General features: G+C 43.4%; 7 protein-coding genes and 1 long non-coding RNA gene across 18 annotated transcripts; 4 read left to right on the forward strand and 4 right to left on the reverse strand.

Annotated features, from left to right (window-relative positions):
• Nucleotides 1-8,115: 8,115 nt before the first annotated feature.
• Nucleotides 8,116-9,160, forward strand: LOC306793775 (thyroxine 5-deiodinase-like; the record flags this gene model as incomplete). The annotated part of the gene is made up of 1 exon (XM_079291541.1): nt 8,116-9,160. The coding sequence occupies one exon, from the start codon at nt 8,116-8,118 to the stop codon at nt 8,920-8,922; it is 807 nt and encodes a 268-aa protein (XP_079147667.1). The 3' UTR covers nt 8,923-9,160.
• A 10,556-nt stretch (nt 9,161-19,716) lies between these two features.
• ppp2r5cb (protein phosphatase 2, regulatory subunit B', gamma b) lies at nt 19,717-39,049 on the reverse strand. Of its 6 annotated transcripts, none has more exons than XM_079291063.1 (16): nt 38,912-39,049; nt 38,355-38,414; nt 36,205-36,367; nt 27,815-28,014; nt 25,359-25,469; nt 25,176-25,268; nt 24,911-25,041; nt 24,751-24,810; nt 24,511-24,619; nt 24,351-24,404; nt 24,001-24,171; nt 23,750-23,877; nt 23,213-23,314; nt 23,027-23,099; nt 22,576-22,692; nt 19,717-22,440 (listed from the first exon to the last, which is right to left on the reverse strand). In XM_079291063.1, exons 1-16 carry the CDS (start codon nt 38,936-38,938, stop codon nt 22,306-22,308), a joined length of 1,734 nt encoding a protein of 577 aa, XP_079147189.1. In that variant the 5' UTR covers nt 38,939-39,049; the 3' UTR covers nt 19,717-22,305. The 6 variants fall into 6 exon arrangements, with proteins under 6 accessions (XP_079147189.1, XP_079147187.1, XP_079147188.1 ...); XM_079291061.1 differs by having other exon boundaries at nt 19,717-22,455; XM_079291062.1 differs by having other exon boundaries at nt 36,205-36,370.
• Nucleotides 39,050-40,245: 1,196 nt separating this feature from the next.
• LOC306793336 (heat shock protein HSP 90-alpha 1) lies at nt 40,246-51,865 on the reverse strand. 2 transcript variants are annotated; one of them, XM_079290907.1, is made up of 11 exons: nt 46,943-47,742; nt 45,056-45,205; nt 43,185-43,551; nt 42,931-43,064; nt 42,543-42,854; nt 42,290-42,455; nt 41,954-42,144; nt 41,639-41,786; nt 41,255-41,517; nt 40,815-41,148; nt 40,246-40,647 (listed from the first exon to the last, which is right to left on the reverse strand). In XM_079290907.1, exons 2-11 carry the CDS (start codon nt 45,203-45,205, stop codon nt 40,535-40,537), a joined length of 2,178 nt encoding a protein of 725 aa, XP_079147033.1. In that variant the 5' UTR covers nt 46,943-47,742; the 3' UTR covers nt 40,246-40,534. The 2 variants fall into 2 exon arrangements, with proteins under 2 accessions (XP_079147033.1, XP_079147034.1); XM_079290908.1 differs by lacking the exons at nt 40,246-40,647; nt 40,815-41,148; nt 41,255-41,517; ... (5 more) ...; nt 43,185-43,551; nt 45,056-45,205 and adding exons at nt 47,937-48,270; nt 48,370-48,638; nt 48,732-48,879; ... (5 more) ...; nt 50,753-50,899; nt 51,739-51,865 and having other exon boundaries at nt 47,434-47,848.
• A 5,766-nt stretch (nt 51,866-57,631) lies between these two features.
• On the forward strand, nt 57,632-64,030 carry wdr20b (WD repeat domain 20b; the record flags this gene model as incomplete). Of its 3 annotated transcripts, XM_079290928.1 has the most annotated exons (4): nt 57,632-57,883; nt 60,255-60,437; nt 60,574-62,040; nt 62,302-64,030. In XM_079290928.1, 4 exons carry the CDS (start codon nt 57,635-57,637, stop codon nt 62,356-62,358), a joined length of 1,956 nt encoding a protein of 651 aa, XP_079147054.1. In that variant the 3' UTR covers nt 62,359-64,030. The 3 variants fall into 3 exon arrangements, with proteins under 3 accessions (XP_079147054.1, XP_079147055.1, XP_079147053.1); XM_079290929.1 differs by lacking the exon at nt 62,302-64,030 and having other exon boundaries at nt 57,635-57,883; nt 60,584-60,722; XM_079290927.1 differs by lacking the exon at nt 57,632-57,883 and having other exon boundaries at nt 60,336-60,437; nt 60,584-62,040.
• Nucleotides 64,031-68,102: 4,072 nt separating this feature from the next.
• Nucleotides 68,103-71,396, reverse strand: mgat2 (alpha-1,6-mannosyl-glycoprotein 2-beta-N-acetylglucosaminyltransferase). Its single transcript, XM_079291007.1, has 2 exons — nt 71,237-71,396; nt 68,103-70,034 (listed from the first exon to the last, which is right to left on the reverse strand). Exon 2 carries the CDS (start codon nt 69,773-69,775, stop codon nt 68,366-68,368), a length of 1,410 nt encoding a protein of 469 aa, XP_079147133.1. The 5' UTR covers nt 69,776-70,034; nt 71,237-71,396; the 3' UTR covers nt 68,103-68,365.
• A 1,755-nt stretch (nt 71,397-73,151) lies between these two features.
• Nucleotides 73,152-120,500, forward strand: rps29 (ribosomal protein S29). Of its 2 annotated transcripts, XR_013772898.1 has the most exons (4): nt 73,152-73,248; nt 73,743-73,851; nt 74,164-74,260; nt 120,488-120,500. XR_013772898.1 is itself a non-coding variant. In XM_079291549.1 (3 exons), the coding sequence occupies exons 1-3, from the start codon at nt 73,187-73,189 to the stop codon at nt 74,170-74,172; spliced, it is 180 nt and encodes a 59-aa protein (XP_079147675.1). In that variant the 5' UTR covers nt 73,152-73,186; the 3' UTR covers nt 74,173-74,267. The 2 variants fall into 2 exon arrangements, 1 of the variants encoding a protein (XP_079147675.1); XM_079291549.1 differs by lacking the exon at nt 120,488-120,500 and having other exon boundaries at nt 74,164-74,267.
• On the forward strand, nt 92,989-95,272 carry LOC306792896 (cilia- and flagella-associated protein 20-like). Of its 2 annotated transcripts, none has more exons than XM_079290261.1 (6): nt 92,989-93,164; nt 93,689-93,768; nt 93,873-93,984; nt 94,129-94,317; nt 94,421-94,534; nt 95,123-95,272. In XM_079290261.1, exons 1-6 carry the CDS (start codon nt 93,081-93,083, stop codon nt 95,126-95,128), a joined length of 585 nt encoding a protein of 194 aa, XP_079146387.1. In that variant the 5' UTR covers nt 92,989-93,080; the 3' UTR covers nt 95,129-95,272. The 2 variants fall into 2 exon arrangements, with proteins under 2 accessions (XP_079146387.1, XP_079146388.1); XM_079290262.1 differs by having other exon boundaries at nt 95,126-95,272.
• LOC306793194 lies at nt 96,803-98,034 on the reverse strand. The gene is made up of 5 exons (XR_013772869.1): nt 97,990-98,034; nt 97,810-97,854; nt 97,482-97,594; nt 97,129-97,194; nt 96,803-96,890 (listed from the first exon to the last, which is right to left on the reverse strand). It is a non-coding gene; the product is annotated as an uncharacterized lncRNA (long non-coding RNA).
• Nucleotides 120,501-121,896: the final 1,396 nt, after the last annotated feature.

The following is a 121,896-nucleotide window of genomic DNA, read 5'->3' on the forward strand; positions in this document are numbered from 1 at the left end:
TATGTAAAAAAAAAAAAAAAATATCACATACAATATCCATATGTTGTTTATACATTCGGAGTAGTTGGACATATTAGGACATAGGTTTTCTTGCGAGGTTACGTGAGAACATTGATAGGCTACCACTCTCAAGTCTGTACAGTAAATATGAAGCTACAACCAGACGGTTAACTTAGCTTCGCATGAAGACTGGAAATGGGGGAAACAGCCTGACTCTGTCCAAAAATAGCAAAATCTGACAATCAAGCAGAAATCCTCAGAGATTATCTGCACAATAATCTGTACACGAGGCCAAATGTGAAAACAACAAGTTGTGGTTTTTACGGGGGTTGATTATTTCTTGGTCGAGTTCAGCGACATCCCTCCGGTTTTCTGTCAACCTTGTGACGACAAGATAAAACCACAATATGATGGCTTTTTCTGCAGATGTAACACAAGATATAACTTGTTCATTCGTGACCTTTGGAGGTTCTGGTAGGGAGATTTTGTAACCTCTGGACAGAGCCGGTTCTACAGAGACGAGCCCTTTCCCTATTTCCAGTCTTTATGCTAAGCTAAGCTAATCTGCTGCTAGCTCTGTAGCTTCATATTTACCGTACAGACACCAGAGTGGTACGGATCTTCTTATCTAACTCTCGAAAAATGTATTTCGCAAAATGTCTAACTATTCCTTCAAAATGTATGTGCTTTCAGGGTGTTAATAGTCGTGTTTTCTATGCAGTTGTCAAGAGAAATTCACAAAACGTTTGTGAAACGTCAAAAAATGTATTTGAATTGGGCACGTTGCCATATACTTCTTTGGAGCGAGTAAACTCAGCTACAGTGCAGTTTCGTGAGAAGTTGTTGTTATTGGCTTGCATGTGTGTACTCCGCCAGTAAACAGAGTAGAATCAGTCGACGTTGTGGACGGGAAACTAAACAAGTCGGCCTGGCTGTCTAAACCCATCTATGAGAGAAAAATGGAAAGAGAAAAGTTTCAATTGTTCTTTCACGTCAGCTACTATTGGCCATGTTTCACGCTGTCGGGAGACGAGGACAAGCATTTGCTCCTTATGGGAACATCTGAGAATACGGCAACAGAACAAACAAGTGATAAGTCATGCTAGGTTAAATGTTCGCTACGACAGAATTTATTCGTCAAAGGCGTTTCCATACTTCATTTAGCACAGCAATTATTCTTCGACAAATGCAAAAATCACCTCAAACTAAAAAAATCGTATCTATCGTACAACTTTTCTAAGGTGATGAAATGTGTGAATGGGAACACGGCTTATGTGTCTAGTACGGCATAACACGTACAGTGTGTGGGCTAAATGAATAGGGCAAGGCCACTCATGTTGGAACTAATACACAGCACATATCTATCTGGATATGTCACATCCCTATGATTGTTCCTTTACGTTTGCCTTTGCTGGACAATGTACCATGGAGACAAACAACAGCACATGTGTGTATGAATGTAAATGTCCCAGGAAGACTTATCCATCATGCCCGAATGAGAAGCAATCTACATAACACACTAAAGACTGTCTTGGGAAATTCCAACAATCACATCAGTTGCCTTACAGGAAATCTCTGTGCTGTGACATTTGAGAATAGTCTCTCGCTTTCACAGCATTATCATATCAGACCTCATCTGACACACTTTGTCCCCGCTTTATCTACTTAGCTTTGATGGTGTTTCTAGCTGGAAAGTCAAAAGAGGCAGCGGGACTCATTTGTGAGCAGACTGAAGAAGCGCAGCGAGGGACACGGTGTGAAGCGTATACCTATCTTCCCGGCGCTGACTCTTTATCAACACAACAGATTAGTTATTTTCTCAGGACTAAATGACCAGGCTGTGTGATGCGATAAAGACATAAAGCCAGCCTCTCTACAGTCGTGCAGTTTGGTGTATCAGCGCTGCTCTTGTGGACAAAGGACGCTGGTGAACCAAGGTGATGTATCAGTGTGCATCGAAGGCTCCATGCAGCCACAGCGGCCTGGATGGATTAGCCTGAGAGGGACATGATGGTTGCTTAGCAACTACAAACCTGCTCAAATGCTTGCCCAACATCAGGGACAGGGCTGTATTTTGACCATGAATCGTGAAAAGTGCTTTAAAGTGCTTTTTATTGCAACCTTACCTAACCACGACATACGACATTATAGGTGACATACACTAATTGAGACGATGTCAAAACAGCTCTACAACTCTGTGTGTGTGTGTGTGTGTGTGTGTGTGTGTGTGTGTGTCCCCAAAAGGGGCCTAATGAACCATATGTCTGTGTGTGTGTACTTGTACTTGTATATTTGTGGTGACCAAGATTTTTGAAACACACCGGGAAGAATAAAGGATACGAAAATGCAAAATACTCGGCTGCGAATATATTGCATTAAAACGATTCATATCGGCGTCGATGTGTATTTGCGACAGTTGTAACGCTTTCTCAACAAAAGATTCTATCGTGGACATTTCGACTATGTCCGCTCGGCACGACGTGACTGGCTGATGCCTTTATTCACATCCAAAAGCTCCAAAAAAAAATCAACCGTGGTCCGAAACATTTTTTGACACTTTTTCGCCGTGTAATATTTGTGTTCTGTGTGAAAACATTCATGGCAACAGTCAGTCAGCAGACACTCAAACAGCAGTCTGAAATGGGCTGTATATCGGCCCCGCTGTGAGAAGGACATTTCTGGGAAGTGGCAACATTTTTGACGGTCCTTACTTCTTCAAAGCCATTTTGTAGGGTGCTGACTTGGTGTTAAGCTTTGGGTTATAATTAGGTTAGGGTTAGGGTAAAGGTTAGGGGTCAGGCCTTTAGTTGTGATGGTTAAGGTTTAGGGGCAAGGGAATGCATTATGCCCATGAGTGTCCTCACAGAGATAGAATTATAGGGATGCGTGTGTGTGTGTGTGTGTGTGTTCTACCTGAGGTGTGTGTATTCAATGACTCCGGTGGCCAGGGTTTTAATAGTGGCTGGATCCCCGCCACTCCTGGTGCTTTGCTGCAGGCTCTGTCCGGGCTGTTTTTCCTATTCTGGGATGTCCTTGTATGACCCGCGCTCCCATGCCAAGATCCAGGCTGCGTCTATTGAAAGTAAGGATCCAGCAGTTTGTTTTCGAAAAACAAATTCTTTGAGAGAAAAAAAACAAAACCGAATCAACGCTCAAGGCTGCCAGTGTTTGCCGTACTTGTCAAGCTGGCGGTTGAGAATGTGAAAAGTATCAGGAGCTGCGGGATTGTGGTGGCAGACTAGGAGGTTAAAAGAGAAAGAGGTATTTACACAATCAAAACGGCTTTTATGAGGCTTTCTAGGCAAAACAGACTTTCAATACTTTGCTTATTCTAGGAAATAATGTGGTAACAGTGATCAGAAAAACCCGAATGAGACACAAACAATAATACATGTTGATCTTTGCTTTTGGTATTGCATTTGCTGTGGTTTATTTGTTCTATTTGTTATGTTGAATTTATATTGGGAAAAAACTAAAACCGATTCAACTGACTGAGCGGTTCCCCGAGCATAATCTAGGACAGGTAAGCCATGTGTCTTATTCATCCTATCGAGTGTGAGTGTGAGTGTGAGTGAGTGTGTGTGTGTGTGAGTGTGAGTGTGTGTGTGTGGAAGAGGCCCATGGTTCGAGGGACCCATGTCTTGAGTGTTTGTTGAGACTCTTTGCTTGAGTTAATGAGCTTCAGAAGCTTAGGGGGACGTAGTTCTGTGGTGACCTCTTGGTGCGCGGGTCACACGAGGATGATCTATGAGGTCCGAATGATTCTGGGAAAATCTGATTCGACCCAAGTAACCGACACTGGTCAGGAGTTCTCCTCAAGTCAGCACACAAGCTCTCTTCTTCCTTCAGCCTCGGTGTAAACAACCAAAAGACGCCAGTGGTCTAATCCAGTTCAACAGACGTGGTTTGGAAAAAAACAAATTCACGGAACCCCTGATTAAAGAGCGCTAAGTGGTTTCTGTATTACAGGCGAACATCAGACGCTCTCTGTACTTGATGGGTGGCGTTTCCTGCTTTTACGGTAAACACCTTTGGCAGCATTTCAATGACCTTAAAGGCAAGTTACATCCGGAGTATTATATTACATCAGACAAGAAACTGTTCCTTGTAATCTGTGAGCTCACTTTTTCTCTCAGTATTTTTGCAATTCCATGTATACACATTGCATCATCTCCTAGAAAACACATAGTGTCCTTTCAGATAAATAGCAAAGACTGACATCAGTTAGATCACCGCCGTCATTCTTTCACACACAATCTGCTTCTTAATATCATGGCGGGTCATGATGCCGAGATGAAATGTTTCCACGTTAGAGGAAGAATGACAGGCGAGACAAAACAGTGCGTCGTCAGCTGTCTCTTTGAGGGAGCGGCCCATTCACACATTAGCATCTGAGTCACAACCATTTCAATAGAAACCGTTTTCTTTGTCCATATTTTTCCCCCGACCTTTCATCAAATGCTGTTTTAGATTGCACAATGTGAACCGCACGTGAGACCTGCGAGAAAGGTCACAAAGTTCTTTGTTTCAGACGTCAGTTGTTTTTGTTCCACCCTGTCACAGGACAAGAGTTAAACCACTTGGGCTGTGACTAATTCATGACATAATGAAGAAAATCGAATGTATTTCATTCAGGAGAGTGCCCTTTTGATTACATTACCACTTTCTTATTATTATCTTTTAACGTTTAGAGGCACATCCAACGGGCTGGTTTCTAAACAGACACACTGTGACAGAAAGGACAAACAAGTTTATATAATGAGCCAAGACATAAAACGAAGACCTCGATTAAAAGCATGGTACATAATGTTTGCTTTTGAAATCCAAAGTGAGTGGTAAAAAAACAAACGACATCACAGCTTTTAAAGTGTGAAACACATGTAGCGAACATTCTGATTACACAGCTCTTTTTAAGTGTGGCCAGTAAATGGTCTTTCGGGGTGGATGGCGCAACTTCACACTCGCAGATGTGTGTGTAAAAGAAGCTGAGAGGTCACGTGTGTAGCTGTTGCACATCTGGTTTGTGACGGCCATTTTCTCACCAGGGTTTCTGCTGCTGTCTCCAGAGTTCTCTGAAAAAAATTTCACTTTATCAGAAGTTAATCAGAATCGTATCTTCTTGGGTTCGGCTGTTGGTTCCGCGTCTGTTCCATTGCGCTCACCCGGAGATCACGTGGCATCACTAACAAGACGTCAAGCCGGTCGATCAGAGGTTTTAAACAAACCCTCGGGGTGAGACAAATTGATGTGGAAGACAAAGCAACGTTTGTTGCAAAATAGTTTACAGACCGACTTCCTGGTTCAACTGTGAGCTTTCCGCTGTTGAATATGTGTGAAGTAGGCCTAAAGGATTCAAACGGACTTTCAGGGTGCACTCATTTTCAGTTTCTCCTCCAAATGAAGTGGTAGACAACATGATTAAACAACCTGTTTCACTGACAAACCACTTGCGTTTTCTTGCCCTGTCTGACTTTGGTGGTCTCAAGTCTGAACACTTTTCGTTCAGTGTTTTCATCAGCACATTGGAATTATCATCTAAAACCTTGTTTCAACTCTCCTGAATGATGGCTGTTCATGATGCATCTCACCACGTACACGAGGCATTAGTTAGTTATCACATGATTGACACTCTCATGTCTAACTGACATTCACATCACTTTCTTTTTAATTCACCAGATGTGTCGCCCTCAAATTCAAGAAAAAACACAAAATAAGGATAAAAAAATGAGCTTTGGACAGAGACATTTAACATTTACCACAGAGTCGACAATGATCTTAAATTAGGAGAGATCTCAGACTCTTTCATTCAATTTAGCCATGAAACGTACCAGCAAATGGTCTTGGCCAGGGGCGGACTGGCCATCGGGGATACCGGGGGAATCCCCGGTAGGCCGACGGGGTTTGGGCCGGTCTCTGACATCGCCGGCCCCGACTATATTATATGCTTCACAGAACACGTTCAATTTACTCTGATACCGAAAGTCAATAATCAGTGAAAACTGTTTCAACAGTATAAACTGACATTATACTGCTCCTCGCGATCCGAGGACGCCATAGCACGGCTGGACACTACGGTGCTTTTAAAAACTTTTCTCCATAACCGCGGTCTGCGCCGTGCGGTCGTGCCGGGCGCCGGTCGGGGCGGGGCCGGCGGAGGTGCGAATGGCCGCCGTAGACCGGCGAAATACATGCCGTGTATTGAATGAAAGAATGAATTTCTATAGCGCTTTTCACAGACAGTAGTATCACAAAGTGCTTAACAGAGCAGACATTTAAAAGCATAAAAAACACAATGTGACCCAAGGGTCAATAAATTATCTACACAGAGAAAATAAAAAAATTAAAAGAGAAAATAAAAAATAATAAAAACTAAAATAAAAACGTAAAACATATTTTAAGAGCAGGTCTAGGACATGGGTTTACTTTTACACAAAACCCTCAGGAGAGCGGTTTCAGTAGAGTGTTGCTTACGAAACCCAGACTGGAACTTGTCGTACATGTTGTGCTTCTCCAGTGCAGCAGTAAGTTGTTTGGCCACCACTTTCTCTAAAATTTTGGACAAGAAAGGCAGTTTTGATATGGGCCTGTAGTTCATGGGAAAAGCTGGATCTAAGTTTTCTTTAATAAGGGCTGGATAGTGGCATGTTTTGAAATAGGAAGGGACAATTCCTGTAGACAATTAGGAATTGACAATAGATGTTACTGCAGGGCCAATAGTTAGCATAACTTTCTTAAATAGAGAGGATGGAATTATATCCAGAGGGCAAGATGATGGCTTTGTTTTGTTAATTAAGTCCATCAGGTCTTGAAGGCTGGCTGGAAAGAGTCCAGAACAGCAGGAGATTGCGAGGAGCTACATGTAGATGAACAGATCCCAGGCTGAATGCCAGACCTAATACCTGTTACCTTATCAATAAAATAGATAAGGAATTTGTTGCAATCGTCAACAGAATAGCATGGTAAAGTGGAGACAGACGGTGAAACAATTCTCTTAATTGTGTCAAACAGAATCTTGGGATTTCTCTTTGAAGAAGAGATTAGGTTGGCAAAATAAGCAGTTATAGCTTCCTTTAATCCAGTATTAAAAGAAACTCTGAGGTCTTTGAGATATAAACTATATCTAATAGATATAGACTATTGAGTGGGCAGCGCGCCGTGTATTGAGTGGGCCGGTCTGACAGTAACTCCCGGGCCACTTTTTTCCCCCAGTCCGCCCCTGGTCTTGGCTCTTCCAAAACCTGAATTTGGGTCACTTAGATTGGACACCTGCACGATCAAATCTAATCCAATGCAGCAGTCCTTCCATGTATGTCGAAATATAACAGTCTAGGATGACAATAACAATAAGCAGCATATTCAATGCCACATGGATGGTGAAATATAAACAGGTTGCTGCGAAGGAAATGGGCTTTAAATGCACTACAGACGATGGGTTAATTTATTTACAAAGATGACGATAAGAGGATTTAAATGTACTGAGTATCTTTGGAAACCGGCGGTAGCAGGTTTATACTGCCTTCTATTCCCCCCAAGGTGTTCAGGGGCCCGAGGAGATCGGTGAATGAGTCATCGGCACACAGCCGTCGCAGTGCGCGTGAGTCCAGCGCCGTCTAGTGGCCACAGAGAGACCTGAGTCCACAGGCGGAATGACGCGAAGACTAAATGTGTTTTCTTTTTTCCTGACTTAACGACCGACCGACAGCCAAACTAATCCAAGTGTCTCACCATCGCATCAAAAACGTCTCAGGGTTCAGAGCCTCTCTCTCTCTCTCTCTCTCTCTCTCTCTCTCTCTCTCTCTCTCTCTCTCTCTCTCTCTCTCTCTCTCTCTCTCTCTCTCTCTCTCTCTCTCTCTCTCTCTCTCTCTCTCTCTCTCTCTCTCTCTCTCTCTCTCTCTCTCTCTCTCTCTCAAACCCAGAGTGGACGCGAGGTAATCCCCACCATGTGAGTGGGCGGTGCGCACCCCCCCCCCCCCCCCCCCCATTATTCAAATGCTGCTGTACCTATAAAAACAGTGCCTGTGTGCGTCAGATAGTTTTCTCCAATGGGTAAAGGGGACTAAGTACTTGTTGTCTCTCTCGCCGGCCCAGTCGCATCCTATCGGCAAGGGGAAGGAGATGATGCACGACTCTGGCGGTGTCAAAACGGCGAGGGCGCTGAAGCACACAGCCATGTGCCTGATGCTGCTGCCCCGGTTCCTCCTGGCCGCCGGCATGATGTGGCTCCTGGATTTCTTGTGTATTCGGAAAAAGGTGCTGCTGAAAATGGGAGAGAGGCAGGACAGCCCGGACGACCCGCCGGTGTGCGTCTCTGACTCCAATAAGATGTTCACCTTGGAGTCCCTCAGGGCCGTGTGGTACGGTCAGAAATTGGACTTTCTCAAATCGGCGCACCTCGGGCGCGCAGCGCCCAACACCGAGGTGATGCTGGTCCAGGAGCGGCGGCAGGTCCCGATCCTGGACTGCATGAAAGGGAAGAGACCGCTCATCCTTAACTTTGGCAGCTGCTCCTGACCGCCATTCATGACGCGCCTGACGGCGTTTCAGCGCGTCGTGAGCCAGTACGCGGACATTGCGGACTTTTTAGTTGTATATATCGAGGAGGCGCATCCGTCGGACGGCTGGGTGAGCTCGGACGCGCCGTATCAGATCCCCAAGCACCGCTGCTTGGAGGACAGACTCAGAGCCGCTCGGCTGATGCTCGCCCAGGTGCCCGGCAGCAACGTGGTGGTGGATAATATGGACAACTCGTCCAACGCCGCGTACGGAGCCTACTTTGAGAGACTTTACATCGTGAGGGACGAGAGAGTGGTGTACCAGGGGGGCAGAGGTCCGGAGGGGTACCGGATTTCCGAGCTTCGAAACTGGCTGGAGCAATACAGGAGCGAGCTGGCGCATTCCCAAACAGCGGTGCTCCATGTGTAGTGAAAGATGCTGAACTGTCCGTTCCGCTTCAGTGTCCAACTCACAGTGACAAAACTATTCCGATGCTGCTATCAAATGTTCACACAAGGCACATGATGTTGTTTTTCTTGCGTAAAGATATTCAGGACTCTTTGAAAAATAGCCTAAAGTCACGTTCAAGCCTATGACTGCAGGCTGCAGGATGTTGCGCTTGTTCATAGCGAGTGTTTGTTTGTTTTTGTATGCAAAAGTCGTGAATCAGGTGAAGCTGGTTTTCAATTAGTAATCACTCTATTTTTCTACAATACTGGCGTGTGTGTGTGTGTGTGGATGCGCGTGTGTGTGAGTGTTTGCGCGCCCGCGTGCGTTCGGGCTAATGTCTCGCTCTGGTGTTTCTGTGAAGTTCGGATTTTAAAAGGCGAAGCCAGAAAACCGACACTGATGTTTCTGACACCGGAAGCGGGTCCACGTTAGCGGGGACGCCTTCCCTTCCTCCGCGATCGATTGCCAAACGATGTAATATGTTGAAACGATGTAACTGAACAAATGTTTTTAATAAACATCAGATCACACTTGGATGATTGTTGCGGTTGACTTGTGGAGCGAACATCATTGACGATCTTCCTTTGACCATTTCGTTGAGTTGTTTTTTTATTTCTATTTTATTGTTGCTGTCGTTTTTTTTAATTTGAATACGATACACTTTCAATCGCAAAACCTCTGTTTCACTGTCAAGTGATTTCCCCCAACACCTGATGACGTCACACTGGCTCCATGGTTTACAGGCAGTATTTATCCTCACGTGATTGTCGATTGATTTTTCTTTCAGACTTGCCTCCTCTGACTCTTCACTTATATAATCAGGCCCATTCAGGCGAAAGTGATCTCTCATAGTGACCTACAGCAGAGTAATGTGTCCCTGCGACTGATTAATCAACACACTTTCAGCCAAGAAACATGCAGAAAAATAACACAGGAAAGGCCATAGATTTCACAGTGCACAAAAAAACATGGATCATGTCCGGAGGATATCTCACAAAGAGCCGAACAAAGCAAACATGCTCGTTAGGGAAAAAAAGTCCTTTTTGATCAAATATATATTTTATGTTGCCTATAAAGAGCTGTGTCATCATACGGGCATCAGAATGAAAGCGTTGAGGTGAGTCGGCAGTGAGAGGCACCTCTCATTATCTCTGCAATCTTTCTTCCTTTCCTTTATACATGTGCACACACACACACACACACACACACACACACAAGCAGGAATTCAGATGCTGCTACATGTGATTAGGAATAGAGAGCGATGTGATGATTGCTGTGGATCCCCTGTTGACATGGACGGGGGAAGCGGAGGTGCTGAGTGGGCGGCAGCACCCCCGACGGCCAGGTGTTGTAACACAAGCAGTTTACAATAAAAGAGTTGCAACTCTCTTTTTTCAATTTTGTGTATTTGGGATGAAGTGTATGCCGAGGAGCGTTTGTGGCAAATACAGCTTTTATCGGCACGTCATCTGTTCCCAGAAGGGTTTTCAGAATGTCACAGGAAAGAGAATGGGGATTAGTTTACCAGCTCATCCTCCCGCACACCCTTTCAACCAAAGCACTGGTGAGCGACCGATGATATTGAACCAAAGCGAGCTACAAGACGGCTGTATGCGTTTATACAGCGATTTGGCTCATAACCCTGGTTTGGTGTTTTGTCTGTATTGCTTTTCCCGACACTGTGGAAGTTTGACTGCTTTCCGATTGTCATTCAGTTAACAGTGTTGTTGTTGTGTGTGATTTACTTTGGCTGTGGTTAATGTCTGGCCCTGTTCCATCGAATATTCTATGAAGGATGTGCATTATGAACAGTCGTTACATGACGTAAGTATCCTTGGCATCCAGGCTGACAAAAAAAACCACTCTGCGTTCAAGACAGATGTTTTCTGCAGAGAAAAGGTTCGTCCTGCTTGACGGTGTTAGCTGACTTTTGGGGTTATCGGTCAATCTCAGGTCACCGCTGTCATTTTCAATAAGCTCTCTGGTGACACAGCACTGATTGGCTGACCCTCTTATCGTCGTGTTTGCGCCTGAAGGGCTGTCATCGATTTGAAAATGGAAGTTTAAACAGGGACATGCTTCTTTTTTTTTCTCTTCCCTTTCAGCATAGACACAGCGAGGGAGTCTTCACGATGGAGGAGAGATGGGGGGGGGCAGACTCTACTCCCAAACATTTACGCTCAGGAGCGGTGCTGATGCTCATGAGAGCCTGAATGTCAAAATCATCCAAAATGTGGGACATGCAGCACAGTTTTCAGCTGACAAAGTTCTCCATCAGGATGCAGACACAAGCTGAGTCAGCTTTTTCCTCTTCACTGAAGAGTCTTCTTGTTTGTGGATTGCAGGTTTGTCACAAATCCTCTAATTTTGTAGACTGTTTTGAACTCTTCCGATTTAGTTTCTGCTTCAGAAGCGTTGATGTTCTTTACCACCGTCTCCAAAAGAGGGATATATCCTTGAAATGAACCCGCACCATCTGGCAGGACACACGCTTCCAAAAGATGTCTTATATCAACGCTTAGCTGGTCTGCTAATGAGGTTTGCAATGCTCTGCACAAAGTGAAGCGTGTCAGCCATCAAACACACGTCTCGGTCGACCTCCTGAAGCACATGATCGAGCGAGTGTTGGCACAAGTCATGAATAAATCATGAACCAGGGCTGAATCTTTTTCCAGCCATGCTTGGACCGCAGAAAGAAAGAAAAAGTCACTCTTAAGAATAGAAATACTTGTTTTAAAAGTGAGTATAATGTGTCTGGAGAGAGATGAGGGTGTCACATCAGGCTGCTGACCAATGTATGTCATGTTTTTGTAATTTGAGCAAAGAGTCGGCGTTTCTTGTCCTTGCTCCGGTTTGAAAACTAAACTCTTCCTGAAAATGAGTACTTTTACTTTGGATAATTCCATCTAATGAGGGAAAACCTTGTTTGATTGCTTTAAATTACAATTTGAACTCATCTTGTCAGTATGAAAATATAAATCAGCTTTCACAAATTAAGCATACTTTTAATCACTTTTTTTGAAAACGTCCTATTGGGTTGACAGCTGCTGCATAAAACAAATCAACGTAAATTGTATTGGAAGTAGCTTAAAGGTCTAAAGGTGAAACTGTGTCGCTCAATAAAGCAGCAACCAATGTCTCAAACTACATTTACCTCCCAGACAGAAGAAGCAAAAACTCCATTGTTTTGACCAAACCATCCATTTCTTAAAAAAATATATAAAATAAAAGATGTAATCTCAGTGAGGCTTTTTCCCCAGTTAAATGAATTCATTAACTTTTGAATCACTCACTAAAACTGTCTTACCTGAGATAAGATCTTCTGGCCACAGATTAGCTTTTAATCTTGTAATCTAACAGTTTAAAAGTTTAAAATCGTGTGCCCCGACTGGTTGTATTTATATTGTTTTTAAGTACACTACATGTCTATTTAAAGCTGCACTCATCAATATTTTATAAGAACAATCCATCAAATGACGAATGAGAAAGTGTGTCAGGATTAGCAGTGCAGGCAGAAGGGGGAAGGACCCAAAGGCAGGTAAATCGATGAGGAGGCAGAAGGAGGAATTCATTGATTACTAATTGACTTTGAGGCTTGAGAGTCCAAAGGCAGGCAGGTAATGACAGTCAGGTAGACGGTAACAAGTAAATCCAAAAGACTGGTGACAGGAAAGCAACCAGCAACACAAAGCACGAGGCGGGAAAAACGCTGGAGCGCTTGCCATCGTTGCGTACAAAGACGAGAGAAGAAGAAAACACTCTTAATACTCTGGAGAGAAGGAAAGGATAACGGGAGACGTGACACCGATCAGGGTGGAGCGCACCACACGATTCCCCTCTGCAATACTTTATGATTCATTCATCAACACATTTCTCATGCTACGCTTATACACATATGCAGTACACATGGCAGTGAAACAATTCGTTTTTTTCATGGGAATATGGATCTTTCAGATATATTTGAGGAGTGCCTACATGGTTTGCACATTTTCCACAGTTTATCACGTGTCATGCAGCGTGGTCGGATCTCGGTCTTGCCTCGTTCCCGCCCCGTCAAAGTCTCGGTCTTACCTCAGCCTTGATACCCTCTGGTCTTCATCGTGATTCAGTTACATTTCATGAAATGAAAATGATCATTATGCGGTTTGAGACAACGTAAAAGGACAGAACACATTTGTTTCTGTTCATCGAGCCAATCCCATGACTCTCCATTGAGCTGCGAACCCTTGAAGTCATGTGATGTGGAAAGCAAGGTTTGTTTCCATGGGACAGCGTGTCCATTACAATGTTAGATACAGACAGGAGCCTTTTATTTGGTGTTCGACTGAAGCCAGGCCTTTGGCTGTCTATCAGTGATAGGATCACCTTATATGTCAACAACAATAAATTGCATACAGGTAAAAAATAAAGGTATTAAGAAAACAAATGTCATGCAGCGGCTTCACCACCTGTACTGAACAGGACAGCGTTTTAACAGAATAAAGCCTGAGCCTTGTGAATATTAGATCCTCAGGGTGAAGTCTCATATAGTGTATAGAAATGCACTAAATAGAATGAACTCGACAATAACTCAGTTTCATAAACTATGCACACAGCATAAGCAATAATATTGTTATTGGAAAATCATAGGAACCGTGAGGAGTCATTGCCAGTGGGGAGTTGACCAGAGATGACAGTTTGCTGTTATTTGAGTTTAATATAAGTTTAAACTAATGTATGAAAGAGTGTTCAGTTCTTGACTGTCGATGCATTTACAAGACGGCTTCACATTTTCCACGTCTTTCCTGAAATGCTACTCAAATGTACGACTTTAGAAGTCCTGGATCATTCCTTCTCTCAATGCTGTATATGTTTACAGTAAAGTTTCCATTCAAAATTTGTGCAAATTGTAAACATTCTTCCAAAAAAATCAGCGGAAGAAAACAGAAATTAATGAGCTTTTTTTCTACAAATATTAGTAATTGGCTGCATCGAACATTGAATATTCCCGAAGAGACCATAATGAAAACACAGCATTTATTGTTCTTTCATTCATATTGGGAACGTTACAGTTTCCTTATCGCTCCACCAGGCTGCAACCTCCAGGTCCGAAAAGTCAAGCCAATGTGGAAGTGCCTTAAAACTTGCATTCTCTTTAGTGGCCAGCAGGGGGCGACTCGTCTGGTTGAGAAAATAATTCTGGTTGATGTCTATGAGAAAATGACTCTACTTCTCACTTGATTTATTCCCTCAGTAAACATTATAAACATAACTTTATGGTCACAATTGCTCGTTTCAGTTTTCTTCAATACAGCATGATGTTCATTTAGTAAATTATGTTGACTTTTAGAGTAAAATAGATGATAAAGCAGGGTATGCTTTAGGGCGGGGCTACCTTGTGATTGACAGGTCGCTACCACAGCATTGTCCGGTCTTGGAGTTATCCGTGTCACGTCTTTAACTCTTTCATAGTTTTCAGTTCGGCAATGTTAATTGTAATTCAGCTCCACCCTTTTCTGTCACTTCTGGTTGCAAAAAAAACAAGATGGCGACGGCCAAAAAGCCAAACTTGAGGCTTCAAAACAGCAGTCCACAACCCAATGGGTGAAGTCACGGTGACCACATCAAGTTCTGATATACAGTCTATGGAGTGACGCAAATTTCCACTTCATCGAAAAATGTACCACTACGCCGAAACTTTGTGACTTCCCTTCATAAATCGACAGAATGAACCGGCACAGCAAAAACAGTCCAGCAGTCGACACCCGCAGCAGTTTCAACTTCCAACATGTGACGTGTTTCCCTACCTTAATTCAATTGTTTCTGACACACCAGCTCCAGCGCTCCCTCAACAAGCAGCGTTCACACAGCCTCTCCACCTACACAACCTTAAACCTACAGGCGGCACTTCACAGTTGCTTTTCCCCTGTTTTGCCACAGACTCTATGATGCAGCCCAGCATGGCAAAAAGAAGCTCAGCTTCCATTCACAGCTAACAGCTGGCCAGTGTGAAGAGCCTTGTCAACACTAATGGGATGCAGCTGGGCCTGATGAGCTACTGCTTTCTCTTGCCACACACAAGGTTCCACTCCTATACTTGTGAGGAGATTGTATTGACTTACATTCCCTCCCCAGAGGCTAATGCTAACCGTAGCCATAACTAACCTTACCCGTGTCATAATTCTACAACCCAAACAAAGCCTTAATTAAATAAACAGATTTCTGTTCCGATAGATTTCTGTTCCCACATGCAATGATTCAAACTGATTTTAGCCACGTTGTGGTGAAAACAGAAGAGCAATGGACATGTTTTCTCATGCTGCTCAGGGGTATTAACGACAGGAAAGCAAGGAGGTGGTATTCCTGCTGCTGTGCAGATCCACACGTCAGAGGTGCAGAAACGTGCGTCATGCAGGGGATACACTGGCGGCTCTGCAGAGGGGGAGGATGGGGGAGAAGCGGGAGGTTGGCGGGGAGGGACTGTATGTCAAGCTGCACTTGACGGGCCTCTTAACCGGCACCTCGAGGTATTCATCTGAGACGATGAACACCTCACAATGTGCACTTGGTTCAGTGTTTGTCACGGGATGATCAGAAGAATACAAGTGTTTTCTGTCAGAATAACAAACGAGTTGGGAGCCGTGACTGATCCTTTGCCGTGACCGAGGCTTTGTTATGGAGAGCGGCACCCGGTGACATCTGCAACAGCCAGATCTCCAGATAAATTGATCACATAGCAACCGCGTTGCCACGGCAACCGGGATACAGATGCCACGCTGAGGTGATGTGCAGAGTGACTGGCTGCCAGACAGACAGACAGAAACATAACTGCATGATTCATATAGTTTCCATCCCTAAATTATTGTCTGCATCATACCGCTTCCTGCCTTGTTCTTCTCACGCTAATTACTTACCGTTCCTCCAAAGCAGCCTCGTCTCTCCATGATTGATGCTCTTCAGCACGAAGCAGTGATGTTTGTGAAAGCTGTTTTGTGAAATTCTTTATTCTAGTATTTTCTATGAATTCTGTATCGGCATTTATCATTAATTAGAATTTCCATAGTCTGCGTGATCTTTAAATGTGTAAATGCTCGACATGGTGAAATGGACGTTGCATCTACATTGCAAACACCATAAAGCAGCTCACTGTAGAAGCTGAGATTGTTCACGTCGCGTTGACACTGGACTTAATCATCTCGCGTAATGGGGAATTGATTTGGTGGAGCCAGTGCGTGGAGAGATTAATGTGGAACTGACAGAGTCAGAGGGTTTCATCGGATCAATGGACGCACTGTTGTGCTGTCGCATGTGAAGAAGAAACCAAATACTCATCTCATCTATTTCTCCTAAACTGGTGGTCCTTCATTTCTAGATTCAATCCACATCAACAGAATCCTGTGCGACAGTTCTCGCTTTGCTGGATTTGGTTTTCTTTGCCTGTGTCACATTGTTGTTATTGAGTGGAACACGTTATCAGTACGCACTGATTCTTCTTCAAAGGAACTTAGATGCACACACATCCCCTCTTTGCGAAAGGTTGCCTCCATCACTTTCTGCACATCCACCTTATCGCTCAGCCGAGTGGAAAAAGAGCAAAAGAGTGTGAAAGACCTCTGCCCAGTGTGTCCCTGATTGTTAGCGTCTCTGTCCCGTCCCCTCTGCCTTCCTTGTCCCTGGATCGTGTTCCCAAATACAAGCCAGTGCTCCGCTCACAGTGCTTTCTGCCCTCCGTGTGCTGACCTTGTGTGCTGTGAACAGCCATCGCTCCAGACAGTCAGGCGAGGCCGCCATGTCTGCACTGTTGTGTTCTTCTGCGCTACACGTACTCAGACAGCTACCTGTGTCCCTTGTACAGACGAAGGCTTATGTGTCTGCATGGCGTCAGACAATGGGGCTGTCCCCAGCTACCCCAGGTACTGGACGACAATAAAGGTTGTGTGTGTGTGTGTGTGTGTTCCAGACAGTCGCAGTGGTAGAGCGACTCGGACTGACAGGCAGGAGGATTACTGCTGAAGAGGTTACCACAGTTTTTTCTTTCAAATGCACGTATGCATGTGGTGCACGTATATAAGCACATGTTTTTGTGAAAAGCAGACTAACAATGTCAACACTCCACAGCTTTTATGTTCCTGATCAGGCAGACAGAAGTGGCATTTAGGGTCGGGTGATAACTGGACTGTTCTTAAAGTCATAAAGACTCGTCCACACGTAAATGAATAGGCAATGATCATTGTCGTCTCCAGCTCCAGATGAGCGTTTACAAACATCTGCCGTACATCTGCATCATTATGTTTCAACTCTGCTGTGAATATAAAAAGGCTTTGACACACTGTCAGGTTTCTCTTTGGACTTTGCAGGATGTTGACAGCCTGGTTCATCGTCTGTCCTCGCTTTGGAAGAAATGGAGGAGGAACGTTTGTTCATGGTCGTGACCCCGGAGAACATCAATTTATTTTCAACGTGTAGCAACTGCGTCAGTCAGTTTATAACATGTACCAGCTCCTCTGTGGCCTTTGCGTCGTGATAGGAAAGGGATCCTGCAGCCTTCCAGGGTGTGAGCAGCTTCGGGAACAGCTTGTACTGGTGTGAGCAGACGGAGCAGTGAACTGCATTCACTGTCATCCATCACAACTCATACTGGCTTCTTTTGCCCTTCTCACCTTTTATTCCTTCAAGCTTTGTTTGTCGAAGCAGGTCTCTGTCACGGGAGTTCACAGGCAGGACCCAAACGCAAGACCACAGGAGACAGAAGTTAATGGAAACAGGTTTTATTTAGCCTGACTAAGACAGGAAGGTGTGGAGCCCGTGGTCCGACACCCGAGTGGCGTGAAGTCCCGTGGCTCGATAACAGAGAGTAGGCAGATCGACGTGTGAGTCCCGTGGCTCGACACCGGAGGGCTGGCAGCTTGACGGCGTGTGTAATCCGTAGAACACAAGGAGGGCAGAGGATCTGCCCTCCCGTTCTGTCTGACCACACAACGTGAGGGCAGGATGCTGGGCCTCTGCTGGGGCCTGATCCCAAATTCCCCGGCTTTGATGCCGAGGACTTTTGAGAGTCGAGCATCAAAGCGACTGGGACTTGGCTGAAGAGCAAGACGTGACTCGAGACGGCTCGAGAGGACTTCAGGTGCAACGGAGCTTCAGCGTGAGAGGAAAGATGAAGAGGAAGGATACAAGACTACCAAGCTCCCACACAGACCCAGGCACGGAATCAGGTCCACAGAGATGTACCCACACTGCACTTCAGAAGTATAGTAATGTGCAGCGTTGAAAGCTTTTCCTTAAATCTGATTGGATGTAGTCACAATGGGGGTCGAACGTTTGAGCTCTGTTTCCATGGCGATAGGTTCTGACATCCCCTGTCGTGACAAGACGTTTGTTTGTTGCAAACGACCAGGGGGGGGGGTCTGATCACAAGAAGAGAGAAGCAACGCAGCGGTCCGAAAAACAATGAACCCAAGTGACCTCATATGAGAGAGAGAGAGAGAGAGAGAGAGAGAGAGAGAGAGAGAGAGAGAGAGAGAGAGAGAGAGAGAGAGAGAGAGAGAGACTGAAAACAATGAATTTTCAATGATGTATCATCCAGCAGAATATTTCCTCTTAGATAATTGGGGTGCAATGTGTTGATGAGGCAAATTGTTTTTTATTTTTGGCGCGAGACAATCTGCATCCTCATTAGGGCAGTCGTTTAGAGACAAAGGCCACGATGCCACAATAGTTTGCTCGTTTACAGTTAGTCGTAAATTGATGTTTGGCCCTGAGATATAGAGGAACCTCAGTGACCTCAGACAAGCCCGTCTGGAGAGCATCAGGCCAGCAACATCTGAAGAAGAGCAGTGTGCTTCAAGTTATTCTGCTTAAACACATGGCTGCTTAAGTATGGATGCCCTAACTGATATCAAACATTTATTTTTAACATCGTTATCTTGAGGAAACAAAAGGTTGTAGTTGAAGACATCTCTGACTACATAAAGAAAAAACATATCTAAATGACCTCAGACATTACTCTAGATCTTTACACAGCAAATAGTTTGCTGCTACATTAATGTTCAACTCCTTTAACTCGTGATTTGGAGAAGACGATATTAAAAATGATGTTTGAATGATGCGCGTTTAGGGCTTCCATACTTCTGAATGAAACCAGAATACCAATGCCAGCTTCGTCAGTAAGGCATGAACTCAATGACCTGCTGTGTGTTTAAACTCCCGTCATTTGAAGGTTCCATTGTGAGGTAGAAACAGACTGTTGACTGTACAGAGATGCATAAACACTGGATGTACATCTTTTGAGGATTCAGTGAACACCGCAGTGATCGGACATATTTATGAGGATAAGCGTCATCAGGCTTTGAACGGTGTTGAACGTTTAACACATCTGGCCAGCAGGTGGAGGCAAAGGATTACATTTCCATTTCAATGAATCAAAGAGATTACAAATACAATGTGTTTTTAGGATTAAGAGATTTGTGTTCTTGTTTTATGAAATGTATCATATTTATATGAACGCTTGTACCAGAACTTGGACTACAAAGTGAATTAACAAGCTGTGGTTTCTATATTCACCATTTACATGTTTACAATCGTTCCGTTACATGATCTTGTTTCGCTCCCGCTCTTACTTTATGGGTAAAGGGTTGAATGGAACAACTGATGGAGACGGAGTAGAGTCAAAGTGCCACATCTCTCCAGACGTGGAAACCACAAAGAAACGTTTGCGTTTTTAATCAAACAACCAGAGCCAGAGGTGAGCTGGTGTTCGTCGAGAGGAAAAAACACAATGACGACTCACAGAACTTCCTTTTTTTAGGATGAAAATATAAAACTCACATGTTCTCTTTATTTGCTGTATATAGATCGATGTACACCACTGGAGATTTGGATAAAAGCACACACAAAAAGCTCATGTATGTGGAGTCTCAACACACGTCTGAAGGTGAAAAACAAACACAAATGCGGAAAAGATGTCCGTTTACAAATAGATAAAAAACTATCCAAATCCTAAACGGTTTCTAAATAGTCAGGCGTTGACGTCTGTGCCACAAACCAACTGTTGCTAATAACCTCTGTATTCTGTACACGGGGTGTCTGGTACAAAGTATGAAACCTACCATTTAATAATAGTTAGAACATAAAATAAAAGTACATTATATGTACAACATTAGATGAAGCCGTTTAGTAGGAGACGTGTACTAAAAGGACACTTCATTCTTTTCAAAGAAACAAAGAAGACGGCTCATGTAAAATGAAGAGAGCTCCAAAGAAGCCGACATTAAAGCCATTTCAAGGAGAACAACAGTCACCAGCGGAACACAAGCCGCAGCGCCGACACTCAGAGGCGGCACAGTGCTGAGGGGACGGAACCACCGCCGCACACAACGTTTGGTGAATGTTGTTCTTCAAGACAAACATGAACGGAACAGCGTTGGCTGCGCTATTATTTACAATTTGCACATTCGGTTGAAACACTGACGAGAGGATCTGCAGGCAAAGGAACTCGCACGCATCCAGAAGCAGATCAAACAGATGTCCGAACAGGGTAGTAGGTTTTTACTGAAGGGGGGGGGGGGGGGGGGGGTTACAGCCAGTGTGCAGGTCTGGGCAGAGAGGGGGGTGTCAAAGAATGGTACAAATCAATGAATGGGACAGTGGGGGAGCAGGATGGAAACGTCACGATCAGCTCTGAACGGCCCAACAACACAGACAGCATCACGGATTTCAATTCTTTACTAGTTTGTTTGTTTGTTTTCTTCAGTTGTGTTTCTATTTTCTTTCAAGTTTTATCAGGAAGTGCTTCATCGCTGAAGTGGCTTGGGGCCGACCACTCTGCTTCTCCTCTCTGTGTAGCTTCAACAAGGCATGTGCAGGGAGTCCCAGCGGCTGGAGGTGTGCCGAGCACGGACTTGAACGCATCGGGTCTTTTTAGGAAACTAATGGTACGATTTTTTTATTGTTATTTTTAATTCATCTGGCATTTTAGTTCATGCTCCCACTCGATTCTCGGCTGATCCCCTTAGACTATAAAAGGCACTGTGAAAAGAAAGGCTTACGTTCGACCTCTTCAAACCAAACACACCTCATCTACGGAGCAGTCTAGTCTCTACCGAGTGTTTTTATAAATAAAAGGGTCTTGCTTGAGGAGAGTAGAAAAAGTGGTTGCTATCAGCACGGTCTCCTGCTCCCGTCTGACTTCTCTCGGCACACAGCGGCGTTGCCTTGAACCCCAGACGAGCGACGATACGTCTCTGTGGCCTCTCGTAAGCCTCACGCGAATGACAGCGACTTGTACTGAATGCTAATGACCAGAAATAAACCTCACAGTCTCCTCTCATGTAACCCCCCGGCACTCATCCCAACAACCAATTGAATGGATCCGAACACGTAATAAACTATCTGACTATTGTTTGAGCCACCGACACGCACCGCAAGCCTGTGTTACCTTATTGCAGACACCGTTTTTTTAAGCGAAGGAGCTAAATGAATGAGACGTCTAGGCTTATACACAAGTGCAAAGAACTGTTGGATGAAGAACCTTCGAACTCCGTCAGGCCCGCACTGTTTGTTGTTAATCCAGACCCACTGTAGTCCCGCATGACCCGGTGCTGCTTAACAGAACCACCAATGAATCTTCACAGCTAATGGGGGGAAATAGCAAGCTCCAAACCGAGCAGGTCTACAGATAAGAAGTGTATTTTACTCTGAGAAGAGCTCCTAGCATACTATGTAGGAAAAAATAAAATATAAACAGCCGTCTAGTTGAACTGTTGTGAGAATAATAATTAATATTAAATATATGTAGAAACAACTGACATTTTCTCATCAACTGATGCGTTTTTTTGTTTAGTTTGTTTTTTAAATGAACAAGGCTCATATTATTTGTACAAGCACCTGGACATCCGTGAAGAAGAGGCAAGAAGAGAAGACCGCTCACACACACACAGAACAGAACACCTGAGAGAAATGACCAGACGGGGGCAGCACAGCACCCCGAAAACACAACGAGTGGCGGACGGGAGAAGAAGAAACGAGGGAGGAAAAAGGACACTACAGTCTCTCGGGTGAAGTTCATGTCGTGGTCATGCAGGACCGTCCAGCACCACAGACGCATCTGCCGGCCGACAACCAGGTGGATAAAAGAGGGCGTTTGGGGGGGGGGGGCACCGCTTGTCCCGAAAAGCCTAAACGAGGCTGAGACGAGCGGCGTTAGACATTTCCTGCGTCAGGTGGAGACTGTTCAGTTCTGTGTTGTGCTGGGCTGAGACACCAGAGGTCTGTTGTTGTGCTGGCCTCTGGGGTGTGTGTGTGTGTGTGGGGGGGGGGGGGGCCTGTGGTTCCTCTGTGGATGCTGCTGCTGGTTTACGGTGGATCCGGGGGGGGGGTGGTCTCTTAGTGGCCGTCGTGCGTCGTCAACATTTCGTCGGCCCTCCGGTGCAACTCCAAGGCGGTGACAGTGCAGATGTCCCTGGGGAGTTCCGATTTCCTCCTCATCAGCGGGCGCTCTCGACGCTGATCTTTTAGGATCTGGACACATGGAGACTGAATAGAAACACTCAAATATACAAGATACAAAATTGGCCCACAATGATTTTACTTTGGCAATAAGCAATGTTAGCGCTGAGGCCAGTGTAATATTCCCTGCTACGCTACCCTCCTTACCTGTGTGGCTTCCTCCTCTACTGCTTTCTTCAGCATGTCGACGTCGTCCAGCAGCGGCCCGTCTGTCTCCATGTCCATCGGACAGCCTGAGCATATCGAGTCGACGTAGATCAGGAACTGTACAGGAAGAGGAGGACCAACGCAATAAAAGGAGTTAGAACTGAACCGGTCACTCTTTCCTTTATTCGCTGTGCAGCAGCGCCGCGTCGATCCTTAACGTCAGACTGAAGTCACAAAGTCACTGCTTCCCCATGTTGTATTCATTAAAGAAAGGTCAACTCATTTAATCGATTAAACATTTATTCAAGTTCAGGATTTTGTTGACATTTGAAGAATCATGAAAAAAAAATCTCAATAGTTTTGAATGTACACAAAAAAAAAAAAACACAAAAAAACATGTGGCACAACCCCAATTACTCGATAACAACGGTTAACTAGCTTCTTTGCACACCTGTGGGTTTGACTTGGCAAGATTCTCAATCTTCAGCCACGCTTCTTCTCTCTCTTTCCATTTGGCTTTCTCTCTGAGACACAAAAAGAAGAATGGACTCAACGATACGCCGAGGGCACAAATCTGTTGTGTCTAAAGTACGTCAGGAGAGCTCGCAGCGGCACCGAGACATCACACCTGACTTACTTGCTTTTCTCTGCCCTGAACTGCTGGGTGCAGTCATCAAACAGCTTCTGGTTCATCTCCATGAAGAGTTTCAGAGCGTTGTAGATCAAGCCGTGGATCGTCCTGCAGAAACACAAGGATTACCACGGGTCAACGTACTGAAGGCCTTTACACACCGGGGGAGATTAAAAAATATATACATCACTTATAGTATTCGTACTTTCACACGGAACGCAAATATTACGCAGCGAAAAAACCATAGTAGGTTTTTAGGAGGGCTAGAGCAACCTGTCTGAGCTTTTGCATCGCGAATAAAGGAACCAACTAATCGATTTGTGCATACGCGATAATGTACAACATGGAGGATGGTTGGTCCGAACCAAGACGGGAAACTTTGAGATCCATTCCCTCCTTTCAACTGGAACTCACTCAGAGCATTTGTTTTGTCATGCATTGGTCCCGCCCCCGGTGTGTAAGGGCCTTTGGTGTTACCACAAACGATAATCGGGCAGCGAGACTCAGAGACGGACTCGATGGAGAGCCGGTTCAGGGACTCACTTGTTCCAGTGGGTCTTGGAGTTGCGGTAGAGGGATGGGAACATGATGGGCAGGATCTTGGCGGCGTTGTCACTGATCAGGCTCATGATGTACTCGTTGTTCCAGTAGTACAGAGCTCGTTCTGCCACCTGAGACCACATGAGTTCAGAACAGGGTTACTGGAGTAGACAGACAGACAGATTACCTGTGCACATGTGTACGACAAACGAAAGTAAAATCACTTAATGCGTGTGCTGGGGTGAATGTCAGACCTGAAAGTGCGGGCTGGACACACACTTGGCCAACTGTCTGAAGAGGGGCTCCATGACTTTGACGAACTCTGAGGGCTCGATGACGTCCAGGATCTCCTCCAGTTCATTGAGGAACATCACCTCTTTAGGACTGTGGGTCTTGGGCCAGTACTTTAACAAAGCTATGACCGTCTGAAGACAGGGACAGCAGCATTAGTAAAGAAGAAGAAGAAGGTATGGACAATCTGAATGACAAAGAGCTCCAGGAGCTAGCGTTCAAAAGAGATCAACAGAAACAGATTCAGAGGAATGAAAGCACAGACAGCCGTGTATATCTTTGTGTATCATTGTATTTGTAAATGACATCTTACCGGTTCTGTGAGGGTGCTATCTTTCTCTAAGAACTGGACCACACAGTAAGCCAGCTAAGGGAAGAATAAAGCATCATTATCATTATTATTATAATAATAATAAGGTGTTTATAGCAGACATATGCATGAACACAGTATTTAAGACTGACAAAGTGGTTACCTGTGGGTGATAAACACTAAGAGACTTGACTTTGTGCAAAGGCAGCAGAACTTTCAGCAGGAATATCTTGTGCTCTTCTTTCAAAGGTAATGCGAACCCGTTGATTATGCTGTGAAGAGAACGGGAAGCAGAAGAAGAAGAAGCGCCAGGGTTCAACTCAACACTCTGATGGCGTCTACACACTGAAGAGATCAGACAAAGGCAACAGGTCTATGGATGCACCTCTCAAAGGTTTCTTACCTGCCTAATATTTCCAGTAATTCTGCTATTCCATTATGATGTTCAGTCTCATAGATGAACCTGAAAAACAGCAACATGGCGATAAATCACATTGAACAAAACACGCTCCATTACTTACAGCACAGTGTCACCAATGTGCCAAACCTAAAGACTCACTCACCTATAAAATATGTTATTAATGTGTTTCCTAATGTACGCTCGCAGGCCCAGGAACTTGCCGTAGATGCGATGAAGAGTGGTCTTTAAAAAATCTCTTTCTCTGGGGTCTTCACTGTCAAACAGGTCTAAGAGCTGTGCACAACAAAAAGGTGACTGAGACACTAAATACCAAGAACCACATACAGATCTTTGAAAGACAGAGAACACTCGTGCATCATGAAAACACACACACGATGCCATCGCTCTCTGTACCAGTATCAGCTCACCTGCATTACAAACTTCTGGTCAATATACTTTTTGGCTATGTTCGGTTGAAAGTCAGGCGACTCCAAGAACCGCAGGAAGAATTCATAGACCAGCTGTGGAAAGAAGAGACGAGGTTACGGCACGTGAATGTAACAGCTGTATGGATTTATTCATCAGTTGAGTGTGTGTGTGTGTGTGTGTACCTGTAGATGTGGCCACGCTGCCTCTAGCGTGGGCTCATCTTCCTCTGGGTCAAACTCGGCCCCCGTGGGGTTGGATGATGGCGGCAACGTCCTGAACATATTCACAGAAAACTATGGAGAGAGAAGAAAATAGGGAGCTCCCTCAGTCATGATATCATGTTGCAACAGAGATCAATTTCTGATTCCGTTTATTTTACAGTGCGATATATAAACAAATATTACAATAAACTGGACAACAGAAAGGTAAATTAACACGCGGATAGTTTATTGCACAGATCAGAGTGAAAACACGCTGAAGCAAACGCTGGTACAATCATGTTATGTAACGTGAATGCATCGTTATAGCCTGCCTTCAAAAACGTTTTCTTTATGAATGAAAATATGCATCGATGGTGCAATATTCCCCCTCGTGATTCCCCCTAGAGTGCAGTCGAGCAGAGGTCAACGCACACTCACCATCGTGTTTATGTTCTCAGCAGAAACCCTTTCTTATCCCCCCACCCCTGAGAACGGGACTAATGGAACAGCCACAGCCATGTCATCCCAAAGGCCGGGCAAAATATTGTTCTAAAGCTCGGACACAGAGGCATCAAACACACCCTGAAAGAACAAGGCTTCTGGAGGAAATAACGTGCACGGCCTTAACATACGAATACGATGTCAGTCGTGTCGATCTCCATACTTTGATGATGAAAGCCGTCGGTGGACTTCAAAGAGCCCGTGCCTTTAAGAGGGCCCCGTCAGGAATAAGAGGATACTTTCATGCAGATTCGGAAGCTCGGTTGCATTTTCTGCAGCACTGATCAAATGAAGCCACGACGAGGAGGACGGGTGGAAATTAGCACCTTGATTATCTGCAGCTTACCGTGTGGCATTGAGGCCGGGCTTTGATTCAAATCAAAGGCTTTAGAATTTAGCTTGGGACAGCAAACGCGGTACGGTGAACACACGTCTAATACATATACAGGAGGAGCTCAGTGACAGACACACGGACTACAGCTCGACTGTAACCGGCTCACACCTGCAGAGGATGGAGACCTCGTACATGAGACCTCGTTAGTGACCTCGTATGGTTTAACTCTCTTATGGCCATCTTTAGACAAACGCCACTAAGTGACCACATAAATAAATAGGCCACTTAATGCCTTAACCAATGATTTCAAGGGTAGAAGATGAATTGGGTTTATGTGTGAAAGATCTTTCGGTTCTTACCGAGGTCAGTGATGCTCCTGAGAGTTTCGCACAACGCTGTGGGGAGCCAAAAGACAACGACCAAAGTGGCTCTGAAACGTGCGAGTGTTGCTGGCAGGGCCGTAGAAACCACAGCACATTCATAGCACAGACATAAAGTCCACATCCAAACCATGAAGAGACCGAGGTAAATGCACAGCAGATCCTTCTACCGATGATCGTGGAATATGAAAGCAATAGCTTCATTCAACAGTCATGTGGCTCTTTCATGGTCGCATGCATTTAGTGTACAGCCGAGGCTTATTCACAAAAATGTATCACAGACAATCCTTCCTACCTCAGTGAGACACGACAACGTCACAGTCATTATTAAACATAACCACAGCCAGACAGACAATGTTATCCATCAATTGAAGATATGAGCGTCCTTCCTCAGTGATGACGTGATTAGTGCTCTTAATGAATAACAGGGAGGAGATGAAAGGAGAAAGAAGGCAACCTGTGGCTGAAAATACTCACCACGCTGTGATTATTCACAAAAATAACTGCCACTGCCTCTCTTATTAAAGATATTACATGTAAATGAAATGATTACTGAAGATAATTAAAATAAATATTGCAATATTGAACAGTATTGAATCGTAATCTGCCCTAAAGAATTCCTTTAAAATCAACTCTAAAACAATAGTCTCACCAATGTGAAACTCACAAGCCTGCAACAGCAGCTTAAAAACAACATCCACCCTGCATCAGCACAGAGGGAAATGAAAATACCACATTCTGTGTCGGGCGTGCAACAAAAGCAGCAGCTTCGCCTCACGTACAGGAACCTTTACTCTGGAGGTGAATAATGTACAGCACTCGGATAGCTAACCCGAGTACGTACACTCAGGGTTCCCACACTTGCCTTGAAAAACATTTCCATGCTACCTCCTGATTTTCCAGGTACCATATTAAGTGATGATCTATAGGCCCCTGAAGCTTTCCGCCCCCCTCCCCTCACACACAACGCCCTAGGACACCTGACTACTTACTTGATTTAAAAGATGTGCCAGTCAAGTCTACATTGTAAATGCTTGGAGATTATGTCTTATTGATAATATCAATGCATGAAATAATGCAACAAGCTGTAGATGAACAACAAGTTCATGCTCAGTTTCCATGACTTTTCCAAACCTGGAAAATGAAAAAATAAATCCATGTTTTCCATGGTTTCCAGGTACCGTGGGAACCCTGACACTGTGTATGACGGTTAAAACGCTCACCATGTGCACCACCTCCGGGTAGATGGGCTCGGTGATGACGTTCCTGTTGTGGGTGACGTACTCCACCATCTCGCTTATCGCCGCCCGCTTCACCTCCTTCCATTTCAGGTCACTCAGCGGGTCCGAGATGAAGTCAAAGAGGACGCAGCACTGCCGCAGCTTCTGGATGAACAGCTTCTCCTGGTCGGCAGGGGGAACATCTACACGACAGAAAGGGAAGGAAAGGGGACATGAACAGAAGATTTCGGCTTTAACAGGAACGACTCATTCCAGATGTTAACGCTGTATCTGAGAAATGGTGCCTCACTCTATCGGCACAGAACGACATATAACTACCACAAAGTTTGACACTGCACAAGTCAGACGCTGGATTAAAGTAATCCAAACCGACACGAAAGGATACAGGTACAAGGTAAATAGACATAAAAGTCTCATGTCTAGGAAAACACAGCCGACTTGTATGCCGTTCGTTGTCAGAATTAATCGTTCTGCTTCCCCTCTCTCGCAGTCAGTGATGACTTGTACAAAAGCTTTAAAAGGAATACATCAATATTCCTTCAAGAGTTATTTAGCTTCATTCTTCTACAGGAGTTCATGCGCGACATGTCGAGACCTCATTTAAAGACTTCATCAATCAATAATTCAGCCTTTTAAAGACACCGTCGTTCACCCCATCAATGATGCAGACTCCGAATCTGCCTCCAGGATTATTGAGCCACACCCGTCCATGTATAATCGTTAACGTGCTATTCAAAAATCACGACACGTTTTTTTTGTAGCTGCTGCACACTGTCAATCTGCATTCAGCCAGCGTGCATCATCATCATCATCACCGTACAGCAGCTGCCACAAAGACTCATTCATCACCCTCCACATCATCTGCAATCAAATCAACATAAAATAATAGAATAACTAATATAATAACTACACAAATGTTATGTCCAACAGGTATGTTTTGAGCTTGTGTTAAAATATGAAGACTTTGAGCACCCCCCGCCTTCCCCAAATACTGTGGGCTGTACCAGAAGCTCGGGAGCTAAATGCAGAACCACCAGGGATTTCTGTTCAAGTCTGCTCCCAGAGGACTCGAGGGCTTTCCCAACTCGTACGCCCAGAATCTTTCAGACACATAAGGAACCAGGCCATGTAGTGCTAATAAACAAGTAAAAATAACTCGAAATAAATGCTAAAATATATATATTCTTCCTCATTGTCATCAGTACTCAGGCAACACATTTCCGTTCAAGACCAGACAGAAGACTTATCAATATATATGGACTAATCAAAGACGCTGCTGCTGTTACAATGGATTCATACGCTGCCGATTGGTTGAGCCCATCAGCAGCGACCAGGCGACGGGTCAGCCAGGCAGACATGGTAAAACACGGATAATAGCCGGGGTCAACAGTACACCCAACACCAGTTGTTGACCTTTTTACCTCAAATAAAAAGGTCAACATGCTGCGGTGTTACTGTTAGGAAACTATTATGTGTCATTAAGCAAAAAAGATTTAAACATAGTGGGAATTTGGGTCGGTATGCAAAAGGTAGAGCTTAAAAGCTAAAATAAAAGCACATGTAACGAGAAATAAAGGACAAACTAAAGGTAATTCAGCAACTGCCCTTCATCAGGTTGGTTATATCTGAGCAACATATACATATGACAGGTTAGGATAGTAATATTCAACTTATACAAGAACCTACACTGACACGGATTAGCTTGAGCATGATGAAGTCAAACTGCTGTAACCTCACATACAGAGCCAGGGCGGTTATGTTAATTGAGAGCGTGCACCACCCAACCCAAAGTAGCATCAGACACATGTTCACCACAAACAAGTAACATAGAAGAAAAGTTGCATACTAATTCTATTAACATAAAAAGGAACTATTTATTTTGTGCGGGTACATAATTCATACCTGTGTGCTACACCTGTGAAAGCCATGTTGTATTTTCTGTACACAGACTGTATATTCTTTCTGTTTTTCGAGTGTATATCAGCCGTTATGGTTCGCTTGTGCAGCGCGGTACCTTGGAACAAGTAGTCCAGCCAACTGGTTACAAAACATGTCTACGTCTATATTCAGACACATTGTAGAATAGTGACAAGTCTGTAAGTAGCTTTGCAGTAACGTCATACTTCATTCCCGCCGTCCAAACTACAGCATCAAAAAGGTCAAACAGCTGGCGATGTGCTTCACCTCTGAGCTTTGGCTACCGCATTCCTGGAAAACCTCAGATCTGCTTTATGTTACAACACGGTGTTTATGTAAGGCACAGCTAAGTATATTCTTTTGTTCCGTCTTCCGTTCCAACAAGCCGCAACTTTAAGCTGTGGCGCTGGTGCCACAGACAAATATTACTTTCTGTACCATTTCCCTGCTCCCTCTCGAGCAGATACAATACCTGCGAAAACTTATACTGAACAGGAAAAGACATGACATCCATGTCAAAATGAAAAAAATCTCTTCACATTGATCTCAATACGAGAACACAGTCATCTGTAGATCATCTGTTGGTGATATTAAGGTTTCATTCATCGGTACCCGAGCGGTCCACCCATGAGCACCTCATCTCATCCACCCCCGAGTGCCAAGAGGTCCAGCAGCTCCTGTTACACAACAGCACTAGGGTTTCTGAACACGCCTAAAATATTAAGAGACATGCTGTGCCACTGCAGACATCACACACAGGCCTCTCTGCATGGACGGGCCGCTAACCTTTGCTCATCTAAAGGCTCCAGCGTGCTCACAGGAAACCAGGCGTGGACACAAATTGCTCCAAAGGACATATCTCAAAACCCCACAATGTCTACTGGTGAATATCCCATAAATAACCGATTAATAAAACCGCCACCGGTGGCAAATACTTTGTACATATTCTGTGTCAATGCAAAGGCATGTGGCTAGTATGGGGCTGCAGTCACCTCGAGTACTGTTAGTAGCACATGTGTGCATTAATAGGCTGCATGTTAAATGTACACATCGGTTTGTGGATTAAGAAAATAACATCTGAACAAACATTTGCCTTGCATTTGTGACAAACTCTTATTCAGAGGTACTGTTAGTATTGATCTAGTCAGGTTCTGTTTTCCCTGCACAACACTGGTTGTGTGTTTAGACAGTAACTGAGCATTTCAACGTACACGTCTCAGCCGACAGACACTCGTAGACAATACAGATGCACACACACCGACAACACGCTTTTGACCTCACTTCCTATGACGTCAGCAGTCTCGATGGGGGATGGGAGACTCAAAAGTAGCACTCCTTCTCACTCGCCTTGCCTCCGCGACTGAAGCTAAGCTATGCAATGTCTTGGCGAAACCCTTCCTCGTTGACATACAAACACAACCCCCCCCCCCTCCCTCCCCCGCTTCCTCTTCCAAAAACACACATGCAGGGGATAAAAGCTCTCACTCTGTTGCAGCAACTTTAAGAAAAGTCATCCGACACAAACACTTTTTGTTCTACAAAATCCAACTGCAGCTGCTAAACGGCAAAGACATTTTTTAGACCATCTCCCCTTGAAACACGAACACAAAACAGCAGCGAAGAGGAAAATCTTCCTATTCTCACCTCTAAAATGCATGAGGGCCACAGGCTGGAAAGGCCCATTGGTGCTGGGTGCATCCAGAACCATCCCACTGGCAGTTCTAGTGCATGCCAACATCAGTGAGTCGAGGCAGGAGACGGGGGAGAAGAGGGCAGCCCGAGCTAAGGAGAGGAGCCAGCCTCCATTTTAGCACGAACACTCGGAGCAGAAAATGAAGCTCCCCTGCTGCTGGAGGGAACCAGCTAGTTAGTGATGTCATCCCCCACTGCAGCCGCCCGGTTGGCTGGCTGCAGTCACATGGGCCGAGTGTCGGCATAAATAAACACGAGGGACGGGATTGGCTGGTGGGCCAAAGGGGGAAGAGGTGGGACTGAGATTGGAGTGCGAGCAGCTACATCTGTCGAGACTTTTAAAGCACAAACTGATCTGCCATCAGTTTAGCCCTTTGTTTTTAAATTGAGTAACAAGAAGGAGGCCCGGAAATACACATGCCTATCAAACATGTAGGCTGTTTGTACTCATTACTCAATCACAGCCTAACACCCGACAACAAACCCCAAATGACATAAATTACAACGCAAAACATTCAAAACATGGACAATAACACCACGAGCTGTTTCAAATAAAACAGCTACAAGATGTATCAACAAGAAGCTGAAGTTTGTTCAATACAATTGACTGTCCAACACAAAAAAAGCCCTTTTTATGTGTGCGTTTCTTAGTTTTGCATGACAGACGGCTCTTCAGGAGCACAGCCTGAGCCCAGGTGTACGCGACAGAGAAACAGGAAGTCTTGATGCAAGCGACACAGGATGTGCACGAGCGGAGAGCAGCACTCGCTCTGGCGACAGAACCCTGCACTGTAAAGCTGAGCAGGCAAAAGGGCAAATCTACGCAGAGCGTTAAAACGCACTAAAACCAGACTCACGTACGAAGTGGAATTCAAGCGCGCGCTCATCTCGATACCCGACAGCTCTCCAGAATCCTGGAACCAGGACTTGACATCTCTATTAGGTAGAACGGTCAAGTCATAGTGTGCATCCAATCATCACCAATCCCAGTTTACTATGTGTGTGTGTGTGTGTGTCACCATGCTGAAAGGACCGTGAGCATACACACAGACCTATACACACACATAGAAATATGTTTGACTTCATGAACACCCTGCAAAACCAAAAAATGGTTCTAAATGGGAATGAGAACATGCCCTTTCCCCCAGCATAATGATCCTAGTCTCCAACACAAATTAGCAGCGCAAAAGAACATCAAGTCTTGCTGGTGCCACCGTCTACAATAGTGGTGTATTTCAGCAGCAGCAGGGTCTAGTCGCAGTGTATAAAGGGCTCTTTCTTGTCTTTCGGCTCCCTAGTCATGAGGCAACCTCCCATCAGAAGATCTGTTGTTCTGACCAAGACAACGCGAAACACACCCACTTGTTACAGAGCCTCTTCTGGCACATGCATTCATTGATGAGCGTGAGGCTTTTACGCTGCGTCTGTGCTTTTTCTGGCAGAGGCAGAGACGGTGAACTTGTGAGGCATCATGAGTCTGGTCCTGGATAGGATGGAGACTGTACTTGCTTGTGTTCCAAATTCATCATTTATAGCAACGGGTCAGCCACAGTCGAGTGGTTCATTTACAGATCTCCGGATCTTCAATGTCGTGGTTCTCTGTAATAAACGCTGGCATCTATTTTGGAGACACCGACGTATCAACACAGCTGAGACGAGAGACGTCATGTTGGTTATAGCTGCTCTGTGGTACCTTCACAGTAAGACACAAATCATGAAGGGAGAACCTGATTTGATATGACTTCAACGCTTTATTTACTTACTCAAGGCTGTTCCTTAAAATATCTGAATCACGCCAAACCAATGACAGCTTCAACAGCTGATCGAAGCTAGTGAACTAGGTTTTTTTGGGGGTTTATGCTTCCTTTTGTGGGCGACGTTTGAAAAAGGAAGTTGCTGTCATGAGGTGTGGGAGTTTTTTCCTTTAGCACCTGCAGGAGGGCTCGAGGCAGGAAACCCTTCCCTGAAACCTGCCCTGCGGCATCCTGCTTCATGCCTTTCCCCACAATGTTGAAAGAAAATTCTACCCTGGCTGTTTAAAAACAACCTGTAAAAATTTAAATGTACACAGAACTTCACATTTTCTGTCGACATGAAGCATTCTTGCCCAATAGGTTTGACTCTGTAAGAGACATAAGCAGACACTATAGTACACTCACGGGCTAAAGTTTCAAGACTACGTGATGTAACTTCTGTTGTAACTGATGTTATGCAAGGATGGCTTCCTTTAGTGTTCCCTCAAATGAAGACTGTAGAAACTATATTTTCATCTTTCTCTGGTTGAGGACATGGGAACAGGTCAACATCTGAAGACAGCTTTGGTGAACTACAGGAAATATGTCATATTCATGTCACTTATTGTGCTATAACAATACGGAGACTCGTCTTCTCACATACTAAAGAACAAGCTTTCTAATCCTTAATATGTCCTCATACTACAGTTCAATTTAAAAACGTGAATAATTCCCACGAATAAAAAGATATATATATATATATATATATATATATATATATATATATATATATTTAGTAAATGGGTTAAATAATGATTCTAGTTTACACAGACATAAAAATAAATATGTGGCGCACTAAAATATACTTTCCCTATTGTATAATTGATGTTACTTGGAATGTTAAAGTTGAACACAGACAGTGTGCGTTTATCTACAAAACCACAACAAATGAACAGATTAGAATCAGCGGTTTGTTTGTGTTGCATGGTCAAGATATCCTGACAACTGAAACGTTTGTTCCAGTTAATCATCATTAACTCAAATACTTGACTAACCAGCAGATGGCAACAAACCCTCAGAGACAGACGCTTCATGCAGGGAAGCTTTAAACGAGAACACATACAGAGGAAACAACTGGTGTTCTGCTCGTTTTTGGCAAGTCTGTTTGGACTTGACACGAGAGAAATAACACTTTTTATCCAAAACACAAATTGCATGATCTTTGTACTTTGGTAGGGCCGAACAAAACAAGCTCACCATAGCAGGTCTTTAAGAGGAAGCTGCTGAATGTAAATGCTGTGACCGTTAAAATGTACTCATGTCACAACAAGCACACTTGGGTTGGGGGCGAGTTCATGGGACCTGCTTCTGGTCAGGGTTTTCCAGTCTCGCCTCAACCTTGAAGCTCTGCGGGACAGGCTGCTCTCGGACACGCGTTTCCATCAGGAGGCGGTGAACGCGCACGGAGCGAAAACAGGCCGAGCCCGTTTGGACAGGACTCGGTGATAACATCTACCGGGCCGCTGTGGGATAATGTTTTGCAGAATGATGTCAAAGCTCCCGTTGGGTTGTGGGAAAAGAGCTCCTTCATCAGACATTAAGTCGTGTTTAGTCCTTTCTTGACACAGTACGAGGGTAATGGCTCACCAAGATTAAGGAACAGGTGTGTTTTGTGGAAGAATCAACTCCATTGTGTGTCTCCATTAATTATAAATCACACAAGACTGAATGGTGAACAAATGGCACACGACAAACACAACAGCTGCTGGTCACAGATAGGAACTCCACTTTGTAAGTGACTTTAAGCACGAGGAAGGAAAACAAAGGCACTCTTTTCTGAAGAATACATTAACTCATATTACGGCCTTCATTTAGTCAGTGCTCTCAGGTGAACTTGTCTCTCTTTAGAAGGGGAGAAGTTGCATCATAATTTCTGACATTCATGTAATCATTTCCAATCCACTTATAGCAACACACACTCATTTATTGTACGAAACAATGAGAGTGAAGTCAATACAATCCCCCTGGAGACACGTCATTGCCGTGTTAACGAAACAATTTAAATATCAAAACAATGTCGGCCTTTGAGAGACGTATAATTCAGTCCGACTCCTCTGTGACTGCCAGGCAGGCAACACTTTCACAACTTTGTTTCTCTTTGTAACATGTATAGTCATCGGGAATATTTCAGTTGCTACTAAAAGGCTTTTAACTTGTTTTCAATTACGCCACACTACCATGCTTTGGGTTTTTGTCACCATATTTTATGAGGTTTGATAATTCCCAGACATTGAACGATTTATTGCATCCCACAGAGTAGCCGACTCTCTTGCGGTCAATCATATTTCCACTCTCATCTGCAAATTCTCTTTATTAAAAAGATGGAAATCGCCTTATAAAATGTTGATTTGCCCACGTACTTAATGTTTGTTTTCGGTACACTGCCAGGTTATATAAGGATGGCGCTGGGAGAGGGCAGCGGACAGCATTGTTGTGTGCAGTTATGCGTGCACACACACATGCATAGACGGTATGCCCACGCCTTACTTTTCCATCTGGTGCTCTGCTGGTACAGAGTTCAGTAATTAAAATAAACGTCAATACACATCTGCAAAGATTCGTCAATATCTATCCTGCAAAGGGAGGAATAGAGAAGGAATAGTGGTGCGGCTGAACACTGGCAGCATCCTAAAACACAAGGACCATGGAATTAAAGCTTTATCTCTGGATTACCACCAAATATAGACGCTTGGGTCAAATCCAGCGCAAAGTCCATGCCATGTATGCCCTCTGCTTGTTTCCGTGTGTTGCGTAATGCCATGCTCAGCCTGGTATCACAATGAGCGTGATGCAGCCGGGGATGTTCACGGATGTTTCAGTGTGGAAAGAAAATACGAACACTAAAAGTGTGTGCTTGTAGGTATGCATGTATGCAAGGCTTGCACTTATCAGAGTCGAGATGACGGGGATTTCAGTTTTGACATCAGGTTTCAAAACATCTTAAATTAATTATTTTTTACCAGTAAATACCTTTGAAAGCAGGCAGTTTCTGCAGCTCCCGGTTGTTGCTCAGGCTGAAGCGAGAGGAGCTCTGCCTCTTGTCCTTTTTGACAGGTGTCTGGGAACCGGGCTGCTTCCCTTTCAGCAGCTGAGTGGTGGGAGGAACATTATTGCTGGCCTTCCTGTTAGAGCTCTGCTGAAACAAGAGAAAAAAAAGACACATCAGTGACACCGACATGACATGTGGTGGACACGGTGTGAAAGAGGGCGCGAGAACCTCGTCGGGAATCTGATGAAAACCGCATGACTGTCTGCCATACACTAGATGGGACATTTTAATTATACACACACCGTGTGCTCATTTACTTCACAACAGTGTCTTTCATTATATAACTAAGGCCGTAAACATGTGACGCTTTACCCAACATTGTTACCCAACAAAAGCAGAAACATCTGTCAATTAGGATTTTCTAATTAAATGCTGAAATAATTGGTACCAAGACAGAAAATGGAGATTTTTTTACGCTTTATAAAACATTAATTTCAGTCTCGAACACTTCTGGTGACCAAGTGTGTGAGGCAAAAGGGGGGGGGGGGGGGCGGTGGGTAACGACGGCAGCTTGCAGCCCAGCAATTTTTAATTTGACACAAGGTCGGGGCAGTGGTAGATCTGCCGCATGGCTGCTGAAACATAACAGCCATGTCATTGGTTGCTATTACCCAGCAAGACGTAGCTAAGAGGCTGAAAAAGAAGAATTCAGATGGTCGACAACGGGGGAACATGTTTCTATATTATTCATAACTTAATGGAAATAAGTCAGAGGATATAAATATAGGTTTTGGGCAACAGATTAGAGTGATATTTAAATAAAATGTGAATTCTAAATGGGACACTAAGCAGCTAACTCCTTTAAGCCTTATAGTGTGCATTTTTATATTACAACAAACTGGACTGTGTATTACATCAGCCACTCAAATACGAACAGGTGGTCAACAGCCCTCCCAATATAAATATTAAATGTCGAGGAGGACACCACTTTGCTTTGTACTTTGCTGCACAAACAGATGTCGGCCGTCACACCAGCCGTGAAAAGAGAGCATCGAGCTTTTTGAATTCCCGTGAAACAGAAAAGCATCAAGGAGAACTATTTCCATCGTGGCTGAGTGATGTTGATGTGGTGATTGCAGAGGTCATGGCAGAAGTCCGACTTAAATCTGTTTGTTTTTTTTGGTTCACAGATGCATTTTATCTTAGTGTTTGAACCCATACTGTGCACCTGGTACCATTGGACACCCTCATAGTATTTTACAAATACAGTTCAGGACCATGCGGTGCAGTAACGTGATGTAATGACTCACACCAGATGCCTCTGTTATGGCAGGACCAACACAATGTTTCTAATGTGGGCTGAAGAAACCCTCTTTCACTTTTCAAAGTAAAAGGCCAGTCAGACCAGTACCACTTCTTCACTGATTTATTATACATGACAGGATATGTAGATGAGTGCATTATCTTTTGATAAGAGTTCATGATGTGTCGATTCACGTCTGACCACAGTGGGAAGTAGAGTGTTTTCCGTTTCGGTGAATTAAAGATCACCAGTCCTTTTTGCCAGTGCAATTTGATCACTTCTGTTGATTAGAATCTAGTCTCCTTGCCACATTAAACAATGATATGACAATGACTTTACAGTCTCCTTGGAAGTAGTATATTGATTGCCTCATGCTATGCTGCCACGTTTCAAGGACAATAGTATCTCACTAGGTGAAACATACCACGAGCTGAAATTAATGATTTGCTCATCTAGCTAGCTTTACAACTCTGATCGGCTTAGTGTGAAGTCAGTTTCTCTGTCTCCAGGATTATAGGTGCTAATGTACACAAAGGCATGTATTTACAACATTTACAGCATATTGCAAAATATCAGAACTTGCACACGATAGCAGTATTAGAAAAGATTTGAAAAGTGTGTGAATAGTGAATGAAAGTGTCATTTTTAAAGCATACCGTGACATGTTAACAGTCTGCAAAGGACAGTAATGGACACTGATAATGTTTATTATGTCGCAGTCCATTTTCAAGCTCTAATATCAGTGACATTTGAACTTGTGTAAGACAAGGTCCTACTGTCTTCGAGGAGGTTTCCATAAAAAGCATCCCGTGTTAACCCTTGAGTTACCTCATGCTCCGAGTTCTCTTGTCCTCCACTCTTGCCCACTTTAGCAGACTTTTGGGACTCCTGCAAGAAAAACGTTGCACGGTTAATACACAAGGCAAGGTGGAACACATTTGTAAAGCAGTCCATCAGTGAATGCCGCCATGCAGAAAAAAAAAAACCAAAGCTAAATATAGCATGTATACCCACCCAGTCTCACAATCCTGTTTGGTTTGAATGCACTGGCATGTCTGCTGCTAGCAAGCTAACGTTACTTCAGAGTCAATAGCCGGCTTACAGCTAACGTTAATGATATTTAGTTATCACTCAACACTTTAAAACACTCACAAATCATCATAAGCATATTCATGCAAAGTATATCATATTGCCTTATTTATAGCAAGGCAGCACAAGACTAACATGTCTGCAGAATAGCGGCTAGCCGGTTTGCTAACGTTAATGGGACATGCACTCTGCACTGATAACTATATTAAATGTCTCGTTATAAATGCCGGTTTATCAATAAATGCATACTACACAACTGTATATTTCCAGCCGTCATAACCTCTTCTCAAACTCACCTTTTCTTTTTTCGTTTTATTCGGCATTGTACAAGCCGTTGCCGCCCTTGCTCCCCTCTCGGAGATATTCCACAACCCAAAAAAACCTTGATAACTCTCAGGGCAGCGAGCTGAAACGCTTCAGCCTGTCCTCGCCCTGTGATTGGCTGCTGTCAGTCAGCTGACTCCAGCGTCTCAGGAGTGACATGCCGAGCACTGCGGGTCAGTGGGAGCTCCCCCTGTCGGTGACAGGTAGCTATTACAACGAGCGAGACAGAACGCTTAATCATGTTCTTCTAAAATTGTCACTTTTGGCAATTTATGTGTGTTCTATTTTGAAGTGGATAATGAATGTTGTGTGTTCTTTGCTGAATATCTCTCACATTCTTCTAAAGGATGTTCAGCCTATCTCTTTCACTAGGGCTGGTAAACCTTCCTATTCCTACATTTTCTAAAATATGTGAATATGTCTTTGTTGTATTACTGCCATCTACTGGAATTGTACTGTCTCCTACAATGTCTATTTTGCCCTCTGAATTTATTCATCAATTACAGTTTTCCCCCTTAAAAGAATCGTTTTTTTTGTCTCTGTCAACATGTTAATCTGCCCTGCCCTTTGTAATAGGCCCTTTTCACTCAATATTGACGTGTCAGAGTAGGGAAAACTAAATGAAGTGTGCATGATGGCTCAATGAAGAGAGCAGAGCCACCGTTAAGGGTATTAGCTGTTATCATATTCCTCCTCCTTTAGAGGTTATTTTGATTCGGTTCAAGTTGTTGGCAAGATCCATGTCTCATGGCTACAATCTGAAGAGAACAGCATCAGTGTTGTGACATTTGTTTCATGAGCTACTGTTCATGTCCTTGAACACTCCTTTGCAATCCTGTCCATTAGTCCTGTGTGGAGTCAACCCTGAGATCTCTGCTCAACTTAAGAGTGCAAATGCTCCATTTCACGAGCCCACAGTGCACATCCTGTCATGTTACCTGAACGCCTTGAGGACACGCAATTATTTATGTGATTTTCATTCCTTCCAGCAATGCATTGATATGTTTGTTATGAACTTAGATAAATACATTTGAGGAGGTGAGGAAGACCGACACTCAATGGCGACACATATCAGCTGCTGTAGTAGACAGCGAATGGATACGTCATATGCGAGTTAGGTTCATACACACAATGCTGATTTCACTCAACTGAATGTATACATATTTCCTGCCACTGGCTGTAACTTTGTATACCCTTATTAATTGTTTTTACACTCTTCCCGTGCTCTAAACTTCTCAGAGAATCAGTGAAGTTCTTGTTAACATGGTTAACTTTTATTTTTGGGTCCCACCCATTTGAAATAACAGTATCAATTTTGCTTTATTTACAGTTACAGTAAGAACACAAAGGACATTGGAATGTCAATAAATACAAAACAAATGCATTGATAAAACCCAAGTTACAAAAAGTGACAACTTAAAAATAAAGTTCTAAAGGAATGAATCTGAACTGCGTCCGGTAAATGCAAGGGGAAATAATGTGAATTTGGTCAAAAAGAGGGTTGAGGGTAGAGTATTCTCAGGCAGATTTACAACATTAATCTTTAACTTTTATATAACACTACTTCTGAACACCAGCAGGCCGTAGAAACAGGCCTAGTCCACCTCCTCCATCCTGGATGTGTCGTCATCATCCCCTTCAAGAGGGGGCATGTCCTCAGTGGGAGCACAGATGACTTCCTCTGGTGTCAGATCATCTTCATCAATACCTTAACAAATAGGAAGGAAGCCATTATATGTTTTAAATCATTGTTGCCAGATTTGTTGCGCAGTAAAAATATCTCACTGCAATAATTTACCGCTCATAAATGTGCAAGAAGTATCGATAAAAATGTCATGGAAGCTTTAGATTGCGTCAACGGACACAGATACTCACCAAGACCCAGCTTGATCATTCTGTAGATGCGGTTGGAGTGGGTCTGCGGTTCATCCAGGGTGAACCCTGAAGAGAGCAGGGCCGTCTCAAAGAGCAGGATGACCAGGTCCTTCACAGACTTGTCGTTCTTGTCGGCCTCTGCCTTCTGCCTCAGGGTCTCCACGATGGGGTGGTCAGTGTTGATCTCAAGGTGCTTCTTAGCAGCCATGTAGCCCATGGTGGAGTTGTCCCTCAGAGCCTGAGCCTTCATGATCCTCTCCATGTTGGCCGTCCAGCCGTAGGTGCTGGTGACGATGCAGCAGGGGGAAGAGACCAGGCGGTTGGAGACTGAGACCTGTGGAGGTAAACAAGAATTGATCATTTTCTGCCTTAATTGCGCAACAGTGGATTATACAATATTAAGTTATACAACACCTCATGGGTTGTTTTAATCTTCTTACCTTCTCCACCTTCTTCTCCAAGATGTCCTTCATTATCTTGCACAAGTTCTCAAACTGAGCCTTCTTCTCCTCCTGCTTCTTCTTCTCGTCCTCAGGCAGCTCCAGGCCTTCCTTGGTCACCGAAACCAGGTTCTTGCCCTCAAACTCCTTCAGCTGCTGGACACAGTACTCGTCGATGGGCTCGATCATGTAAATGACCTCGAGGCCGGCTTTGTGAAGGCGCTCCACGAATGCCGAGTTCGCCACCTGGTCTTTGGTCTCACCTGAAATACAGGGCGACGTTGTCACACAGGTCTCTTGTATCACATTAATTCACTCATTCTGCCCGATTCTCAAATGCTTTTCAATTAACGTGAATAGTTCATGAATGAAGGGCGTCCTCACCAGTGATGTAGTAAATGTGTTTCTGGTTGTCCTTCATGCGTGTAACATAGTCCTTCAAGGACACCACCTCGTCCCCAGAAGCTGAGGTGTAGTATCTCAGCAGCTCAGACAGACGCTTTTTGTTTTGAGAATCCTCGTGGATGCCAAGCTGAAAGACAAATAAAACTAAATGTCAGTCAAGATTCATTTGAAGGATAAGCTGCAGTATCAGTGTTAAAGACATACAAACGCTAATTTGGCTAAACATGTAAAAGTTTGAATGGGACAAGATTAGGAACCCCGGCAGCTCCCACGGTGCAGGATGAGGACACGAACCTTGATGTTCTTGGAGAACTGCTCGTAGTACTTCTTGTAGTTGTCGTTGTCCTCGGACAGCTCGGTGAAGAGTTCCAGGCACTTCTTGACCAGGTTCTTGCGGATGACTTTCAGGATCTTGCTCTGCTGCAGCATCTCTCTGGAGATGTTCAGGGGCAGATCCTCAGAGTCCACCACACCCTTGATGAAATCTGAATAGGATGGATAAAAACAACCTGATCAGCAATATATTCAAATTTCTAAGATGATAGATTGTTATTTGAAATATATAAGCCGTTTATTTGATTCTGAACAAATTGCACATGCCAGTAATTCAACATTTGGGTCGATACTCACTGAGGTACTCAGGGATGAGCTCGTCGCAGTTGTCCATGATGAAGACCCTGCGCACGTACAGCTTGATGTTGTTCTTCTTCTTCTTGTTCTCAAAGAGGTCGAAGGGAGCGCGGCGAGGCACAAAGAGCAGCGCGCGGAATTCCAGCTGACCCTCCACTGAAAAGTGCTGTGAAAAAGAGGGTTGATCAGGTCAGTTATAGGGTCGATGATGATACAAGTCCGATACGGACTAAGAAATGATTAAGAGACCCACCTTGACAGCCAGGTGGTCTTCCCAGTCATTGGTCAGGCTCTTGTAGAACTCTCCATACTCCTCATTAGTGATGTCGTCGGGGTTGCGGGTCCACAGGGGTTTGGTCTTGTTCAGCTCTTCCTGGTCGATGTACTTCTCCTTGATCTTCTTCTTCTTCTTCTTTTTGTCTGAACATTTGTCGTGGTCGTGCTCCTCATCTGACCCGACGTCCTCAATCTCGGGCTTGTCCTTGTCCTCTTCTGCGTCCTTGTCCTTCTCCTCCTCCTCCTCTGCCTCGTCGTCACTCACCTCCTTGTCTCGTTCTTTCTCCACCTGAACAAAAATGGGACTCAGTCACTGGCCGTGGTTTTTGTGTTACCTGATTTACCCAACTTAAATGAGTACTTACAAAGAGTGTGATGGGATAGCCAATAAACTGCGAGTGCTTTTTCACAATCTCTTTGATTCTTCGCTCCTCAATATATTCTATCTGGTCTTCTTTCAAGTGCAGGATCACCCTGGTGCCACGCCCAATGGACTCAGCTGTATGGGGAAAAGGATGGGTCAGTTAGAGTTTGAGAAAACCTCCTCCGATGGGTAGCGCTTCATCAATAAAACTGAATTGTTTAATAGCAACCAAACAATGGCCTTTATATCACTTACAGGTGTCCACTTTCACTGTGAAGGAGCCTCCAGCAGAGGATTCCCAGATGTACTGCTCGTCGTCATTGTGCTTGGTTATCACCGTCACCCGCTCAGCCACGAGGTAGGAAGAGTAGAAACCCACACCAAACTGACCGATCATGGAGATGTCGGCTCCAGCCTGCAGAGCCTCCATGAAAGCTTTGGTGCCGGACTTGGCGATCGTTCCCAGATTGTTGATCAGGTCGGCCTTGGTCATGCCGATACCAGTGTCAGTCAGGGTCAGGGTGCGTTCCTCTTTGTTGGGAATTACTTCGATTTTAAGCTCTTTGCCATCATCCAGCTTGGTGGGGTCAGTGAGACTCTCGTAGCGGATTTTGTCCAGGGCCTGGGGGGGGGGGGGGGGGAGGCAGTTTTGACAGAAATTTAAACAACTCCCTCTTAAATTATTCAGGATTTGTCAGTTGCTTGATCATCAGCATGTGTTATAGCCAACGCGTACAACAGTTAAACTTAAAACAGGCTCAATAAGCATCCTAGACAAACCATGAGCTTAAGGAAACAGCTTTAGGCCAGTGGTGGGCCGTCAGGGCCTGCAAGGCCTTCTCTGCTGGCCTAAACAGGACCACAAAGTTATAGCTATTTTATAATTGAATATTTTTTCTGAAATACACTACATGTATTATAATTTATAAAAATATTTTTCCCATTATCTTATTTTCTCATTGCACAGCTACTGTCTTCCTCAGTTGCTCTGCTTCCAGTGCAGCTTGTTTTAAGTAGAGCTTTTATCCAATCAGATTTCACCGCTGAGTCTCTAGGTAAGAACAGAGGCCCGAGGCCTGCAGCGTCACAGGTGAATCCCTTTGCTCTTTAAGTGAATGGGGACGATATTGTTGATTGTCATAGCGTTCAACCAATCAGATCTTTAGTTTGACATGTTGGGCGTATTCTTTGACATGTCAGAGCCTGCTAGCTGGCCTACAAGTACGTGATTGGTCAGTGGGCTGGCATGACATGTTGGGCGGTGACAATCCCAATATCTGCTGCCTCTGTGGAGCGGACATTTTCAGCCTTCAAACGCATTAAAACGTATTCAAGAAATACAACTGGGGAGACTCGACTGTCTTCACTGGCGTCCATGAATCGAGAAGGACTTCTTACTGGAACTAAAACGCACAGATGTACTGAACAACCGTGAGATTAAACTCTTTATTAACAAAGAAAGGATGAACAGCAGCTAAATAGTGAACAGCAGCTCTGGTAAGTTAAATGTGTTTGTTTTTACATCTGCAGTAGCTTTAAGATATATTTATATATTATTATATATATTATATATATTTATATATATTTATATTTTATTATTTGTACAACTTGTTTTTATGAAGATTGGATTTTTGTTTGGTTTAATATGTGATAGGAACCATTGTTACATCCAGTGTTGCTCTAGGGACATATTTAGCCGGTGCCAGTGTTGGCAACTTAGCGAATTTCTCGCTAAATCTGGCGACTTTCTAAATCCTCATGGCGACTTTTTTTGTCAAAAGCTACTAGTGGCAAATCTAGTGACTTGTTCTGGTGTTATTGGAGACTTTTGTGACGTGAATTAAAGGACTACCGTTCTACAGTTACTGTCGTGAACGAGCAGCGGGTGCTGCCCCTCCGCCGCCCCAAAGCACTCACAGGCGGTAACTCGCGCACCAGTCCCAGCTGCAGTCAGGGCAGCGAGGAGACGCACTCCCGGCGTATTCTCTGCAGATAGGTGTTGGCTTCATTTTTACACGAAGCAAATAATGACCGTAGCTGTTTTTCAGCTGCAGGACAGCAGTGAAGGCCCAGCTATAAAATGCACGGCCCGCCACTGCTTTAGGCTAATACTGTGACGAACTTACATCTGAGGAGTTGGAGATAAGCTCCCGAAGGAAGATCTCTTTGTTTGAGTAGAAGGTGTTGATGATCAGCGACATCAGCTGAGCGATCTCAGCCTGGAAGGCAAACGTCTCAGCCTCCTCTTCCATTGTTTGGTCGTGTGATTCCAGCATCTAAGCAGAGGGGACAAATGACTATTGTTAGATGATGCCTATATCATGGATTACACATGCACACACACACAAAATAAAATGTATTTCCTATAAACTGGCACTTGTTCTCATGTATCTGTTTTGCAGTTCTACAGGCAAGTTGTGGACCTGTGTGTTCATCGGTCTGTGGATCGGCTGCAGCACAGCGAGTCACTGCGCTGTCACACCTACAACAACCACAGCACGGCCAATCACCCTCGGACAATGTGCAAGTAATTCAAGTTAAACCGTCCTATCTAAGGTTTAACTAGAATCTACTGCTTTAGCAAACAGCTCCCAGTATCCCAGTATCACTTATTTATTATACTCGTTATTTTTCTTTGCTGTCTCTTCTTCATTCGCACTGTCCACTCTGCTGCTGTAATCCTGCAAATGTCCCCGCTGTGGGACCAACAAAAAAATGATCATATCTTATTTTAATAGAATGTTATCAACACCGCCACCACAAAACTACCTTATATGGTTGAATCAATACCTCTGACACAATCTGAGTATGTATAGGCTGAGTATAGGCTGTTATGCTAATGAGCTACATTAACCATTAACATTGTAATCACCTGTCAGTGTCATTATCAAAACACTGACTAATCACTTTAGTTAACATCAGTGGAGGTGTGCATCAGTATGCTGGGTTAGTATAAGCATGCATCCATTGTGCGGGCATGTGGTGTGACAGACTGTCCAGCTCGGCTCAGCACTCCACCTGCCTATAATCCATCTTTGGCAAATCAGACAAAATCCACCTGATGCATAATAAACATGTTATTTTCTGCAAATGCAAAAAAAAAGAAAACTATATGAGGAGAGAGTGTAGAAAGTTAATTGTACTTAGATTTTTTTTTTTTCATCTAGATAGTCTCAAACTATTAGGTAACACAACACAGATCTCAATTCAGCCCACCAATGTAGACAGATCATGACAGTGCATTGATAGGTTTCTGGTTGATCATAGAGACGCGCGTGGCTTGGATTACACATCAGTATCGGTAGAAATGTCTCCACCTGCCGGCTTCCCGGGTAAATTGCGAGTTTCTAGAAGGTACCAAGAGGCAAACTGAACTTTCTAGCAGGTTCCATAGGAATCCAAATCTCCTCCTCTTCTCCATCCGAGGAGGTTCAGTGAAGGATCGGCCTGTACTCCACTGAGTTTGCAGTGTGAAAATGAATCTCTCAATTGAGTAAATGTGATTCGGGTTCATTCGATTCCGTGCCTGTTTAACATAATTCCTGCCTGACAAGCGCATCAATGCGCTCCATGTGACTGGTATCGCTCCAGCTTTGAGCGACGCACAGGTAATGTGGGCGGGATTAACGTGAGCTGCCAAAATTAGGTTGGAAAAAAAGTTTTGACGCGTGCAAATAACGCTGACATGCCAAGAAAATGACTTTGTCACTACTGCTGCAAACCTTACTGTCAAATCCAAGTATAGGCCTATGCTTATTGTATTGTTATAAGCTGATTGTAACAAGATGTGCATGAACTAGATTTAATCACAGTTACCATTTACATGCAGGCATGTGAGAATATGTTTATATTATTATCTTATTACAAAATAGCAGTGAAACTAACATTATATAAAGATAAAGCTAATATTCGGTAATATTAACCATGCATGTCAAAGTGTCTCATTTTGTATTTTATCAGTTGGCATCCTGTAGTATTTTTTATTATTATATAAAGATATATAATTGATTTACCTGGTCCTCAGTGTAACGCAAACCCCGGAGTGAGGCGTGTGGAGGTCGTAGCAGTAGATAGCCCGGCTACAGTGGTGTGTTTGCAGCGGACCGGCTATCTGTGCAGCTTTTCTACTTTCACCGAGCGTCCGAGAAATCCTGTCCTGAGCCTTCCAGAACCGTCTGGAATCTTCCTCGCTGCAGCCCGGTGGGTGGTGTTTGCTGACAGGCCCAGTGGGCTGTCAATCATGATGTGGGCACCCGCTTCTGTCCATTCTTTGCTGGAGGAGGCGGGACTAAGGGAGTTTAGGAGCGGGGTGGGGGGCGGATGAGACGGGGCGAGGAGGCGCAGGAGACCTCAAATGAACCATGTTCACTGAAAATTCCAGAACGTCGAATAAAATAAAAGTTGACGTTTAGTTACTTCATCTGTATCCCATTTTCAATCATAGGAACCAAAACAAAGGAATGAAATTGAACATGTAATGGATTCAAGTAGGCAAGATTGCAGGTCTTATTTCTAAATATTTTTATTACACATTTGAATGGGTTTCATAAAAAATGTAGTTATTACAAAAAGAGACAGAAGTCAAATTCCAAGTGACTTCACATTACTCTCTTAATGGTTGTCAGCAGTTGTATAAGCAGCTTGGTCGACAAAGCCACACTGTGGCCTACATTAATTACATTACTTAAGTTCTATTGACTAGTACTGTTTACGAAAGGAGAGTTGTGTTAGAGTGACATGTCTATTTGAAGAAGCAACATAATTATAAAAATAATATTTAACAAAGCAGGAAAGAGTCTTCTCAGTATTTTAGTCAACTTCCTCCATTCTTGATGTGTCATCATCTCCTTCCAAGACTGGCATATCCTCTTCAGCAGGCTGAACGAGGTCCTCGACTGCAGAATCATCATCATCGATGCCTGTGAATCAGAATGCATTCATTAGCAACCAAAGCCACTTATTAATGGAGGCATTTAATAACTAATTCCTGAGAAAGAGAAAACTTACCAAGACCCAGCTTGATCATTCTGTAGATGCGGTTGGAGTGGGTCTGGGGGTCATCCAGTGTGAATCCTGAGGAGAGCAGGGCAGTCTCGAACAGGAGGATGACCAGGTCTTTCACGGCCTTGTCGTTTTTGTCGGCCTCTGCCTTCACCCTCAAGGTCTCAACGATTGGATGCATAGGGTTGATCTCAAGGTGCTTCTTGGCTGTCATGTAGCCCATGGTGGAGTTGTCTCTCAGGGCCTGAGACTTCATGATCCTCTCCATGTTGGCCGTCCAGCCGTAGGTGCTGGTGACGATGCAGCAGGGGGAAGAGACCAGGCGGTTGGAGACAGTCACCTGTCAATAATAAAATGTTGTATTATGGTCATGATGAAATATGATATATTAGCACAATTGTACTGCAACATTAAGATAGATTAGATATGTTTTCTTCACCTTTTCAATCTTCTTGTCGAGGATGTCCTTCATGATCTTGCAAATGTTTTCAAATTTATTTTTGAGATCATCATGCTTCTTCAGGTTTTCCTCGTCCTCAGGCAGCTCTAGGGCTTCCTTGGTCACTGAAACCAGGTTCTTGCCATCATACTCCTTCAGCTGCTGGACACAGTACTCGTCGATGGGCTCGATCATGTAAATGACCTCGAGGCCGGCTTTGTGAAGGCGCTCCACGAACGAGGAGTTAGCCACCTGGTCTTTGGTCTCACCTGTGGAGGTTAAATTGAATCACTACTAAATCCCTTTTGAGGAAACTTCAAAGCAAAATTGTAAAAAGAAAAGGAGCGAGTTGAGTTGCTAACCTGTGATGTAGTAGATATGTTTCTGGCTGTCCTTCATGCGTGAAACATAGTCTTTCAGGGAAACCGTCTCATCTCCAGAGGTTGAGGTGTAGTAGCGCAGCAGCTCAGACAGCTTCTTCCTGTTCTGAGAGTCTTCATGGATGCCAAGCTGAAACAGGAAAAGATGTGTTACAAATATTCAATGTTAAACATGCAAAACCTCAGACTCTCTATCTGAAGGGTGAGAGTTAAATGCATCAATTCAGATGGATCAACCTACCTTGATGTTCTTGGAGAACTGCTCGTAGCACTTTTTGTAGTTGTCCTTGTCCTCGGACAGTTCGGTGAAGAGTTCCAGGCACTTCTTGACCAGGTTCTTGCGGATGACTTTCAGGATCTTGCTCTGCTGCAGCATCTCTCTGGAGATGTTCAGGGGCAGATCCTCAGAGTCCACCACACCCTTGATGAAATCTGAATAGAGACAATAACGAGTGCTTAGCCTTCCAAAGCCAGACTTAAAATATTATGACCAAAATAATCTTACCAATAATTAGCATGCAGAATCTCAAAGCCATACATATCTTTATATGTATCCAAGAAATTGTATGTGAATGATTAGTAATGTGTCACTTATGTTACTCACTGAGGTACTCAGGGATGAGCTCGTCGCAGTTGTCCATGATGAAGACTCTGCGCACGTACAGCTTGATGTTGTTCTTCTTCTTCTTGTTCTCAAAGAGGTCGAAAGATGCCCTTCTGGGTACGAAGAGCAAGGCACGGAACTCCAGCTGACCCTCCACTGAGAAATGCTGCAAGAGACAAGAATGAAGTATGAATTTATCAGCTTGAAAAACATCACATGAAGCCATGAACCTGTTTGCAACGAGGTAGCTAGGTGGCACCTTTCGCCATGTTTATCGTCATTTGACTCGGCTCACCTTGACAGCGAGGTGGTCCTCCCAATCGTTGGTGAGACTCTTGTAGAACTCTCCGTACTCGTCGTTGGTGATGTCATCAGGGTTACGGGTCCAGATTGGCTTGGTCTTGTTCAGCTCCTGGGCATCTATGTACTTCTCCTTGACCTTCTTCTTCCTCTTGTTCTTGCTCTCCTTTGTGTCCTCATCTTCGTCGGAGCCCACGTCCTCAATCTTAGGTTTGTCCTTGTTCTCAGTGGCATCGTTCTCAACTTCCTCTTCCTTTTCTCCCGCTTCAAGGTCCACTTCCTTCTCCCTTGTTTTCTCCACCTTGAATATGTGGAAAGAGTTGGTGCTTTAGGAATTGGTTTGTCTAAGCATGTCAATATCATTCGTTATTATTAGGTTTGCTAATGGTACTTACATAAAGTGTAATAGGGTAGCCAATGAACTGTGAGTGCTTCTTCACAACTTCCTTGATGCGCTTCTCCTCACAGTATTCTGTCTGATCATCTTTGAGGTGAAGGATCACTTTGGTGCCTCTGCCGATGGACTCTCCTAAAGGTAGCAATAAAACCAATGGTGAGCGCAGAGCCAAATCATACTCATGATGCAAAATATTGAATATTATATCAATGAGGGAACTCACCAGTGTCAACTTTGACTGTGAATGAGCCGCCAGCTGCAGACTGCCAAATGTACTGCTCGTCGTCATTGTGCTTGGTTATCACCGTCACCCGCTCAGCCACGAGGTAGGAAGAGTAGAAACCCACACCAAACTGACCGATCATGGAGATGTCGGCTCCAGCCTGCAGAGCCTCCATGAAAGCCTTGGTGCCGGACTTGGCGATTGTTCCCAGATTGTTGATCAGGTCGGCCTTGGTCATGCCGATACCAGTGTCAGTCAGGGTCACGGTGCGAGCGTGCAGGTCGGGCGTGATTTCGATCTTCAGGTCCTTGCAGGACTCAAGTTTGCTGGGATCTGTCAAGCTCTCATATCTGATTTTGTCCAAGGCCTGTGAGATAGGGATAAGCTTGTTAAAATAGTGATGTTTGCACACATGTGAGAGCTGCTTACATGTGCAAAAGCAAAGGAACATATATGATAAAGTTATGGTTTTTATTTACATCTGAGGAGTTGGAGATAATCTCTCTAAGGAAGATCTCTTTGTTTGAGTAGAAGGTGTTTATGATCAGGGACATCAGCTGAGCGATCTCAGCCTGGAAGGCAAACGTCTCAGCCTCCTCCTCCATAACGTTTCCAGCGGCAGGCATCTGAAAGAAAGCACATGTTATATTTCATAATTATGCTTCTTGTGTGAAATAGAAGTTAGATATCTCAAAACGAATCTCCTCCTGTTACATTTGAAATCTCTTTCTCCACCCTGTTAAAGGCAGCCTCGTGGCATGACGAGGTCAGCTATTGCAGATGGTAGACAAACACGTGTTCCTTCTGTCAATCAAAGACTTGCCATTTGCTAAATGGGTGGAGTTGGGATGCTTTGCCCAACCCCCCAAGCCTTCACCATGTGTCACTTAACACCTTTAAGTTAAAGGAAGGAACAGCAGCTAGCAATTCAAAGATGGAAGACAATCTGGTTTTAACTGTAGAGCAGCTGTTGTCTTTTTTCATGAGTGAGGCACTTGTTGTCAGAACAAAATAAATCTGCCTGGTAGGAACATTTGTTCGGTTCCTTTTGTATTCATGATTAAAACAGACCATACAAAGTTGCCATCTTTGTGATTTAATTGCATTCAAACATCGCCCCTACTTTTGCGATGTTTTTGATACTTTTCTGCACCGAGTGCAGTGTGAAACTGCAGTATCTGCTCTTTGTGCCAGCCGGTTTTCCTGCTCATCCGCCATTACTTTCACACCCAGGGTCACCCTGCTTGCCATGTGTTCCTTGCATGTTACAGCCTCAACATGATACGAATGCTAAAGGGGCCATTCTGCCACACTACAAAGAACTGACTTTATATTTTATTGTAACTTTATATTTCTGCAATTCTGTCAGTTAATTTGCAGCATGTATTTTTCCTACTTTTGCCCGTGCTCCTACCATTAAAGCAACCAAATAAATAAAGATATAACCTTTCATCTTCAGTCTTACCTTGAATAGAATATGTTCTTTCAGTTGCCTCTTGATGATAGTCTTCAAATGTATCACTGAGCTCCAAGTGTGTGCTTTGCTGCTCCTCCCGTAGGCAGTAAGTCTCTTATGGTGTGTTCAACTGAATCTACGCAGACCCCACGACACGCCGGTGTCTTTTTATACATTAGGGGGGGGGGTTCTCGAAGCTTCCATTCAGAAGCTTCCAGAAGATATGTTCACGACGTTAAGGGGGGTGACGAGGAAAGGCCGGGAAGGGGGGGGGGGGGGGGGGGGTGTTGGCGAGTGAGACACCAGAACCCTAAAGTTTATGTGCCCTTATAGGGCTTCAGAGTCACAAGGAGTGCCTGTCACTCAAATCGAGCGCTTTCCTGATAGCTTGTCTGGCTCTTAGGCCCCATACCCCCTGTAAGCGTCACAGCTGTGATTATCAGCTGCTGTCGAGGTGCCACACACTGACATACCACAGGGCTTCCTGTGGACAGCAGGCCCATTTCTTTTTTTGGCATGCAAGATTGGGGTGAATCTCAAAGGTTTCACAGTAAAAAATAAATAAAATCTTAGCACAACACAATGCAATTTCCAGAGTTTTCAGCCACAACTTGTGGTCTTTCTTCACCAGATGGACTTTGGAAACAGAATCAGCCACCTGAACATGATGCGTTTATTGGCAACTACTGCAAACTTTGATTGTTTTGGGATAAGCGGTCTGACAACCAAAAACAACATTTAGGGGATTTAGGATTTATAAGTTCAGCAATGTAGGCCCTGTCCTGGGCTTTGACATGCGTGCATGCATTGTGGTTCATTTTGAAATCTATTGTAAAATTAACTGAGAGCTGCTCTGATAAATGACATTCACTGTCATTTATTATACTGATTTGATTTGATGTTTTAGCTGTATTTCTCAGTTGAAGGAAACATGAATAGTTATAGTAATAGAATAGTTTTAGAACCTGATTGGTAAAATGAAACAGGAGTCAAAACTAACTTCTTGCACAGGTGGTACATGGCTTAGGATGCTCCACAGGGAATAGTAATTACACATAATTATGGTTATCAAATTGACAAAACAGTGTGTTGACGAGAGCTATCAGAGCACAAGAGAAGGGAAAAGGTGCAGTCTCACTACATTACCCCCCCCCCCCCACAACATTTCAATATACCATAAACAACTCATACACCAGGTTTATAAATGTGGGACTACACGGTAACAACATTGTATCAGATAGAAGACGAGAATTCTCCAGTCCAGTGTGGGTGTGAGTTTCTTCAGCTGACCAGTGGATGGCAGTGTATTCCATCTGCTAGAGATCTGTTACGTAATCCAAAATGTTTCCACACTACTAGAAGCAGCGCATGCAATTGAGAAACATGGAGAACTGATGCAAGCACATATCCAATATTTTCTAAAGGGGAGAGCCCGATTCCCCATAGTTCAAATAGTTTGCCAGAATAAGATGGTGAGTTCATGCATGTGTGATTTGAGCATTGATACAGGAAGGGTAAAAGAGTTTATTCCAGCTCCTTTAAGATGCTTCAAGTGTCAAAGAATGGGACATACTGCAGGGCAATGTATGGGTAAGCAGAGATGTGCAAGATGTGGAGGCGAGCATGAATACGGAAAATGTGATCAAGATGTAAAAATGAAATGTTATAACTGCAGCGGTGAACACAGCGTTGCTTTTGGAGGATGCCCAGTTCAAATACAAGCAAAAGAAGTGCAGAAATATAAAATACTTCAAGTGTCTTATGCGGAAGCAGTTAAAAAAGTGAAGGAAAATGATAAAGTTACACCCAGGGAAAGCCACAGGAATGATATAAGAGAAGCTGGGATTAGACAACCTCCTGTGGACCTTCCCCCTGTCCTAGATCAGAGTCTAACAGAGTTAAATCCATGCATAAAAGAGATCAATGAGGACACGCTAATTGTAGATAAAATCTGTTTCGTGGCCTTCATCTGCAAAACTATGAATTTGGCAATTCAACAAAAAAGAAAAAGTGACAGAATAAAGACAATCGTAGAGGCATCCATAGAGATACTGGGGATTAAAGAAGTTAAGGCTGATCTGATTCACAAGATGTTGAACCGGCTCAGGGTGATTCACCTCATAATGGTGTTGCATATCCTACAATGGAATGCCAGAAGTCTAATTGCAAATGGGCAAGAATTCAAGAAGGTTGTAGCTGATCTGACAGTTACACCAGATGTTATTTGCATTCAAGAAACTTGGTTAAAACCACAATTGGACTTTGTCATTTCAGGATACAGCTCTGTCAGATATGATAGAATTGGAAAACAAGGTGGAGGGTGTGTAACATTTATCAAGGATAACTTAGCATATAAAAAGATTAATGTTCCAGAACAGTATGAATGTGTTATGATAGAAGTATGTAGTCCAAGAGGAGATATAAAGTTAGTGAACTTCTATAATCCTTGTAAAAAGCTATCTGGAAATGTTTCACGAGATATCAGTAAATATTGGAAAAAGAGAAATTTGGTGTGGAGATTTTAATGCTCACAATACATTATGGAGAAGTGATCACTGATACCAACGGAGGGGTAGTTGAAGAATTTATAGAGGAGAGATCATTAATTTGTCTTACCGATGGAAGCAGTACCAGAGTAGATGTTACTCGAAACTCAGTATCCTGCTTAGATCTTACATTAGTCTCAGGAAATATGAGTAATTTGTGTGAATGGAATACAATGAATGAATCTAATATAGGGAGTGATCACTATCCTATATGGCGCTCATTAAATTGTGATATCTTTACTCAGAAGGGTAATATAATAGAAAGATGGTGTTTTCCTAAAGCTAACTGGGGAAAATTTAAAGAATGTTGTAGGAAGTCATGGGAAGAAATATCTATTGAGAATAATGTGGACAGCTGTTCGAGAGCAGTGACCGCTATGATTATTGGTGCTGCGTCAATGTGCATTCCTAAGAGTAAGGTGAATGGGAAAAAGAAAATGGTTCCATGGTGGAATGAGGAATGTACAAATGCCATGAAAGAAAGAAATCGTGCCTACAGAAAGTTAAGAAGTCTTTTGACCCAAGATAATCTGATCGATGATCAAAGAAAGAGAGCGGTAGTACGGAAAGTTATTAAGGCATCAAAGAGGAATGCATGGAGGCAATTCTGTTCAGCTATTGGAAGAGAAATAGAGTTACGTGATGTTTGGGCGATGATCAAAAAGATGAGTGGGAAAAGAAAATCAATTCATTTTGATCGACGGAGAATATCGGGCAATTACAAATGAGGAGAAAGCTGCGTTATTGGGGAAGAAGTTTGCAAATGTTCACAGCGGAAGTCATTGACACGAGAGGCATAGACAGAGAAAATAAGACATTTTAGCAGCACATACAGAAGTTAGAAAGAAAAAGGGCAATGAAGGAACACCCCTTGATATGGAGTTTTCAATACAGGAGCTGAAAATAGCATTGGAGGGAAGTGGGTATACTGCTCCAGGTCAAGACCAACTATGCTACGCTATGTTTAGACAATTACCAGAAGAAGCCTTGGAAATTATTTGTTAATTGTTTAATATGATTTGGAGGGAAGGTGTAATGCCAAGCAGCTGGAAGAGTGCTTTGATTCTACCTTTTGGTAAACCTGGTAAAGACCTAGCGAATGCTGGCAATTATAGACCAATAGCACTGACATCTCATTTGTGCAAGTGGATGGAAAAGATCATCACGAGCAGATTCACTTATTTTATAGAGCAAAGGGGCTTGCTAAATAAATCGCAGAATGGCTTTCGTAAAGGTAGATCGACACTTGACGCATTGATAAAAGTTAGCAACGAGGCAGAGAAAGCAATAAGTATGAAGGAGATTATGGCTATAGTCTATTTTGATATAGAGAAAGCATATGACTCCATGTGGAGAGAGGGCCTATTGATTAAAATGCATAAAATAGGTATTAGTGGAAGGATGTAGAACTGGATATTGGATTTTTTGTCTGGTCGATCATTCAAGGTAAAAGTTGGAGATGCCGTGTCTGAAGAATTTACTATAGTAAATTATTAGCCCTATATTATTGAATATTATGATAAATGACGTCTTTATGGACATTGACAGAGATATTGGCTCCTTGCTATATGCCGATGATGGAGCAATTTGGAAAAGGGGAAGAAATATTAGACATATGATCAGTAAAATTCAAAAGGCTATAATCAATGTTGAAAAGTGGTCGTATGACTGGGGGTTTAAGATGTCTGTTGATAAGTCTTGCTACATGCTATTTACCAGAAAGAGAAATATAAGCAATACTCATCTGAAATTATATGGACAAAGTATGGAGAGGGTGACAGAGTTTAAATATTTAGGCTTATGGTTTGATGAAAAATGTTTGTGGAGAACTCATGTTAAGCATATTGAAACTAAATGTAAAAAGGTGCTCAATGTTATGAGAGCAGTTTCTGGACATCAATGGGGAGCAGATAAACGGTCACTAATGGACATCTATAGGGCTATTATACGAGCAGGTATAGATTATGGATGTATGGTTGATGGAACAGCTGCCAAGAGTACATTACTAGCATTCGATATAATTCAGTTCAGAGCGCTAAGACTTAGTATAGGTGCAATTAAATCTACCCCAAACAACGCACTTCTGGTAGAAGCTGACGAACTGCCATTAAGCCTAAGACGAGCAAAACTAGCTCTGGCATATTGGGTGAAGTTAAAGGGATCTGCAGAGGAACTTCCCGTAACAAATGTGCTGTATGAATGCTGGGAATACACCCAAAGTAAAGGCAAAGGGTTTGGTTGGACAATCAGTGCAACAGCCAAAGAATACTGGTTAACTGGGTTAGAGTATGGGCCCAATGTAATATGGGGAAATGTTCCTCCGTGGATACTACCAGTGCACAATATGGATTTAACACTCATAGAAGAGAGGAAGAAATGGATGACAAGGAAATTGTATGACATTGGACATCAGACTCAAGTATACATCAATAATAATTATTGTAACTATCTGCAGATTTATACAGATGGATCTAAAGATAACGGGAATGGACACGTGGGATCAGGGTATTCATACCAGCATTTAGTGTGGCAATATGCAAACGAATTAATGACAGATTGTCTGTCTTTACAGCTGAAATTATTCTGCTGCAGCTTTAAACAGCCTGAAGACAAAACAAACAATTAGAGAGGATTTAGTGATGGAAATATCTCTGATAATGTTGAGACTTCAAAGACTGGGAATTAATGTTCAATTTTGCTGGGTTCCTGCTCATGTAGGTGTGGAGGGAAATGAGAGAGCAGATATGATTGCAAAGAGAGCACTAACACTAAAAGAAGAGGAGATATTGAAAATTCCTTTTGGAAAGGGGGAAGCTAAAGCATTAATCAGAGAGGCAGGACGGGAGTTGTGACAGAAGAAGTGGGACAACGATAACCATAAATCCATAAATGTGAAGACATACAAAGGGAAGTATAGAAGAGAGGAGGTCATAATATCAAGGTTAAGGTTCGGACATACAGGACTTAACTCAACTCTGTATTTAATGGCAAAAATGGACTCAGATAAGTGCACTATTTGTAATGTTACGGAAGACGTGGAGCATGTTATCCTGAAATATCAAAGATACAATTCAGACAGGAACATCTTGAAGCAAAAAATATGTCAGTTGGGACGGAAGTGGAGTTTGGAGGGAGTTCTGGCAGTGGACGGAGAATGGCGGGAGTGCTGCAGAGCACTGTTGCGATTTCTTAAAGAAACGGGATCAGACCGTAGGATTTAGGTGGAAACAGTGAAGAAAAGGTTACCCTGAAACTGCACACTCCGGTACAGTAGGTGGCGGTATGCACCTATACAAGTTGGTTGCGACCCGCCAATCAAATTTAAAGAAGAAGAAGAAGGATGAACGCCAATTTCCAAGATGGCGGCGGAGGGAGGAGGGAAGGAGATGAACGAAATTAAAACTCAATTCACCACACGAGAAGGTGTCTACAAACTCCTCACTCACTCCGAATACAGCCGCCCGAATAGGGTGCCTTTCAACTCGCAGGGCTCCAACCCCGTTAAGGTCTCATTCGTCAACGTAAACGACCAGTCCGGCAACGGCGACAGGATCTGTTTCAATGTGGGCCGGGAACTGTACTTTTATATCTACAAAGGCGTGAGAAAGGTAAACAATATTGAGTTGCGGCGACGACGCCCGCGTTGTCCATTAGCTGCCCGTTGATTCGGCGTCTTCAGACGTGTTGCACCCTGGCTGTCAACTCTCTGAGCTTCTGTCATTGAAGTGCGCAGGTTGTCAAGACAAGGCCATGTTGCAGACCTTAGCTAAGTTAGGGGCTAATTAGCATTCTTAAGCTAACATCGCCATAGTTGGTGTTTTTTGCCTCGGTGAGACTTGTGTGCGCTTTAAAGTTTGTTTTGAGCGGTAAGCCGTGACATTATATTTTCCAGTGAAGTGGATCACTTGGGGGAAAGCCCCGTCTTGTCATGCCGTGAGAGGTGTTTGTTTATCCTCGTTCTTGTAAAGCCACATACGGGTGACAAGTTGTCAACAGTGCTCACCAGCAGGGTCAACTTTGGTGTTTTTTCTATCACGGAACTAAGTGTTCGAGCTGTGTTTGGAGAATGGTAGTGAGGGGGTGTTTGTTATCCGTGATGTAATGATGTGTGCACTCCATTGTCTGGTTTGGATGTGATGTAATAATACAATATGATCCTCTTGTTTGGTTGGCACAAAGTGAGTGATGTCATTGCAGCAAGAAGCCACGTTGGGTCTTGTTTAGCAGGGATGGTGATGATGTAGTTGTCCCTGAAGTAGCCACAGAAATACCCAAATCAGCAGCCTAGCCCCTCTCTGTGGGAACTCTGCTGCTATTTATCCAAATCCAGGTGCTCTCTCACAGCACAGAGAGAACCATGAGAGGAAGTTGTATTTCCAGCCAAAGACAGAGTAAACAAGAGTATTTTATTTAGAAATATGCCAAAAACAAATATGCATCAGTCAGGATCCGCTAGCCAACTTTAGCTATTAACAGCAGCACCAATTATGACTTAGGTATTTCTATATTTTTAATCAATTGCATATAATACAACAGTTTAGAAACAGAATATGAATCTGCTACATTTTATTTAGTACACTAAGACTTACTGTTTATGGATAACATTCAGGTAGCAGCCAATATAGCTGGTAAAATATGAGATCATGATCCAATAAAGCATTTAATCGGTTGTCGATGAAGCCAAACCAAATTCCCCACAGTGATGGCTGTACTGATGGCGGGAATGTGAATGTCTGTGACTGCATCTTCTTTTACCCTTCCTCCCCATGGAATATTTCAAATTGACAAAAATGTCATTGAATAATGGTATCTAACATTTAAGGCCTCGTTGCAGCTCTGATAGCACGCAGTAAACACAAACTATTATCTGTTGCTGATGGAAGTCAGAGAAGTCTCATTATTGTGCCATTTTTGGTAGCCAATAGGGGAAGCTTATAGTCATCATTGAAGCACTTGAAATGTTAATGTCTGCTTATTTAATTTAGAGCAGCTTCACTTTGACGACACTGGCAGCTTTTTAAAAATGCATCCTTTAAGCTTTCTCCCTGCTTCCTTTTTAATGCATTAAAATAAACCACAAGAGAGTTGCAGCAATAAAACAAAGCCATTTCAAATATCACATTTGCACTGGTTCAGTGCCAGATACATTCCTGCCAGTTTAGCAATTATGTTAATTGGGTCTATAGATCATTTTCCTTTTAGACCTACTACAGGTTTAGTTAATTGTTTTCAGTTGGTTCAGTTTTATAATGATTGATGTCATTCTGTTACAGATAACAGGATTTAAACTTGTGTCATGTGGTGTGGCTCATAGATCACATTTCATCACGTCATGTTTGATTTAAATTGAGTTGTCAACCGCCTGTTGGAAGACAAACCAAACAGTTAACCTATATGCTCCGGCTGGGCGGATCGTCCTCTCTATTTTTGGATAATGACTCCCCGTGTGTCACAATACATCATGATCATGCACCAGGAACACTTGGCACTTTGTAGACACAAACAAAGAGTAGAGGGCAGCCCACAGTGCTCTTGGGATATTTGTCTCCAGCATTGAGAGATTTGAGTTTTTAAAAAGTGTTTTTTCTGTGGACTATAACTTTAATCGACCCCATTTCTGGCATTCTGATCTGGAGTAAGTTGTCCCCCGGTGGTTTGAGAGAATCAAATGAAATTACCAGACATGGTGGTCTTTACGGCGACTGACGTTTAAATAGATTATCTGTCAATCTTCAATTACAATAAGTCTTTTTGAGTACATCTCCAAGATAAACACAAGCGCTCAGTTGTTCAGTGTTAGATTCACCATGAAGGAGAGGCCATATCTGACTAATAGTTATTATAAACAAAGTATAAATAAATTAGCAGCCAAGTGAGTGTCCTTCACAGTCACAGCTGTTTGTCTGTTCTGAGCAGTGTTGAAACGGATGACACTTCAAACAGTTTTGACTCACTTGTGTGCATTTGTGTTTTCTCTAGGCTGCTGATCTTAGTAAGCCTATAGACAAGAGGATATACAAAGGAACGCAGCCCACATGTCATGACTTCAACCCGATCACAGCGACGGCAGAGAGCGTCTCCCTGCTGGTGGGCTTCTCAGCGGGCCAGGTGCAGCTCATCGACCCGATAAAGAAGGAAACGAGCAAACTCTTCAATGAAGAGGTGGGTTCCTTTCCACGTCTGATGTTCTGATGCTTGATCCAACTCAAAGATATTGAAAATAAATCATTCATTTGTAAATATTGGAATAACTAGCTGACCAGTGTCCTTGTCTTTCTCTGTTTCCTTCTCCCTCCAGAGACTTATAGACAAGTCCCGGGTAACGTGTGTGCGATGGGTTCCTGGTTCAGAGAGCTTGTTTCTGGTGGCTCACTCCAGTGGCAGCATGTATTTGTACAACGTGGAGAACACCTGCGGCACCACGGCGCCTCACTACCAGCTCCTGAAGCAGGGCGAAAACTACGCCGTGCACACCTGCAAGAGCAAGTCGGCTCGCAACCCGTTGCTGCGCTGGACGGTGGGCGAAGGGGCGCTCAACGAGTTCGCCTTCTCCCCAGACGGCAAGTTCCTGGCTTGCGCGAGCCAGGACGGCTTCCTGCGGGTGTTCGGCTTCGACGCCGCCGAGCTCCACGGAACGATGAAGAGCTACTTCGGCGGTTTGCTGTGCGTGTGCTGGAGCCCGGACGGACAGTACATCGTGGCCGGAGGGGAGGACGACCTGGTGACGGTGTGGTCGTTTTCGGACTGCAGAGTTATCGCGAGGGGGCACGGTCACAAGTCGTGGGTGAGCGTGGTGGCGTTCGACCACTGCACCACCAGTGTGGAGGACGGCGACCTGCCCGCAGAGTTCAGCGGCAGTGACGAGGAATTCCACGAGCAGATTCACTTCGGTGTGGGCAGAGACAGAGCGAACAGCGCTCACTCTCGGCTCTCGAAGAGAAACTCTACGGACAGTAGGCCTGTTAGTGTCACCTACAGGTTTGGCTCAGTGGGACAGGACACCCAGCTGTGCCTGTGGGACCTAACGGAGGACATTCTTTTCCCTCACCTTCCTTTGTCCCGCACCAGGACTCACACTAACGTTATGAGTGCTACAAGCCCTCCAGCCACTGGACAAACTACAACTACTACTACTACTACTACTACGACGACTGCTACTGCGACTGTACCCGCCACCAATCCCAGTGGCACCAATGGTAAAGACAATACGAGCAATAGTAGCACCAGTGGCAACCCACCGAACTCCCTCCCCAGCACCCTGCCTCGGTCCAACAGCTTGCCACACTCCTCCAACCCAACAGGGGGCAGCACCCCCAACAGTCACACAGGCAGCAGCAGTACCACCACCACCACCACCGCCGCCGCCTCCACCACCACCACCACCACCTCCACCAAGGCCAACAGCATCATTGACAGCGCTTTCATTGCCACCGGCGTCAGCAAGTTCGCAACTCTGTCGTTGCACGACTCGCGCAAGGAGCGCCACGAGAAGGACCACAAGCGAAACCACAGCATGGGTCACATCAGCAGCAAGAGCAGTGACAAGCTCAACCAGCTGAGCTCGACACGGACGGCAAAAGCGGAGGCCGCTAAGACTCTGGGCACTCTGCTGTGCCCGCGCATGGAGGACGTGCCGCTGCTCGAGCCGCTGGTGTGCAAGAAGATCGCTCACGAGAGACTCACTGTGTTAATCTTCCTTGAGGACTGTCTGGTAACAGCCTGTCAGGAGGGTTTCGTTTGCACATGGGCTAGGCCGGGGAAAGTGGTGAGTGACGGGCCTCTCGAGGACACTGTCATGTGACGACCTCTTAACTTGCATTTTCCCCTCTGCATCCAGAAGCTGCTAGTGCCGCTCTGTGCAGCCAAAGGTTTTTGGTTATTTCAAGCGAGATTTACACTAAGCCCTCAGCATTCTGATGGTTAAACAGCACATTTCCTCCGTCAGTTAACCTCACGGCCTCGCTATTCAATACATTCGAGTAACACTCTTGTTTGTTATCAATGTGTGTTATCTGTCTCTCCGCAGGGTTTGCTATCATCTCAAAACAACCCAGCCAACTCCCCCAGTGGAACAGTAGTATAGCCCCAGTGCTGGTGCTGCTAATGACAGCTCCATGCAACAGAGACGGGGATGACCAAGGCCAAGGTCCTGCAGCGCTCCTCCACATACCGTCACACACACCACACGATCTTCCAGTGTCACCTTCATTCTCATCACTACAGCCATCCAGATGCTCTCTTCGTGTTACTGCTCATGCTTTAGAGATAACCGATGTTGGCCAGGCCATCGGTTAGAAACTCGACGCCCTGTTGTCTGGGCGTAACATAAAAAAAGGGTGCTATTGGAAGTAAGATGGCAAGCTTTAAATCGTCCAGGAGGTTTATGGGAGGGATCTGTTGGCTCATTGAACCGTCGATGGTCATATCAAGTTGTGTCTAGTCTGAAAATAACAAACTCTAATGCCCAACCCTTTGTGCCTGTAGATCTGTAACGACTAGACATGCTGTACGCATTGTGGCGATGCCTCAACCCAACCCTTTTGTGTGCGTTTTAATTCTGAGATTTCTTTTCCTGTATTTTTGTTTCATCAAATGTCTTCATGGAAAAAGGGAATTAGATGAGGGGTTGTTTAGGAGCAGCAGCCGCATCTCTTTTCATTTTCCACTTCCTGGGCGATCTGTTGTGCAGCCCGAGTACCTGACACCTGTTCAAGAGAAACCGGAGCGTTCCACTTCCCCTCCGACTATTTTAATCAGTAGTATCACACGTTAAAGTGTATTTGCACAGATTTTCTTTCATTTCTTGTTGCTTTTCCCTTTTTTTTTTAAATTCATGGCTGTGGAACGTGAGCAAAATATTTTGGAAGACCGCTTTGGAAGCACTTGGGGAAACGGCTTCTTATTGCCCTCTGTCTCAACGCTGGATGCTGCAATCGTAGTTTTTTTTTTTTTTATATGGAAAAAAAATTGTTTGCACTTAGTAGTTAGAGGAGAATGGCTTTACGTTTTTTTTGGAGTGTGTAAGGACTCCTTGACAAGGTTGAAATATAAATAGAATTTAAAAAAAAAAACCTTTGTATCTATTGAACATTTATTTTAATATTGTTTCAGATTTAATGGGCTCTGTATTATATGTAAATATTGTACTTCAATGATTTATGGGTGAACTGATCATGATTACGTCAGTTCACAGATCCTTATTTCAGAAAATAGTGATATTTCTAATACAGAAGATCTATACCTAATATTAAATGAATCTTGAATATGCAGGTGAACACGTTTCCTTTCTGTTGTACATAAAGAGAATCCAGGTGTATTTTTATTAATGAAAACGTTTGGTATAGGAGACATCTATGAAACCCTCTTAAATAAACAGGTAGTGCTGAATGCTAGCTAGCCTGTCGTTGCAGACTCCTTCCACAACAATAGGCAGATGCAGCGGTCTAATTCAGCCATCACTCCGAGCTCAGGTAAACCACAGGAAGAATAACGCTGGCATAGCCCCCCCCCGCTAGTCCCATCCATCAACATGTGCGTGCATTCACTTGAACTAACAAATCAGACCCATGTTCTGCAGACTGTGCTGAGATCTGGGAGTCTGAGGTTTTGTGTGAGTAACTTACTGAACTGATTCTGAACAAACGTTTGACACTGTTGAAATACCAACTTAACTGACGGCACGTGATGGCGGTGGTGTGCGTGCTCGAGGTGTTTTTGCAAACGCCCACATAGAGAGACTGAGGATATTAACAGTGGGAGCCTTTTTCCTCCATGTGACGCCTATTAAAAACAGCTTTGACAGATTACATGTTCCATTTGTGTGACTCTTATTCAGTGTGTGTGTGCGTGTGTGCTCACCGCATGGATCAGTGTGTCTTCATTAGCTGGGAATAAACCTTCATGCTTCCCTCCGCGTGAGGCCAGGTCTTTTATTGGCTGTAATGCAGTTTGTTAAAGGCCCGGCCACAGGTGTTGTCACTTATCAGCTAATTAGACCAGCGCTCTGGAGCCCTGCTGGAAGTTACACAAGCTGTTAAACCAAAGTCCATGACTGCGTTCCAACTCACACACTATTTATTTTCTACACCAAGTATATACTACTTAGTCACAACATCGCACCTTGAATTTGGACCGTCTTGCTCATAAATCTGCTGTGCGGAGGATTGTGGGTCAGAATAGGCAGAAAAAACACGCTGGCTTGCATACTGCAGAAATACGGCCAGAAGCAGCAGGACATCCTGGTATTTTTGGCATACTGCCTTTGATATACTATGTATTGGGACATACCAAGTGTGCGTTCCCATACCCTTAATATCATACTACTTAGTATGTCCCAATACATATAGCAAGGTGCAATGTTGTGACGAATTAGTATGTCTCAATTAAATGCATACTGCATGCAACAGTATACGTATGGCAGCAGCATGTACACATAGAAAGAAAAAGTGTGCGATTGAGAACACAGTGGCAATCTTGTTCTGGCATGCTAAATAGTATGCTAGTATGGGTGTTGGAGCGAACCAAAGACCCTGCACCCTCACACAGCTGTTTTCGCTTATTCTGGTTGATTAGACCTCTCTTTATATTGTATTTGGGTGGAGCTACACTGGGAATTATACGTGAGGTCACAAACATCTGTATGTTGATCAAAAATAAAAGGTATCATTTGTCCCCACCTGAACAGGTGTTTGCAAGTCATGTGACAGAAGACTGAGGGCGATTTCAAACGTCACGGCCCTGAGAAGAGGTCTAGCAGGCACGATAAGAGGACCGGAGGCGTGTAGGGCCTTCAATAGGATGGTCAAGGTGCTGTACATACAACACACAGCAGAAAGACGAAGACCTTCCTGGCAGACAGTTAGACATTTCACAACCGGAGAATATATAGCAGAGGTCGAAGGATGACTGATATCCATTGAGCTGTGGATTTTCATCAATGGAGAACTGTCTGCAGGCCTGCAGCCGGATGCAACGCACACTACAAATGTATGTAGGCTTTTACGTGCTCGCCAAAAACATTATGTACGTGTAACTAACATGCTACTGAACTGGCCATTGAGTCTTTGTTTCTTCTCTTCCACATAAATTGCCACCTGGACCTGTAATATAGCCCATAATTACCAGTTTGGGGCCAGTAGGTGGCAGTATCGCTCAGTCAAATGAGAGTTTAGGAATTCCTCACAGCCATTGAGTGAATTTGCACTAATAAGAAACATCTCTTGATCAAACGGGACAAATCATTGTCCATATAGGTATATCCTGCTCTCTCTCTCTCTCTCTCTCTCTCTCTCTCTCTCTCTCTCTCTCTCTCTCTCTCTCTCCAAATGCATTCCTAATACTTCACCCGACAACTTCATATATATTTTATATTCCAAGAGGGGAATAAATCTGCTCCTCCATTATTCATGAGGCACTTTCAGAAGAAACACGAGCACTCACAGCCATGAATCCAGCAGCCTGTGGCATCAGGGTGGAGGAGGTGATCAGCGGGGCGGAGGAGGCCTGATCATCCCGTCAGGGTGTCACTCAACGCATGACAGCCGCTGTCTGACTGGTCTGCACCCTCCCTGAGCTGCATCAATGCTGAGCAGGTATCAAGGTATCAATCAGGATTGGTGCTCAGCGAGACGGTTTCACATCAAACAAGCATTCCACTGACTGTAATACATGCACTTTTATGTTGCTTTCTGTCTCTACAACTACGTGCGCTGTCAGCCACATTCAGTTGATTCAACGAATTGAGAGAGAATTCTCTTCTGGTCCTGCTTTCATCATTTTCTCAGTGGTGCAGTCTGCATGCCTCTATGTATTGACCCAGAGTTGTCTTTACACAGCAATGTGTGCAATGGCTATATGCATGATTAATACGCTTTCTCTCAGAGCCATAAGCATGAAGAATGAGCAGCAGGCGAGCGGTTTAAGATTTTGGTCAAAGAAAATGAACGCGTAAAAATGAAGTGTGCAGAAGCAACACTTTCTGGTTACGTCATTGATGGATTTCCTTTGGACAAACAGTTCTATCGAGATTATGGAAATGAACCAATTTACCTATTTTTACACAGATTCCACAGGGATACTTATTGAGCCCATTGTGAAGACCTTTAGTGAGTTCAGAAAGGAAGGAATGAGTTATGTCAGGAAGTAGGATGATGATGACAGGATGAACAGGATGATGAATTCATGGCTCCTTCTTTATAATGGCTGTACTGGCATTTGGCAGCTTGGGGAGCTTGGACTCCAGGGTATTGGGTTAATTGGCTACAAAGCACCTCGTCCATTAAAATAATTTGATAACTGTCTGTGTATCTGAGAATTGGGGACAAGACACAAAAATACCAATTAGGGCCAATTAAGGGCCAATTAAGGTGAACAGAAGTTAGGATCTGGAACACTTGAACCAACTCTTCACATTTAAGTTGATTCGTAGCAAACACTTGCCAACGTTACACAGCTACATCAGCGTTTATTTGGAGTCGTCTTTCTGGCCAACTAGTGTTTAAATCCAATATTCACTCTGTTCTTTGGTATCCGCTACCTCCTGAACAATATAACACTATTTATTCTCGTTACTAACTCTGTCTGTCTGCTGTTCAGCTAAAGACACTAAAATACTGCAGCTGATAATTATCTACATGCTGAGTAACTAACTGTTTACTAATGAATGGACAGTACAGATAACTGGGTCATCAAAGGATTTCATACACTATTTAAGTCTTTTTTTCTTTTCTTCTTGCCCTCAAATGTTCATCTAAGTAGAGCGCGTTCAGAGGCGTCGGTACGTTCCAGTTCCGGAGGCTCCGGCATCAGTTAACCATCAGTCACCAAGAATCAAGCGTGCGCCGCCGCTTCCTCCTATTCTCCATTCTATTCTGGGCCGTTTCCCTCGAGGTGCGGGCCCAATTATTTGGCCTCCACTGTAGGAGCAGCTGCACAATGTGTCACATGACTTGAGCACAGCGGTCACATGTCTTCACACCGCATTAGGAATTAAAAGTTCACGCGTAATGTAACGAGCAGAGATTTGTGAGGTCTGTTCGTCACAGAGGAGGCTTTGTGCTTCATCAGCGCTGCGTCTCAGATGCATGCCGTACATTTAGAACGTCATATTTAATTCATGCAATGTTTATGTGTTCTATGTTGAGAGCCTCTGCAAGGCCGAGCAGTCTGCCACAGGATATGTTCTAATATGAACTGTGTGGAGAGTCCAGTCAGCGATAACGTTGCAGTTATTTCAGATTTTGAAAAGTGTGCAGAGGTGATTGTTAAGCATTGCTGGAGTGTGTGTGTGTGTGTGTGTGTGTGTGGGTGGATCAATGCAAGCAACAGAGCTCGGGGCCTCAGCAGAAACCATCGATACTGAGCTGAGGTCTGAGCACTTAAAATGTAAATGCCCCTTCAAACAGCGACAACACGAGTGAGAGCGTTGTATCGGTGTCTTGGGATCGCTCCAGATGCAATGTGTGCGTTAGTCGGTGAAATCAAGAGCTCTGCACAAAAGACGCAGGCGGCTGAATTGGCATATTCTATCCGAGCCGTTCGGCCGGAGCGTGATGCGCTGCAACAAAACAGAGCCACTGCCCCGTGCTGACCGCCGGCGTGGACCTTAAGTGAGTAACGAGACTCTATAGAAACCTGTTGAGAGTCAGAGACGTGGGGGATTATTTAAATGAAACAAGGTCAATCAAATGATCTCCTTTGATCTCAGCACATTCATGCAATATAAATATCTTCCAATTAATTATGCGTGCACGGTGGGATTGCTAAATCCACAGATTTACCAAATTCATGACCGCCCTGATGAGCTCTCACCAATTTTATTTTGAGTAGAATAACCAATTGGAAAGTTCTGGCAGAGAAATATATTGTTTAGTATATGCTTATTGTTCATTACAATTCACAAAACAAAGCAGGAATTACTGACATATTTGTGTTGAAGAAGCCAGAAATCCAACAGTCGTCTTCATTTAACAGTCCAATAAAACAGGCAATATGAAGAATAGTCCAGAAAGATTTACTTTTAAAAGCCTTTTTTTTTTTTCTTGAAAGGAGGATGCAAAAGAGAGAATAATATATAATCGTAGCAATGGAAGTCACTGTAATCGAACATAGCTCTTGCAGAGTTCGTGGTCCCTGATGTCTCCCCAGCCCCCGTTCATCACGTGCGGGGCCACCCCCCCGGCCCCGTTGGCCGGCAGTCTCTTTGTTATCAGGAGGTTCTTTGGGAACAGCTGGTTCCCGCTGGCCTGCAGCACGTTTTCTATCTTGGTTTTCTGGCTGATCGGCATGCAGGCGGCCTTCTTGTGGTGCATGCCGCAGTCTCCGGCGTGGAAGATCCGCGGCGCCTCGCTCACCATGACCTTCCAGTAGGAGGGCAGGCAGGACGCGCTCAGGTGCTGCAAGGACCAGTCCCAGTTGTAGTCGTCGTAGGTGCAGAACGTGTCGGTGCATCGGATGAGCTTCTGGTACGTCTCTCGACTCAGAGCCATCCCCATGTTGTGCTCGGTGGACTTCCAGGCCTTCACCTCCACCTTGTTCGCTTTGCCGGAGTAGCCGATGTGGCTGTAGCTCCCCAGCGAGAGGATGTCGCAGTCGGCGCACTGCTCCCTTTTGAGAGCCGACATCAGCTTCAACAGGTGGATGAAGTCCGGGGCCAAGTAGTGGTCCTCCTCGATCAGCAGCACCGAGCCCTTATGGTCCTTCAGAGCTCGGACTCTGTCCCACACGAAGTGCAGCTTCCACCACCAGTGGTGCTTGGTCTGGGAGAACTTGGCCTCGCGGTAGTGGCCGAATGAGTCGGGGTACTCAGCGTTGATGCATCCCAGCTTCAAGGCGTCCTCTTTGGGAATGTCTCTGGGGCAATCCTTGGGGTCGTGTCCGGGGAACTCTTGGGGGTACAGCTGAACGCTGAAGGGGAAGAAAATCTGAAGGACCTGACAAAAGTCAACAGCGGCCACCACTTTGTTTATCTCCGGGGACCAGTAATCGTGGCTGAATATCAGCAGTATGCTCTCCACACGGCGGGACTTCCGCAAACTGTCCACTAACAGCTTCAGGTAGTCGGGTCGGTTGTGGACCTGAACCACCACAACCAGATCGTCCTTCCGACGCGCCGTCTTGAACTTTTCCTCATTCCTTATCGTCTGGTCGAAGTTCAGCCGGAAGACGATACCGCGGTAGACCAACGTGGCGTTGTCTACCTCTGGTTTGGGTAGCTTCTCTTTGTCCTTTGCTTTCTCCTGGTGCGTGTCGTTCGCTTGTATCACGGGGAGCGGAGCAGGTGCCCTGCTGACTGCAGGTGTAGCTTGCACCTGGATATGATTGTTGACACTGCTGCTGCTAACGCTGCTGCTGCTGCTTCTCCTCGCCGCCGCCTCTGCTTCCTTGGGGAGTGACACGCTGTCGTTCTTCTTCTGCCTCCCGCTGCTCCAGAAAGCTAGGCCACAGATGACAACCACCACAGTCAGTATCACCACCTTCCTCTTGTAGACCCGGAATCTCATGATAGGGGGTCAGCCTCTTGCGAAGGGAGAGAAGTTGATTGTAGTGAGGAAACAGCGAGCACGGCTTTGCAATTATGATTGTGTGCTTTGCAAAGGGAGCAAGCCCGATTCGATAGGAGCTGATATGAGGCTATTTGTTGGCAGAATGAACTGCTGTTGTAAACATGGGTCCCGCTGGAATGTCATTGATGGTGGATGAATATTCCATAAGGCATGACGGTTGCCGGGAGGCTGCAGGGTAGGAGTGTGCATGTACCACCTGAATGAAAAAATGAATAAATGAATAGTCAGGTGCATCGGGGCAATATGACTGTATCACAATCTTTATTACCATAATCTCCGCATCAGAATGTTGTATTTCACAAAGCTTATGACATTTAAAATAATATAAACAGAGAAAAGGATCAAATCTTCATTTTTGAGGAGCTAGAACTTTCAACTGCTTGAGGTTTATTATTATTATACAATTAACTGATTATCAAAATTGGTATTGATTGATTTTCTGTGTACCAACTCATCAAATAATCAACTAATTTTCTCGGCTCCACAACTGAGCCAACTCCATTTGCTAATGAAGACCAGGAAATGCGGCGGTGAGCTACGGAACAGACCAATAAGCTTGTGATGCCAGAAAACAATAATTCAATAGCTCATTTAGTTCGATTAAAACGTATACGTGTATCTGTATAACGTGATGAGATCATATCATTACAAGCTATAATGGAAGCAGTGATTTATTTTCATTTCACCATGAAAAAGTACCACCAAAACCACAAATACATGGTTTAATAGACGCTTCTTATTCCTCAGTTCCTCGTCTTTCAGTTATATCATCAATGTTCATTATTGCCCCATGCTTCTAGATTTCCCTCCACATTAATCTCTGTCCTCTGCATTATCAATGTTGATTATCCCTCTCTGCTCAGATCTGCTGAACAAACCATCTTTTCTTTGTTATTAAATTAGTGGTTTTTTTTACTACCTGACCCCCTTTTATGAGTTTCCTCCCTGCCTGACATTTCATATATATGAGTCTGTGATATCAGTTTTTTTCCCCCGCAGTAGTTTTATTACACCCTGATCCGCTTTAATACACACGTCGTCTGCCAGGTGTGTTTCCTTTGCTCGTGCAATGCAGCCTATTTTACGTTTTTTATTGTTGTTTGTTTCTGTGCATTGGCCGCTGTCGGGCCCGCGACAGCTTCGGTCGATCGTTTTTTTTTTTTTTTAACAGGATGATAACGTTACCGTGTGTTTCACGAAGTGCTATGAAACGCTCTCGCTGCAACAAAAAAAACCAACAGTTTTTGCCGCAGCTTCGCTTTATTATGACAGCGAAGCATCCTGCGAGATGCTAACAGTAAGTTAGCATTAGGCTAGCAACTTAACAGGACCGAACCCCGTCAAACAGCAGCGTCCATGTCGAACCACAACAACCGTATTTAACGTTACACCGCTTACCTAAAACCGGAGCACCCGTGGAGGTCCGTTCACTGAGAATCATCAGTACGGCGGCGACCCATTCTCCTCCATTTTCCTTCATGCAGGCTGCATGGAGACGTAACTATCAGCTAGCGTTAGCTGTAAAAAAAAAACAATACCCCAAATACGGAACCACTGCCTGCCGCTGTCCCACAATGCACTGGGCCAGAGGGGGGCACCCAAGACACCCAATATCATGTATCCCTGCTGCTGTCTCATTATAGGGTGGGATAGGGTTACTGTCCCTTTAAATATTCAACAAATACCAAGGATGAATTTATACATATAATACACAAATATTAAATGTCCTCTATCTATATTGTGCTTATCCAGCAAACTTCACCCTGAACTGGAAACCAGAGCATCATGATTGAGTAAAGTGTGTTGGTTTAAGTTGAAACGAAGAGTTACTAAAATAAATGCTTTCCCCCTAAATATAATTTGCTTTAGCAGCCTGGTGTCAAAGTGGTACAAAAACGAGTTTGAACAAAATGTATGTGCTCACAAACACATGGCACCGTTGTTATTTTGAAAAGACAGTATGCATGTAACAAGCGAAAACAGACTCATGTTGCTGGACTTTTGCAGGAAAAACGCACGAAAAATGAGGAGTAACTTTTCGTAAGATATCAATAAAACGGGGATGAATTTATATCATTGTATAAAGAACGAAATGAGAAGATCAATCTCATGTCTGTAAGTTAAATCAGCTGTAATCACTCTTTTAAAGTGATAAGTGACTCGTCTAAAACATTTAAAAAAGGAATAACTTCAATGGAATCATTCTATACACTGTAGCTTCTTTACATTCGAATTGAATGTAAAGAAGTTACATTCTAATACAATGTAACTTATTTACATTCCATTAGAATGTAAAGACGTTACATTCTAATACAATGTAACTTCTTTACATTCTAATATAATTGTATTTTGAAGATGAACAGGACATTTTTCAGTTTCAAGTCATGACTGGGTTACTTTCGGTGCTGCTTTAGTGTTGATCATGTTTTGATATTTGAGTCATGTTGTGGATGATCAGATGGAGTTATGATGGTTGCAGTCGCCCAATTGCAGATTCAGCTTGAGCAAAACCTTTGCCTGTTGTGTTCAAATCAGGCCCATAGGAGTTTACAAGGCTGGTGTCCTTTCTCAAAACACTGACCTGATGCATCAAGTGGATATTTTTTGCTGAACATAATATTATGCATTTGCCCTCTACATCCTCTAGTCGGAATGAGCATACTTATACAACTCCTTCATCGTGTCATATTGCTTTTCGGAGAATTATGATGATAAGTTCATAGTAGATGCAAAAGTATACTTATGTACAATATATTATGTTGAACATTGTTGCTCCTGGATGGATCACAGCCAACCCAATTATTGTCAACACAGCTCATGTCCTTGGTCATGGTGCCACAGCACTTAAAAGAATAAACTTCATAATTCTCAAAATTCTGACCCTTTGCTTTTTTATTAACAGCATTTACTTGAACTTTTACTTTCAATACTTAAGTACATTGAATATCAGAAAATTACTTTTGACAGTTAAGTACAATAAATATCAGATACTTTAAGGCTTTTACTCAAGTAGTATTCTAATCGGTGACTTTTACTTTTACTGAAGTCATTTTCCAGGAAAGTATCTTTACTTTTACTCAAAGTATGGCTTTTAGGTACTTTATACACCACTGGCCTCATGCCATACATTCCTGTCGATTTAAAAGTCTCTTTTCATCGCTCATTAACCTCTGTGTTTACGCCTGTAACGCCACCTTCCGGCTGTCCCGCTACACGCCGCAGTTTTCTCCACCACCAGGGGGCGCCACACAAAAACTCCACCGCCGGAAACCATGCAGTCTGAGGGTTTCATCTGCGCATGCGCGTCCTTCTTTCTTCCTTTCCGAACACTCGAGCGAAAGAGACAAGATGGGCCATCAGCAGCTCTACTGGAGTCACCCCCGAAAATTCGGACAGGGTTCCCGATCCTGGTCAGTCCTGATCTAAAATTGTCAAATATCGATACGTGTGCTAAAGCGGATGAGTTTTGAAGGTGTTTGTGAATCCCAATACTTCAGAATATATCACTAATCCTGCACCGCGTGCGAGCTGCTCCTTTAGCCAATATGGCGGTGGAGGATGCGCCGCGCCAGCTTATTAGCTTCAGTTAGCCGCTCACAGTTTCTGGAACGGAATCACTTTTGTTGAATCGCTAGAAAGCTAAAACATGTTCAAACAGGATTTCTGGAGTTGATGAAATGTATTATATTTTGTTCCAACTTTGCTAGCCTGACGTTATTTGAGCTAACTGTGCTGTGTTTAGGGTTAGCCATGTTTGCACAGAGAACCGCATACCCAACGATAACCAACTTTTGCGTGAACTTCCGCACCGGTAGCGTTAGCTTGTATGGATGGATGGTAACTACTGACACATTTTACTTTTTAAAAATGTAAAACCGGTTTAACCCACTCTCCTCTATTCCAGCCGGGTATGCTCGAACAGACACGGTCTGATCCGTAAATATGGACTCAACATGTGCCGCCAGTGCCGCCAGTGCTTCAGGCAGTATGCTCATGACATCGGCTTCGTCAAGGCAAGTAGTACTGTTCATTTGTATCCATGTAGTCGTCAGATTACGTGTTATTTTACGGTAAAACACGACCTTATTGTAAACAACACATTTGCTGCCGTGTTGCAGGTGAAGCAATAGCTTTGTTTAAATGTATTTCCTTTATTTTAAGATGCTTTAATCCTAAGTGTTAGGTTGGAAAATTGTAGCTTTGTAGCACATCTTTGCATGAATTCAGCATCCTTGTTAAGTCAGTAATTCACTCACAGTACAGTTGATGCTGACTGAACATCATGTCACCTTAACTAATGCCTTGATTACTCTTTTCTCACACAGCTGGACTAAATGTCACATCCTCGGATGGGTCCAGTGATCTCTGGATGGCTGGGCAAGATGGGATAATTTAGCACTGCAAATAAACGTGGTTTTTTTTTCTCCAAGCTAAATGTATTGTGGTTTTTTTCTCCATTATGTATGATTGCTAGTAATGTGCAGGGAAGATGTGAATATTACAAACCAGACGCAAAACAATGCACAACAATTACATGTCACTTACAGTTAGTCTACCATAAACTCACTCGCTGACAGCTGGTTTAAAACCGTTCACGATTCCTTAAACGTTTTATACGGTTCAGAGATTAGGTCTTGTATATGGAGATCCCATTGTACATAACATGATGTGATTTGTCTCTGAAAGTCAACCAGAACATCAGGAAGGTACATAATGTTGCATCAGCTCGTGTTTGGGGCGGCATGCTGTGACGTTGCTCTTTTATTATACCGTTTCCACGATGGTGTATTATGTCTACTATTCAATTAATGCTAAAGTATTTGCCAGTCTAATAACACTGCACTAAATGTCTCATAACAGCACAAATTACAGGGTCTACCAAAGTGCTACTGTACATAAGTTATTAATTGCAGTCTTGCGCATTGCATTTGAAATGTGTTAGTCACTATTTGGGTAATGATGCACTGCTTCAACAAGATCGGTGGGGAGGAAAACCATAAACATAATTGCTGCTCTAACCAGCAGTCTTGACCAGACTGCTTAAATGCTAAATATAGGCAACCATGTGGAAAACTGGATTTATTAATGGCTCATAAAAGGCTGTCTGCAGAGCCCTTTCACAAGAAAGGAGGCAGAACAATTAATCCCTGCAGCTGTACATAATTAGCAATGCCACCGCAGTATTCAAATGAAACGACATGCACCCCCTCACATCCAGGAAATGACACCGTGCTGGGACATCGTTGTTGGAGATGAATGGAATCTGATAGGCCCCCTGTAGTGTGGCTAATTGCTTGGTGCCGAGTATCTTCGGCTATCAAACGTTAAATATTAATAAGCTCAGCTCAGAAATAGTTGTATCCTCTCTCAACTCTTGTCTTCATCAATACACTTCCATAGACACCATGGCAGGTGGGATTCTATGCAGGTCCATGTAGACGTCGGCCAGGATTTACATTGTTTAGTGGGCTAAGTGTGAAGCACTAGATGGCAGCAGCACTTCACATTCATGATTCAAGACCAGTGTCGATGAAAATAGCAGCACTTTGAAATGCCATTTATACATCATGTACACCTCATCAAGCAGTTATAGAATTTAATTTACGGTATTTTCTGTCACTGTGTGACTAATTTGAGATTCCAGGCAGGTTAAAAGAACACTGACAATATATACTCTGGGAGACATGCTGTTACTTTGATTTAAAAAATATATATATATCGTTTGAGACATTAATCGTTGTGTGTATTTCGCTCACGTCGTTGCACTTTGATGATTTATCAGTTTGAGCATGGTCCCGTCTAATCCGAGGCAACGAGTAAAGAATGCTGGGCAAAGTCCTGCTTATCATAAATAACAGATCTCTTTGTGCCCAGCAGGATTACGGTGAAACTAAATGATCCCATTGTGGCAAAGAATAAATAGGATCACAGCAAAGTGAAGGTTCATACAAACGCACCCCCGATATCAGCTCAAGAACAAACTGTTTCAACATGGCGATGGAAGAGAAAGTAGCATGCAAAAATTGGGGTTGTAGCACCTTTTTATTGCCAGGCACAGAAAATCCAGTGAATGTACAAAATGGAACGAATGTCAGTAGCGATGACACACATACACTCTGCTAAAGGAAAGAAATGAAACAAGACATCCAGTATGTGCACTTCAAACCAAAGACATTCATAAATACATTACGCGGGGAATTGAACGTCGTCTGTGTACATCAAAGGTGTATGTGCTGCGTGTGTTTTGTAAGCGCTAACTCATATGCATAAGTGAGAGTTTGACCGTGTGTGCAGGCTGGCAGAGCCTGGGGCTGTTTGGACAGCGGGGAGCTGAACACACTAATGCTCAGAGTTGCATCAGTCCACCACGGAGGAGGCCGGAAGGTGTTGTCTTTGATGTTCAGCTCAGTTTCAATTCTTTTCTTTCCACCGGTGTATTAATGCTCGTGTACAGCCAAGACAACCGACCGATGCCTGCAGCTGGAAGCGGGGCTGAAGCACATATACTGCATTTCCATAAAAATGGGGGACTCAAATGTAACCGAGCATTTTCCTCTTCACCGCTTCTCTACCAGCAGTGGATGCTTGTGTGTTGCAGCAGCAAAGATGTACATTTTGCAGGGAAAAAAGATAAATTGCTCTGAAAGAGTGCACCCATGTGTGCAAGTCAAGGTGCTACATGCTCCCTTATAAATATATTAGTGAGCACACTTTGTGCTTACAACCACAATCTAACATCGAAAGGTAAAACAGAGTAAAACACGAGTCGGAGCAAATCAGAAGGGAGGGCTTGTGTAATGGCTTGGGACCTGAACGTGTCACTGCTGCTCTGACTGCCAGGCACATCACACAGGCCTTTCAACCCATCCGCCAGATTATACGGGAAAATAAGTGAATTGAAGATGTTACGGCGCACTGTTGGAATGGCAACATCCCTCCGGGTTTCAATTGTTAGACCAAGAGGCACTTCCCGCCGCAGAGGTTCCTCAAAAAGAGCTGTGGGCTAACACGCGGCTCATTCACGGTCTACCTCAATTTCGACTGAGTGGGCCTCGGCGTTGGCTGAGTGATGGCAAATAAAAGAAAATTGAAAAACAAAAAGTGCGGCAGCCGGGGACGGAGAGAACAAATAGAAATATTAATTGAAAAAAGAGAGAGGCAACAGTAAAGGCGGGAGCAGTTTATTCTCACCGTGAAATTATGCAGTGACTAAGAGGCTGTGGTGTAAGCAGCTCTTGATAATTACCCGACGTTTTGTTCTCGATACCCTCATTTTCTTTCGGCAACAGTTGCTGGAGAGGTTAAGAAAATCCTCAATAATCCATTTTGTTTCTTTTTACTAGAAGACAGCGATATCTGTAGCCACAAACCACCTGACTACAGTGTTTTCTGGGATGGTTTCCCCTGTTTCTGTGTATTCCCTTGAGGAGCGAGCTGTGTACTACTCTGAGCTTTATTACAGTCCAGTATGGAGCACCGGCTGACTCAATTATTCCAGTCAAACAGGGCACGATTCTCAAACCACTGCAGAATAAGCCTTCTCCTCTGGAGCTTCAAGTTCGGCTGAGATGACTTTAGCAGCCAATCATTTCTCGGTCGATTTCAGGACAGATTATGGAAACAGAGAAATTGCTTCGGCAATCACACTGAGGTAAAATGTGCATAATGTCTGTGGCCTTCGGCTCGGGGTCACATGAAAGGATAAAATGTCATCAGACTCCCAGTCAGAGTAAAAGCGTGACGTGTTGCAGCAGGAAACGCACAGGTGTCATTAATAACACGAACGATGGCTGCTTTCCACTCAGAGCTCGTTCCAGGTTCCCGCTGCGTCTTGGCTCAGTGGCGAAGGCTCACTGGGACGCCTGGCTGGAACACAGCCATCGTCAGTGTTATTAGTTACACCTGTAGTCAAAATGGCCGCTGTTCAAATGATGTCTTTAGTGTGGCTCTGCAGGTGCACAAGATCCACTTGACACCACATGAAGAACTACTGAACCGTTGAAATGTTTCAGTTTGAAGTCTGGACTAAACGATTTCCTCATTGTGCTCCCTGCTACACCTGGTTTCTTGTTTTTCACCTGAATATGAATTATAATCAAAGGACAGGACTAAGCCAACAGGTACGGATGGAATTTTAAAAGTCCCAACCCTTTGAAAAGCGAGGCAGATTATGAATGAATGAATGAATGAATGCAATTTATTTATAGAGTGCTTTTCACAGACATAACATCACAAAGTGCTTAACAGAGCAGAAGTTTAAAAGCATAAAAAACACAATGTGACCCTAGGGTCAATACAATTACATACACAGAGAAAAAAATAAAATAAATAAATAAAATAAAAAGTTAAAACATATTTTAAGAGCAGGTCTATCTAGGACATGGGTTTTTACTCAAACGCCAGCCTAAAAAGGTGGGTTTTGAGCTGTTCATGAGCAATTCCACCTCTTAGTCGCTGTGTAATTTCACATCTGAAGTTATAAGTGCAGAGCCAGAAATGTGTTGCTTACCAAAACAAAAAATATAAAAGCCTTCTGGCATTCAGCGTGTACTGTATTGGTTGGCACAATGATTTGTTCTTTCAAAGCCATGAACATGTAGCATCACTGTCCTATACATATGTTATACACCTATACACTGTCCTGTTTTTAAATGAGACATAAGCTCCACTTGACCCTCATGGACTGCAACATAGGTCGTGTCAGACAGATTTACATGCATGCCACAGATCCTACTTCAAGTTTTCTACACGATGACTCAAAATAGGATTTAACATCTCCACTGATATACATTCGGGTCCTTTCATTCAGTTAGGAACCTTGCTGCCCTCCAGCATCCAGTGAAAAGATAACTCGGTACCCAAACGGACCTGTGGGGGCAGTGTTGCGCCACAGCTGAAACTGGGAGGGAGACATGGAGCATTGGGAGGTGAGGTGACAGGAGGTGAGGTGACAGGAGGTGTGGCGCTGCTCTCCGGGGAGGAGCTCTCCAGTCGCAGTGGGGAGAAGAGAAAGAAGAGAGATGGAAAAAAAAAAAAAAAAAGCAGCCTCGATCAGGCTGTCAGCTCGGGGCACATCTAATTGAATACGCCATGCCATTTGAAGTCGAGTACAGCTGGAGCAGAAAAGAGAAGCCGGCGTAGGGCAGACACAGTGGGAGAGCAGCCTTCGGCAAACAAAAAGACAAATCAAAGAGTGAACACAGAAGCTGTTCAAACAGATAGCCCTGATCTTTGCTCTGTGCTCAGCATCTCCCACTGTCTTTACGTATGCTGTCGACGGCGGCATGGGAACGGAAGAGAGGCTGTGAGTCTGTCGTCAAGGGTGTTTTTTTTTAAGGGAACAAGTGGAAGGAGGACGATGTGCCACTTGGCCACCATTTCCAGCCTTATTTGAAAATGCACAATGAGTGTGAGGCTGAAGGAAGGTATTAGTCGCAACTTTGAGCCGGTGAAAAACAACCCCCCCGAAAACTATGCTCCGGAGATTCACAGGAAGCGTAGTACGAAGATGGAGGTCAGCGGCTGCGTCGGCATTTGACTGGCCTGCACAGTGCTCGGGGGCAGTCGGAAGGGAATATTACTCATAAATGGAAAAGATCAAATAGTGGCATTTAGCAAACCGCAGAGAAATGGTGTCACGCAGGACCCTCTTCTTCCAGCTCTCCCCGGGCTATGAGGATGGTGTCCTGTCAGCATTGTAATTTATTTCTCACACAGCTTACGGCTGGGCAATCACACCATATAGCCTACTTTACTTTGGTCTCTTGCCATAATCTCCCATTACGGTCATGCACATGGAGAGCATGCGTTCACCGAGCAAAAGGTATGAATGTAGGTATCCGCCTGTGGGCCTCCAAGAGACTGAGGCAGAATTGCTCCCTCTGAATTGTAAATTCCTGAATTGTTTGATGTGGTAAACAGATGTTCAAGATGGTGAGAGAACAGCTGCCACCTTATCAGTGGCTGATAATTCTTGCCACTGGTGCCTCTCGTCGGGAATGATGTCCGGTTGTCGAGTTTGGCCTCGCGGTGCCTCTAGAGCTTCTAATCGAGGAGAGAATATGAACTGTCACACGTGTGTTTGATTGTTAAAAGTGGCTGCTGATTTCCGTGACAACACCTCTACACCTCCGGTTGGGTTTGGAGCAATGGGCAGGACTTTTTCATACCAACATACCCCCCCCCCCCCCCCCCCCCCCCGCCCCAACCATTTGGAATATTTGAAGGAGGTAATTCAGACGGAGGATGATTCACTGAGCGACAATGTGACAGATGCAGCTCTATTCTTCAGGATGAATGTGCGAATGATGCAACCGGAGAGGATCAGAGAGAGCGAGTGGTGTAAAACCCAGCAGCTCAGACGGAGCGCAGGCTTTCCTGCTCACTCCAGTTCCAGCCCTTCTCACTTATTTTTTTATTAACCCCACTACTGCTGCAACTACATTATGTCTCTGGATATTAGGCACAACATCTCTGCGGACCGGTCAGAAAATGACATGTCATTAAATATGATACACCGTCCTTATGCCATCATCGAAGAGAGGGCCATTTTCCTCTTGAGGGAAATGGAGGATGGTGTGGACCGGGTACTTTTTTGACGAACAGGCCTAATGCACAACAAACCGCCGTCCCTCAGCATCCACGCGCACCTCTGGTCTGCGGTTGTCGCCCCTCAAAGCTGCGTTTATCAGTGGCCGTTCGCCGTGCGATGTTTACTGCCTTGTACTGTCTCTGCATGAAGTGCCACTTTGACCTTTCAGCACTCACTGCTGATGTTCCTATGAAGTGAACGCCTCCCTTTATGGATAGCCTACCTGGGCTGAGAGTGGTCTTTCCACGTCGGCTCAACAGCCTTTCAAAGCTCTAACGTCAGTAGTAACGACATGTTCTCGTGAAGGACGGTGCTTTAGATAAGAGGTGACATACATTGGCTATGTGTCATTCCCCACTATTATACACTCGGTTTTATTCCCAGAAAGCGCTTCATGTTCCTTTGACTGTAACTTAAGATATTTCCCACGACTTCGGGGTTCTCGAGAGGTTAAATTACTTGGTTCCAGCAAGTACAGGATGAAGAAGTCAAGCGGCAAAGGACAGTACAGTTGTTTGGTGCTGAGATACGTCCGTCCCTGTAGAGTCACGGTCTGCTCGCCTGCGGCAGCATGGCCTGCCCACTCTCGGCTGCTGCACTGGGATCCTCTCTGCGTCTATTGATTCCTGCCTGTCCGCCCACCAGAGGATCCGATGCCAGTCAACATGATGAGTCCACATATTTAGAGAGCGGAGGGTATCAGCAGACCAAACTCTGATTGGCGTAATTGAGAGTGATAGGGATCAGTTCGAGCCAGGTTACGATTGATTAGGTGTGTGTGTGTGTGTGTGTGTGTGTGTGTGTGTGTGTGTGTGTGTAAACTGATAGAGAGCTCAATGGAGACGGGTCAATAGAAATTATAAGCATTTTAACAAGCATCAGACTGTGACACCAAGAGTCAGGATCTGATATGGATTGATGCCAAGGCCTTATTTTAGCTTATGGAAATGAATAAAACACAGTGAACAAGTAGAAAATAACTTCATATTTAGATTACATGATTTGCTTTTTAGGTTTAACGTGTAATGCATATCATGGTACCAAGAGACACATCAACACATCTAATAGTGGAGATATGGACACCCCGGCCTTTGTGGTCCAAGGCTGGAGCAAATCTTGATAGCGTGTATGGCCAGAGGGTGTCTGAGCCTGCTCAAGCATCAAAATAACACTATTTATTAAACCACCTTTGCGATAGTGTCAGGCACTTGGACCCCAATATACCTGAGAGCAACTCTAGAAACAACACGTGTTTCTTTGACTTTAATTTAGGATTTTTACATCTACTTCCTGAAAATGTCTTTCAGTCTCACGGCTCTTATTACTATTCTCACTGTGGCTGCATGCACAGTTATTATGACTAATACTGCTATCACTACATATTTTCATGAATGACTGGGTGCACCGTTACTTCTTCTACTACCTCTCCTTGCAAAGACACGTTTTACAGTAACCAGCCGGTGCGTCTGACTTGAATTTCTTTTCCCAGCCTACGCATCATTTTAAAACAGAGATATCTTTATGAGCCAATTTACATTGAACTGGTGTAACTTTGGCATCTCATCATTAATTTTCTCCTTCTACGATAGCACCGCTCTCCATCATTACACTTGGATGTGGAGTGGTGCTCAATCAAGCCTCAGGATGTTAATAAAATATGCTGGTTACCAAGATGAGATTAATAATCGCAAGGAGTCAAGTGTAATTTCCAGCCCCACCGGGATGAGCGCGTGCAGCCCACGTCACACCCATTGGAGGCGGATCGCTCCGCGGCGCCTGCCTATCAGGGCGGTCGCAGGGGCGGCTGCCATGGTGCCGATGCAATTGAAGGAAGCTTGGCACGGTGCACCGCACGATAAGGTTTCTGCACCGCCGTGGACAGCACTGGGGGATTGTGGGGGAGCGCTTATCAGTCTGTGTCAGGGTCTGTCAGCATCAGTCCTGTTTACTCCTCAGGTGTGCTGGCTGCTGGCTGACTGCTCAGCCAAGCATTCTTCATATCAGCCAGCTGAGAGCTAACCGGGAGCGCAAACAAAAGCACCCACTGCTGCCGCAGACCAAACCCTTCGTATTACTTCCTCTTTCTATATATAGATCTCGTTTTCACAAAGTTTATAGTTACATTCCCCGCTTCTCGCCGCCTCGCATCTTTTTCACTGAGTAACCTCTACACCACTCTCTATTCACCTGTCTTGGAGTGGAAATGTAGTGAATCATCCCTTAACAGGATACACACCCGACTATAAAAAGCCTAGATTCAGCCCAGCACATGTTGCCTTTTTTTCCAGTCAAGTGGGGGAGCTTTATCCCCATTAAGTGTATTTCCTCTAGTTGCAGTTCACAAAATCTGGTTTCCGAAAGGGGCCTCGGTCCACGGAGGGAAAGTGAGAGAGCAAGACAGAGAAAGGGCCGACGTGAATATATCAATTCTGCTGTTGTATCTAATCGTCGCATCCATGGCTGTGTGTGTGTGCCGAGACAAAGAGACAGACAGAGAGAGAGGTGAGAGAGAAAAAGTTCAACGTGGGATTTGAGAGAGACTGCCAAAATGTCGCAGGTGGAAATGTCAGCAGTGAGGTGAAGAGGAGTCAAACTGAGCGAGAGCAGGAGGTTGAAACCATAATTAGTGTCTGTGAGCCACTGCGAGCGAGCCCTGTGTGATGTCACGGGCTCCATGTCCTCTGTATCCGCCGCTGAGGACAAGCGTGGGGGATCGGCTCGTGCTGACCTCCGACCTTTCTGGGGAACATGCTGTACTCGCTTCTGTTTCACTGCTGCACAGCCTCCAGCCTCCTGCGCCGGCTGTATCGGCTGAAGTGACCTCATCACTATTTGAGGGGTCACACTCTTGCCTGCTGTGACTGTCGATGTGTTTGTGTGCCCCCCCCCCCCTCCTCCCTTTGCAGCGTGCATCTCTTTTATCTCCAGCAGAGCAAGAGCAGCTGCTGCATGACTGACAGTAAAACCAGACTGCTGTAGCAAACACCGTCTGCCTGACCATCTTGCCAGGAAATCAATGTAACACTGGAGCAAATCAGAGCAAACATATGAGAAGTGGCACTGTGCATTCCTTTTTTTTTCTGTGAGGCAGATGACCGTGGTGCGTGTCATGCTGTTTTTCTCCTCACTGTGGTATCGCGGGGAGACAGGCAGCCAACCACTGTGAAGGAGTGTGCTTGGGAATGACAAACACCCACTTGATCTCATGAACCTGCATGACAAATGGTTCTCAGAGCCATGGACATGGCCAGCGCCATGAGAGATGGAAAGGCTGAGGAATTCAGACAGCTCACACAAACAGAGTGGAAGTCACAAAATTGACTGGAATAATCCAGGTCTGGTGTCATTCTGGTGTAACAAGTTTATTTGGAAAGACACTCTCAAACAAGGCAATTTCTTAAGCATTAAAAAAAAACAATATGTAGGAAAATATATATGAATTTATACAAAGTAGAGATAGAAAAATCAATAGATCGAAGGAATAAAAGTCAGACCGTGGTATGTCCTGGAAGTTTATCCCGGTGCAAGAGGAGACGAACACACGGTCATATACTGAGAGAAGTGCTAGCTAGCTAACGGGACCAACTGACTGAAGTAACGTTAGCTTGCTAACACAGGAGGTGCTTAGTGGGATATCATCGACACGTCTAACCCGACAGACGACAAATAGTGATGTAAACTGGGAGGATGAAACTCAATTACAGACACAGAACACAGAACAACACGGAACCTCAATTACAAAGTGTCATGGCGCTAACTTGAGCCTTAATCACCAAAAACGCTGGTTAGCTTAGCATAATTGGATATTTTCCTCTCATTTTGCATGAATACTGAAATAAAATAAAAAATAATTAACACAATTAATCAAATTCATATCCACATTTACTGTATTGCAGGTAGGTTGAATATATTGCTTCTGTTTTTGAAGGTAAGCAGCTCGTAATGCTGCAGTGACCTTACTTTGACACCGATTGCTTATGATTGGATGGTGCCGCAGATATTTTCCCTGCAAACGATTTTCACATTACTGGTCTTAAGCAAAGACATCTTTAATTGTGCAATACCATTTTGTAAATCACCACTGAAACCCGCCAGTTGTTATGATGTTAGGGAGATCTTTAAATATAAATGTATTATTGGCTTGAAGTGGTGAAACTCAATCCAGTACAGACAGTAAACAGACCTAAGAGGTCTTGTGGGGGTGTAACACAGAAGCAGATTAGAGAGGAGCAGTAAAACGTCCAAATTAATCATTTGACACGGGAGTGAAATAAAAAAAAATGTGGTGTAAATACACAGGTTTCCGTGGCAGTTGTTCCACGAGTATCTGGCACACACCGTGCCAGGATCTGCTGATTGTGTTAGTAATGCGCCATGTTTAACAGATGGGACAAAATGGAGGGAATAGCGCGGCGCTTCTGCGTCTGACCCAGTGATGTATTTCAACAGGAAAAGCCGTCAGGGAGACTGGGCAGAAATACCATCCAACTGGTGCTGAAAATAAGCAGGCTCGTCTGTCTGCCTGGTGTAATTCTCACAGTGTTCAGCCTCTCATGAAATGATTAACTCCGCAATCCTCTCTTGCTCCCATTCTTTCTCCTGATCAGTCGAGCAAAACATGAAGTATGTAAATGGTCTCCCAGCTCATCTGTCATTTAAAGAAGAGGCTGTCTGATTCCACCTGGCTGGGAGATGCACACTTTTCTGCATTCATCATAGTCTCTGCCCCCGCGCGCCCCACCGACAGAAACAACTGGACAAAGCTTACTTTGTGCTTTGAATGAACGTTGCACTGGGGCATGGCTGTCATAGCAAATCACATGTTACACCCAGCATGCTTCTGTCCCCCTGCTCAAAGAACAGCAAGACCTCCCTCCATTTATCCATACAGTCTCTCTCAAACTCCACAGTGCGGGAAATCAAATCAGGCATTTCTACTCAGAATACACAGTGTGTTCTTCATTATGTATCTGGTGCACGCCATTTAGTGGCCTCATTTAGAGTAGCTGATCGTATATTACCATCTGTGCAATGTATGGCAATGAGAAAGAGCAAACCGAAGGGATAATGTGTGTTCCTCATTGTAGACTTAACATGCGTTCAAAATGAACATGTGCTAGAGCTGCAGGGCATCTTAATGGGAGAATACAGTCAGTGTACACAAGTACTATCTGGGCTACAAATAGATATGCTGACATTCTGCTGTCTTTTTATCAATTCATAAATGTCAGAGAGGATCACCGTTGGGCAATGACAAAAGGTTCAGTGGGATCTCAAAGTCTTTTTGTGATTTAAAGGGAAGCATCCCAGGTAGGTTTCCCCTCTCCACTCAACATCTCTTTGATCATTTGGGTTAGTCTTCACCTCTTCCTCTACTTCAGCCTTTTCATATCAATCACTGCTTCGTGTGCACTTCATTTAAGCTGCTTCGGGGCAAACTAGCAACACAAAACCCTCCCCAGAGGTGCGTATGCTGATGGACCCTGACACAGTGGTGCATTTGGTTCATGCATTTGGTTTCGCGCCCTGGAGGTTGCTGCCTGAGCAGAACAGAACTACATTATACAGAAGAATACAATTTTTATAAGGCCTGAAACGATGACCGCTCCTTGATAGCTGTATTTAAGCTCCTCATCTGCATCACTGAAACTCAAGCTTCAGAGCAATAGCTTTAGGGATGATGAAGTAGCCACTATAAGTGGCACATTAACAATACAACCACAATTTATTGTGTGTAAAAATAAATCTGGATTGCAGTGGCGGCTGGTGGAACATGTTCTAGGTAGGGCCATCCTATCAATTTCAGCAAACATCCCAGTATGATTTAATGCAAAAAAATGTAAGGATCAAACACGCATTATTACTTGGCAGTTAAATATTTAACATGTATTCCAACACGAAAACAATCAGTAAATAACACTTATATAATATAATATAACATGTTTATTTATTTACATGTTGATGCCTCCATGACCAAGTTAAGCAGATGAGACTGAGGACAACTATGTAGAATAAAAGATGTTCACTTTGTCTAATATGTAGCTTGACAGAGTTCTCATGTGTGTCCTGGTGTTCTCATGTTTCCTTACCTCCTCATCCCTCACTCCCTACCCTGGTGTTCTCATGTTTCCTTACCTCCTCATCCCTCACTCCCGTAACTGTCCGTGCTGGATCCGTCCCCGTTGTTTTAAAAAGGTAAATAAATGATTAGCATGACGTCATCCAGCTAGCCAAACCTGTCTGGTGTACAGTACAGAAGCTTCGCATGTACTGCTTCCCTTTCCCGCGAGTCTGCTGTCTGATTGTGAGGTCAGGCTGATCTGATATCAGCTCTTTGGCTGCAGAATCTCCTCAAAGTTCTCCTCTCAAACGGGTCTTGGAGGAGGAGTGCTCGCCTGTAGAGACTTCTCCTGACGAGAACGCGCAGCGAGGGGGGCCTGATCGTTCTGGCCCACAGCTGAATCTATTTGAGGGCGCTGATTGGCTAAATTGTATGTCACTCATTTATATCTTGAATCAGCAATTGGCTAAACTGCTTCATAGACCCGTCTCTTTTGGGCCAAAACGATCAGGCCCCCCAAGCTGCTTGCACACAGGCAGAGAGGACGAGCAGAGAGCACACAGGCAGAGAGGACGAGCAGGAAAAGCATATATTTAGCATATATAGCATATATTTTACACACATTACTGGGTACATTCCACAGTTCAAAAACACAAATATTGACAATTTGTATAATTTATGATTATTATCATATTTTTTTTTTGTGGCTCATGGTGGGGCCATGCCCCATGGCCCTCTACTGACCAGCCACCACTGCCGGATTGTATGCTTAGCACCATGTCGTGTTTCCTGTTGCCTGAGAACAGAAATACTTCTGTTAGCTTCTGCTCATGGCCCCAAGAGTGGTTTGCTAAATGTTTCATTTGGGTAATTGTGCACATTATACACGTAAGGAAACAGGATACCTCTAAATACCTCTATTAGCAAAACATGAATAATTCAGAAGCTCTGGAACTTGGGGCTGTTATTTATAATGAAGATATAATGAAGGGCGACAACATGGAGTTTATGATTTATGAGTGCTGGGGTCAGGGGTACAGTGTCATTGCATCGCTCCTCACCTCAGTTGTTGCCACTTAATTATGCTCATGACACGTGCGCCTCGCATGAGCTGGGCCCGACTGGCCGGCTCATCTTAGGGGAGGTCGCAACTTCATTACGCTGTCCGAGATCAGTGTGGGAGCCTGCTCAAACAAGCTAAGACCAATTATTTTGATTAATTCGATACACCCTTCCCAACCCGATTCTGCACGGAGCATCTGCTTAGGCTCAAGGAAATGATGATGTACGAGGCCAGAGAGAGAGAGAGAGAGAGAGAGAGAGAGAGAGAGAGAGAGAGAGAGAGAGAGAGAGAGAGAGAGAGAGAGAGAGAGAGAGAGAGAGAGAGAGAGAGAGAGAGAGAGAGAGAGAGAGAGAGAGAGAGAGAGAGAGAGAGAGAGAGAGAGAGAGACTGCAGTTTGGTGTGAGAGAGCTGGAGTTTTACTGGTCGATAAGGATGATAGTTTATATTTTCTGTCTCATCATTTTTAGCCATGTTATGTTATATATGGCATGACGATATAGATGTGGGTCAACGACTAGTTGATGGATTGGTTCAGGCCTTCATTTTCCCCTCTGGGTGAAAATGATTTTATTTAATTAACTTTTCATCTTCAGCTAAGGCCCTGATCAGATCAAAATGTGTCCAATACTTTGATTTATGACCAAGTATACATTCAAAACTAATGAAATTGCCAGTGGTGGAAGAAGTATTCAGATCGGTTACTTCATTCAAAGTAGCAAAAACCACACGGTAGAAATACTCTGTTACAAGTAAAAGTCCTACATTCAAAAGCATTCTTAAATGTAAGTACATAAGTATTAGAATCAAGATATATACTAAAATGATCCATAAAATGATGATAAAAGACAGAATGATCCATTTCTGAATCATTTCTATTCTATTATTTGATTGTACTTGTTGATGCATTCATGTGTACATTACTTTAATGCTGCTGGTAAAGGAGTTGCTCTGTCTATAATAGAATGTAGAAGTTTAAAGTAGAATAAAATAGAAATACTTGAGTTAAGAACAAGCACCTAAACATTGTACAGTGGACCAGTTGAACTCTGAACGATACCACCTGATTTCTAACAATTGCTTCAGTTTGGTGTATAACTAAAAAAAAGAAGCTCACTCCAAACCTGAACAGTATGGACTCACTTTATTAATTCATATCGGTATAATAACTATGATAGCATTGAGACTAATTGTCCAAAGAAACAGTAGTATGGTCATTCGCAGATCAAAGAACAGGAGTCATGATGGATACAACAGCAAGTTCTGCAACACAAAATACAGAAACACCTTTATTTTTCCCACTATAGTTAATCAATGATTATGATGAATAATATACAGTATAAATATGAAGTCAGACATTTCGCTCTCAGAATCAAACGAATTTAACAGCTGCAGCCAGTAATTACAAAAAGGTGGATAACAATCTAATAACCGGCTGTAAAAAGGATCCGTTATGTTTAATACACTCGGCTGATTCACGCGCTACAATTAGACTGATCAAAGCCGGGTCAGATAAAAGAAGAAGTTTGACTTTTAGTGGAGAAACTCATGTATTTAATGGATTTCGGGGGCTTTTCTGCAGGGGGCCACGCAAAAGCACCAAGTTTTTAGATGAAACCCTTTTACAGCTCATCTCATTCCATCCTTCCTACATTTCCCAGAGCGCTTAGTGACAAACCACTAAAGCAGGGCTGCCAGGTGAACCATGAGGCGTGGCCGTGATTACAGCAATACCCCTCATCTTAGTCAAAACACAGGAAGTCTTTGTTGGTTGCATTGCATTGTGGTCTATGGAGGCCACTTGAAGTCGAAAAAGAGTCCGTCTCTTCTAACAGTTGATTCCTTCGTGCGATTGTTCAAAGTTGGTGCAAAATGGCAGCTTTAGGAAGAAGCCCTTGCTGTTTGATTAAGAGAGACGCGCACCAAAACATGACATTCACGTACAATATCTCCATTGTAGTTGCTGTAAGTACGAGGGGGACACATTGTGTACATTTACAATCGTGTTATAAGATTTTAAGATTTTTTTTTTTGGCCCTCCAAGGTAAAGACAATGAACACATCAAAACATTTTGCCACAAGTTTACCCTGAGATGATATCGGCGCATTGCACATCCAACAATCATGTGAAAAGGGGGGGGGGGGGGGGGGGGGGGGGTCGAAAAAGTAGTAAAGTTGGGCACAACTTGCTGGTGTTGTTCAATTTAAAGCCCATTTCTGACTCTCTTCTGCTGCATTTAGTGACAGTTCAACTGCACAAGGAGCACCGTGGGCCTGTGTGATGACAACCACCTCAACAAGGGTCAGGTAGTTGTACTTCTGGGGATATTTAATACACAACCGCCACAAAACAGGTGCAAAATCATTCGTTGAACACCTGCGTGAACAAGTGAGGGGCGCACCGTGTAGTTTATGCCGCAAGTGATTTGACTGATTTTAAGGCCATTACACGTTTTGGACGTTAAAGCTGCTTCATGCGGAAGATTAAACTAGATTTTGACAGAATGAATGTTGTAGGAAACAGTGGTTGTTTTAAGTTATTCCATGTTTGATGTGTACAATGTCTGGAAAGCATCAAGAAAGACTGGAAGAGAGCTGCGTCAGCAACATCCTCGTCAATCAAATTAAAAAGGAGAAAACAAAAAAAAACTGCAGCGCCTGGAAAATACCAGAGTGAACCTCCAAATCTCTTTACATCTTTTTCTGAGATTTTCTGGAATTGCATATTGATGTATCACACTACCAGTAAGGGATTTAGGAGGTTCTACAGGTAGCAGCGTTAACAACCAAGTGCGCGTCAAGCGAGTGCGGTTTATTCTCGTCCACAGGTTGAACAGTCTGAAACCTGGAGGTTTACAAAAGGCACTAATTGTGGAGACAATTAAAACATCTGGCGTCAAGTTTGTGCAGAGATGTTTTGCGCCGCATGGGTTATATCGTTTGTCAGCTTCAGATTACGTCGCAGCGATAAAACGGGTGTTTCTACTGACCCGCAACGGGTAATTTCACTGGTTATACTAATACAACCAGATAATTTGTTTTATAATCTGTGACCTTCTATGGACTGAGAAGATTGGTAACAAATAAAAGTGAGCACACATTCAACTGGATCTATTGGATGAAGTCAGCACATCATCTTCTACTGAAGACCGCGTTTAGGCTTCTGGTTCCTTTTAGAAACGTGCATTTTGATATTAACAGCGCGAGAGGTTAAAGGTGAGTAGGTAGTGTTGTTGAGCGAGCGGTGCTGTAATGTCTGTGTGATAAGAGGTCACGATGATTAGTGCTTTTACTGTACCAGAGTATTTCTACACTGTCGTATTAGACATACCTTCAAAGGAGGCAAAGAGAGCGAAACAGCCCTTGTCCAGTAGATCCACCAAAAACCTCTTAACGTTTTAATGTTTATATTATTATGATAAAGTTAGAGTTGCTCTTCTACTCCTTCTTTCCTCCGTTGTTCTCTAGTTTCTCTAGTAGACAAGAGAGTGAGTAGAGTTGGGATGTGAACCTCTCTGGGCGGGACGATTGCTCCAGCAGAGCAGAGTGTACAGTCAGGAAGCTGGACCTCTCATGTCACCCCCCTGTCCCACAATGGTGCACAGAAGGAATAAACACAATATAGAACAGAATGCAGTAGAAAAGAGTCTTCCTGCCCTGTACTTTCCTTCTATTTTGACCACCTCTCCGGATTTGGAGGGAGAGAGCTTAGTATCATAAAAGGCCGACAAGAAACTGTCAGAAAAACATCTGAAATAACAGTTGAGTAAGAGATTTGTAAATACAAAAGAAAGAAAGATTTGCAAAAACGAACCCTATCTTGTCTTTATGAGACAAAAGGAAGAAGAGACCGGAATGGACTATTTCATTCAAGTAGGTTTTGAATACGTTTATTTAAAGCTGTCTCCGGGGTGGTCCCACGTTCAAAGGGTCTGTAGGGGGAAAAAGTGTGTTTGTCTCTGTGTAAATACCTGACTCAATCAGAGAAGAGAGGTTTCTGTACATGTTTTTACAAAGCTGCCAGCCTGTGAACCCGTTGAATTCAATTTACACACACAGTTAGAGAGAGAGGGAGGGAGAGAGAGAGAGATGGTCTTTTGCATTTATTTTTACAGAGATATAATATTTGGAGTGAAGCACAGTGACGTAAACAGAGAGGTGGCCACCACTCTCTCTCGAGTGTGTGTGTGTGTGTTTTGTGTGTGCGTCCATGTGCGTGTGTGTATCAACTATGTACGGTACATGACAGAATGTCAAACAAACTGTCGTAGAACAGAGCCAACCTGAATACTCGTGAATGAATTCATCTTTAGTTCATATGAAACTGAAAAGGGATTTATGATTCATGATGCATTGCTGGTGATGTCTGTTGCAAAGGTCCTTGCTGATGTTTGATTGAATGTTTTTACAGCTTGTTCAAATATTTGAAATCATTGTCAGATGATCTATCCCAGCTTGTTTAAAGTGCTGGAGACAGAGAGGAGGATGTCCCACTCAGCACTTTAGTGGGGTACACTAACAATTCAACATATAAAAGTAAATTCGCTGGAGGACAGCAAATGTTTTCTGTGGGTCTGGAGGAGCTTTCTAGAGTCTGAGAAAAAATGACTAAAGTATCATTGCTTGATTATCTTTCATAGTTTGAAAGTTGCAGGCCTTTAGCAGCCAGTGAGGGTCAAATGAACAGAAGCTATTGAATTGCATTTTGCAAGTATAGTAACCAAACTGGGGATTTAAAGTCTGGATTTTTCTGCATGTGCTTCATCCCTTTGACAATTATTTTACATTTTTTGTCTCCAAAACTTTAGGGAAGTGCAGTGCAGAATTATGACCATATTGACAATGAACAGGAATACATTTATATCAAATGAAGCAGGATTTAATCATTTTAACAGTTAATTTAGTATTTATTTAGTGTGGCAAATTATAATGCAGCCCAATGCTGGGCAATAATTCATGAAAAGTGAAATTAAGGTACTATGGCATGGAATTAGGTTTTATTAAAAATACTAACTCATCATTGTAGCCTGATATATAAAATAAATGTGAAAAAAAGCATATTCAATTATTATGATTGTTATATAAAATTGATTGTCATTCATAATATATATATATCAATCGCTTTGTAGTATGTATTAGAGTAATTGATGAATCAACATTTCTGTGATTTATACAATATTCAGTATACGGTCTGTACATCGGTCAGGCTTTTTGTTGCCACGGCGACCGAGTTGCGTTACCATTTAAGATCCGGCGGAAACAACGCTAAAATAATGGAGAGGTGCAAACTCACAGAAATAAAATGTCAATGTGAACAGTGCTCTTCTTCTTTTATGTTTGAGAATATAAAAATACACAACTCTTTTTATTTAAACAAAACCTTTTCATCTCTGGAACCGGAAACGGAACCGGTAGCGATGGGAACGGAAACCAAATATGTAAACAAACGTCACGCTTGTTATCTAGCAACAGTTTTAGTTAACCTAACAGACTAAAACACACACACAACGGTGGACAAAACGCTAAAAAGATGTTCAAAAATACTTTTCAGAGCGGATTCTTGTCTATCTTATACAGCATCGGGAGCAAACCGCTTCAGATTTGGGATAAAAAGGTGAGATATGAACCGAATATAGCCGTGTTAGCTAGCCGTGCTAAAGCTAACTGGCGGTACGTGTTTTGGGCTTAAAGCTTTAGCTGTATTATAACTGCCGTCTCTCTGTTGGAGTGTGCTTTGGATGCAGTGTTGAAACAGCCGAGTGAGCTTCTGTTAGGGAACGTTTCATATGAAGCTTCCATTGAACATGTGATAGGTGGGGTTAATCTGCTTCAGCAAAAAAGTATAAACACATGAATTCCCTGTTTAGTTATTACGATGATGATTTTCAATGATTTTACGGACTTGTGGTGTTGATGAAACATGGAAATGTTGGTCCAAGAGGCTTTTTTGTAGAGCACATTGAGCTTAACTCAATTTCAAATCAATACAGGCTTATGGTGTGAGCTGTTTTTCCAAAAAGACGACAAATAAAAACAAAAGGACACAAACTCAATGGGGTTCTGCCACAGCTCCTTTACCAGTGAGATACAGCTTTCTCCATGTAAGTTAAAGCTCATGATATTTCTGTGTGTTCACAGGTGAGTAATGGTCACATCAAGAGAATCACGGACGCTGACATCCGCTCCTCGGTGTTGGAGGTGGAGGGGACAAACGTCTGGTGAGTTTACGTTTAACTGATTCTTCAGCTTGGCTCAACCTATTACAAGCACTCGTCACCCTCCTTCATCTCCCTTGTCTTTCTGTTTCATCTACTCCCTGCAGTACCACGTATATAACGTGTCCCGCAGACCCCAAGAAGACATTGGGCATCAAGCTTCCTTTTCTTGTTATGATAATCAAGAATCTCAAGAAGCATTTCACCTTTGAAGTCGAGGTAGGGTAGGCATTCCTGCAGATGCAGACGACTTCCATGTCTTGGTGTCAGAACAAACAAATCTGTGACGCATATGGGTTTGTTCCTTGAAGTCACCAGATTCATGCTTCCTTCCCATCTTTGAAAAAAACAAAAAACGTTTAGGTGTTAGATGATAAAAACGTTCGCCGGCGGTTTCGGGTAAGCACCTACGCAAGCAGGACACGAGTGAATCCGTTCAGCTGCACCATGCCTATGAGGCTGGACGATGGCTGGAACCAAATCCAGTTTAACCTGTCGGACTTCACCAGGAGGGCCTACGGGACAAACTACATCGAGACGCTGCGTGTACAGGTTAGTGCACGGACACGGACGAGGAACCAGCCGTCTCCAGATGCACTTGTGTGACTGTAGCTCCTCATTTCTGATGCTAACTTCTGAACCGTTTTCCTCTCAGATCCACGCCAACTGTAGAATACGCAGAGTTTATTTCTCAGACCGACTGTACTCGGAGGACGAGCTCCCTGCTGAGTTTAAACTCTACCTGCCTGTCCAGAACCAGAAAGCTAAGGTGAAACGTCACACACACACACACACACACACACACACACAGCATATAACCGCACAATTAATAGGGGAATGAATCTTTTGGTATCTCATGATTCAATTAAATTTCTATTCTTCGGGTCACGATTCAAAACGATTCCAGATTCAACATCAATCCTCAATTCAGTACGTTAGGGTGCTAATTTCAGGATCCACTGTGCACTAATACTGTAAATGCGGTGTGGCAAATAATGGCTTTAAGGCAGAATACAATGTGTGTGAGATTATGAAATGCTTGCCTTTGAAAAGGTTATATCAACCTGCAAACACACAAATGCAAAATGTGACATTCATTCATGCTAAACTTACACTAATAAACACTTTTTATAAAAAAGTTTAGTATTTCTCAATTCTCATTGACTTCAAAAATATAATGATCAAGTTATACAACAAATGAACGTAAACACCTCGGTTGCTCTGTTGCTGCTACTGTGGAAATGTTACACTGATGTTATTGAAGTAATATATAGAATACACATCACAGTGATGCTACTTATGGATCTTTAGAAGTTTGTCTAACACTTGTTTGTTTGTGTGTGTTTGTTTCTTGCAGCAGTAGAGATGCTGGTCCTGCTCTATTCCACCAGACCTGTCATGGAGTTCAGCCGTATTATTTTCTGTGTTTATTAGTGTGACTTTGTGATTTGTAAATTTTGAGTGCCGTCTTCTGTTGCTTTCTGCAAAATAAAGTTTTTTTATGGACTATTATCTGCCCTCAAAGTTTTCAATGCTAACTGTAATGGTTTAAAGATGATATCAGTTTTTTAGGAACAATAGTTTGTGCCACGCATTCTACAGCAGCCATGTTACATGCCCTAGAAAAGATCATAACCAGTAAATTTAGGATACTCTACTGTTAACCTCTAATAAAATGAAGGCTCAATAGACGGGTCCATTCGTCATATAAAACAATTCAACTTAAAGATGCATCGTCAGCATTACATACCATTCCAAGAGCAGACAGCGCAGTAATAATGTGGAAACAGCAAGTGCTACAAAGAGACGAACTGGGAGATGCAACAAATCCTCAGAAGAACTCCGACGGTCTCATCTGAAGCTTCTCGTGTTAAACTCTATTTTACTTTTTCAAGAAATCTCACAACATAAAGACAAATAAAAGTAAACTTAATTGAGTCAATATAAGATTCATACAAATGAAAATAATGTTATTTGAGTTGTGTCACCATGGTTGTGTCTACCATTGAATGTGTCCAGTATGTTCTTATACCGACTGATTTTATATCTGAAAATATACTCAAAACATTTAGAATTCAATTTATTTTTACAGTAGGCACTTCAATTTCATTAAGGAATGCCAACACAGTATTCTTGATGAATGGTGTTACAGTATTAACCTGAAATGTGCTCAATGAGGAAAGAACAGAGTCATCATGATCAGTCAACTGTCACTCTGCATTTGGAAAGCAGTTCACAACATAGAAAAGTAAAATGACACAGTATCTCACTTTTATATGGTGATATCCTTTTTGGCAACTTTTAAATCAGGTCAAACCAAGAAAGAGTCTTTAGAATTTAAATGCTGTTTGAAGCTCTCATTACCTCTGCAAAAAAAACCCATAACAGTAAGCCAAACTTATAGGTCAACAAGCAAATCACAAAACATACAAATTATTTCAACAAAACATACCTTCCTTGCATGATTGACATTACTTTAAAAAAAAAATTCTAATCTATTGCTTTAGTCAACAGCATGCAATTCTTTAATTAAAGTGCAAAAACATTCATTGGTACAAATCAGTAAATCAACTATTGCATTAAATAATTGATTTAAGACAAAACTAATTGTAATTTGGCACAACATAAATAAAGACACTCACCGACAAATAAAATGATACAAGTACAAAATAAACCATCTGACAAGTCAAATGACACGCGTGTAGCATGTACCGTTACACTCGGGGCTTGCATTGATGTTGTTTGAGACAGAAGAGAGGCTGCCTGCAGGTCCACAACTTTACAAATAAAGGTCACAAAAACTTCAGAGGAATACTCACCAGGTACTGAGGAGAGAAATACAAATATCAGACACAGAACTTTTTTTTCTAAAAATCTTTTTATTTCGGCACATTTATGATTTAGCCGTCTACTTCCTGCAAGCCAGCACCTCACAACTGTCAGCTAACAACCGTCCACAACAGGCCGCTTCATGTACAGACATGAAGTAAAACCTGCACAGGATTTGAAGTTGAAGTAGCAGATATGTAGACTTTACCTCGTGGAAGAAGGCAGATATCAGGAAGACTGCAATTTGAGCCAGAAACTTGTTGACTCCCTTCCTCAACACTGGCTTATAGAAGTGTCTGTAACACACACACACACACACACACACACACACACACACACACACACACACACACACACACACACACACACAAACGATTAGGCACTCGACAAATCACACTGGTCTCTAGAATGTGGCGGAAAAAAACCCCAAATAAATGGCGGCCCACACCTTGATTTCTTTTGGATTTTATTTCACAAAGAGAACCTGAAGCCGACACGGTTTCAACGCCGAATGAGTAAAAGTTTGGTGCTCACCTCAGACACCACTTGTGAACCGGAATATTCCAGTTGGACCAGAAATATGTGACGGACTCAGAGTTCCTGAAATGAACAACAATTGCAGTTTGAGAATTGGACTTCCAAGATAATTGGTTGTTCTGAATGATGACGACATAGTTTAATGAATACGCTTTCATTCCTGTGACGTGTGACACATGATCCACTTAAATTTAGAGGAATCACAGCTGACGATATGTGAACTTGCTGCTTTACCCTCGTCATCAAATGGCTCAACATGTTGAAAATGTGACGGCGTTTCTTTCCAGGTGTGCACACTGTATTTGTGTGCGCACGTAATCATGTGTGATGTTGACGTTCCTTCAACTCACCACCAGTCTTTGTAGAACTCTCTGTCTCCAAACTGCATCAGCTCTGCCACAAAGTTCATAGTAGAGTGGAAAAACCAATAGAAGAATATTAACCATATCAGATGGTTAGGGACCTGGGAGAGGAAGAGGAGGAGAAGAAGAGGGTCACGGGAGATGTTAGGAGAAGTGTCTCGATGGTTTAGGTCACACCATGGTTGCGATGTGGCTACCTCTCCTCTAATACACATGTGAGACAGTTAAGTGGTAAAAGTGGTGTTTTTTTCATTATAGGGTTATGACAGGATACAATTGTGTGTCCAGTGTAACTACAGAACCTCATGATACTCACAGCTAACTTTAGGAGGCGCTCCACCATCCTAGAAAAGTCCATTTCCTGTAAGAGACACAATGACAACTTTCTTATTGACAACGTCAAGACAAAGGGGCAACGATCACTGGCTTCTTGCATCCTGAGATCCCCTTATCGTCATACACAATGAAGTGCAGTCGTGTGTGTGTGTGTACACACCTGGAATGGTTTCATTGAGTTCTGTATGGTGGGAACCATCCACTGGAAGACACAAATGAAAATTGCTTTGATTTAATAGGCAAATATTTCCACGACTTTCTGTTGAACCTTGTGTTTCAATGTGTGTGTGTGTGGGAGCCTGCTCAAACAAGCTAAGACCAATTATTTTGATTAATTCGATACACCCTTCCCAACCCGATTCTGCACGGAGCATCTGCTTAGGCTCAAGGAAATGATGATGTACGAGGCCACAGAGAGAGAGAGAGAGAGAGAGAGAGAGAGAGAGAGAGAGAGAGAGAGAGAGAGAGAGAGAGAGAGAGAGAGAGAGAGAGAGAGAGAACACAAAATCACCGTGGCTGATTGTGGCCAAATATAATTCAGATGAACTGAGCTTATTAAGAGGTAAAAGGGATGAGAATGTACAGGTAAGAGGTTTATCAGTGTTAATAAATGCTGCGGCCTCCCCTCTGCAAACTCTATCAGAGAGGGGCCAGGGGGGCCTTCAATCGTCCAAATTGACTTCCTCACACGCAGGCAGAGAAATCCTCTGTGCCTTCGAGTGATGGAGATATTACATCTACTCCTTTCTGGGAATGAGTGCTGCTTTTATGAGCGTATTTCTCAGCAGTTGATGGGGAACATAATGGACGGGTGTCCTCTTACGGCGCTGGTGTTATGCAGAATTAACAGTGATGCTTCAGAATAGGTTCTGATGAGGCATTCTTGTCGACTTTGTCTGGTGAAACACTGTAGAAATCAGAAAAAAAGAGGCACAGAACTGCAGTGACAATGGGTCCAAATGCCATTATTACTTGTGAATTACACCAGAGCTCATTTTAGCAGCAACGCAATCTTAAATGGGGTTATGAGAACATCATCACCACTGAGCTTTATAAAGTAATGGATTTAAATGGAACTCACTGCCAGCTTTAATGAAGCATGAAAAGCATTCCCAGTTTACACAGACAGGGGGGGAGTGAGAGGGAGGGGTGCAATGATAAAACAGGAAGGTGCCTGTTGTACGTTTGTGAAATAGAGGGCCATTGAGGTTAGATGTCTGTTTTTTCCTCATTTTATTTGAATGAGCAGGATCATAAAGGTCTGGGTTGGCTTCAGCTAAGAGGGACTGAGAGTGTCGGGATGTTGAGGTTGAAGGCTTTACATGAATGGAAGATGAAACCAAAATGAAGTCTTGTCACGTTCTTTGTAATTTGTTGTACTTTTTCATTATTCGTCATAATAATGTTCGTTAACTTCACACTCGTGGACTCAGGGGGGTGGGCAAGGAGAGTGCCCCCATGTTTGAAAGAAATGCATCTTTCAAACATCCTCTTGGATGCCCTTATGGTAGATGAAACATAATGGGTGCCCTCAAATGGAGAAAACATGATGCAGTGCCATATAGGCTGCCCTACATGCTAGAAAACCTTCTGCGCGCTGGTGCCCTTTTTATTCTTCCGACAGCCTGAGTCGGCCACTGAACAAATGGATACATTCATCGTAAAGCTTTTCATGCCTGTCATATCCCAGAGGTTTGTTTCATCACTGGTATATGCAGACAAAATCCTCAACATTCATCACAGAGTTATGTGTAATCTCAAGTAATCCACAGATCTTGTGTTGCTATCCACATGAGGGATTGTCTGGCAGAACAAATGGGGGGGGGGGGGGAGAAACCAAAGTTTTACAAGTAGGATTGAAAAAATAGGATTGGAAAAATCTTTCCAATCCTAAAAACTAGATGAGATAAATATATCTCGAGTTAAGTTAGACTGAGGTAGGTAGCCTTGATTTCATAAAATCCTGTTTGTGCCTGTGTTTCTGTTTGACTGTCTGTGTGTACGCTGGAGTGCACTCCGAGCTATAAATTCACGCTTTTGTGGGCGCCCGGGTGCATCCATTTGTTGTGCTTGCTAATGAAGCTGAGGGATGAGAAGAAAGAAACCTTGTTTACTCAAAGGAGACAACAACAGCTCAATCACTTACCTGATCTGAATGCTTAATTGGTATCATTGTTAAACTGGGGACAACCATAAGAAGACCGGTTTCCTGATTTGCATAACAGAACAGAGATGATAACTGACGCTGCATGTGCCCTGACGACAAGGAGCTTCAATCCCTGTTGGCTAGATTTATAGTTAGCTTACCCTCTGAGCAGAAAGCATTTCATCTGATTAGTTTTCTGTGTAGAGAAGACAAACACATGCGTACACATATCTCATATTTAATGTGCCTAGGCGTCTTCACCATCTGGGAATCAAACCCATAACTGTCGTTGCAAACACTGCAAAATCCAGAAGCGCCATCTGGACCACTTTGCTGTGGATCCATAAACCCCATCAACCCTCTGTGAATCTGCTGCAGTGGACACCGGCTCATCTGAACTAATCCATTGATCAGAACAGAGTCTGTGATATTGCCTTCTGTTGAGTGCCGTGACAGGTGCCATCTGATGCGCGCGCATACATTAGCTGGGCCACGCGGCACAGGCTTAAGTGAAATGTCACTTTTTACAGTGTGCGTGATTGCATATGCCTCTCCGAATGACACCGACCCAGACAGAACTCGCCGGAGGCTTCTCTGGTAAGATATTAATTTCACTCAGATGTGCTCAGTGGGCCTGAGTGCATGAGCGGACGAGTGCACGCAGTCACACCGCTGCAACCTCAGTTCGAGCCCCTGCTTGAGATTTCATTATCGCTATGACTTCATTGCCATTACTGCTCCGTTGGCAGCCCAATCGGGAATGAAATGTCACTTTCCCTTGTTATTTGCATGCTGATTATAACATGTGTGTGCATGGTTCTGTGCCTATACATCATGTACACACTCACCAAAACACACTCACACATGCACACACAGGTTACGGACATGACTGCTCTTGATGGGTAAAGTCAGACGGTAGTTATACATGTGTGAAATGTGACAGGCAGCCAATTTTACACCCCGCTCTGTGATCAAACAAATCAATTTTATGGTCACTATGTCTCTATGCAGAACTGACACTTTTCTGGCTGAAACAGTAAATGTGATTCATGAGCCAACCTGTTATCAACGTTGCGTCCGACCCTAATGGAGACCACTCGGGTAAAGGTCACTCCAAAAGAGGTTGACATTTTGGGAAATACACTTATTTGCGTTACGCTGACGGATGAGAACATTTCATATCTGTGCGATAAATATGGAACTACAGCCGGCATGTGGTTAGCTTAGCTTAGCATTAAGACTACGGACAGAAGTCATACTCGCAAGCAGCTCAAAAGCTCACCGATAGAGTGCTGCAGGGATGACACATTTTCATAGCTAACGTTAGGCTACAAACAACCTACGCCGCTGTCGCATGCGAGCGAGTATACACACCAACGCTGTAGAGGCAGACTTGTTGGAGTGATGACGTTTTGCAGTCTCATTTCGCCACTTGTCAGCAACCGCCTATTTTAAGACACGTAAAAGTTTGGAAAATCACGAGAGGGGTATCTACTGACGTATTTCATATCGTAGAACAAAACTTTAAAATCTCTTCAGCTTGTGTCACCACAGACCTTATTTCAGGCATCTAACCAAAACCCTGTTCAAAAAGCCCACTGAATTTAAGATGAGGCAACCGGAAGTGCAACGATGCATACTCCTTTCCAGGTGTTAGGACTCATTGTTACGGCACTCTATTCACTGTGCTAATTAGTGAGCTTCAAAGGCGCTAGTCGTCGCTGGCTGTTTCTTCATGTTTCCAGACTTTATGCTAAGCTAAGCTTACCATCTCTGCGCTGTAGCTTCCTATTCACCAAACAGACGTCTGAGTATATTTTGATCTTTTCATCTAACGCTCTGCAAGAAAGCATTTCCCAAAATGCCAAAACGATTTCTTTAAGGATCTCACACTCTTAACATCCTGTTTTGCAACTAAGACGTCTTCAGCTTCCGGTGTAATTACCAATCTCTACAAAAGATGCAATGAGATCCCTGTTTATTTTCAAACCCTATGGGAACCGCACGTATATTTTTATTTCTTCATTCATATGCAGGCATTCAAAGCAGCCCCTCGGCAGTATTAGTTTGAACCAGAGGAAGCTATATTATATCCATAAATTGGCCCAGATGGGAGTGTCTTTGAAGACTTTGATTCATCAGGAGAGTAGGACAGGAGGGCTGAGGGGGCAGATCTTAGGTTTCTTATTGATATGCTCATTACTGTCAGTTCTACCAACCATAGATGGTTCTCGCCGAAGAAGCTCACTCCAGCAACTCCAAATTGGCATGTATGAAACACGAAAATAGATTTTATCTATTACCTTGCCTCTGCGGTGTGTATTTTGCATGTCATTACCCAGCCCCTATGCATCAGGCATCGGAAGCCATTACAACAGAGAGTGGGAGGAAAACTATACCCTCAAACTCTATCTTTTCTATGAAGTAATTTGTAGCGATGGTGTTTCAGTCAGGCCTCTGACAGTGGCCCGGAATATTGAAGAGTTTGTGTCATTCTTCAGTGTCAAGTGTTGTGTATGTGTGTACCTGTGTGTACTTGTACCACCTGAATACAAATGGTCTATTATGGATATAGAGAGCACTGAAAGACAGCACTTGATTTTCCCGCAGCTCAACGGCCAAGAAAGGAACATTTACTGCTACACTTACTGAACCAAGATCGCTGGATGTGAACAAAAGGCCGTTTCCACGTATTTGTTAAAGTACGCACTGTACTGTGAGTTCAGCAGGCTGGATCTCAGAGCCGAGCAAGGACACGAATTGATTGATCGTTTCATCCAGAGCTCCTCGGCTTAAAGTCCTCGCATCATGAGTAATTGGTTAGCAAACGATTTGAATGCAAACATTGGCGGTTGCTGTTGAGTCTGTTCACCAGGGTGGGTAATTATTCAACAGCATGAACTTAAATACACTGTTGTCGTCTGCTTCAAAAAGGGGGAGCGCTTCAATCAGGCCACAACCGCTCTTATTCGTGTTGAGTCTCATTTTGCTGGTGTAGGCTAGCATTCCAGCATGGAAATACAGTTTGCTTTCTGGGGCCCGATGGGGACCACATCTCATTTTTTCGTCCCTGGGCAATCCAGCCCTGCTACTGTCAAGGTGGCATTTTGCTTAAAGCTTGCTGTCAAGCCTGCTGTCATAGAGATACTGTGATACTCTTTTAAATAAGAGGAGAACAGTGGCAAAATATGTTCTTCCACAACTGTATTATTGCGCCTGCACATAACATTGATATTCCGTTGAGTGTAACCATCAGTTTATCTCTTAATTTTCATCATGTACAAAATATACAGCCCTTTGTCACAAGCATGTCTCAAAGGAATTTAAAGGCGCTCAATATGTAACTCAAAGCATATCTATTGCTTCCATATGCCTCTCAACATAGCGAAGGCCGACCCTGGTTATGAAAGCAAAGCACAAAGAACCTCGGATTGCAACGCACATGAGAGAGCGACATCGTTCTCTGCTCAGGTAACCACTTCATTTTAACTTTTGTTTGCTACTAATGCTCTGAATCCCACATACTATAACCTTCAGAGAGAAAGAGCCTATCTTGATTTACTGATAGATACGGAACAAAAGGAAGCAATTAGAATGCAGCAACATAAAACAGCAATACAGTAAGCACAGCAACTTACAGAATCCTAAAAAAGCTACCATAACCGAGTTTATATCTTAACCTGGTTTCTATATGCTGTCTAAACAAAGTCTCAAACTGGACGGCACTAGGGTCTGTCATATGAGTACAGTGATAATTAATGTGTTTAATTTGGGAGGTTTTGAGGGTTTCCACCAGAATTTAATTGCAACAGGATTTGGTGCCAGTAGATGAGCAACTGGGGAGGAAAATGCTCTGCTGCTTGCAGATTTTCTTCTTGATTCAGCAAGCTAACAGCATCCTGCAACTGGAGCACATGACAGAGCAGATGAAGGATGAAGAGGCTGAATGATTGGGAAAAAGAGCCCATGTAATGATTAACTGCGCAGCATAATGTCAACAGGAACACTTTAAGGAGATTGGATTTTAATCTCCCTGAATTGGAGTGACTGTGAAAGGATGTCAGAACAGATGCAATTTGGTCAAAACATCAAATAAATGTCTAATTTGTACTTGATGTTTAGGCATAAGCGTTGGAAAAAGTTAATTCCAGGAGTCTAACAGAGAGGTTGCGAAGACATGGGAGACTTTTTCCTGAGGTCAACATATGGATCCAGTTTTGCAATATTTTTGAGCTGAAGGAATCAAAGTTTCTATCCCAAAAAAATACATAAAATACAATTCTTGCACACTGATATTACACAGTAAGTTCTGTTTTGGCCATGAGCGATGGAGAGGTGATAAATACCTCAGGTTTGTCATTTATTAACTTGAGAAAATGTTGGTCCATCCATTTCTTGACGATCATGGAGAATCGATCGTCTGTTGAGAACGTTAGGATGAAAATAAATGTACAACTTTGTTTCACCTGCATAAAAATGGAAGGAGATATTGGGATGGCTGATAATGTGACCGAAGGGGACATATGGTTTGAAAACAACATTGGCCCGAGGATGGACCTTTGAGGCACGCCACAAGACACTGAGTGGACAGAAAAGCCCCCCAGCTCATACCAAAAAATGCAAAATGATGCCCGCAGCAATTGATGCAACAACTGACATCTCAGGCCCAATGCCCATGTCCACATGTGTACTGTTAGCATAACAACGGAGACTGATGTATGTCAGTTTGAGAGAATGTCACTTACAAGATTTTCATGGGAGTTTGTTATAGTTTCAAGAGTTGGTGAGTCTGTCTCCCACTTGCTCAGGAGTCATCAATCCACAAGAGCTGTATCTTGGACCTTTGGTTAATCTCTCCACTATCCTGCTCTGTCAGGATAAGTAACAATACTAAGTCTTCATTTGCCTCCTCTTGCCGCTCGACTCCCTCATAAATAAACCAATTAACTTGAGCAGCACTTGGTGTGTGAAGGAGACATAAGCTGCCCCACACACACATATAAATATTCACAGGGAAGCACACACCTGGATGTGCACATGTACTCGGAGATATTCATCCCGAAGACACATACACTCACATATTCTTGCCCGCTTACTCCTCCTTTCCTTCCATACTGTCAGGTTGTGTGCAGGTCCAGATGAATACAAATCAGCCCTCTCCTCTCTGCCTTGGTTTAGGGGATTGCTGCTCGGTAAATAACCAGAAACAATGTGCGAGCAAATGGAAGTAGAGATATCACAAAGGACCAACAGATACGGGGATGGACAGTTTGGGCAGCTCTCCCATGACAGCATGAGTCATCAGTGGGAGGAAGATGTGCTGGAAATCCACCTTCAACCGGGCTTTATTTCAGAGATGATCATTCTTATCAAACATCTGTGGTTCTTACCGTATGAACTCGCACGAATACCCAAACTGCTAATCAGCCAGTGCCGTGATAGTCCAGTGTTATTAGATAATTAAGAAAACATGATTTAAAGGGAAGAGAGAAATACACGAGTAAGGGTCAAACAAGTGCAGTTTTTTTGTGATGCTGGTGTTATTGCTAAAGGGATGGCGATGCCAGTCTTTCAGTTCACCCCTTTGGTCCAGACTGAGATTGTTCTGGAATTTAGTCGAGACATTCTTGATCCCCAGAGACCAGGACTTTAGCGATCCCTGCCTTTTTCAGTGGGCAATATATATCAATTATATTGAATTTCCTGAACACACCAGACCGTTCTAACTGTTGTGATATTTGACATCATCATGTACATTTGCTGATGATTATTTACCACACATCAACCAGCCTTGCAGTGACATCTTCTATATGGATCGGTGCAACATTTTGTACCGACATTCGTTATTCACCCTTCCCCTGCGAGGCAACCTCGGGGTGAGGTTTGTGACTTTGGTGATTCCCTAACTTTTCAACAAACGCCAATATCAAGTAAAAACCTGCCTCAGCTAAGCTTTGTGTTCAGTGCAAATTAGCGAAGGTTAGTATGCTAATTTGGTGGGGAATGCTCCCATAGTGCAAGTGAATACAGCATCATGTGTAGTGTTGGTTCAATGAGCCTGGCTCTTCCTCAAACCAATTACCTAATTAGGGCCAGATCATATAAGGTCCTGGTGGCTCATGATCACTCTTTTGGCCCCTGTCTCTATGGTGGCTGGTATTATTTGATTTTTCAGGTATGTAGTTTAAGGGATCACTGAACAAGTCAGGCTTTTTACTGCATACTTAGTTGACTGCCTTCTACTAGATTTGATTGGCTGACTAATATTGTGTTGGCACCCCATTTCTGTCCTGCCTACCTTTTGAGAGCCAATGCCCCAATACCAGATGTGGTTTGATGAATGAAGACAGCACCATATTTACGGTTTTAGATGATGAAGGGTTATCTTGTGGTTTTAGATTTTGCATTAAATTGTAATTATTTATTTATTTATTTATTTATTTATTTATTTATTTATTTATTTATTTATTTATTTATTTATTTATTTATTTATTTATTTATTTATTTATTTATTTATTTATTTATTTATTTATTTATTTATTTATTTATTTTTCAGGGACAATGCACACCAATCAACAGTTACACTGTAAGTGAGCCAGAGTTAGCCAGAGAGGCTAATTTCCATCTGCTGTCCCCGGCCAGATGTTTCAAGGCAGCCTAAAATAACAAAATCTCAAATTGAAACTGAGTTAAAATTCATAGAGAAACAGACAGCAACATACAGACAAAACCGAAACACAGCAAAAGAAAAGTGTACGACATTAAAGCAGAGCACACATAACAGGTTTTCAGCATAATAATGATATATTTATCCCTTTTATTGGTTTCAGTCATCTTCATTTGGTTATTCATATTCTTTCCTCCCAGCAGCTCCAGTTGATTTTTTAAAATAATTTCAATAAAACCTTTGATTCGTTCTGAAAACACGTCAGTCAGCAACAAGTCTGTGTACCTTTATCAAATAAAAATAAATAAAAAAGGTTCTTAAGAGACTATTCCCTGCTGTGTAAATTCCCCAAGTGCTGTTGTTTTGGTGTTGCTTAATTCAGATGTTGAACATGGTACACATTATACCCTCCAAAAATCAGCATGTTGCCATTGTGATTATGTTAGCATGCCGACATTAGCAATCAGCTAAAATCATAATGGTGTACAGGGCAGCAATAACAACCACTTGATTTTAGTTTTTAGCGCTTGAATTCATCTGGGAGGTCATGCTAATGTGCTCTGACCTCCTGGAAAAGAGCTGCAGTGAATCTGACCAAAAATCCTTTTGTTTATACAATTTATTGATGCAAAAAATATTTTCCAGAAGGTCAGAGGTCAGCTTGCCAGAGCAAAGAGAGAGAAGGAAAGTGTCCCTCTGTGAGAAGATACAGCAGCCAAAAGGGTTTTTTGCAACATGTTCCTAAAAGCTGATAAAGTATTGGAAAATGATCAATCAAAGATCCTCTCCACTCAAGTGTTTTTCTAATGTTTAGGTCACCTAAAATGTCTGGCCTTGACTATACTGACTTGTATCTGTGCAAAGATTGTCACCAGAGGTGTTTTCACATCCCTCTGCTGAAGGCGGAGATGTCTGCGCAGCTCGATTTTGTGCATCACAAGTTCGGAAGCCATGCATGTCACACTCCAAAATACAAATGCCAACACGTATTGACAGGGAAACAGTCTTCAACACAACACCGGCAACGGAACCTGAAACCTCCAGTGCACAGAGAGCAAGAGTTTGGAGCTTTCTTCCACTTTCTACCAAAAGATCCCGCTAGATATTGTGTGCTTCACACCCACTATAGCTGTGTCAGCCAAGGACAGTTACAACTTTTCCCGAGCCAGTCGCAGAGCTCCAAGCCGCTATCTTGATATCACTCGTCTATCATAAAAGGAGCAGCGGTGTTGGGCTGGGGCGAGGCCAGAATAAAGAAATTCTCAATGAGGGAGAAAGACGTGGGAGTAAACCACGTTAAACTAAATTTTAATCATCGCAGAGGTTTTGCTTTAAAGCTTCTCTGGAGGGGAACTTTAACGATTAACTGCAGCATAAGTTCCAAGTTATTAATCCTTCATAATACCAGTCATTGTGTGAGCTTGAGGCAACACTTCTTAAAGTTTGAAGCTTGTCAGCTTCACAGTTCTACCTGGTAGACTTTATTATCTCATATCAGCATGATACAGCGGTAAAAGCTGACTAATTGAGCCTCCTATATGGGTTGCGGATAATGACTGCAACACTGTGTGTTCCCTCATGCTACTGTTTTTACCTCCTCAGCAAATCTCTACCAAATGCTTCAAAATATAACCTCTCCTCCTCCTCCTCCTCCTCCTCCTCCTCTGGGAAACAGATACACAACAGCCAATCTATTGCAAAAAGCCCCGACAGAATTCTTATACATTATTTTTGGGGAGTGCAGAGAAAGAGTGAGAGTGGTGGCAAAGGTAATCCATTTCAATAGAGCTGTCTCTTATTGGCAACTTTCCCTTCGCGCACCTCTTCTGAGCTTCATGTGACACTACATGCAGTAAGAGTGTGTGTGTCAGCACAATTTTGTACACAATAAAAGAGCCACAGTAGCGATAGGAAACTGTAGGTCTTGAAATAGCTTTGAGGGGAGAGAATATTTATTCACTTTAATGATCAAGCCCTTTATTGACTTTTTGGAAAATCCAATATTCAGCCCTGCAAGCCAGTGAGAATCTTTCTCATCGCTCTGCAATTTCACAATGGTCTCCGGGACGATAAGCATTTATACCCTTCAAACAGACATCACACACAGCCACACGCACATCTCCACACACCTAAATGTAGACAATGATGTCCTGTATGTGTACATACGTGGCACATGATTCACGAATAGCCCTTAAAGTGAATAACTGCATCATTACAAATGTCCGTCACGAGTTAGCTGATTAGTTTCTGTCGTCACATTTTCAGAGGGGGAACAGCGTATTCATGCAGACCAGCACAAGTGCCGATACACACACACACACACACACACACGGCTGTGTACAAACGCACATGTGGAAACGTCAACCTCCTGTCACCTTTGTCTCTGGTCACACCTGGCTTTCTGTCTCTTGGTCCCAATGTCACATGCTGATGGCCCTCATCACACGGCAGTAGCCAAGGATGAGACGAAACATGATTTTGTCTGTCAGCCAGTTTCTGGCACTGCACTGATACATGGTAATCCAGCTGTCAGCGGGGAGCGGGAGAGGGAAGAGCTACAATGGGGAAGAGGAGAGGAACACAAAGAGAGAAACAAAGACAGCAGAATGGAGGAAGTAAAAAAAAGAAATAAGTAGAAAACTGAAAATAACAGGCAACACAAATACAATGCGCTGTAAATGGTTTTCAGTTTTGTAAAATTGTAGCAGACACGTGGAGCGCCAGTGCTGAGCTCGCTGTGCAGAAATAACATCTACATACATAACAACCTGCTCGCACCTTAAAAATTGTATTCTAATTTATTGCTATTTTATTGTATTTAAGTTAAGTTATAATTGTATTAAATTGTATTAATCTAGTCTCTTTTTTTCAGCTTGTCAGTCATCTGCGAAGCAGTTTGGACTGCACGAACTTGTATGTACAAATAAAGTTGAAGTGATTGATTGATTGATTCTATAATAAGGGTAGATCAGTTCAATGAGATTGGCCATCATCAATATTTTCATATTAATGGGTGACGGCTTGCCAGTATGTGGAAGGCATTGCTCGTAGTGATCACCCCACGGACATTACTCAGCTGAGTTTCTTCAACTGTTTGCTGCCTGTTTCTTGTCTCCCCTCACTGACGTGCAGAAAGAGAAAGAGCCCACTTCCATGCTGGCAATTGTCTTGCTCATAGACACCACAGGACATGATCGCTGAACCCAAGACTTGATTATCAGCTGAGCAGGCGAGACAAATTCATCAGCGCACCCTGACCACCAGGAGCACTGAACGACTGCCAGTAAGGCATCTGTGCGCAGATAAATTTGAGACATTTCATGAATGTCCGTTGGAATATGTTCAGCCCCTGTGTTCACCAACCCCGGTTATAATACCAATCACACAGCGGTGCATAAAAGCATTAACTTATCCTGCTATGATGGTGTAAGATGGCAAATGTCCAGTGAAAAGCTTTTCAATTAGGACTCTTGAGCAAATGATATTTCCTTTGAATCACATAATCCTAAATTCAACAAACGGCTATCAAGCCTTACAAATAAAAGGTAGAAGTGGTCAAAGCACACACTTAATTGTGCGTAATATAGTTAACAGGCCTGTGTAATACACCTCATGTAAATTGATGATCCCTAGAGGAGCTATCTCATCAGGCCGTGCACTCAAATTGGACATTGCTTTATGTGTTTCTCTGCCCTGTTGCAAGCAATTCATATATTGGCATTTGGGCCATAAATTTAGGCCGATAATTCATTGTTCAAGCCTGTACGCTGTGGCCCTTTAATCACTACTTCTTCCTTCAATTCTCAATTTATGACTTCATTGTTGGGTGTCTATGATTCCGTATTCTACATGTATCTCGTTTTCCCGTTTTAACATAATTTTCATCTGTGTGACAATGCATTTATCATATAAAACAAATGGGTTTTTAGTTGTTGTATTTAGTTTAGGTAGATAAGTGGGAACATTCTTCAACCCACAAAAATAGCATTTAAAATAATCCAGACACATTTGCCCAGAATGAATATTCTGATCAAAAGATTATTATGACATGGAAAACAACAGTTTTTTTGTATTTTGTTCTGGTAGTTGTGTTAAACTAAAAGCAAAGGAAAACAGTAAAACCCTGAAGTTAATTTCTGTCAATGTATTTCAGAGTGTACAACGTTTGTTCTGAGTAAAACTCTGCTGTACAGATTTTAAAGTTTTCTGTTTACTCAGTTTTTCTTGCTGTAGTTGTGGAGCACAATTGGCATGCACAAGCACACTTAACAGGATCTAACTCCCCATGGATACATATTGAGCAGCACCCAAAACAGGTGGTGGTTGCGTAAATCCTGAGGCAGTACCAAACAAACAAGAGCAGCAAGATTTGCAGCATCCTAAACAGGCTGCCAGTCTGTATACCCGGCTTACACCAGTACGGTTCAGGTCAAAGCAATGATGACAACTAGCATTGTGAGCGCTGTCTGCACTAAAGACAACATAACTCCTTGTCCAGAATTAGTCTGCCAGCATCCAGCATTAACAGCAGTGTTGTGGAGCCCTGAGGAGGGCACTGTGGAGATGTGGACAGAAACAAGTCTGGATTTAAAGGAGGCAGTTCAGCAGCACAGTTCATCAGACAAAAGCTCTGTCCTAATAGGGGCCATGGGATTGACTTATTATGCTTCTTGGTCACTTCCTCTTGCTCAAGGGAAAGCAAAATGAACATTGTACATGGGTAATAAATACACACAAAGGACTGATATTACTTTTTAAGATTTGCCAAAATTACTCGGATTACCCCTCTACGAATTTCTGCCATGTATCCTTGAATTAGAAGGTGTGATGTGTAAGGGAATGGACCCCTCGATTCAAGCTGCGTCAAGAAATCCTCATTCATGGAAGTTCCGATGATTGTCTACCGATAAAGAAGGCAAGATATGTGTGTATTAGAGAACAGCGTGTTCACCATGGCGAACACCCTGTTTGTGTGAGTGTGTGTTTGTGTGTGAATAACACATAGAAGCGGATTGAATCAATTCATGGAGTGCAGAGCAGATGAGGAGCAGACTCATTTCTGAAGGCTTCACATATAATGCTAATGTACAATATTAATGTTTTGAATTGTCACATACAGCGCCATCATGGAATCTGTGCAAAAAAAAGGCTTGTTAAGTTACATTATGAAATCATTTCTGTAGCTCCCTACCTGTTCAGTAATGTAACCCTGACTCGTATGATATGTTTTTCTCCCAATGCGCTTCCATTTCCCTCACTAGAGCAATACGCTTCATTGGTTCAGCTGGGCAGCATTGTTCTGACTGCCCTGCTGACTTTGGGTTTTGTAGTCTGATGAAACAAGGCATACAAAATGCCAAACTACACTCAACTACCAAAGTCTTCGACGAACATCCAAATCTTCTACGAGCGTCTACATTCTGCAACTGACAACACCATGGATAGAAGAAATGAAGAGAGATTTCCTGGAGAGAAACATCGCACGCATTCTGGACGAGAACCAACATCTTTTGGAAACGCTGCATGAGTTCCAGAAGGTGAGCCAGATGGAGGAACAAATCCCCCGGATGGACGCTAAGATCCAGGATTTGTGTCAGGAGAAGGAGGTTCTTTCTCAAAAGTATACGGCGACCATGACCCAGCTGAGCAAGAACTGTACTGATGAGCAAGAACTGTACTGAACTCTGCCAGAGTGAGAACGCCTGGACGGCAAAATACAAATCTCTGGAGAAGAAATTAACAAAAGACTTGGAAACAACAGGACTGGGTCAAGAAATAAAAGCTGGAGACAAACATCGCACACATACTGGACGAGAAATAGGAACTGGAGGTAGAGCTACCAGAAGGAGGAACAGATCCACCAGAACGAGAAGGCCTGGCAGGCTAAATACAAAGCTCTGGAGAACGAGAACAAAGAACTGGAGGACCTCCGTCTTGAAACAAACAAAAAGAGGAGATTCTTCTTGTTTCGCAGGACGAGAAGGGAAAGAGAGGCAGAGCTTCAGAAAATGAAAACCAAAATGCACGAGAAGGCGCTGAAAAATAAATCAAAGCAGGAGACGGCGGAAAATGAAAAGGAGGTGGTGGAGGAGGCTGCTGGTTGTTCTGTTCAGGTCCTCCCCCCCCTCCCTCCTCCATCTACCGCACCCCTTCTCTCTATCCACTCATGTCAGTGAAGTCAAATATCAGTGTTGTGGTACAGCTTGTTTCTAATACCTCCAAGTGGACAGAAAAAAACATATTTAACTGAACTCAAATGTATGAGGTCTCATTTGACACGACGTTTATTGAAGCTGTGCTAAATGAGATATTTGTGATATTGCATTCAGCTGCTCCTGAAAGAAACTAATCGTTAAATGATAAATTGCTAAACACTGATGCCTTGAGTTGTCGATTGTTTTACATCAATGTTTTTGGAGCTAATTATGTATCTCAGATAATCATGCAAGCAGTGTTATGAGTTGAAATGAGGATCTGTCGCCAGTTAATAAAATTAGACACGTCTTTATTTCTTTCTTGCTGTTTGTTGTTTGGCTGTTCTTTTAGCGAACAGCCACCCACTATCTAGTCATTTTGCATATACTGCAGAGAGTACTGTAGTGCATTGTATGCTGCCAGCAGAGAATTGCTGAAGCCTGGATCGAATACAGTCAGACAGAAGCCAACAGATCATAGCACACAGTCACAGTTATGAAGCCAAAAAGCAGCATATATTCCTTGGCATTGTAATGTAATATAAATGTGGAGTTAGGTTTGGCTATGCAAGACTTCAGAGTATGTAACGGGATCTTATGAACGTTTGATAAATGATGCAGGGCATGAGAAATATTGATCACCAGCAAGGGCAACATAACATGGAAAACATATGATATAATTGGAGTGTACCGGTATATACGGGATGTCAGAATAATGAGACCTAACATGAAATAAATAGCAACCAATTACAGGCTTCCAGCTTAATTCTTGTGCCATTTAGCGTAGTGAATGATGCCTCTTTAAGTATAGAGAAGAAAAGGTGAATTCTTTATTGATTGGACCTCAGCAGACAGAAAATCATTGCGCACGACACTGGGCAACTTTATCAGCAGATATGCTTTTGAAGGAGTGCATTTTATAGGTTTCATGCTGAAAGAGGAGTTGAAATTGGAGTTTAAGTTGACCGCGAGGGCATTAAAGTAGTCAGTGTCAGTGTATACCTCCCCTGTTATCTCTAAAGGCAATCTCCCTTTTTGAAAGTCTCGACTGAACCTGAGACATGAAAGCATCTCATTAAAGAAACAGATATTTCACTGGATTTATGGTACATCAGGAGTCTCTTTCAGGCTGAGCATCTAATTAGATTCCTTTCTAGGGAAGTGGCGTACAGGAAGGACTGCAGCAGAGACAGCAACACTTGAGATTAAAGCAAGACCTGGAAATGGAGAATTTTGATCAAGAAATAGGAACAGTCTGTGGTTGTTGCTCGAACTGATTCTGTCCTGGCTGGCCTCAGTGTTCTGGCCTAATATTCAAGCAAAAACGATAATTTGATCTGCAGAATCCTCAAAGGGAATCATTTTTCATCCAGATATGAATCCTGCATGATAACCAGAATATTTCCCAGCACCACAGCTCACAACAACGTGGTGTTCAAAGTGGCATACAAAAAAACAAAACATTAAAAAACAGAGAGTAGACAGAGATGTGAGAACAGATAATGTTCACACAGTACACGTGCAGGCACAGACGGATCCGTGCTCCCAGGACGCGTCTTTGTTTTGTTTTTTTAGAAGTGAACACGTCAAATCTGGCAAAATTGCCTCAGGATTTGGAATCAGAGCAGAGTCCGTGATTCTGATGTTTGTCCACTCTCTGTGTCAGCATGCGTCCTTCTACACAGCCTCAACGTATTGCACGACATACCACATGTTTACGTGCACATGAGCAAGAATACATATAGCTGGTTCAGTTTCACAGACACGATGGGGGGTTACACATCAGAGCTTCTTCTGACAGCCTTCTTTTGTGCCTCTCTTACTGGTTTCTGTTCAGTCTGCTGACTCATGCCTCCTACATGCTGGATTCTCTGTCTGACCACCTTGGCACTAATACGTTTACACCTTTTCTTTTTTTTTTAGGTGAACCTCACAGTAAAGTAGGTCAAGAAAATGAAAAAAAGGGGCCAAAGGGACAAAACCCATTCCTGATTCAAGATGTTGTTCTTTAAACACTCATGTGAAAGGTTTCATAACCAACCTGCACACGTGGGCGTGACATTTTGATTTACATCCCCTAGCCAGCTGCGTGGGGAGTTTGTATCCGGAGTGATGCAGTCATTCGATGCTTTAGCAGTTCTGTTGTGTGCTTACAATAAGAAACGCCTGATATCACCTTTTCTCAACTTGCCCCCTCCGAACTGCTTTTTTTTTTAATACTCACCAGAAGAAGTACACTGTAAATGGATGCCCATGCACTGTTGAGGCAATTTAAGAAAAGGACCGACAACATTGTTTGCGAAAGTAAAGCATAAAAGAAACAAAAAACAAATTGTTCCAGCAGAAGTTGAACATTTCAGGAAAGGCAGAAAATGATAAAACAGCACAGTGTCTGGGTTGCAGTTGGGTACATTTTCATTACAGCAGGGAAAAAGTGCCACTGCCAACGGCCCTTTCATTTAAAGATAGAAACCATCAGGGATCTAACAGATGTCAAAGTTTTGAAAGGAAACTCAGAGCTTCTGCCGAACATCCCATAATCAGCAACACAAGAAGAAGGGGAAAAAAGCACAGATTTGGCACAGTCCCACGGAGCATTTGCAGTTTTACATTCAGCCGGCCACGTTCCATGTCAGACATTGACATCATCATGTTCGACGATTAACCTCTTCCTGTTGTGCAGCTTTCGCTGTCGAGAAGTCCCTTTTCATGCATATTTATATCCACGTCATGTTTGCACATTTGCTTTGCACATTGTCACTCCTCGTCTTCCTGCAAATCTTCATGATCACACATTTATTTGCATCCAACCATATTGCAAGAGAAGTGAAGGCTTCTCTCTAATTGCACACACATATTTAGCTGCCCCCCCCCCCCCCCCACATGTAAACCTATTATTGGGTGAACACATTTCTGAACACTTTGTTCCTGCTGCACTTTAATCACATACATCATGTTTCCATTCAGACGGTACAGAAAGAGGACGCTTCCAGCCAAACGCCGTCCGTGCCGAACTGTGCTTTCATTCATTCTCAGCAGATGATTTCGGAGCCCACCCCGTACAGTGCTGTTTATGTTCTGCCCGTGCGATGGTAGCCCGCCCACGGCTGAGCTGTAATAACATCCCGGTCAATCGACTGGCTCAAGGCGTGTGGGCCCATGCAGGGGGCAGGAAGCGGGAGACGGTGACATTTAAAAGACGACTCACTTTGTCGAGCATTCAGCAGTGTCGTGTGTTGTCAGTGACACCAGAGCTGCTGTTGTTTGGCGCTGAGTTATACCGCTGCGTTTTTGTTTCATTCATCCCACAGATAGCAGCCTCAGCTCCCCTCAGCTGAGCTTTTTCACAGCTGCAGTGAAAGTCCATTACTCCCTTGCAACGTTAATCTCAACAGTTCCTGCTGCTGTTAAACAGTAAAAGCCGTGCAGTGTAGAGTTTAGCTCTGCACAGGTATCCAGCCCAAGGGAAATATATAGTCTTTGTCTTCTTGCCTATTATTTCTTTCACTCTTATGTTTCAGTGCTGCCTGATAATATCTAGTGCACATCTTTAATCACGCAGTTTTTCCCTTAATATATCAAGACTGTTGATTGAGTATGTTTTACGACCCTCATTTAATATATTATTAATATCCAGTTTGCTTTGATGCACGCCACTTCTTGCTGCTGCAATGTACAAGGGATTCATCTTGTTTCATTGCATCAGATCGCATCAGATATAATCAAAGCGTGAACAGTGGAAGATATAGAACATGGGTCGGTTGTTTTTCTCTGAAAATGAAAAGAACATTCTAAAAGGAATGAACCCTAAGAAGTCCGTCACTAAGATTAAAGGTGTAGAGGAATAGAACATGCTCTTTGATTGTTGACACGGCAGTGCTCGCTATCCAGCCGCCAATTTAGTAAATTTCCTCTGCCTGTCATGAACCATACACATAGAGGAGACACGTCAGTGTGTTAAGTTGAATTGATTGACCTGACTTTGTCAAAATCAGATTTTTGTGGATGCTATATGCGACTGTTTTTGTGAGATTTAATTCCAGGCTTTCGTGCATCCATCTGTCACTGACTATTTTCCAATATTACAATTACTAATTAAGCAAATTGTTCAGTGTGCACTGCTAGCATAAATGGTTGTCAAAACAATAAAATCACCAAACACAGCTGCCAGCTAGTATTTACCTGTTTGTGGGAAATTACTGGACATTTAGTTGATATTTCTGAAAGTGGAAACTAAAACTACCAGAAGTGCTAGTTGGCATCACGGCTGTGTTTGTGATATAAGGAAATGCCATTTGGTTGGCAGTGACCGATTTTCTTAATGAAAGCTGGCTTTAGTGGTCGCTTTAATTAAATATGAAGTCATGCTTTTCACTCAAAGATGTCTGGACCCCCTGTGCTTCCCCAGTTTTGCATTTTTCTCTCAGGAAACAAAGTAAGCCAACCTCACTTTTTTTCCTAAAGCTGGCTATAACTCTTTACTGTCACTTCAACTAATTATTAATCAATATTTCATTGTTTATGTGCAGCCTGTTGCTATTTTCTTCCCCAATTCTTAGATAATTAAAAAGTGGTGAAACAGCGCCCCCCCCTCTCCACTATGTAGTGTGTTGTGGTGAAAGAGGAGCATTGCACAGGAGGACACCGAGGAGACGCCAGGTGAAAGTGATATCCCGTGATTAGAAAATGTTTGGCACCATCAAACATTCAGGAGAATAAACTGTGGAGTGAAGTTTGAAAGAAGTTGGACTGGCTTTTCACAACTTTCACTGTATTCTGCAGAAAGTTAGCTCATCTACTGATGACTGAAATGTTTCAACCGGCAGAGTTCAGAGGTGACATGACACGGACGCCTCCATGGATGGAAGGAGAGAGGATTTATAAGCTTCGAAGGTACAGCAAGTCACCCACTGTTTCCGTCTGTTTGTGTATGTCTCTGATAGCGGGAGGTCTAACTGTTAGAAATCCTGCTTTGGTTGTTTTTTGCTGACATGTTGAAGGTTATATTGGTCAAAAAAAATCGCTTTGGACAAAGAAACAGTTGTGGAGGCGGTGTTGCAAGGAGCAAAGCAACGTTTTGGAATGTACTCAATTGTGTACTTTACGACTAAAACCGTGTAATTTGTGAATGCTTGCCCGAGCAGAAGGCCTGGTTGTTACTTGTTAGTGGTGGTTTTATTGTAACAGTTCTGGTTGTGCTGCATAATGAGTCATTTGCTTCAATAGCCTACTGTTGGTCTTGTGGAGTATTTTTTTGTTGTTTGCTCTGGATATTAATAAAATGAGTAAGTCATGTATTTGATACATTCATTGGTACTTCTGCATGTGAACATAAACTTTTCAAATCTGTAAATTGAATAAAATAAGTCACCCGGCATGGAAAAGCATAAATACAAATAATCTTAGTCTACTAAGCGGGAGCTGCCCTATTCAATACCGATCTGTACATGCAGCCGGGTGTGTAAGCGCTGTAGTTCTGTGTGTAAGTCATGCGTCTTTTCTTTTTAATTGGATCTGTCAGTCTAAATGTTACCCAGCGGTTAACTAATTGAATGCTATGTAATTTGTTGTAGTTCGCCACAATAGAGTCATGCTACTAGTAGTAAACTCTTTGTCAACTATGTTGGTAGACTGACGGTGTGTCCTACTTTACAACAGCGTCTGTGTTTTTGAAGAGGACTCGTCTGACTTGACGTTCTCAGTCTTTTCCTGAGCTTCATCAGAGCGCTCACAGTTAACTGGTGGCCCTCAAACAAACAGCCGTTCCCCCTCTGACCCGTGTATTTCAAATGGGCTAGGATTGCCACGGTCTTCATCGGATACAAAACTCTGATTTGAAATGACAATTTCCGCAGCCTTTCTTGTGGAAATGATCTTGTTTTAATGGCATCATCAGCTCGCGTCTACCCGGGCATGTGTTGCTCCGTGTAACACGGATTACTGTTGATCACGTAGTGCAGCTGTTGATGTTCCCTTGACTAAATGTCTGGAGTTAACAAGTCATGAAGATTTGCAGTGCGAAGTCATCCGGTGGCGTCGTTGTTTTCTATGAACATCTGATAGTTTGAAGTAAACAAACCAAAAAAACGTACCTTTTTGTAACACCTGACATTCATTGACCTTTTTAATGTTCTGTTAAATTAATGGCGCTGACCTTCGTGACATCATACATAGATTTATGAATGAAACATAATTTATTGCACCATCAAAGTTTTAGCCTTTTAATCTTCTTGAGTGGAAGTGTTTTACTTTGTAGGAAACACAAAAGTCTTTTGATTAGTAATGTATTGACTGGTGCTCTTTATGCCTTTTTTTTCTCTGCCGGCTCTGCAGAGTTGGTTTCTTCCAAACAGTCAGAGATGTCAGAACACGTACTATCTACGGCTGTTTAATTCCTTCTGAAGCAACTTCCTCGAATTGTCTACTTCCAGTGTAACGCGAGCTAATCCTTGCACGCTTGTCAAGTCCCCACATTGCAATGCTGTGTCTTTTGCTTGGAAAGCTGCCGCATTAATTCAGTCTCACCTTACCCCTGTGAATGGGAAGGCATTCAAAGTCTCCCAAGTCCCTCATCCTTTTGTTCCACTCGAGGATGGCAATACCCAAAGTATGAATAGAACTGGTATTTCAGTGATTTGCCAAGAATCACATTTAAATAGAGGCTCCATAAAAGCTCTTGAAGAAATCCTAAAGAACAAAATGATTACATATTCTCACGTGTGCACTGGCTGCTTTTCTCAGAGGCTGAGATAGTTTAGACAACAGCAGACTCCTTTTTATGAGCCACAAAAGCGTCATTCATATTTTGTTATTGCATCCAAGGGTCATAAATGTCACTTGGGCATGGTTACGTTTTTACTGATTGGTTGTTTTCTGTGGGTTCCAACAATGAAGTTTCCTAATGGACATAAACCTTGTAGTTTGGATTTAATTCGAGACGTAGACATTTTTAAGATTCGCTGACGGCTAACATTGTTTCACGTTGTTGCCTCGCTTACAAAATGTTTATGGAAAGCTGAGTCTTGACTATAGCTTGTCCCAAATTTTAGCTGAAGGGCATTTTTAGACTCGTAAATGGGCTCTAATTGCTGAACTCTTTCTGTGGCGCCCCCTCAATCCTGCATAAATATTGTTATTCATTTCCAGTGAATTCTCTCCTTATTATTGAATCGATGTGCAGGCAGGGAGGAAAGGAGTTTTTGTCAACACGGCAACCGTGTGATTAAGGAGTGATCATGTCAGGCACAATCTGTCCCAATCTGGTCAGGTGTACTCAAGGCTGAGCACTAAAGAGGAGGCAGGCTGTAATTTTGGTCCGGCTAATGGGCTTTTTCTCACCTCTGCACAGCATAACTCTGCCATCTGCTGCAGGGAGTCTCTGTCAGCGCCTCGGCCCTCTCTCTGGAGCTGGGAATGGACAAATGGCAACCTGAGAGCCGCACTCGGCAGCTGAGTACATGACTGGATGCACATGGACCCTTTGCTATTCTCCCTTGCCTCATCCTGCGCCTCATCTCCTACCAGCCTTTGTCAGTTTGAGTTGTGTAGCCCAATGTCCCAAATCACAAATTTGCCTCAAGGGGCTTTACAATCTGCACAGCATGTAACACCCTAGCTAGTCCTTAGATCCATGCTCCGGATAAGGAAAAAGTTCTCCAAAAAAAGCCTTTAAAAGGGCAAAAACATGACAGACACCTCAGCAAGAGCAACAGAGGGGGATGTCTCTTCTAGGACGGGCATACATGCGACAGATGCCTTTTCTCAAGTCGACAGGAATGTATCGTCTCAGGAAGGCTGAAACCCTTGAGATGTACCATCTTGTTTTCAAATGAGTTGTCCTTGAAAAGCATTGGCACACAGTTTCATGCATGCACAAGCATACCGATGCCTCTTGCCAACTTACAAGCTTGAGTTTGTAAGAAATTAAAGGTCTTGAAACTACATGTAGTTTTCAAGATCTTTAATGATAGTCTACAGCCTTTTCAGACAAAAGGGTTCTACGCACCCGCGTAGAATCGTATGAAGAACACTTCGCAGTCATTTTTTCATTTGACAGGGTGTCATTGGGTCTTTTTTACGAAACTGGGCAAACGGAACTTCACGACATGCTCCTCACTTCTCCATCCAGTGATTGTTTTTCTCCAGCTTCTAGACGTCTGAACTCCAGCCGAGGCTGATCAGGCGTCTGTTTTGTGCCTCGGCCCACTCTGTTAAGTCTTCTGCCCTGAGCACAGATGAGCAAACCTGGGAGAGATGCTATCGGACCGCTGGGTTAGAGAAACTGCCAACTCCATCACCCCTAGTCAGATCAGAAGGGAACTGGAGAGCAATGCATATAGAGCGGTTTGAGATGAATCCTCATGATTCTCTGTATGGCCATTACGCTCCTCGGTGTGACGCTTTACAAGAGATATAACTGCAGAGGAGGGCATTGACTGTATGCAGGGTTTGAGTGTACGAGGGGGAGGGGAGGCATTCACAGCTGTCCTAATGTGCTGCAATTCGTCTTGGTGTTCCACAGATGTTAGTAACACATTTACTACAGTACTGTACTGCCGAATGTGTATGATTACAGATCATCTGAAGAAATTAAAGATCTTCATGCATTTCTCAAGGCAACATTTGCCATTCCTGCCCAGATGAATGTATTAGGAAACCGCTCTGACCGGAGGACGGTGACGAGGTCAAATGTAGAAGGTTGCGCAGGAGAAGAAAATTACAACAGTTTAGCAGAGTGACAAGCCAGGCCCGGAGGCACGGAGCCTTATCGCTCATGTTCCCTCATGTATGAGAGCCGGGGCACACTGTCCACTCCGCCGCCTCCGGAATACAACAATGACTGCATATTGTGTGACTGCGTGTTCATCTATGTTATCCTACGGATGCATACTATGCACACAGATTGCGTTTATATATGTGTAAAGGGGCAACGGCACGGCAGAACAAGGGGTCGTGTGTCCTCTGACGAGCGACTGGCCATTGCTTTTGTAATATGGTGGCGTTCTGCCTCCAGCCTGCGAGCTGAGGCGGAACACAGAGGTATCTGTATCCATATCCTCT

The sequence above is a fragment of the Melanostigma gelatinosum genome, assembly GCF_949748355.1.
Source record: "Melanostigma gelatinosum genome assembly, chromosome: 19".
Lineage (NCBI taxonomy): Eukaryota > Metazoa > Chordata > Actinopteri > Perciformes > Zoarcidae > Melanostigma > Melanostigma gelatinosum.

Excerpts from the sequence above, each read along its gene's own strand:
- mgat2 (XM_079291007.1), bottom strand. The coding sequence starts at position 69,775 with ATGAGATTCCGGGTCTACAAGAGGAAGGTGGTGATACTGACTGTGGTG.
- rps29 (XM_079291549.1), top strand. The coding sequence starts at position 73,187 with ATGGGCCATCAGCAGCTCTACTGGAGTCACCCCCGAAAATTCGGACAG. Across the intron at positions 73,249-73,742 it reads GGACAGGGTTCCCGATCCTG|CCGGGTATGCTCGAACAGAC; the intron begins GTCAGTCCTGAT and ends CCTCTATTCCAG.
- ppp2r5cb (XM_079291060.1), bottom strand. The coding sequence starts at position 38,938 with ATGCCGAATAAAACGAAAAAAGAAAAG. Across the intron at positions 25,042-25,175 it reads ACCAGAAGTTTGTAATGCAG|CTCTTAGACCTGTTTGACAG; the intron begins GTGAGCTGATAC and ends TGTTGTGCACAG. Across the intron at positions 24,405-24,510 it reads TTAGTGTTTATCACCCACAG|CTGGCTTACTGTGTGGTCCA; the intron begins GTAACCACTTTG and ends TTCTTCCCTTAG.
- LOC306792896 (XM_079290261.1), top strand. The coding sequence starts at position 93,081 with ATGTTCAAAAATACTTTTCAGAGCGGATTCTTGTCTATCTTATACAGC. Across the intron at positions 93,985-94,128 it reads ATTTCACCTTTGAAGTCGAG|GTGTTAGATGATAAAAACGT; the intron begins GTAGGGTAGGCA and ends AAAAACGTTTAG. Across the intron at positions 94,318-94,420 it reads TCGAGACGCTGCGTGTACAG|ATCCACGCCAACTGTAGAAT; the intron begins GTTAGTGCACGG and ends TTTTCCTCTCAG.
- LOC306793336 (XM_079290907.1), bottom strand. The coding sequence starts at position 45,205 with ATGCTGGAATCACACGACCAAACAATGGAAGAGGAGGCTGAGACGTTT. Across the intron at positions 42,456-42,542 it reads AAGACCACCTGGCTGTCAAG|CACTTTTCAGTGGAGGGTCA; the intron begins GTGGGTCTCTTA and ends TCTTTTTCACAG. Across the intron at positions 41,787-41,953 it reads AGTTCTCCAAGAACATCAAG|CTTGGCATCCACGAGGATTC; the intron begins GTTCGTGTCCTC and ends TTTGTCTTTCAG.